Source organism: Haliotis cracherodii, unplaced genomic scaffold, assembly GCF_022045235.1.
Source record: "Haliotis cracherodii isolate W230 unplaced genomic scaffold, xgHalCrac1.p SCAF_3, whole genome shotgun sequence".
NCBI classification, from domain to species: Eukaryota; Metazoa; Mollusca; class Gastropoda; order Lepetellida; family Haliotidae; genus Haliotis; species Haliotis cracherodii.
The window spans coordinates 4593590-4723189 of record NW_027266286.1 but is presented as its reverse complement, the minus strand read 5'-3'; the positions used below and the strand labels follow the sequence as shown (position 1 = coordinate 4723189).

The 129600-nt window shown below is 41.8% G+C and overlaps 5 protein-coding genes and 1 long non-coding RNA gene across 6 annotated transcripts; 5 read left to right on the top strand and 1 right to left on the bottom strand.

The window, feature by feature from the left end:
* Positions 1 to 54092: 54092 nt before the first annotated feature.
* Positions 54093 to 80265, bottom strand: LOC139473655 (2-oxoisovalerate dehydrogenase subunit beta, mitochondrial-like). The gene is made up of 9 exons (XM_071256340.1): positions 80130 to 80265; positions 76876 to 76953; positions 75287 to 75355; positions 74804 to 74937; positions 72540 to 72695; positions 57728 to 57899; positions 56531 to 56676; positions 56026 to 56112; positions 54093 to 55368 (listed from the first exon to the last, which is right to left on the bottom strand). Exons 1-9 carry the CDS (start codon positions 80263 to 80265, stop codon positions 55228 to 55230), a joined length of 1119 nt encoding a protein of 372 aa, XP_071112441.1. The 3' UTR covers positions 54093 to 55227.
* LOC139473656 (uncharacterized) lies at positions 68705 to 69691 on the top strand. The gene is made up of 3 exons (XR_011653959.1): positions 68705 to 68767; positions 68994 to 69084; positions 69605 to 69691. It is a non-coding gene; the product is annotated as an uncharacterized lncRNA (long non-coding RNA).
* A 401-nt stretch (positions 80266 to 80666) lies between the features above and the next one.
* On the top strand, positions 80667 to 105056 carry LOC139474465 (arginyl-tRNA--protein transferase 1-like). The gene is made up of 10 exons (XM_071257500.1): positions 80667 to 80760; positions 85659 to 85722; positions 86474 to 86907; positions 88778 to 88899; positions 89771 to 89860; positions 92183 to 92344; positions 96927 to 97108; positions 98274 to 98373; positions 99267 to 99384; positions 101235 to 105056. Exons 1-10 carry the CDS (start codon positions 80667 to 80669, stop codon positions 101411 to 101413), a joined length of 1545 nt encoding a protein of 514 aa, XP_071113601.1. The 3' UTR covers positions 101414 to 105056.
* Positions 105057 to 109136: 4080 nt separating this feature from the next.
* Positions 109137 to 111470, top strand: LOC139474185 (sialidase-like). Its single transcript, XM_071257081.1, has 2 exons — positions 109137 to 109152; positions 109933 to 111470. Exons 1-2 carry the CDS (start codon positions 109137 to 109139, stop codon positions 111468 to 111470), a joined length of 1554 nt encoding a protein of 517 aa, XP_071113182.1.
* Positions 111471 to 111998: 528 nt separating this feature from the next.
* LOC139474238 (uncharacterized) lies at positions 111999 to 116762 on the top strand. The gene is made up of 5 exons (XM_071257161.1): positions 111999 to 112072; positions 112640 to 112961; positions 113747 to 113808; positions 114094 to 114403; positions 114611 to 116762. The coding sequence occupies exons 1-5, from the start codon at positions 112046 to 112048 to the stop codon at positions 115366 to 115368; spliced, it is 1479 nt and encodes a 492-aa protein (XP_071113262.1). The 5' UTR covers positions 111999 to 112045; the 3' UTR covers positions 115369 to 116762.
* A 4465-nt stretch (positions 116763 to 121227) lies between these two features.
* Positions 121228 to 126050, top strand: LOC139474052 (uncharacterized). Its single transcript, XM_071256913.1, has 5 exons — positions 121228 to 121297; positions 121875 to 122196; positions 122982 to 123046; positions 123332 to 123641; positions 123849 to 126050. The coding sequence occupies exons 1-5, from the start codon at positions 121271 to 121273 to the stop codon at positions 124625 to 124627; spliced, it is 1503 nt and encodes a 500-aa protein (XP_071113014.1). The 5' UTR covers positions 121228 to 121270; the 3' UTR covers positions 124628 to 126050.
* Positions 126051 to 129600: the final 3550 nt, after the last annotated feature.

Sequence of the window (129600 nt, the reverse complement as noted above, 5' to 3'; positions counted from 1 at the left end):
TGTGAGGTGTGGGTTGGGGTGTGAGGTGTGGGTTGGGGTGTGAGGTGTGGGTTGGGGTGTGAGGTGTGGGTTGGGGTGTGAGGTGTGGGTTGGGGTGTGAGGTGTGGGTTGGGGCTTGAGGTGTGGGTTGGGGTGTGAGGTGTGGGTTGGGGTTTGAGGTGTGGGTTGGGGTTTGAGGTGTGGGTTGGGGTGTGAGGTGTGGGTTGGGGTGTGAGGTGTGGGTTGGGGTGTGAGGTGTGGGTTGGGGTGTGAGGTGTGGGTTGGGGTGTGAGGTGTGGGTTGGGGCTTGAGGTGTGGGTTGGGGTTTGAGGTGTGGGTCGGGGTGTGAGGTGTAGGTTGGGGCTTGAGGTGTGGGTTGGGGTGTGAGGTGTGGGTTGGGGTGTTAGGTGAGGGTTGGGGTGTGAGGTGAGGGTTGGGGTGTGAGGTGTGGGTTGGGGCTTGAGGTGTGGGTTGGGGGCTTGAGGTGTGGGTTGGGGCTTGAGGTGTGGGTTTGGGTGTGAGGTGAGGGTTGGGGTGTGAGGTGAGGGTTGGGGTGTGAGGTGAGGGTTGGGGTGTGAGGTGTGGGTTGGGGCTTGAGGTGTGGGTTGGGGTGTGAGGTGTGGGTTGGGGCTTGAGGTGTGGGTTGGGGTGTGAGGTGTGGGTTGGGGCTTGAGGTGTGGGTTGGGGTGTGAGGTGAGGGTTGGGGTGTGAGGTGAGGGTTGGGGTGTGAGGTGAGGGTTGGGGCTTGAGGTGTGGGTTGGGGTGTGAGGTGTGGGTTGGGGTGTGAGGTGAGGGTTGGGGTGTGAGGTGTGGGTTGGGGTGTGAGGTGTGGGTTGGGGTGTGAGGTGAGGGTCGGGGCTTGAGGTGTGGGTTGGGGTGTGAGGTGAGGGTTGGGGTGTGAGGTGAGGGTTGGGGTGTGAGGTGTGGGTTGGGGTGTGAGGTGAGGGTTGGGGTGTGAGGTGTGGGTTGGGGTGTGAGGTGTGGGTTGGGGTGTGAGGTGAGGGTCGGGGTGTGAGGTGTGGGTTGGGGTGTGAGGTGTGGGTTGGGGTGTGAGGTGTGGGTTGGGGTGTGAGGTGAGGGTCGGGGTGTGAGGTGTGGGTTGGGGTGTGAGGTGTGGGTTGGGGTGTGAGGTGTGGGTTGGGGTGTGAGGTGTGGGTTGGGGTGTGAGGTGTGAGGTGTAAGTTGAGGTGTGGGTTGGGGTGTGAGGTGTGGGTTGTATGGAAGTTTTTTAGTGAGGTGAAGGGATGAAGACATGTGAAATTTGATATTTGAAGTTATACCATGTTAACGTTTGGTCTAACTCACTTCGACAACTAGACTACTTCCTGGTTTGGGTAATTCAGTGATAGCTGCCAGCATAGGCAGGTTTATCTTATCCCTTTTGATATTTCCAGTGTTTCCAAGGTGATTCCAATTAAAAGCCACAGTTGAGAAATTACAAATCTCAGTTTAATAAAAAAATAACTTTTTCTCTTTGAGAAAATTCTTTGTAGAACATAAAAGCCATACAACCTTTACATCACCCTTACATTCATTACATCAATGAAAGCTGATAGAATGGTATATAAAATCAAACCTTGCCTACCTTGTGCTTTCATGCTTTTATCTTTCAACGTTGCTTTGAAATGTAATTCAGAAATAACTACAATAGTGACAGTTGTCCTTACTTTTCCTCAGTGACCTGTTCTCCCCACCTGAGACCCAGTCTCCATGGTGGTCAGTTAGATCCAACCTTAGACCCGGTCTCCATGGTGGTCAGTTAGATCCAACCTTAGACCTGGTCTTTGTGGTGGTCAGTTAGATCCAACCTTAGACCTGGTCTCCATGGTGGTCAGATAGATCCAACCTTTTACCTGGCTCCATGGTGGTCAGTTAGATCCAACCTTAGACCCGGTCTCCATGGTGGTCAGTTAGATCCAACCTTAGACCCGTTCTCCATGGTGATCAGTTAGATCCAACCTTAGACCTGGTCTCCGTGATGGTCAGTGAGATCCAACCTTAGACCTGGTCTCCTGGGTGGTCAGTTAGATCCAACCTTAGACCTGGTCTCTGTGGTGGTCAGTTAGATCCAACCTTAGACCTGGTCTCTGTGATGGTCAATTAGATCCAACCTTAGACCTGGTCTCCATGATGGCCAGTTAGATCCAACCTTAGACCTGATCTCAATGGTGGTCAGTTAGATCTAACCTAAGACCTGGTCTCCATGGTGGTCAGTTAGATCCAACCTTAGACCTGGTCTCCATGGTGCTCAGTTAGATCCAACCTAAGACCTGGCTCCATGGTGGTCAGTTAGATCCAACCGTAGACCTGGCTCCATGGTGGTCAGTTAGATCCAACCGTAGACCTGGTCTCCGTGGTGGTCGGTTAGATCCAACCTTAGACCTGATCTCCATGGTGCTCAGTTAGATCCAACCTTAGAGCTGGCTCCATGGTGGTCAGTTAGATCCAACCTTAGACCTGGTCTCCATGGTGGTCAGTTAGATCCAACCTTAGACCTGGTCTCCATGGTGGTCAGTTAGATCCAACCTTAGAGCTGGCTCCATGGTGGTCAGTTAGATGTAACCTAAGACCTGGTCTCCATGGTGGTCAGTTAGATCCAACCTAAGACCTGGTCTCCATGGTGGTCAGTTAGATCCAACCTTAGACCTGGTCTCCATGTTCACAAACTCCATACCCAGAAGGCCTTACCCCATCATGACCTTTTTGTTTTCAGATATTGTTTACTTACAAAGAGCAAAAAGATAAAATGTTTCTTAAATTTACGAGAAAATGTCTGCCAACAGGAAAGACAATAAATAAGTGTGTTTGTAATCTTATCAGCCTTGTTTGTTTGCTTAATTCTTCTCCCAACACGAACATGTAACCTCTGTGCAATCATCGGGGGCTGTCACCAAACACATCAAACTGTACGAGCTTGCCCCGTATTGTATTTACACACAAAAAACTTGTTCCTTATTAATCACGACTTGTTATGCTTGTACATTGTTTAAACTGCCTTGACAGACGGCTCTCATTATTGCCAAACACAGCCTCCCAATGAGAACATGCATACCGTTGCTCTTGTATTTCAAGTCTACTAATACATATCTAAAAAATGTATATTTCAATGGTATTTCTCATCCCATTGTCTCTCAAGGATACTGGTGGTCCAGTCAGTTAAGGTGTCACAATTTTTGGAGTTGCTTCCCTTAGGTGCGACAGAAGCCTGTGATCATGGGTTCAAATCCCAGTTTACCCTGATTGTGTTTCTAGGGTTGTCAGCACCATACCTGTGCTCATGGGTTCATCAAAGTGGTAAATGTCTGAGACCTGCATCACTTTGGTCTCTCCTCAAACATCAAGCTATCTATAACCTTAATACTGTTCAAATTGGTGTTGAACCCAACTCATTCACCATTGCTTCTCAGTTGTCAGAAGACATCCCTCCATCCAACCAGATGATGGAGTATTCACGCAGTTAAACACACCAGCCCTTTGAAGACTCCAGGTTAAAATTGGTCTTCAGCAACCCATTCTTGTCATAAGAGGCGACAAACGGGATCAAGTGGTCAGGCTTTCTGACTTGGTTGATGCATGTCATCGGATCCCAGTTGCATGGAACGATTTTCAAGATGTCAATAAAAAAACTGGATTGTGTGGTCTAGACTCGATTATTTACAGAATGCTGTCATATAGCTGGATTATTTACAGAGTGATGTCATAAAGCTTGAATATTGAGGCGTTAAAACAAATAACAAACTGTAAATAACTTAAGGCGGACACTGAATTCACATAATTGTTTTATAAGCCCATCATACTTTAATTAACAACTGCCAAGGATCCCCTAGTGGTGGAGGAATAGGTAGGAGTCTCGGTCTGGTAGCTGAGCAGGCAGCGTTTCTGAGAAGCAGCTTGACTTATCTCACATACCGGTGGAGCTCCTTGGAAATGTAAACACCGACATACAGGGACCATCTCAAAAGCTTCATGACTATTTCTGCAGCTCTACCATGGCAGTGTGGACAGATACAGCTCTGCTGCATCACCAGATAGAATGTGGAACAAAGTTCATGAATGTTTGTACAGAGATACCCTGTTATTTGTAGGCCTCCTTGATGGGGACGCCTGGGTGGTCAGTTGAGAAGTTGATAGCTGTGGTTGAATTCAGCTATCTATAGACATGACTAAACAACAGTGAATATAAGAGAGGCTTCAAGCAGTGACTGGGCCAGTCTACCAGTGGGTCAATGGTGCAGCCGTTAAATCAGCTATTTTATTTGAAACCTCCAATCAAATCAGAATGGTTTTTTTCAAATTCCTGCTTTTGTGATGTGGATGTCAAATGAATTATTTCTATCAGAGGTGGTTATTGTGATTTGAAACCTCTAATAAAATGACAATTATGGGTTTTCAATATTTATGGTGTTGTGATGCGAGACCGTCAAATCAGCAATTTCAATCAGATGTGGTTATTGTGATTTGAAACCTCCAATGAGAATAGAGTGTTTTCTAAATTCATGGATTTGTGAGGTGAGGTGAGGTGAGGTGAAATTGGGTTTGACGTCGCGTTCAAAATTATTGCACTTATATAGCGAGGTGCATGAACATCTTTTGGTTTGGCGCTACCGTGGATCGAGTCCACAACCTTCCACTCTCTGGGTAGACACTCTATCCACAAGACCACGGAGGCCGTCAGGACTTCACACATTGTACCCAATTGTACCCGGGTCTCGGCTATAAGGGCATACATTTTAACCACGAGGCAACCCCACGGCCCCATAGATCACATGCAGCACAACATGAGTTAGGTGGCAGCTGACTTGGTCCTACCATGGAGACACGCATGTCCAGTTGCGACTATCTCCAGCATCTGCTGCATGTATCCATTCAATCCACATGGCAGTCACCTAAGTGTGGATCCTTTGATTTCCCACACGACCAGAGAGTGACAACCCAGTTCTTGCTTCCCTAACTGTTACAGATTTCCCAAACCCTAAGAATCTACATTTCCTCATCGGTGAGCAAACGCTTCGCCATTTTAAACTTTTTAATCCAAAGTATTAAAGCATACTCCCGACCCCACTCACTCTGTCACTTCAAGTGTGTAGCCTGCCCAGGGAATCCATGCATGTGCCCTCATTCAACACTGCCACCCTGAGAGTTGAGCATGAGGGCCTTGGCAGGTGACCTGAGTTTGTAGTCCATTAGAACGTGAAGCTGACAGCTGGCAAGATGTGGCTCTCTTTCATCAGCTGAGGCAAAGACATACAGCAAGCAGGTTGCCATTGATGTATATCCTTGTGATTTCAATGAGAAGCTGTAGGTTATCCAAGGGAACATGTTTTATCAAAGGTAGGAGGAGGCTGACTGATACTGACAGAAAAGTTGCACTTCCATCCATGTACTCGACACCTGTTGATGTGCACTTGTAAGTAGCGTGGAGTGCATTCCAGCCTGTCAGAGAATGTTGTGTTGGGTGTCCTGACAGAGAATGTTGTGTTGGGTTCCTGTCAGAGAATGTTGTGTTGGGTGTCCTGTCAGAGAATGTTGTGTTGGGTGTCCTGTCAGAGAATGTTGTGTTGGGTGTCCTGTCAAAGAATGTTGTGTTGGGTGTCCTGTCAGAGAATGTTGTGTTGGGTGTCCTGACAGAGAATGTTGTGTTGGGTGTCCTGACAGAGAATGTTGTGTTGGGTGTCCTGTCAGAGAATGTTGTAGTGGATGTCCTGTCAGAGAATGTTGTGTTGGATGTCCTGACAGAGAATGTTGTGTTGGGTGTCCTGTCAGAGAATGTTGTGTTGGGTGTCCTGTCAGAGAATGTTGTGTTGGGTGTCCTGTCAGAGAATGTAGTGTTGGGTGTCCTGTCGGAGATTGTTGTGTTGGGTGTCCTTTCAGAGACTGTTGTGTTGGGTGTCCTGTCAGAGAATGTTGTGTTGGGTGTCCTGACAGAGAATGTTGTAGTGGGTGTCCTGACAGAGAATGTTATAGTGGGTGTCCTTTCAGAGAATGTTGTGTTGGGTGTCCTGAGAGAGAATGTTGTAGTGGGTGTCCTGTCAGAGAATGTTATAGTGGGTGTCCTGTCAGAGAATGTTGTAGTGGGTGTCCTGTCAGAGAATGTTGTGTTGGATGTCCTGTCAGAGAATGTTGTGTTGGGTGTCCTGACAGAGAATGTAGTGTTGGGTGTCCTGTCAGAGAATGTTGTGTTGGGTGTCCTGTCAGAGAACGTTGTGTTGGGTGTCCTGTCAGAGAATGTTGTGTTGGGTGTCCTGTCAGAGAATGTTGTGTTGGGTGTCCTGTCAGAGAACGTTGTGTTGGGTGTCCTGTCAGAGAATGTTGTGTTGGGTGTCCTGTCAGAGAACGTTGTGTTGGGTGTCCTGTCAAAGAATGTTGTGTTGGATGTCCTGTCAGAGAATGTTGTGTTGGATGTCCTGTCAGAGAATGTTGTGTTGGATGTCCTGTCAGAGAATGTTGTGTGGGATGTCCTGTCAGAGAATGTTGTGTTGGGTGTCCTGACAGAGAATGTTGTGTTGGGTGTCCTGTCAGAGAATATTGTGTTGGGTGTCCTGACAGAGAATGTTGTGTGGGATGTCCTGTCAGAGAATATTGTGTTGGGTGTCCTGACAGAGAATGTTGTGTGGGATGTCCTGTCAGAGAATATTGTGTTGGGTGTCCTGTCAGAGAATGTTGTGTTGGGTGTCCTGTCAAAGAATGTTGTGTTGGATGTCCTGTCAGAGAATGTTGTGTTGGATGTCCTGTCAGAGAATGTTGTGTGGGATGTCCTGTCAGAGAATTTTGTGTTGGGTGTCCTGACAGAGAATGTTGTGTTGGGTGTCCTGTCAGAGAATATTGTGTTGGGTGTCCTGACAGAGAATGTTGTGTGGGATGTCCTGTCAGAGAATATTGTGTTGGGTGTCCTGACAGAGAATGTTGTGTGGGATGTCCTGTCAGAGAATATTGTGTTGGGTGTCCTGTCAGAGAATGTTGTGTTGGGTGTCCTGACAGAGAATGTTGTGTTTGGTGTCCTTTTAAAGAATGTTGTGTTGGGTGTCCTGTCAGAGAATGTTGTGTTGGGTGTCCTGTCAGAGAATGTTGTGTTGGGTGTCCTGTCAGAGAATGTTGTGTTGGGTGTCCTGACAGAGAATGTTGTGTTGGGTGTCCTGTCAGAGAATGTTGTGTTGGGTGTCCTGTCAGAGAATGTTGTGGTGGGTGTCCTGACAGAGAATGTTGTGTGGGGTGTCCTGACTGAGAATGTTGTGTTGGGTGTCCTGTCAGAGAATGTTGTGTTGGGTGTCATGTCAGAGAATGTTGTAGTGGGTGTCCTGTCAGAGAATGTTGTGTTGGGTGTCCTGACAGAGAATGTTGTAGTGGGTGTCCTGTCAGAGAATGTTGTGTTGGTTGTCCTGTCAGAGAATGTTGTGTTGGGTGTCCTGTAAGAGAATGTTGTAGTGGGTGTCCTGTCAGAGAATGTTGTGTTGGGTGTCCTGACAAAGAATGTTGTGTTGGGTGTCCTGACAGAGAATGTTGTGTTGGGTGTCCTGACTGAGAATGTTGTGTTGGGTGTCCTGTCACAGAATGTTGTGTTGGGTGTCCTGTCAGAGAATGTTGTGTTGGATGTCCTGTCAGAGAATGTTGTGTTGGGTATTCTGTCAGAGAATGTTGTGTTGGGTGTCCTTTCAGAGAATGTTGTGTTGGGTGTCCTGTCAGAGAATGTTGTGTTGGGTGTCCTGTCAGAGAATGTTGTGTTGGGTGTCCTGTCAGAGAATGTTGTGTTGGATGTCTTGTCAGAGAATGTTGTGTTGGGTGTCCTGACAAAGAATGTTGTGTTGGGTGTCCTGACAAAGAATGTTGTGTTGGGTGTCCTGACAGAGAATGTTGTGTTGGGTGTCCTGACTGAGAATGTTGTGTTGGGTGTCCTGTCAGAGAATGTTGTGTTGGATGTCTTGTCAGAGAATGTAGTAGTGGGTGTCCTGTCAGAGAATGTTGTGTTGGGTGTCCTGTCAGAAATTGTTGTGTTGGGTGTCCTGTCAGAGAATGTTGTTTTGGGTGTCCGGACAGAGAATGTTGTGTTGGGTGTCCTGACAGAGAATGTTGTAGTGGGTGTCCGGACAGAGAATGTTGTGTGGGGTGTCCTGTCAGAGAATGTTGTGTGGGGTGTCCTGTCAGAGAATGTTGTGTTGGGTGTCCTGTCAGAGAATGTAGTGTGGGGTGTCCGGACAGAGAATGTTTTGTTGGGTGTCCTGACAGAGAATGTTGTGTTGGGTGTCCGGACAGAGAATGTTGTGTGGGGTGTCCTGTCAGAGAATGTTGTGTGGGGTGTCCTGACAGAGAATGTTGTGTTGGGTGTCCTGTCAGAGAATGTTGTGTTGGGTGTCCTGTCAGAGAATGTTGTAGTGGGTGTCCGGACAGAGAATGTTGTGTGGGGTGTCCTGACAGAGAATGTTGTGTTGGGTGTCCTGTCAGAGAATGTTGTGTTGGGTGTCCTGACAGAGAATGTTGTGTTGGGTGTCCTGTCAGAGAATGTTGTGTGGGGTGTCCTGACTGAGAATGTTGTGTTGGGTGTCCTGTCAGAGAATGTTGTGTGGGGTGTCCTGACAGAGAATGTTGTGTTGGGTGTCCTGTCAGAGAATGTTGTGTTGGGTGTCCTGACAGAGAATGTAGTGTAGGGTGTCCTGTCAGAGAATGTTGTGTGGGGTGTCCTGTCAGAGAATGTTGTGGTGGGTGTCCTGTCAGAGAATGTTGTGGTGGGTGTCCTGTCAGAGAATGTTGTGTTGGGTGTCCTGTTCTCAGAAGGAAAACTGGAACTTTGATATTAAAGAAGTAATATGATGCATTGGATAGAAGAATCACATCTGGTAGTAGTGAACATGATTCACACAAGCACGCATTGACTCATGGCAACTGGGCAGCTTACTTTACTGCTTCCTTCCTCTCCCTTGGAGCTAAAAATACTACACAAAAACACCTACATCAGTCCCACCTCCATCTGTTCCAAATTGTTTGATAGGCATTACTTAGAAGTTAAAGAAGTTGTTATCCATAAAAAATGTATCTATCATCCATCTGTTCCACCTCCATCTGTTCCACCTCCATCTGTTCCACCTCTATCTGTTCCACCTCCATCTGTCCCACCTCCATCTGTCCCACCTCCATGTTCCACCTCAATCTGCCCTACCTCCATCTGTTCCACCTCCATCTGTTCCACCTCCATCTGTCCCACCTCCATCTGTCCCACCTCCATGTTCCACCTCAATCTGCCCTACCTCCATCTGTTCCACCTCCATCTGTTCCACCTTTATCTGTTCCACCTCCATCTGTCCAACCACCATCTGTCCCACCTCCCACCTCCATCTTTCTCGCCTCCATCTGTCCAACATCCCACCTCCATCTGTCCCACCACCATCTGTCCCACCTCCCACCTCCATCTGTCCAACATCCCACCTCCATCTGTTCCACCTCCATCTGTTCCATCTCCATCTGTTCCACCTCCATCTGTCTCACCTTCCACCTCCATCTGTCTCACCTTCCACCTCCATCTGTCTCACCTTCCACCTCCATCTGTCCCACCTTCCACCTCCATCTGTCCCACCTCCATCTGTCTCACCTTCCACCTCAATCTGTCTCATCTCCCACCTCAATCTGTCCCACCTCCATCTGTCCCGACTCCCACCTGCAACTCTTTGTAATTAATAAATTCACATCTTTAACCTTCCAATAGGTTATTTAAAACCTTTAAAACTATTTACACTCATAACTTACCATTACATTTACGATTTGTAATTAATACTTTATAATTCAAATATGTATATTACACTATTTACATTTAACACAGGAGGGAGAAGGTTCGTGTTGGAGCCACTGTAACTGTGTTTGAGTGTAGAAAAACTACTCGCCTGACTACTAGCTGTAACTACAAGCATCTAAACAACTGTTACTGACTGACATTAATAATTCATGTAATGCAAGTACTATCTACCAAGGAAACATAAACCAGTGATCACAATGGACAGATTCAGAAGGATCAATAAGTTAATACCAGTTAATATCTGCCCAACACATGAAAAGACTACCCAAGCTTCTTCCAGAAGCACTCTGACTTGTGGTCAGTTGGGGTTATCTCCATTGATTTGGGGTGCGGTCCATCTCATTTAATGGGATTTACAAGTGTTTACAAGTGATTGTAATCCAGGCTATATGAAACTTGATATATTGTCAACAAGAAGGTATTTAGCAGCCTGGCTGCTTGCATGTTTAGAAACAATCTTCAACATAGGGGGATTATTAGGGTGTCACGCTTCTTCACTGATCAGCTGTACTTGGTGTAAAGAAACACATTTGGTTGATGTGAAAATGAACCAATCTCTTAAAATCAGATCTTAGTTCTCGCTACTATTAAACAAAGATCTGAGGACATCCCATTAAGGGTCATGTCAGAACGACATTTCATCTGACCAATCAGAACGTAGCTTACCAGATCATGAAAGTGATAATCTGAATGTGTTTTCTTATGCAACCTCCAAAACATTTAACACGGGGTATTCCGAAAAACAGTTATGGGCTCAATGACTGAATCCATACAATCTAGGGAATCTATTAGCCATTCAACAATGTTCTTTTGTTCAGTTTCAAAATTTTAATCGAGATATCTATCAATTTTTTTTATTTTTTTTGTTTCGAAGCGTAGTCGCCAGTTTAAAACTAGTACCATAAGGCACAAGAAAGCTGCCTTCTGATTGGCTAATGTCGACTTCTTGTCAGTCATTCCATTAGTCGGTCAAAGTTCGTGAAAGGTTGGTCTGACACGACCCGTAATGATTTTTGCTAAGTGGTAGCTAGAACTAAGATCCTATTATAATGAGATTGAAAATGAACCAGAGTACTAGAGGTACAGAAGCTCACCTATATTCAGTTATAGAAAAAGAGGAGTGTTGAAGATGTGCATGTAGTCCTGTGCACAGCTCACACTGCAAAGCGCACATGCAACGAATCTGGTGAAGTTTAGCGACTTTGGTTGCAGAGAGTCCTTGGTCGGGTGACCATGTTTCGGCACCTTGGCTACTGAGAGTTACTGGGGCGTTGGTCCTGCCCCACACTGAAGCACATGTAACACATGTGGTGTCTCCTTGGACAAGTGACTTTGTTCAAATGTGCTTCTGTTCACCCAGCAGTGAATGGGTACCCGGTAAGATGAGATGGCAAAGTGGTTGTTAACCTTCTAGCGCCTAACAGGCAGCTTGGGTTGTATACTCCCCAGGGAGCTGAGAATGATGGTTGAGTGCAGACTGATCCATTGACCGGGGTAATAGTAGCGCTTTGAGCATGCCCCTGAGTGGTTTGGCAATGTGCGCAATATAAATGGCCTATCATTATTATTATTATAACAAATTATCATAATTTGAGCATCTACTGTTACAGGGCGATTTCCAAACTGAAACCCAGGGTTTTAACAAGAAATCAATAAACGCAGAACTCCACTGTGAAATCAGTAAATGACAACACAAGATCAATGCTTGATCGATATTTCATATTTAACACAGTTTTAGATCTACAAGAGAAAAAACCTGGCAATACAAAGGGTCAAATATGTGGTGGCAGCATTAAGTACCATGCCCTAGAATTAAAAATGTCAGTACACATATTGTCACTGTTGCATGTCTTGATAAAGGCCTGCTTCCATTCTTGAATCCCAAATAGGATGTGGTAAATCTAAATGCTATGGTCAAAGCAAATCATGCCCAAACTGGCTCAACGGGTCTGATCCTCATTGTTTGTTTGTTTATTGTTTAATGCCGCGCTGAGAAATATTTCAGCTATATCACAGCGATCTGTACATAATCGAGTCTGGACCAGACAATCCAGTGATTGACGTCTTGAGCATCGATCCACGCAATCAGGTTACAATGACGTGCATGAACCAAGTCAGCGAGCCTGACCACCCGATCCTGTTAGTTGCTTCTTTCGACAAGCATAGCCACCTTTTACAGCAAGCATGGGTTGCTGAAGACCTATCCTCATTGAAGAAGGACCCGAGAGAGCTGCTTGAAAGTAACACGATGTACAGAGTGAGTTAGTGCCAACTGATAATTGAAAAAAATATAATTAAAATTTGTGGAATGCAGATGCACTGGTCAAATTGTTTTTTCACCTGATGTCAAAAATGTGAAAAAAAATTATGAAGGAGAGCTGGCCCATTGGATCCCCGAACCCAACAATAAGTCAGCTGGTCTCCATCCGGCTAAAATAACAAAAGAAACACACTATACCATTTTCACACAAATGTACTGATGAAAACCCATTTAAGTCAAAATAATTTGCAGAAATTGAAATGATCCCCACACACTTGAACAAAGATCAAAGAAATGAATTCTAGTGATGGGCTTCTTGTCCAGGCAATGTGCACTCAATCCTCCTTTGAAAAAGCTGACATGGTGATCCTGGACAAATTCATCCCGAAGCTTAAAAACACTGGCCACATCAAATGGAATTCTAAGTGGAGTTTCCCAGAAAGCGAAGGCAATAATTCAAACATAATTTTGTCCAATTTGACTTAGTAACATGATTGCGTTAAAAACATCATTTCAAACTGCTGGAAAATCCCATGTCAGTGTTGTGACATGAACGTCAATTTTGTTTTCACTCAAGTGCAATTCTCAGCGTTTAATATTTGCTGATACGCACAAAACCCATTACTGCCGTATTTTTACTCTGATGATGAAATTAACTGTCCTCGTGGAAAGGACAAGTCCACGGAAACCAAGGGCACAGTTGGAAACAATATGTATAATTTCCTCATTATCGACAATCACAACACCTACGCAAGCACTATTTACACGTATGTAACCACCAGCTGAATACCTCTATTATATGTCAGTCATGAAGGAATTAGTGGCCAAATGTCACCCGACTTGTTTGGGACTTCATGTTGAATGATATATATATTCACCAGAGTCAAGGACAATAGGATACTGAAACAGAACTAGTTCATCACAGTCAATAGGGTAGTGACGTACCACGTAGCACAAAACACAAGTGCTTACACTTTGAAATTGTTACAAATATAAAATAAAACAAAATAATTTTAAAAAAGGACTTTACTGTGTTCTGAACACACAATGCCATTAGAAAGTGGTCAAATGTAACTAATGTTATATTTGGGATAACACTTTCTGAGTAAAGTACAGATTCTAGTACTTTTTGGGGTTGAGTCACATCCGGGATTCAAACCCACTCAGCCAGAGTGAGGCACCTAATCGCTGGTACACAAAGTTAGTGATCTAACCCACTCAGCCAGAGTGAGGCACCTAATCGCTGGTACACAAAGTTAGTGATCTAACCCACTCAGCCAGTGTGAGGCACCTAATCGCTGGTACACAAAGTTAGTGATCTAACCCACTCAGCCAGAGTGAGGCACCTAATCGCTGGTACACAAAGTTAGTGATCTAACCCACTCAGCCAGTGTGAGGCACCTAATCGCTGGTACACAAAGTTAGTGATCTAACCCACTCAGCCAGTGTGAGGCACCTAATCGCTGGTACACAAAGTTAGTGATCTAACCACTCAGCCAGTGAGGCACCTAATCGCTGGTACACAATGTCAGCGATCTAACCCACTCAGCCAGAGTGAGGCACCTAATCGCTGGTACACAAAGTTAGTGATCTAACCCACTCAGCCACTGAGGCTTCCACAAAAATGTAAGTCTGACAACTGGTAGCCTAGATCACATGCTTTGTGTACCCCCTGTGGAAACCTCGGTGGCTGAGTGGGTTAGATCGCTGACTGTGTGCTGGCGATTAGGTGCCTCACTCTGGTAGTGTAGGTTCAAATCCTGGACGGGACTCAACCCCAAAAAGTACTAGTTATCCCAAATATAATATTTGTTACATTTAGTGTGTTACCTCCAATCTTATTAAAATCAGATCTTAGTTCTTGCTGTCGCTAAACAAAGATCTGAGGACATCCCATTAAGGGTCACATCAGACCGCGAACTCTGACCGACCAATGGAATTACTGACAAGAAGTCAACATTAGCCAATCAGAAGGCAGCTTATTCAAATTGTAGAAGGGTAGAAGGGAAACATATTTTGACGAATTCTCGCTTAAAAATTTGAAACCTGAACAAAAGAACATTCTTGAATGGCTAATATATGGCCTAGATTGTATAGATTCAGTCGTTACGTCCGTAACTATCTTTCAGAATACCCTGTTTTAAAGTTTTCGAGGCTGCATGATGAGAAATCACATTCCGACTGTCACTTTCATGATCTGGTAAGCGACACTCTGATTGGTCGGATGAAAGGTCGTTCTGACATGACCCCTAATGGGATGTCCTCAGATCATTGTTTAGGGGTAGCGAGAACTAAGGTCTGATTTTAATGAGATTGTGTGTTCTTCTGTCAGGCATTAGTTATAGTTACAGGATCTTTTGTCAATGTACAGGTTGACCCGCCTACCTGTGTCTTTGATGAGCTGCTTCTATGTTGTTGTTTGTTTGTTACATTTCCTTTTGGCGGACACCTGGTGTCATCAATGACTTTTAGTGGTCCATTTCTATACTTTCACAGCTTTTTCACCCTAATGTGCCGAATGGAATCTGCTTCGGTGGATAATCTAGTGTTTTTTCTCTCTTGCATTGACAATTTATATTTTATTTAGATAACTGGCAATAATCAAACCGTTTTGTCCTTAAAATCTGTTATGTACAGACCGTGGTAAGGATTTTTCATGATATCTCTGTTTTCGATATGTTGCACAGGCCTGCTTGTGTTTGTGTTTGATAAGCGTTAAGAGTGTTTTAGAAAAACAAGTACTGCAATATGATTAAGTAAGGATAAGAATTTATGGATGAACAACTTCTTTATTACAATTAAGGGCGACGTTTCGGTGTAGGTTCTAACACCGTTATCAAGCAATATGATTGCTTACATTTTAAGTTCCCCTAGCTATGCCCCTCGGTACAGATACAAAATGATACATCACAGTCAAAAACAATTGGGTACAGATACAATAAGAGGATATATAACAGTAAAGGACACTAGGGCACAGGTGCTACAACATATACCGTAGATCGCCATCTATAAAGCAACCAGGGGCGGTCGGGTAGCCTAGTGGTTAAAGCGTTCGCTCGTCACGCCGAAGACCCGGGTTCGATTCCCCACATGGGTACAATGTGTGAAGCCCATTTCTGGTGACCCCCGCCGTGATATTGCTGGAATATTGCTTAAAAACGGCGTAAAACCTTACTCACTCACTCACTCACTATAAAGCAACCACACATGTAAGGCGACCCCCCTGTACAACTCTTCAAAATCGATGTTAATGTTTATATCCCATCTCTAAAGCGAATCGGAATGAAGCATGTCACCAGCGCATACACAATCCCTACATTTGCAATAAAAACGTGTTTGTCTTCCGCATAATTACATCGTATCCCTTCAGCGAGTTCAGGGAAACTAACAGATCATAACAATCAAACTTGGTCAATACAAATTTGAAATTTGAGATGAAACATCACTAGACATAATGATTTACCTATTAAATTGTATTTCCTGTCCTAATAGGCATTGTTTTATATGCAGAGATTAAGATTACCATGTGTATTGTCCCGTAAACTAAAACAGAAGCAACAATCAGCTGTGAACACGTTTCTCAGAATCTACTGGTGATTCGATTAAAAATTACCCAATAATATAACTTCAGAGAATTTTGATACTATGATCATAAGAACTGTGTAATTACATGATTAGTTTTTGTACTTCATTACATATTGACATGGTATTTCCGGTGTTACGTGCTCACAGTTATGTCTGTGTTGGGGAAAAACATCAAAACTCTTCAACCCTGTGTATAAGATGACCCCCTTGAAAGCCCCCTAATTCTAGGTAAGAGGGACGGTCGGGTATCCCAGTGGTTAAAGCGTTTGCTCGTCACGCCGAAGACCCGGGTTCGATTCCCGACATGGGTACAATGTGTGAAGCCCATTTCTGGTGTCCCCCGCGGCGATGTTGCTGGAATATTGCTAAAAGCAGCATAAAAACATACTCACTCACTCACTCACTCACTCACTCACTCTAGGTAAGAAAAACTCGCCTTACACATATAGGGTATGATGATAGGTGAGGTAAAATCAGGTGTAACATTGGGTTCAAGATTATTGCTCTTATGTAGCGACATGCATGCATGTGTGTGAGTGAGTGAGTGAGTGTGGCTTAGTCCGGACTGATGCCGGTTTTATAGTACAAGCCCACTGAGATACCATGCCGCAGTTCAGCATGAATACCCCACTCAGACACAGTATACTGACTACGAGCCAATCAGTCCTTGTCTTAACCCTATAATGCCGAATGCCAGGCAGGGTAACAACAATTATACCAACATCTTTGGTATGACGCGTCTGGGATTTGAACCACCGATCTTCTGCTCGCCGGGCAGGTGCTTTATCCACTACACCACAAAAGCAGTCTATATCACAGCAATATAGTATAGATCCTACAAGTGATATTGGCCAGGGCAACGGGAAGGAGATGCTACGGCATGAATCAAGTCAATGCCAATAGTCTATCACATCAGGGGACATAACTCATGCCCTTTACACATAGAGTATTTGTCTTGTTTGCTTATTAACGCTAAACTGTATATAAATATTCCAGCCATATGACGTCGGCTATGATCAAGTCTGGACCAGACAATCCAGTGATTGATATTATGAGCATCGATCCACACTTTTAGCGTACTAGGCACACTATCATCCAAATCATGAAGCCTGACATCCATTAGCTCGCATCTTACAGCCAGGACAGGTTGTTGGGGAAGAATTGGTCTTCAGCAACCCATGCTTGTCGTGAAGATCCGGGCTAGAATAGGTCTTCAGCAACCCATGCTTGTCGTGAAGGTCCGGGGTAGAATAGGTCTTCAGCAACCCATGCTTGCTGTGAAGACCTGGGGTAGAATAGGTCTTCAGCAACCCATGCTGCTGTATAAGGCAACTACGCTTGTCGTAAGGGGACCAGGTGGTCAGGCTCGCTGACTTGGTTGATGAATGCCATTGTATCCCAATTCCGTGGATGTGATGCTCATGATGCCAATCACTGGATTGTCTGGTTCAGACTTGATTATTTACTGACCGCCATCATGTAGCTGGAATATTAAACAACAACAAACAAACAAACAAATGTTGGGGAAATGAGGATCCAAGGAGCTCTAAGGAGGTCGTACATAAAGTCGTCTATCTGAGAGAAAGGAATGAATCCTGCACAGACTCCACACGTCCCATACATCAAGACTGAGACATTTCTTGGACTATACAACACTTCTTGTGTGAGTCATGAGTAAGCAGTGTAAATTCTGAAAGGTGCCAGATTGTCATTTCAAATTCTCAAACTTTGAACCCAAATTTCGAATATTGTACTTTTTAAAAATATCATGTTATTGATATCATTCAAACACTTATCTGTCTTAACAAAATCCACACATGTCTCAATACTCTGAATGTTACGCCGCTATTGTCTGTTTGTTTGTTTGTTGTTTAACACTGAACTCAGCAATATTCCAGCTATATGACAGCTGACTTACCAGACAATCCAGTGATTGACATCATGCAATTGGGATACAATAACAGGTGTAGCGGCCATAAAATTTCCGAGTCCCATGATGGGATTCAAACCACGGACCGTCTGATCCGAGGTCGGAAGCCTTGTCCACATGACCAAAGGGGTTAACCTCTTTGGTCATGTGGACAAGGCGTCCAACCTTTGCTCAGAAGGTCCATGGTTCGAATCCCATCACGGGACTCGGAAATTTTATGGCCGCTACACAGGCATCAACTAAGTCAGCGAGCCTGACCACCCGATCCTGTTAGTCACCTCTTACAACAAGCATAGTTGCCCTTTATGGCAAGCATTGGTTGTGGAAGACCTTTTCTACCCCAGATCTTCACAGGTTAACTATTGTCAGTATTCCCGCCAAATTATGAAAGAGGGCGCCCAAAGGGCTTCACAATTCGGTAATTGAGTTGGTGTCTTAAGCTACATGAGTTAAATTAAAAAATAGACCGCATCCGTGGTCTAATGGTAGACCGTCCGCCCGGAGAGCGGAAGGTCCGGGGTTCGATCCCCAGCCACGTCATACCAAAAGATGTTAAAAGATGGTACTTCTTGTTACCCTGTCTGGCGCTCGGCATTAAGGGGCTAAAACAAGGATTGGTCGGCTCGGAGTCAGTATACTGTGTCTGAGTGGGGTATTCATGTTAACCTGTGGCATGGTATCTCAGTGTGCTAGCACTATAAATCGGCATCAGTCTGGACTAGTACAAGCAGCCACACACACACACAGATACACGTGCATGCACATCGCTATATAAGTGCAATAATCTTGGACGCGACGTTAAACCCATTTTCACCTCACCTAATTAAAAAATAACAAGGCTAACTTGCCCATCTGACAGGGTCACAAACTCATCAGTACTATTGCCAGGACCTGATACAGAAAGGCTTCATTACATCAAAAGAGTGTGATAAATTAATTATCACATAGGTTGTTTCATGGCTGACGCTTGTCTCCTGTCGTTTATAGGCATAGTGGAGACACAATAATAACAGCAGACAATTACACTCCCCTCTCCTTTAACCTTTAACCTGCTGAATTATTTCACACTTCTTACCCCTGCCTGCTGAATTATTTCACACTTCTTACCCCTGCCTGCTGAATTATTTCACACTTCTTACCCCTGACTGCTGAATTAATTTTTGCCGAAGGCGCTGTAAAGAAGGGGGGTGATTTCAAAACAGTTGAGGCTTCATTAAACATGGGAAACAATATTTCACACAGTTATTCTGACAGAAAAATACACATTATTATCTTAAGATATACTGACATTTTCAAACATGCAGAGGTTAAGACCAAAACAAACATAAAATTTGAAATTTTCTTTCACTTACCTGAATTACTTGATAAAATATGGAATGCATTTCACATTAGGATCTTGTATAAATAGTTAAATTTGCACATCTCATTCCAGTAATCATATCTCCAATATCTTAAATTTAACTGATCTCTGATTATTTTATCGACAAACAATAGCATGACGGTAAATTATGACCCATTTCAGTAAATTAATTATTCAAACATTAAACAGAATAAAAACTTATTTTCAGATGTCGTGATATCAGTTGCAGAAATGTGAACATTAAGTTTAATCTAACTTGTCATGTTATAAAATGTGTAGGAAACAATAAACGATGTATAAATGTTCACTGATCCAAATTGCAGTTGTTTTAGTTGAATATTTTCATTATACAAAAACATAAACCCTGTGTCATAATGCTAGCAGACGTACGAAAATCAAACATGGCTCGCCTGACCTTAACATAACTTATTGCTATTTTAAAATCAACAAAGTTATCATTGCCTTCATATATATATGCCTTGGCGAAAGTTGATGATCTTCTAAATCGAAGAGTGTTTCATTTGTCATTTTCCGTTTAACATGAGGACAGAAAAACAAACATGAAGATCGTGAACGTTGACAGCAATGATTCAGTCAGTGCAAAAGTCACTGGATGTGATGTCACAGACAGGGGTAGTCTGCTAATAATCTTTCATTACAAAACAATTACAGTCAATTTTGAAATATTTCACCTGTCACATCCAGAATAAACATAAATCACTACATATTATCAGTAATCACTACTAATATGACATAACAAGGTGACTCTGACAATATAATTGGCGTATTATTAAATCTGTTTGACCTTTTATGCACCCGTGACTCGGAAACAGTAGACGATGTATCAACATGCCACATGAAAATTTCTCAGTATCTTTGATTTGAACATCAATAGAATACTTCATAAATATTTTCAGTATTCCACATTAACTTGGGAAACTTAAGGTTTTTTTATTTTATAATACATTTACAGACTTAGCATCATTTTAGAACAATTTCACAAAACATTTATTTTATTCAATAAAAGAAAAGACCCCAATGATTGCGTATTGATGATAGGTTGGTAAATGCTTAATTAATTACAGCTGTTCACAGCTCTGAACATTATAAGTTTTATTCTTATATTAAGTAGGGTTTTTTTCCACAATGATTATTTGTACAGACACTTGATATTGATCAGTGCTTCAGCACAGTGTATCTGATCAATCTTCAACAGTTATATTTCATCTGGACATATGGGAATAAGTAACTATTTGATGTCATTATTAATTTCAGTATTCCTGGAGTAATAAATAGATAGATTAAGATCCTTAATATATACATACAAAACCCATATGGACATCAGACTTGTGTATCAAGTGGTTTGTTTCGAAACAAAGCAGGGGCGGTCGGGTAGGCGAGTGGTTAAAGCATTCGCGTGTCAAGCCTAAGACCCGGGTTCGATTCCAAAAATGGGTACAATGTGTGAAGCCCATTTCTGGTGTCCCCCGCCATGATATTGCTGGAATATTGCTAAAATCAGCATAAAACCATACTCACTCACTCACTCCAAACAAAGCAATACTAAAATATAACTGTGATATGAATATAATACATAAGTTTTTGTAACGGTTCATGAAATTTTTGTTTGTTTAATCTTAAAAACAAGGGTGTCACGAAGATGGTGAGGTTATGAACCATATATATATTTATCAAAGAATGTTATCGTTTAAAAAAAAAATAGAGCACCTTTTTTTATTGACAATTCTTGCAGTTCTGTTCTGTGGGAAAAAGTACATGGAAAATATCCGACCTTTCATATTCTTCAGGGTTCTCACCAATGAAATAACGTGTCATTTGTCTGGAAGGACTTTTGAGGTTTGTTGCAGTATGCTCGGATGTCTGACAGGGAGGCTCACGTCCCTGAAGGAACACGACCTTGTGGTCAACAGGTTTTCGTTTATCAGTCAGTGTGACGTACAAAAAGATCAAAGTAAATGCTGATCATCACCTGCCTAGGATCTGACATCCTGAATCATTTGATGGGTTTCAGAATATCCATTCAGAGAAGGTCTTTATCATTTTCCATATGTTTCAGTCTGCTTGTTGAAGTGAAAAGAGTGAGTGAGTGAGTTTGATTTTACGCCGCTTTTAGCAATATTCCTGCAATATCATGGCGGGGGACACCAGAAATGGGCTTCACACATTGTACCCATGAAGGGAATCGAACTTGGGTCTTCATGACAATCAAACGCTTTAACCACTAGGCTATCCATCCGCCCCTAAAGTCGAAAGTGAGTGAGTGAGTGAGTTTGGTTTTATGCCGCTTTTAGCAATATTCCAGCAATATCACGGCGGGGGACCCCAGAAATGGGCTTCACACATTGTACCTATGTCGGGATTCAAACCCGGGTCTTGGGCATGACGATCGAACGCTTTAACCACTGGGCTACCCATCCGCCCCTAAAGTGAAAAGAAATGTGCCTGTATACATGATTACCCTTGCCTTGTATTCTTTCCTGTCAGCCACACTCCATGACTTTGTCACCTTATGTGTTGCTATTTCCACATACATGTACTGCTGCAAACCTGTTTTTCCCTTGTATGCAATCACAGTATCACACTTTCATCGGGTGGTGTGTATAAAAGTGTCATCATGACACAAGAATTGTCAAGGAAAGTCAAATTTTCAAACAAAAACATATTTGTCTTTCCATGAACACTCTTTGGTTTAAGTGCTGGAAATTGTCACTGTCATAAAAATATAAATAAAGATTTTTCATCAGGGTTTTTCGTTGATTGACCAACATCAAACCATTTGACTAGTTAGATAAAATTAAACTTTAAAAGCCCTCATTTCTGAGGTGTCTAAGGAGAGAGGTATCTAAAGAAGAATTTTATATATTTTTAGGACAAAATATGAGGCGTGTACCTGTTTGATTACGTAAAACAAATTCTTGAAAATTAAAAAGGAATCATACAGAAGAGAAATCTTTATTTCAAACCCATCATTACCCATACCAAGAATAATACTGCATTAGTTTTAAAAATATACATTAATTTTAGTATCAGAAAGTTAAGTCACTATCACTTTCCTATCAAAACAATACAATTAACTTAGGTTTAACTAATTTAACTGACCTCTTCTCCTGTGACAAAACATCACTTTCCTATCAAAACAATGCAATTAACTTAGGTTTAACTAATTTAACTGACCTCTTCTCCAGTGACGAAACATCACTTTCCTATCGAAACAATGCAATTAACTTAGGTTTAACTAATTTAACTGACCTCTTCTCCAGTGACGAAACATCACTATCCTATCAAAACAATACAATTAACTTAGGTTTAACTAATTTAACTGACCTCTTCTCCAGTGACGAAACATCACTTTCCTATCCAAACAATACGATTAACTTAGGTTTAACTAATTTAACTGACCTCTTCTCCAGTGACGAAACATCACTTTCCTATCCAAACAATACGATTAACTTAGGTTTAACTAATTTAACTGACCTCTTCTCCAGTGACGAAACATCACTTTCCTATCAAAACAATACAATTAACTTAGGTTTAACTAATTTAACTGACCTCTTCTCCAGTGACGAAACATCACTTTCCTCTCAAAACAATACGATTAACTTAGGTTTAACTAATTTAACTGACCTCTTCTCCAGTGACGAAACATCACTTTCCTATCAAAACAATACAATTAACTTAGGTTTGACTAATTTAACTGACCTCTTCTCCAGTGACGAAACATCACTTTCCTATCAAAACAATACAATTAACTTAGGTTTAACTAATTTAACTGACCTCTTCTCCAGTGACGAGACATCACTTTCCTATCCAAGCAATCAATTAGACTGGCCTCACTCAAGGATCACAGTCATAGTGATATTATGGACTTGATGAAATGTTTTATTGTATGTACGGCTCATTTACTATTGTCCTATATTCTTGGGTACAAAATACCAAAGTATTTTGGGTACAAATTCACATAGGGCCCTATAGCCTACATCTTACATCCAGTCGTCATGTAGCTAGTTTCATTCACTCTGAGGACGGGGCATTCTCAGAAAAGGTTTTCAACAAGATTTTTGATATTCTAAATTATCCTTCTTGCAATGAGAGACCAATAACTATAGAACGTTATTATCATTATGTCATATCAAGATCGTTCCCTCCCTCCGTCACTGTCAGAAAATAATTCGAAAATAATCCAGCAAGGAATCCATGCATTATGATTTCGGATTTAGACTTCAAACATTTCAATTATGCAGGGGCAGCAACCACTAAAAAAATAGAACATAGAGGTGAAGACGCTATCCAGGGTCAGTACATGGTAAACAGGTGATGATAGATACTAAATTATGTAATTTCTTTTGAATGTAAATTTCAAAATTAGTTCATCAACTTTTGCCTGGATGTGTGGGATGTTGTACATTATCAGAATTGACAGATAAAATTGCAAGTATTTATATTGTTTTTCTTATCTGCATTATTTTTCTACTGAATGGTTTAATGAATTAATTACACCGAAAGTCTCTAATTTGGGAAATTAAGGAACTTTAGTGTTTTCTTTTCATGAGCTAGCAAAAAATTATGATTGGACATAAAAAAATTATGATATTATAAAGACAATATTGGACTTCATGAAGGTTCAACGTGAAGTGCCAAAAGTTAACAATGGCTGTTTCTGGTAGTTGTGTGCCGAGAAATGGGGCCTGATACTTTTTTAACTCATCATATTTTCTTTTTGAGATAAACAAACTACTGAAAGATTTGATATTTATTTTTGAAGCATTTATACATGTTATACGTAATTTAAATGATATGCAAAGCCTTTTTGGTAAATAGATATTGTGAGCTTTGTTTGGGGGTGTCCTCAGGCCTGGCGAATGGAATCGACATTAGATGCCCGGCTAGTGACAGACTCTGTCGAATGGGTTCGACATTAGCATTGAGAGCTTTAAGCACCGACCTATGCCTTACGAGCAGATTTCTTTGCTTTGCCAATCTTCTCCTACTCTCTGACATTTCTTTGATTTAATTTCTATACTTTGGCAGTGTGCTATTAAGGCAGTGCATCATGGGAAACAAACACTGCCATAGTCCAGCTACCACCGTACGAGTCTGTAATCCGTGATTATACGTGTGGGTGGGACATCAAGATCAAAGTCAGTGAAATAACCACAATTTATCTCAATCATTTATGGAAATAGTGGAGAGACTATGCAACATTAGGCGCTATCTGGCCATGGCATAGTTGACACAGCTGAACACAGCCAACAGACATTTGGGATTTCAACTCTCATAAAATCTGTTAAATTTCCTCCCACATATTTTCCTTGATGTTATTAATAATGCTCAAGTTCTTTCGTTTATTTATGTTACGCACACGCACACATGCTTCAAAAATGTGATGTGTGTAACATAAATCTGTTTTCTGTGTAACACGACATGATTGTGATGTGTGTAACATGACTGTGATGTGTGTAACATGATTGTGATGTGTGTAACATGGGTTGTGATGTGTGTAACATGGACTGTGATGTGTGTAACATGACTGTGATGTGTGTAACATGATTGTGATGTGTGTAACATGATTGTGATGTGTGTAACATGATTGTGATGTGTGTAACATGATTGTGATGTGTGTAACATGACTGTGATGTGTGTATAACATGACTGTGATGTGTGTAACATGGACTGTGATGTGTGTAACATGGACTGTGATGTGTGTAACATGAGTCTGTTTTCTGTGTAACACGACATGATTGTGATGTGTGTAACATGACTGTGATGTGTGTAACAATGGTCGTGATGTGTGTAACATAAATCTGTTTTCTGTGTAACACGACATGATTGTGATGTGTGTAACATGACTGTGATGTGTGTAACATGATTGTGATGTGTGTAACATGATTGTGATATGTGTAGCATGGACTGTGATGTGTGTAACATGATTGTGATGTGTGTAACATGATTGTGATGTGTGTAGCATGATTGTGATATGTGTAACATGATTGTGATGTGTGTAACATGATTGTGATGTGTGTAACATGATTGTGATGTGTGTAACATGATTGTGATGTGTGTAACATTGGTTGTGATGTGTGTAACATGGGTTGTGATGTGTGTAACATGATTGTGATGTGTGTAACATGATTGTGATGTGTGTAACATGACTGTGATATGTGTAACATGGGTTGTGATGTGTGTAACATGATTGTGATGTGTGTAACATGATTGTGATGTGTGCAACATGGGTTGTGATGTGTGTAACATGATTGTGATGTGTGTAACATGATTGTGATGTGTGTAACATGATTGTGATGTGTGTAACATGATTGTGATGTGTGTAACATGGGCTGTGATGTGTGTAACATGGACTGTGATGTGTGTAACATGATTGTAATGTGTGTAACATGACTGTGATGTGTGTAACATGATTGTGACGTGTGTAACATGATTGTGATGTGTGTAACATGATTGTGATGTGTGTAACATGATTGTGATGTGTGTAACATGGGTTGTGATGTGTGTAACATGGGTTGTGATGTGTGTAACATGATTGTGATGTGTGTAACATGATTGTGATGTGTGTAACATGACTGTGATATGTGTAACATGGGTTGTGATGTGTGTAACATGATTGTGATGTGTGTAACATGATTGTGATGTGTGTAACATGGGTTGTGATGTGTGTAACATGATTGTGATGTGTGTAACATGATTGTGATGTGTGTAACATGATTGTGATGTGTGTAACATGGGCTGTGATGTGTGTAACATGGACTGTGATGTGTGTAACATGATTGTAATGTGTGTAACATGACTGTGATGTGTGTAACATGATTGTGATGTGTGTAACATGATTGTGATGTGTGTAACATGATTGTGATGTGTGTAACATGATTGTGATGTGTGTAACATGATTGTGATGTGTGTAACATGATTGTGATGTGTGTAACATGATTGTGATGTGTGTAACATGGACTGTGATGTGTGTAACATGGACTGTGATGTGTGTAACATGGGTTGTGATGTGTGTAACATGATTGTGATGTGTGTAACATGATTGTGATGTGTGTAACATGGGTTGTGATGTGTGTAACATAATTGTGATGTGTGTAACATGATTGTGATGTGTGTAACATGATTGTGATGTGTGTAACATGATTGTGATGTGTGTAACATGGGCTGTGATGTGTGTAACATGGACTGTGATGTGTGTAACATGATTGTGATGTGTGTAACATGACTGTGATGTGTGTAACATGATTGTAATGTGTGTAACATGGACTGTGATGTGTGTAACATGATTGTGATGTGTGTAACATGGACTGTGATGTGTGTAACATGACTGATGTGTGTAACATGATTGTGATGTGTGTAACATGACTGTGATGTGTGTAACAATGGTCGTGATGTGTGTAACATAAATCTGTTTTCTGTGTAACACGACATGATTGTGATGTGTGTAGCATGGACTGTGATGTGTGTAACATGACTGTGATATGTGTAACATGATTGTGATGTGTGTAACATGATTGTGATGTGTGTAACATGATTGTGATGTGTGTAACATGATTGTGATGTGTGTAACATTGGTTGTGATGTGTGTAACATGATTGTGATGTGTGTAACATGGATTGTGATGTGTGTAACATGGACTGTGATGTGTGTAACATGGGTTGTGATGTGTGTAACATGATTGTGATGTGTGTAACATGATTGTGATGTGTGTAACATGACTGTGATATGTGTAACATGGGTTGTGATGTGTGTAACATGATTGTGATGTGTGTAACATGATTGTGATGTGTGTAACATGATTGTGATGTAACATGATTGTGATGTGTGTAACATGATTGTGATGTGTGTAACATGATTGTGATATGTGTAACATGGGTTGTGATGTGTGTAACATGATTGTGATGTGTGTAACATGATTGTGATGTGTGTAACATGATTGTGATATGTGTAACATGGGTTGTGATATGTGTAACATGATTGTGATGTGTGTAACAAGATTGTGATATGTGTAACATGGGTCGTGATGTGTGTAACATGATTGTGATGTGTGTAACATGATTGTGATGTGTGTAACATGATTGTGATGTGTGTAACATGATTGTGATGTGTGTAACATGATTGTTATGTGTGTAACATGATTGTGATGTGTGTAACACGGGTTGTGATGTGTGTATTGGTCACAGAAGGCAGGATGGACTGTACCATGTGTAGATTCAAACCTTTGTTCTGACAGGTGAAGTCACAACTATAACCATTGAACCACCCCCAGCTTTTCTGTCTGGGCTGGCTTTTCAAACTAGCTCCATCAGTGAATCTGTCATCAGCAAGAGCGCTAGGATCTCTACTATCTCAACGCTCCAGTCCTACTTGACAAGATTTGTCATACTCAATCAGCAAGGAGTTTTTATTGAAATAAAAAATTGACAGCTGAGTGTTCATGAAGAAACATGGCTTCCTTTTCCGGTAGCTTAAATGTGTGTACCCAGATTTAGCAAACATGTGTCCAGTGATTAGCTGCTCTACCTGGGCAGAACACTCGTTCCCACCTGTCTGCAAGCACTCTGTTGCATCATAAACCTGCTTAAATAGCTTCTCAGACCTGTCTGTTTGGCACTACAAGAACCATTTGCTGAGCGGGTCATTGTGTAAATAAGGTTTTTTTAAATACTTAATGAGCAAAACTTGATTTATCCCATTTAGTTTTAGTGATCATGATTTCATTAATCTAAGCGGCAACAGGCATGTCAAGGATGGGTACACCTAAAAAAATATGCCTGGATGTCAATATTGATAATAAAATTTAGCTCTCTCATGCATATTTAATTTAATAAAGACAAAAGTAATTGTGTTTATTGACTACAATGAGATATTTTAAAGCACATAACAAAAAATGTCACTCATTTTTCTTTATAGATCTAAAGTATGCTGGGGTTTATAAATGGGTTGAGGATGGGCCCTGATGCTTTTTTTAAAACATTTCAAATTTCTAATCCACAATTTGTGTAATTTGTATACACGTTATGACAAAATGTCTGACTATTCATTCCATGTTTGACAGCCTCCATGGATACAACATCTGCCCAGAGAACGGAAGGTCAGTGCTTCGAACCCCAGGTGCGTCATACAAAAAGATATTAAGTACTGGTCGGCTCAGAGTCAGTATATACTGTCTGAGTGGGGTATTAATGTTAAACTGCGGCATGGTATCTCAGTGGGCTAGGCCTATAAAACCACCATTAGTCGTGTCTAGCACATGCACATGCACATGCACATGCACATGCACACACATAAACACAGACACATGTGCATGCATGTCGCTGTATAACAACACGTCACCTCATCCCCCATTACAGATTTTCATCAGGAAAGGGAAAATACATTTGATGTCTTTCTTCCTTATCCCCATACACAGTATGAAGGCCTCAAGACCCTAGTGGGCCTTCGGGGTGAGGCTGTAAGCTATAAGGGTTCTTTTCGTTAACAGTAATTGTCAATTAAATAGTATGATCACAGTTACTTTTTGCCTTTGAGCAACTGCGTTGAAATCAGCCCATCAAGATTTAACAAACACTTCGGAGGAGGTCAGGTGAGGTGGATATATAATCAGCCTATTGTTGAAGAAGCATCAACACTCCTGGTATAAGCAGACAACCATTCGGAGCAGGATATCTGACCTCTCTACCTTGAAAATGAAGATAAAGAGGCAGTTCCAAATAGTAAAGAATAAAAGTCTTGTATGTTTTGGATTGCACCCTGTCATCTCAATTACAGAAATACCCCATTTTCTTGAGTATAGTGCACACTTTTTTTCCAAAAAACATAGCTGTGTAGAAGGGGGTGTGCATTTTATGAATGAGTTTTGATGTTTTTTACCCCATGGAAAGACATTAACGTAACACCGGAAATACCATGTCAACAAATCCATACTGAAGTACGCAAATTAGTCATGTAATTACACTGTCTGGCTAGAAAAAGTGTTCTTTGTATATCTGGACTTATGTTTGTAACTTATTTTATTTATTTTATTCAAAATTCCTTTTAATATTGTTGTGATTAATTTCGGTGAAATCATGTGTGAAGCGATCGGATGATCGCGCAACTCACCGTTATTAACAGCAACCACAATCAGATTACCGCTATTGACGCCTTGAAATGAACTTTAGTTGACAGAGAATGGATACGTATATCATAAATGCCATACTTTGATTTGTTAAAAGTCAGATTTGTTTTTGTTGGACGATTCTATGTCAACACGTAATTCTCGCAATCACGTGCATCGGAGCCTTGACGATGACTGGTCAGACTGGTTCCATGTAAAAATAATTACCGGCAATAGCAATCAGCTGCTTCGCTTATGGTTATTATTATTTTAAATATGTTTAGTAAAAGCTGCATCTAAATTAGTAAGATATTGGAATATATTATTCCTGATAAAAAAATAGTTTCAGATACAATTTTTGCCAATCCTTGCATTAAAATCCTGTAAAGTTATATCATTGGGTGTGTCTTGACCGAATCACCGATAGATTCCAAGAAAACGTGTGTACAGCTGATTGCTGTGTCCGGCTTAGTTTACGAGAAAATACACAAGGTAATCTTAATCCAATTTCCTTAAATAATGGTTTGAAGAAAGCCAGTTTAGCAATGTAGTTGATTCACTTTGGAAAGCGAACACCTGACTGGTTTAAAAACCTATATATCTTTCAGTTTAATTGGTTTATAGTTTGCTAGGTGTTTACTTTACATAATCTCCTTCAGGAGGGATGTAACATCGTGAAAGAGAGTGGTACTGAAACAGAATAAAAGATGAGATTGCCAATTGTGGATAAATTCCTTACAAGGTCAGTCTTCATGCCCCCCCAAAGCCACAACATGCCTACCACTTCAGGTCACAACTTGCCTACCACTTAAGGCCACAACACACCTACCACTTAAGGCCACAACACACCTACCACTTAAGGCCACAACACACCTACCACTTCAGGTCACAACACACCTTCCACTTCAGGCCACAACACACCTACCACTTCAGGTCACAACATGCCTACCACTTCACGTCACAACACACCTACCACTTCAGACCACAACACACCTTCCACTTCAGGTCACAACATGCCTACCACTTCAGACCACAACACACCTACCACTTCAGACCACAACACACCTACCACTTCAGGCCACAACACACCTACCACTTCAGGTCACAACATGCCTACCACTTCAGGTCACAACACGCCTTCCACTTCAGACCACAACACGCCTACCACTTCAGGTCACAACACGCCTACCACTTCAGGTCACAACATGCCTACCACTTCAGACCACAACACGCCTACCACTTCAGGCCACAACACGCCTACCACTTCAGACCACAACACACCTACCACTTCAGGTCACAACACACCTACCACTTCAGACCACAACATGCCTACCACTTCAGACCACAACACACCTACCACTTAAGGCCACAACACACCTACCACTTCAGACCACAACATGCCTACCACTTAAGGTCACAACACACCTACCACTTCAGGCCACAACACACCTACCACTTCAGACCACAACATGCCTACCACTTCAGACCACAACACACCTACCACTTCAGGTCACAACACACCTACCACTTCAGACCACAACACACCTACCACTTCAGGTCACAACACGCCTACAACTTCAGGTCACAACACACCTACCACTTCAGGTCACAACACGCCTACCACTTCAGGTCACAACACACCTACCACTTCAGACCACAACACACCTACCACTTCAGACCACAACACACCTACCACTTCAGGCCACAACACGCCTACCACTTCAGGCCACAACACACCTACCACTTCAGGCCACAACACACCTACCACTTCAGACCACAACACACCTACCACTTCAGACCACAACACACCTTCCACTTCAGACCACAACACACCTACCACTTCAGACCACAACACACCTACCACTTAAGACCACAACACACCTACCACTTTAGGTCACAACACGCCTACCACTTCAGGTCACAACACGCCTACCACTTCAGGTCACAACACACCTTCCACTTCAGGTCACAACACGCCTACCACTTCAGGTCACAACACACCTACCACTTAAGGCCACAACACACCTACCACTTCAGGTCACAACACACCTACCACTTAAGGCCACAACACACCTACCACTTCAGACCACAACACACCTACCACTTCAGGCCACAACACGCCTACAACTTCAGGTCACAACACAAATACCACTTCAGGCCACAACATGCCTACCACTTCAGGTCACAACACGCCTACAACTTCAGGTCACAACACACCTACCACTTCAGACCACAACATGCCTACCACTTCAGACCACAACACACCTACCACTTAAGGCCACAACACACCTACCACTTCAGACCACAACACGCCTACCACTTCAGGCCACAACACGCCTACCACTTCAGACCACAACACACCTACCACTTCAGGTCACAACACACCTACCACTTCAGACCACAACATGCCTACCACTTCAGACCACAACACACCTACCACTTCAGGCCACAACACGCCTACAACTTCAGGTCACAACACACCTACCACTTCAGGCCACAACATGCCTACCACTTCAGGTCACAACACGCCTACAACTTCAGGTCACAACACACCTACCACTTCAGACCACAACATGCCTACCACTTCAGACCACAACACACCTACCACTTAAGGCCACAACACACCTACCACTTCAGACCACAACACGCCTACCACTTCAGGCCACAACACGCCTACCACTTCAGACCACAACACACCTACCACTTCAGGTCACAACACACCTACCACTTCAGACCACAACATGCCTACCACTTCAGACCACAACACACCTACCACTTAAGGCCACAACACACTTACCACTTCAGACCACAACATGCCTACCACTTCAGGTCACAACACACCTACCACTTCAGGCCACAACACACCTACCACTTCAGACCACAACATGCCTACCACTTCAGACCACAACACACCTACCACTTCAGGTCACAACACACCTACCACTTCAGACCACAACACACCTACCACTTCAGGTCACAACACGCCTACCACTTCAGGTCACAACACACCTACCACTTCAGACCACAACACACCTACCACTTCAGACCACAACACACCTACCACTTCAGGCCACAACACGCCTACCACTTCAGGCCACAACACACCTACCACTTCAGGCCACAACACACCTACCACTTCAGACCACAACACACCTACCACTTCAGACCACAACACACCTTCCACTTCAGACCACAACACACCTACCACTTCAGACCACAACACACCTACCACTTAAGACCACAACACACCTATCACTTCAGGTCACAACACGCCTACCACTTCAGGTCACAACACGCCTACCACTTCAGGTCACAACACACCTTCCACTTCAGGTCACAACACGCCTACCACTTCAGGTCACAACACACCTACCACTTAAGGCCACAACACACCTACCACTTCAGGTCACAACACACCTACCACTTAAGGCCACAACACACCTACCACTTCAGACCACAACACACCTACCACTTCAGGCCACAACACGCCTACAACTTCAGGTCACAACACACCTACCACTTCAGGCCACAACATGCCTACCACTTCAGGTCACAACACGCCTACAACTTCAGGTCACAACACACCTACCACTTCAGGTCACCAACACACCTACCACTTCAGGTCACAACACACCTACCACTTCAGGTCACAACACACCTACCACTTCAGGTCACAACACACCTACCACTTCAGGTCACATCACACCTTCCACTTCAGGTCACAACACACCTTCCACTTCAGACCACAACACACCTTCCACTTCAGGTCACAACACACCTTCCACTTCAGACCATAACACGCCTTCCACTTCAGACCACAACACGCCTTCCACTTCAGGTCACAACACACCTACCACTTCAGGTCACAACACACATACCACTTCAGGTCACAACACACCTACCACTTCAGGTCACAACACACCTTCCACTTCAGGCCACAACACACCTACCACTTCAGACCACAACACACCTACCACTTCAGGTCACAACACACCTACCACTTCAGGTCACAACACACCTTCCACTTCAGACCACAACACGCCTTCCACTTCAGACCACAACACGCCTTCCACTTCAGGTCACAACACGCCTTCCACTTCAGACCACAACACACCTACCACTTCAGACCACAACACACCTTCCACTTCAGACCACAACACGCCTTCCACTTCAGGTCACAACACACCTACCACTTCAGGTCACAACACGCCTACCACTTCAGGTCACAACACACCTACCACTTCAGGCCACAACACACCTACCACTTCAGGTCACAACACACCTACCACTTCACGTCACAACACATCTACCACTTCAGGTCACAACACACCTACCACTTCAGGTCACAACACACCTACCACTTCAGACCACAACACACCTACCACTTCAGACCACAACACACCTACCACTTCAGGTCACAACACACCTACCACTTCAGGTCACAACACACCTACCACTTCAGGTCACAACACACCTACCACTTCAGGTCACAACACACCTACCACTTCAGGTCACAACACACCTACCACTTCAGACCACAACACACCTACCACTTCAGGTCACAACACACCTACCACTTCAGACCACAACACACCTACCACTTCAGGTCACAACACACCTACCACTTCAGGTCACAACACACCTACCACTTCAGGCCACAACACACCTACCACTTCAGGTCACAACACACCTACCACTTCAGACCACAACACACCTACCACTTCAGGTCACAACACACCTACCACTTCAGGTCACAACACACCTACCACTTCAGGTCACAACACACCTACCACTTCAGGCCACAACACACCTTCCACTTCAGACCACAACACACCTACCACTTCAGGTCACAACACACCTACCACTTCAGACCACAACACACCTACCACTTCAGGTCACAACACACCTACCACTTCACGTCACAACACACCTACCACTTCAGGCCACAACACACCTACCACTTCAGGTCACAACACACCTTCCACTTCAGGTCACAACACACCTACCACTTCAGACCACAACACACCTACCACTTCAGGTCACAACACACCTACCACTTCAGGTCACAACACACCTACCACTTCAGGTCACAACACACCTACCACTTCAGGCCACAACACACCTTCCACTTCAGGTCACAACACACCTACCACTTCAGGTCACAACACACCTACCACTTCAGGTCACAACACACCTTCCACTTCAGACCACAACACACCTACCACTTCAGACCACAACACACCTACCACTTCAGGTCACAACACACCTACCACTTCAGGTCACAACACACCTACCACTTCAGACCACAACACACCTACCACTTCAGGTCACAACACGCCTACCACTTCAGACCACAACACACCTACCACTTCAGACCACAACACACCTACCACTTCAGGTCACAACACACCTACCACTTCAGGTCACAACACACCTACCACTTCAGACCACAACACACCTACCACTTCAGGTCACAACACGCCTACCACTTCAGACCACAACACACCTACCACTTCAGACCACAACACACCTACCACTTCAGGCCACAACACATCTACCACTTCAGACCACAACACACCTACCACTTCAGGTCACAACACACCTACCACTTCAGACCACAACACACCTACCACTTCAGACCACAACACACCTACCACTTCAGACCACAACACACCTACCACTTCAGACCACAACATGCCTACCACTTCACGTCACAACACATCTACCACTTCAGACCACAACACACCTTCCACTTCAAACCACAACACACCTACCACTTCAGGTCACAACACACCTACCACTTCAGGTCACAACACACCTACCACTTCAGACCACAACACACCTACCACTTCAGGTCACAACACGCCTACCACTTCAGACCACAACACACCTACCACTTCAGACCACAACACACCTACCACTTCAGGCCACAACACATCTACCACTTCAGACCACAACACACCTACCACTTCAGGTCACAACACACCTACCACTTCAGACCACAACACACCTACCACTTCAGACCACAACACACCTACCACTTCAGACCACAACACACCTACCACTTCAGACCACAACATGCCTACCACTTCACGTCACAACACATCTACCACTTCAGACCACAACACGCCTTCCACTTCAGGTCACAACACACCTACCACTTCAGGTCACAACACACCTACCACTTCAGGTCACAACACACCTACCACTTCAGACCACAACACACCTACCACTTCAGGTCACAACACACCTACCACTTCAGGTCACAACACACCTACCACTTCAGGTCACAACACACCTACCACTTCAGGTCACAACACACCTACCACTTCAGACCACAACACACCTACCACTTCAGGTCACAACACGCCTACCACTTCAGACCACAACACACCTACCACTTCAGACCACAACACACCTACCACTTCAGACCACAACACACCTACCACTTCAGACCACAACACACCTACCACTTCAGGTCACAACACACCTACCACTTCAGGTCACAACACACCTACCACTTCAGGCCACAACACACCTTCCACTTCAGGTCACAACACACCTACCACTTCAGGTCACAACACACCTACCACTTCAGGTCACAACACACCTACCACTTCAGGTCACAACACACCTACCACTTCAGGTCACAACACACCTACCACTTCAGACCACAACACACCTACCACTTCAGGTCACAACACACCTACCACTTCAGACCACAACACACCTACCACTTCAGACCACAACACACCTACCACTTCAGGTCACAACACGCCTACCACTTCAGACCACAACACACCTACCACTTCAGACCACAACACACCTACCACTTCAGGCCACAACACATCTACCACTTCAGACCACAACACACCTACCACTTCAGGTCACAACACACCTACCACTTCAGACCACAACACACCTACCACTTCAGACCACAACACACCTACCACTTCAGACCACAACACACCTACCACTTCAGACCACAACACACCTACCACTTCAGACCACAACACACCTACCACTTCACGTCACAACACACCTACCACTTCACAACATGCCATGATGTTCATGGGTCAAGGCTATTCCATGAAAAGGGCAGTAGACACAAAAACAGGCGTCACAGAGACATTGTTGCTTCGTGCATCGACTTAGTGCTGTTGCTGTTGTTTCTGTCGCCATGACGAGCCTCTTACACAAATGCAAAGTGCGCAAGTAATCCTGTGGAGTCATCATGTGTGGTCTTCCTGCTCTTGTCCTGTGTCCTGCCAGTCAGTCTCTCTGTACCGTCATTCCCACGGCCCTCTCTCTCTTTGTTGAATGGGGCATTTCGTTTCTGCTTTTTCATTACCTATGATGTTTTAACAACAATCCATTGCATTTCATACCATTTCTGCACATGATTTTCACGGATACTCAAAAAAGGTGTTGAGCTATTTTTCACTGCAGCACATGCACTATTGTTCTAAACCAACAAAATGTGTTGGGCCATGTTTTGCCGACTGTTACGTTTGTAATTTTTGGGTCAATTCCAATTTCAAAGCGTATATTTCTTTTGCCGGCGGTTCAGTAACTGATTCCCACAGGCAGCTCGTGTTGTATACTCCCTAGGGAGTTGAGAACACACTGAGTTGTTGACTGCAGTAATAATAAAAGTTGGGGACGCCCATGTGTGGAGGTGGAATGGTTAATATTGTTATCATTATTGCCATCTAAACACAATGAAGGGGCACCTGCATATATCCAGCACATGCTGGGGCTGATCTCGTCATGCATACAAAGGCAGCCAGGTTTCAGGTACACAGATGTCTATCATTAGGCCCTGATTATTGCCTCTCATTGTATGTGCATGGCCATACATTTACAGCACGATATGGAACATTTACTTTGTAAATAATGATAGCTATTGCAAAATGAGTCCGATGAGTGATGAATATACCGGTAGACATAACATTTGTTTTTCTCCCCAACAATACTAATGTTAAGAAATAATGGAACAGCTGAACCACTTGATATTCTTGGTTCAGGTGAGGTTGAGGGTTAGGGCGAGGATGAGTTGAGGGTGAATTGAGGGTGAGTTGAGGTGAGGTGAGGGTGAGTATGAGGTGAGGGTGAGTTGAGGTGCAGGGGTGAGGTGAGGTGAAGGTAAGGATGAGTTGAGGGTGAGTATGAGTTGAGGGTGAGGATGAGGTGAGGGTGAGTTGAGGTGCAGGAGTGAGGTGAGGTGAGGGTGAGTTGAGGTGCAGGGGTGAGGTGAGGTGAAGGTAAGGATGAGTTGAGGGTGAGTATGAGTTGAGGGTGAGGATGAGGTGAGGGTGAGTTGAGGTGCAGGGGTGAGGTGAGGTGAGGGTGAGGTCGAGTTGAGGATGAGGGTGATGAGTGAGTTGAGGATGAGTATGAGGTGAGGATGAGTTGAGGGTGAGTTGAGGATGAGGTAAGGGTGAGTTGAGGTGCAGGGGTGAGGTGAGGTGAGGGTAAGGATGAGTATGAGGTGAAGGTGAGTTGAGGTGCAGGGGTGAGGTGAGGTGAGGGTGAGGTCGAGTTGAGGATGAGGGTGATGAGTGAGTTGAGGATGAGTATGAGGTGAGGATGAGTTGAGGGTGAGTTGAGGATGAGGTAAGGGTGAGTTGAGGTGCAGGGGTGAGGTGAGGTGAGGTGAGGTGAAATGGGCTTTTACATCACATTTAAGATTATTGCACTCATACTTAGCGTGGCGAGTGGCTGCTAGACCGAACTCATAATGCTGATTTGATAGTGCTAGCCCACTGAGATACCCTGTTGCAGTATACTGACTCCGAGCAGGCAAGTCCTTGTTTTAGTCCCTTAAAGGGACCATGTATAAGCTAAGCCTTGTATAAGTCAACCCTGTATGAGTTGAGCCTTGTATAAGTCAACCCTGTATGAGTTGAACCTTGTATAAGTCAACCCTGTGTTAGCTAAGCCTTGTATAAGTCAACCCTGTATGAGCTAAGCCTTGTATAAGTCAACCCTGTGTGAGCAAAGCCTTGTATAAGTCAACCCTGTATGAGTTGAGCCTTGTATAAGTCAACCCTGTATGAGTTGAGCCTTGTATAAGTCAACCCTGTATGAGTTGAGCCTTGTATAAGTCAACCCTGTATGAGTTGAGCCTTGTATAAGTCAACCCTGTTTGAGTTGAGCCTTGTATAAGTCAACCCTGTGTGAGCAAAGCCTTGTATAAGTCAACCCTGTATGAGTTGAGCCTTGTATAAGTCAACCCTGTATGAGCTAAGCCTTGTATAAGTCAACCCTGTATGAGCTAAGCCTTGTATAAGTCAACCCTGTATGAGCTACGCCTTGTATAAGTCAACCCTGTATGAGCTAAGCCTTGTATAAGTCAACCCTGTATGAGCTAAGCCTTGTATAAATCAAGTACTGGCATATGTGTGCGAAAAGCAAATGCTTTTAGGCTAGGTTACCCCTCCTTTGGAATAAATGACAAACTGTACTCAACAAGGTGAGCTACAAGGTAATGCATCAGGTGAGCTAATCAGTATTTTGTAACTACGCCACCCAGTGTCATGTCCTCATGTCCAGTTTCACCCTCAATGGCTAATATTGACACTATCCCTTGCAAGAAAACTCCGCGGACAAATATTGTTGAGTGGGTATGACGATTGTGAATCGGCACAGCACATGGCCACATTACTGAATAAATAGATGTGCAAACAGGAGGGAAAGGTGATAATACAGTGCTTCTTAACACGTGCTGCTGCAAAGCCTGGTGTATTAGCGTGGGTCTGTCGCTGTGGCGACACGACAGGCCATACCTGGGGTAGCGTGGCACTGAAGCCACCAGCCCACAGAGCACACAGGCAGCGCAATGCACGAACCGGCTACTGGGACTAACAGCTTTATTGGATAATACTTGGATTTATGGCTGAGCATTTAAAAATCTTCACTTTACAGTTATTCACTTTTAATGTATTTTTCATCTAAATCAGTTCATAGATACTGGTACAAAACCATGAAAGTAGTTTGAATATCTTCTTGAAAACATATAATTTGTTGTCAAGGAAATAGTATTCCTGTTTGTGAACAGACAAGAGGTGAGGTGAGGTGGGGTGAGGTGAGGTGCGGTGAGGTGAGGTGAGGTGAGGTGAAATTAGGTGAAATTGGGTTTAACATCGCGTCCAAGATTATTGCACTTGCATAGCAACATGCATGCACGTGTGTGTGTGGCTGCTTGTAATACCTGGACTGATGCCGATTGATAGTGCTAGCTCACTGAGATACCATGCCGTAATTTAGCAGGAATACCCCACTCAGACACAGTATACTGACTCTGAGCCGACCAGTCCTTGTTTTAGCCCCTTAATGCCGAGCGCCAGACAGGGTAACAACAAGTACCATCTTTTAACGTCTTTTGGTATGACGTGGCTGGGGATCGAACCCCGGACCTTCCACTCTCTGGAGGGACACTCTACCACTAGGCTACAGAAGCAGTCTGGACAGACAAGAAACCTGTACAGTGGGATTGCAAAGCCCAGGTGAACATGAACGTGTTCATACTGTGTACAATACAAGTTCTTACACATACAGAAAATGACCCTACTTCATGACCATTTCCAGGATGATGTTACAAGCACTTAACCTAATCACATCTCTTTTGGTTTGTGAAAACACGCACTCAATTCTGTCAAAAATTAATCCAGAAATTACTATGCCTCTACCTACCATAATAAGAAAGAACATGCACTTCCTGGTTGGCTTATAGTGCTCAAGAAGAACTACCTTACAAATGACCTTCCAGTGACCTTGTCCTTCAATGAAGGTCACTAAAAACAATACCATTTCAATACTCCACCAAGGGTATGTACCAATTTTCTTCTGAGTGAGTGAGTGAGTATGGTTTTACGCCGCTTTTAGCAATTTTCAAGCAATATCACGGCGGGGGGACACCAGAAATGGGCTTCACACATTGTACCCATGTCGGGATTCAAACCCGGGTCTTCGGCGTGACGAGCGAACGCTTTAACCACTAGGCTACCCGACCACCCCAATCTCCTTGAGTCATATCCATGAACACAATACAATTTGGGGATATAACCTTGAGAGTAAATTTGACTTTCAATATCTAATAACTCAGTTTGCCGCTTGGTGATCAACAATGTTGCACAATCCACCACTGTCAGCTGATCCAGGAGGTAATGCCAGTAATTTGATAGGAACTCTGGAGATAAACCGGGATTAACTGAACAGGCAGGAAAGTTTATTCCAGTTCAATAACATATTTTGATACACTTACGTTTCTAGTTACAATGAATTTCATTTGATGCACTTTTTCCCTTGACACACAATTTTACTGGGTTTTTTGTTATATTCATTTTTGGATGTAAAATTTCTGTTGTATTTATATAATTGCTCATAAAATGGTGACATTTCATCACAAATAAATCGTGTACATCCTGTAACTGATTTTTAACTTTTGAAGATAAATGCATAAAACAGTAAAAATAAAGGGAACATTTGTAGATATAACTGAAATAAGTAAATTCAGAAGTTTTTTAAAAAAATCCAATTACGACACACGTACAGAAGCACCTCACAATCCGTGAGCAGAAAACTTAACTTCATGATGCTCTTCAAATCATTCCAGCTGTCTGTGGGTAACAAAATTGGCTAAATTCGTAATTTTCATGCCATGATTATATCTGAATTTTGTTAAATTCAACACAGCCATCTCTTGGTCTTGTTGCTTCTGAGAACAAGATGCTTAGCATTTTGAACAAATCAGCATGTGACACAGGCATCCTCCATGTCTTCATCAACTTCCCTGATTCATTCTTTAACAACGCCATTTCAAAATTAATTTCATAATTGTCCCCTCTTTTGCAATTCCTCCTTCTTTAAAAGCCAGGGGCCAGGGGTGGCCCAGTCGTCTAAAGCGCCACGATTCACTGTGTAGTGTTGCATCCCTTCGGCACGACAGAAACCTATGATTGTGGGTTCGAATCCTGGTTCACCACGATTGTGTTTCTAGGTTTGTCAGCACCATACCCACTCACTTCAAAATCCAACCTTCAAAATTACTCGATCCATTCTTTAACAACCCCATTTCAAAATTACTCAATTCATTCTTTAAATGTCCCCCCTTTCGAAATTCCTTGCTAGATCGAATACACTGGTTCACAGGCCATGACAGATCGTATTCAGAAGCCCATGATCATGCTAAACACTAGACATAGACAGCTGTTTAATAACCGTTGCCTAAACAAACTGACCACCCACTGATGAGAACAACTTCAAATATTGGCTGACCACCCTGATCAGATCAGCATCAACTGTTTGAACATAAAGAAAGCCTACGCCGAGACACATACTCGTATGTAGTAAGTTAAGCTGACATGGTTTTGTGAATGAATTCTACTCCAGCCATCAGTGAGCCAACAACAGCCTGCCAGGAGGTATTGATTTTTGAATGGATTTCTTGCAAGAGGGCGACGAATGACGTCAAAGCATGCCGAGAGACGAGTAAAACCGGCGGAACTGGTAAACAGTTTAACGATATTACCAAGCTGAATGAAAATCTCCACAAGCTGAGCTTACTTCATTCACAGGGGAAGACCATAAAGTCAATAAAGCTACGACGATTTCCATTCAAAAGACGGAGTTTGAATAATTACTCAGTTTCTGCCGACTTTAACATATCACCGAGGATAAATTTGGTCAGAGAACTACAAAAACAAAATAATGAAGATGATAAAAATAGTTCCATTTCTGATGGTAGGGATAAAAATAGTTTCATTTCTGATGAAGGGGTAAAAATAGAAGCAATTTGTTTTCAATTGCTTCAAGGGTGAGATTTTCTTAATTTCTTTTCTGAATGTTTATAGGGCAAATAAGAGATTAGTGATCTTTAACTATGGGACACAAGGTACAAGATCTTGTAGTTTGCGGTTGATGATGTTGTTTGTGACTGACAATGTTTTTGGTTGATGGTGTTGTTTCTGGTTTACAATGGGTGGTTGACGATGTTGTTTGTGACTGACAATGTTGTTGGTTGAAGGTGTTGTTTCTGACTTACAAAGGGTGGTTGACAATGTTGTTTGTGACTGACAATGTTGTTGATTGATGGTGTTGTTTTTGATTTACAATGGGTGGTTGACGATGTTGTTTGTGACTGACAATGTTGTTGGTTGATGGTGTTGTTTCTGATTTACAATGGGTGGCTGACAATGTTGTTTGTGACTGACAATGTTGTTGGTTGATGGTGTTGTTTCTGGTTTACAATGGGTGGTTGACAATGTTGTTTGTGACTGACAGTGTTGTTGGTGTTGTTTCTGATTTACAAAGGGTGGCTGACAATGTTGTTTGTGACTGACAGTGTTGTTGGTTGATGGTGTTGTTTCTGATTTACAATGGGTGGTTGACAATGTTGTTTGTGACTGGCAATGTTGTTGGTTGTTGGTGTTGTTTCTGATTTACAAAGGGTGGTTGACGATGTTGTTTGTGACTGACAGTGTTGTTGGTTGATGGTGTTGTTTCTGGTTTACAATGGGTGGTTGACAATGTTGTTTGTGACTGACAATGTTGTTGGTTGATGGTGTTGTTTCTGATTTACAATGGGTGGCTGACAATGTTGTTTGTGACTGACAGTGTTGTTGGTTGATGGTGTTGTTTCTGGTTTACAATGGGTGGTTGACGATGTTGTTTGTGACTGACAGTGTTGTTGGTTGATGGTGTTGTTTCTGATTTACAATGGGTGGTTGACAATGTTGTTTGTGACTGACAGTGTTGTTGGTTGATGGTGTTGTTTCTGGTTTACAATGGGTGGTTGACAATGTTGTTTGTGACTGGCAATGTTGTTGGTTGTTGGTGTTGTTTCTGGTTTACAATGGGTGGTTGACAATGTTGTTTGTGACTGACAATGTTGTTGGTTGAAGGTGTTGTTTGTGACTGACAACGTTGTTGGTTGAAGGTGTTGTTTCTGGTTTACAATGGGTGGTTGTTGAGGAGTTGAGTGGGTGGGGAAGGTGAATGTGGATGTCTAATCGAAATAGAATGTGATTAATGAGTAAACAAGTGAAGGCATGATTTGGTAGGTGGGTGGATTGTTTTGACTGAGTTCGGACAAGGAGATAAGCCACAGAGTTGGTATGACTGAGTGGCCACAAGGATGGGCAAATGAATTGGTCATTGATTCAATGAATAAATTATTTGGTCAGTGTGAGATGGGGATTGAGACAACTGTTGCTTGGTGGGGCAGTTTTTTGACCGAGCGGGATACTGATTAGAAGTGTGATGATTAAATGAATGTTGTGTGAATGAGTGAGTACCAACACAAATTTTGGTGTGAGGATAAGCGAGTGGGCGAGCACCGATGCAAATTGCAACGTGGTTAGTGGGTGAGAGTGGGAGTGAATAATGAATGAATGAGCATAGCTTGGTGTCTTTTGATAACTTGATTGATAATATTGATAGTATGAAAGAAAGATGTATGGTAACCAGAATGAAAGGTTCACTTCCTAAATGATTTGATTTTTATTCTAAGAAAACTGCATGTCATCCCCTGCCTCCCCTTCCAACCATGTGAAGACAAAACTACAACAGGAAGCCGTCTGCCGTCTGCCGCCACCCTGGTGCACCAACATGACATGAGAGCACTCCTTCAGAAACAGGAACAGTTAGAAGCATCCCATCAACTGTTCTGGTGGTCGACGCAATGTTCGATCAATACAAAGTATCGACTGTGCTATTTTCAGCCATCTTGTCCAAACTTAGCTCAGTGCTCATTACGGAACATTTCATGAAAGGGTAAATCAAGTCCGGGATGACATGATCACATTACTGATGACCAGAAGACCGGGCTGCCGTGACGTGCGTCCCTTACATATACATCAATTCCCAGCCGACACTCAAACTGCCATGTCTGTGTTTACTGATTGGCCGGTTTAATACTCCACTGTCGCAAGTGGACAATGGCTTTACCATTCAGGCGGACATAAGTAACTCTCACGGCTATCGTAGTCCAGAGTCTGGGCCCATAAATCGGGATCACTTGCAGCTGCGTTACAGCATAAATCAGGCCTGTAGAAGGAATAGAGAAATGCTAACACCATCCACTACATAAAATTGATAAAGGTTTAATCAGGAGTGAAATTCCAATTAAGTGAAAGTTTTCTGAGACTACATTTCTGGTATTATCTTGGTCTCCTATGGCAATAATAGTCTTCGGTTTAGGTAACCTGCCCTGTATTAATCATGCAAAAAGCTCGCAAGTGAAAAATATTTTTTGGACTGCATCACTATGCTTCAGGACATTGTCACATCATCAGTTACAATGTATGTCACAATGAAATGAAATCATTAATGACATGCCACACTGAAGTTGGATACCTAAATTTTTAATTTTTTTATTTAATTGAAAGAGAGTGAGTGGTTTTACGCCGCGTTTAGAAATATTCCAGTAATATCAGTGCGGGGGACACCAGAAATGGGCTTCAGACATTGTACCCATGTGGGGAATCGAACTTTGGTCTTCAGCGTGACGAGTGACCGCTTAAACCACCACACACACACACACACACACACACACACACACACACACACACACACACACACACACACACACACACAGAGGAACAGGGTACACACACACAGAGGTACAGACACACACACACAGATGTACAGACACACACAGGCACGGGCACACACAGAGATAGACACACACACACACAGGTCGAGACACAAACACACACAGAGGTACAGACAGACAGACAGACACACAAGTACACAAACACACACAGAGGTACAGACACACACACAGGTACAGAAACACACACAGGTACAGACAGACAGACACACAGGCATACACACAGAGGTACAGACACACACACCCAGGTACAGACAGACATACACAGGTACACACAGACACACACACAGGTACACACACGCAGGTACAGACAGACACAAAGGCACAGAAACACACAGAGGCGCAGATACACACACACACACACAGGCACACACACAGAGGTCCAGACAGACACAAAGGCACAGAAACACACAGAGGCGCAGATACACACACAAACACACACACAGGTACAGACAAACACATAGGTACAGACAGACAGACACAGACACACACACAGAGGTACACATACACACACAGGCACACATACACACAGGTACAGACAGACAGACACAAAGGCACAGAAACACACAGAGGCACAGATACACACACAGGAACACACACACACAGGTACAGACACACACACACACACACAGAGGTACAGACACACACACACACACACAGGTCCAGACAGACACAAAGGCACAGAAACACACAGAGGTACAGATACACACACACAGGTACAGACACACACACACACACACAGGTACAGACACACACACACACACACACACAGGTACAGGCACACACACACACAGAGGTACAGATACACACACACAGGTACAGACACACACACACACACACACACACACACAGATGTACAGACACACACACACACACAGAGGTCCAGACAGACACAGAGGTACAGATACACACACAAACACACACACACAGAGGTACAGATACACACACACACAGATACAGGTCCAGACAGACACAAAGGCACAGATACACACACAAACACACACACACAGAGGTACAGATACACACACACAGGCACACACACAGAGGCACAGATACACACACAAACACACACATGGAGGCACAGATACACACACAGGCATGCACACAGAGGTACAGACACACACACACAGAGGTCCGGACAGACACAAAGCCACAGAAAGACACAGAGGCACAGATACATACATGAACACACACACACAGGCACACACACAGAGGTACAGACCCACACACACACACAGGCACAGACACACACAAAGGCACAATGGCACAGATACACACACAAACACAGGCACACACACAGAGGTACTGACACACACACAGGTACAGACAGACAGGCAAACACACAGAGGTACAGACACACACACACAGGTACAGACAGACACACACAAAGGTACACACATGCAGGTACAGACAGACAGACACACACAGAGGTACAGACACACACACACACACACACACACAGAGGTCCAGACACACACACAGAGCTACATACACATACACACACAGGTACAGAAAGACACACACAGGTACAAACACACACACTGGTACAGACATACACACAGTTACAGACATACAACCAGGCAGACATACACAGAGGCACACACACACACACACACACACATACAGAGGTAGAGACACACACACAGGCACAAATACAGGTACAGGCACACAAAGAGGCACAGACCGACACACACAGGAACAGACAGACACACACAGGAACAGACCGACACACACAGGTACAGACAGACACACACAGAGAGCTACAGACACAGGTACTGACAGACACTTACAGGCACACACAGGCAGACACACACATAAACACACACACAGACACACACAGGTACAGACAGACACACACACAGAGGCACAGACACACACACACACACAGACACACATATGACCTATGAATAGTAGCTATGACACATGTATCTCTAATTTTTCGTAATTCTACCATTTATGTGCTGAGACATTTTAAACTAGTCCCATGTTTTGTGGCCATTATTCTGCCAGCTATATTCTGTGATGGGGTTACAGATGGTCCACAGAGCTCTCTCGGCCCTGTTCTGGTGCCCAGCTACAACATATAACCAATCACACCATAACCTTTGCTTGTTGGGGAGCCCAGACTCTAATTAGCACTGTATAAGTCCTTGAAGTATAATCTAGCTGTGCTGATCACGAGGCTATAACAACTGCAGAGTCAGCATAATGGCACAAAATAGAATAGTTATCTGGTGACAAGACTCATTTGAGAGGTTATTACCCAGGATTAACTGAACAACATCACTTGAATCATTCAAGCAATTAAGATAAAACAAATCTGACCTAGGTCCTACACAATGCCGTGCAGGGGCGCTGAGCTGGAATATGGCTCATTAAACGCTATTAAGTCAGCTAATGTCACTACTGAAGGCCATCACAAATCCAGGCAACTTTTATTTTCTTTGTTTACGGATCTGCTGACATGAAATATAATAAAATGAAAATATAATTAAAATAGCATTTCTGACTTTTTTTCAAGACTGCCAACTGCAATGGTATGAAAAAATATCATAAAAAACAAGTTAATATGATATAACACTATAATTAGTTCTGATTGGGAAATACAAAATATACTACTCAAAAGAAGTTAAGGATCACCCGATTACTTCATATCACTGCAGGTAATCTTTCATTTCAGGGCAGATTAACACTAGTAATATGAAAGAATCGATGATCCTTAACTTCTTTTGAGTAGCATACATAGAAAAGCGTTTACCACAAAGTTTAACGAGATGAAGAGTTCGAATTGAGAAATCTGGATACACAATCGTTTAGGCGAAAAATGAACATTCATGAGCTTTGTTTATGCAGTCGGGGGCATAAAATCAGGAAATTCAAAACTTGAATTAATTGAGATGTTTGTTGACAATTTATTTTGACCATGACAAGTTCATTTAGAGACAACTATTGGCTGTTGAACATCAACATTGTAAGAACATACAAAATTCCATTAACCAACTAAAAAAATGAATCGCCTTAAGCGTCAATTTGGAAGCTGTAGTATCAAATGTCACGCAGAGAGGATAAAGAAGGTGAAATCTATGGAGTGTGTTTAATGTTTATATAAGCTGTAAGCTAAACACACATCTATCATTGGCTGGCTGCAAGTTAAACTTATACCATTCAACATTTGCTAAAGACCAAAATAGCCTTCCTTAGCTGAGGGTGTTCCTTAGCAAGTGTTGAGTAGTATATATGGGTGCTGAACAATTCCAGATAAAAATCATGGCCCATTTACAACTTAAGAGAGACATTTCTCAAAGCAAGAAGTGTATCCTTCCAATCGTTAATCTGCGTCTTGTATCACATGACCAGATCTGTAGGTTTTCACATTCATAACATTAGTATTACCTTACAACCATTGAAAAAAAAACTTTATCATGAAAACGTATATTCAAATTTTGTAAAAAAGAAAGAAAAAAGTTCGTTTTTTTTATTGATTTGTCACTTCTTGAAACAGTATACTGTGTAAATATTTTTGGGTGGAAGAGTTAAGTACATCTGCACTGAAACCAGTACAAGTAGTGTGTCCCATATTGACTTAAGTTTTGGGGAGAATTGTGTCAACATGTACTTTGCTGTCTTGTTTCCCAACATAAGATAAGGCATGCAGTAAGTACAGACATATTCTGGGAAGAAACATGACATATATACCCACTTAATATCATCAAAGATGCCATCAATTACATAAACAATAACTCGTACTAAGAAACAAAGAAAGAATTGTTTCATTGCAAGAAACATTTTGAAGTGAAGTGAACGTTGTTTACAGTGCAGTCAGCAATATTACAATAACATCACGGTGGCCTGTAAATTGTTGAGTCTCAAGCCAGGCAAAATAGTGGTCCATAGAATGGAACCAGTCCAAGCTGGAATTTAATACATTGTTACCACCTTGTCTTCATCAGTTCAAGAGTGAGTTCATGAGTGAGTCCATGAGTAAGTCCATGAGTGAGTTCATGAGTGAGTCCATGAGTGAGTTTATGAGTGAGTTCATGAGTGAGTTCATGAGTGAGCTCATGAGTGAGTTCATGAGTGAGTTCATGAGTGACTCCATGAGTGAGTTCATGAGTGAGATCATGAGTGAGTCCATGAGTGAGTTCATGAGTGAGTCCATGAGTGAGTTTATGAGTGAGTCCATGAGTGAGTTCATGAGTGAGTCCATGAGTGAGTTCATGAGTGAGTCCATGAGTGAGTTCATGAGTGAGTCCATGAGTGAGTTCATGAGTGAGTTCATGAGTGAGTCAATGAGTGAGTTCATGAGTGAGTTCATGAGTGAGTCCATGAGTGAGTCAATGAGTGAGTTCATGAGTGAGTCCATGAGTGAGTTCATGAGTGAGTTCATGAGTGAGTCCATGAGTGAGATAATGTGAGAGTCAATGAGTGAGTTCATGAGTGAGTCCATGAGTGAGTTCATGAGTGAGTCCATGAGTGAGTCCATGAGTGAGTTCATGAGTGAGTCCATGAGTGAGTCCATGAGTGAGTTCATGAGTGAGCTCATGAGTGAGTCCATGAGTGAGTTCATGAGTGAGTCCATGAGTGAGTTCATGAGTGAGTCCATGAGTGAGTCCATGAGTTCATGAGTGAGTCAATGAGTGAGTCCATGAGTGAGTCCATGAGTGAGTTCATGAGTGAGTACATGAGTGAGTCCATGAGTGAGTCCATGAGTGAGTTCATGAGTGAGTTCATGAGTGAGTCCATGAGTGAGTTCATGAGTGAGTCCATGAGTGAGTCCATGAGTGAGATCATGAGTGAGTCCATGAGTGAGTTCATGAGTGAGTCCATTAGTGAGTTCATGAGTGAGATCATGAGTGAGTCCATGAGTGAGTTCATGAGTGAGTTCATGAGTGAGTCAATGAGTGAGTTTATGAGTGAGTTCAAGAGTGAGTTCATGAGTGAGTTCATGAGTGAGTCCATGAGTGAGTCCATGAGTTCATGAGTGAGTCCATGAGTGAGTTCATGAGTGAGTCCATGAGTCCATGAGTGAGTCCATGAGTGAGTCCATGAGTGAGTCCATGAGTGAGTTCATGAGTGAGTCCATGAGTGAGTTCATGAGTGAGTCAAATGAGTGAGTTTATGAGTGAGTTCAAGAGTGAGTTCATGAGTGAGTTCATGAGTGAGTCCATGAGTGAGTTCATGAGTGAGTCCATGAGTGAGTTTATGAGTGAGTTCAAGAGTGAGTTCATGAGTGAGTTCATGAGTGAGTCCATGAGTGAGATAATGTGAGAGTCAATGAGTGAGTTCATGAGTGAGTCCATGAGTGAGTCCATGAGTGAGTTCATGAGTTCATGAGTGAGTCAATGAGTGAGTCCATGAGTGAGTTCATGAGTGAGTCCATGAGTGAGTTCATGAGTGAGTCCATGAGTGAGTCCATGAGTGAGTTTATGAGTGAGTCCATGAGTGAGTTCATGAGTGAGTCCATGAGTGAGTCCATGAGTGAGTTCATGAGTTTATGAGTGAGTCCATGAGTGAGTTCATGAGTGAGTCCATGAGTGAGATCATGAGTGAGTCCATGAGTGAGATAATGAGTGAGTCAATGAGTGAGTTCATGAGTGAGTCCATGAGTGAGTTTATGAGTGAGTTCATGAGTGAGTCCATGAGTGAGTCCATGAGTGAGTCCATGAGTGAGTTCATGAGTGAGTCCATGAGTGAGTTTATGAGTGAGTTCATGAGTGAGTTATGATTGAGTCAATGAGTTCATGAGTGAGTCAATGAGTTCATGAGTGAGTTCTAAAGGGAGTCAATGAGAGTTCGAGGGCGAGTTTACGAGTGAGTCCATGAGTAAGTTCATGAGTCTTCAAGAGTGAGTTCATGAGTGAGTCTGAGTGAGTCAATGAGTGAGTTCATGAGTGAATCATGAGCGAGTTCATGAGTAAGTTCATGAGTGAGCCCATGAGTGAGTTCATGAGTGAGTTATGAGTGAGTCAATGAGTAAGTTCATGAGTGAGCCCATGAGTGACTTCATGAGTGAGTCCATGAGTGAGTTTATGAGTGAGTTCATGAGTGAGTTCATGAGTTTATGAGTGAGTTATGAGTGAGTTCATGAGTGAGTTTATGAGTTAGTTATGATTGAGTCAATGAGTTCATGAGTGAGTCAATGAGTTCATGAGTGAGTTCTCAAGGGAGTCAATGAGTGAGTTCATGCGTGAGTTTACGAGTGAGTACATGAGTGAATAATTGAGTGAGTTCATGAGTGAGTCAATGACAGTTCGAGGGCGAGTTTATGAGTGAGTTCATGAGCAAGTTCATGAGTCTTCAAGAGTGAGTTCATGAGTGAGTTATGAGTGAGTCAATGAGTAAGTTCATGAGTGAGTCCATGAGTGAGTTCATGAGTGAGTCAATGAGTGAGTTCATGAGTGAGTCAGGGAGTGAGTTCATGTGTGAGCTATGAGTGAGTTCATGAGTTCATGAATGAGTCAATGAGTGAGTTCATGAGTGAGTTCATTAGTGAGTCAGTGAGTTCACTAGAGTTCATGAGTGAGTTAATGACAGTTCGAGGGCGAGTTTATGAGTGAGTTCATGAGCAAGTTCATGAGTGTTCAAGAGTGACTTCATGAGTGAGTCAATGACGGAGTCGATGCGTCAGTTCATGAGTGAGTTCATGAGTGAGTCAATATGTGAGTTCACGAGAGTTCTTGAGTATTCAAGAGTGAGTTCATGACTGAGTTCAAGAGTGAGTTCGTTTGTGAGTTCATGAGTGAGTCAATGAGTGAGTAAATCCATGAGTTCATGATTGAGTTCATGAATAAGTCAATGAGTGAGTTCATGAATAAGTCAATGAGTGAGTTCATGAGTGAGTTCATGAATAAGTCAATGAGTGAGTTCATGAATAAGTCAATGAGTGAGTTCATGAATAAGTCAATGAGTGAGTTCATGAATAAGTCAATGAGTGAGTTCATGAATAAGTCAATGAGTGAGATCATGAATAAGTCAATGAGTGAGTTCATGAGTGAGTTCATGAATAAGTCAATGAGAGAGTTCATGAAGAAGTCAGTGAGTTCATGAGTGAGCCAATGAAGGAGTCACTGAGTCAAAATATGATACAGTCCTGACGCCAATCTCACCGACCTTACTTACCTGTAATAAATTACCAGTCCCTGACTGCCTGTTAAAATAATATAGGTAACGATAATTCATAGATCAAATCAGATTGGACTCAACAGCCTATGTGTGTCTGTCATGGTGTGCGTGTCTGTGTGTCTGTCATTGTGTCAGGATGGGGGGAGGGGGTGTATTTCACTGTAAACACTATGATCTCAAGGACAGCACTTCAATTGATTCAAAACATTCCAAAGCCAGAGAAAAACACAGAGTATTTATTCCTTTAGCACTAACAACATATTGATATCCAAAGTAGTATGAATTAATTATAAATTGATCTGCACAGATGACAAAACAACAGATGTTCAACTGGATCTCTTCTTGGCATTTTGGTCCAAGGGAGACAACTCCGCAAAGTAAGATGTGGAGATCCAGATTCCCATTGAACAGGGTCAAACAGGCCCAGGTGTCCAAACTTGAGTGAAAATCTAGTGGGACTAGCTTCTCCCTAAGTCAGGTTACATAAATCCCGAAGTACCATTGAGCTGTGGACAACTTGGATATGACCAAGCCTGTTTACAAGCCCAAGTGATTACTAACCCGAGAAATTAAGAGCCCGTTTCTAGCCAAAGAAATAAATAGCCTGTCGACTAGTCCCAATAGATTACTAGCACGCTTATTTGGTAAGGGATTACTAGCTTGTTTACTAGCCCAAGAAATTACTAGTTAAGTTAATTAGGCCAAGTGATTACTAATCTGAGAAAATACTAGCCTGTTTTTAGCCAAAGAAATTAATAGCCTGTCGACTAGCCCCAAAAGATTACTAGCATTCTTATTTGCTCAAGAGATTACAAGCCTGTTTACTAGCCTAAGATTACTAGCCTCTGTGTTTACTAGCCTGAGATTACTTGCCTCTGTGTTTACTAGCCTGAGATCACTAGCCTCTGTGTTTACTAGCCTGAGATTACTAGCCTCTGTGTTTACTAGCCTGAGATCACTAGCCTCTGTGTTTACTAGCCTGAGATTACTAGCCTCTGTTTAGTAGCCTGAGATTACCAGCTTCTGTGTTTAACAGCCTGGGCTTGGGTAATGATGACAATATATGTGGTGGTGAGAGCTCTGGCAACAAATTGGCATTTTAACGAACCCCCTAGGCTTGGAATATGATGACTATATAGAGAATGGTGTGACCATCCGTTGACGCATAGTGTCAGATGTCCATCAGTAACAGGATATGTTATGCAGGTCGACTATTGGAAGGTCCTCCTCGTATTGGACCACTGATGAATTGATGAATCCAGTACCAGTGCGGCAGTACTGATTCAAAGCAACCCATGCTAGCTGCAACAGGCGATTAACGGGATCGTGTGGTCAGGCTCTCTGACTTGGTTGATGCATGTTATTGTATCTCAACTGCGTGGATCGATGCTCATGATGTCAATCACTGGATTGTCTGATTCAGACTCGATTATTTTCAGACTGCCGTCATATAGCTGGATTATTGCTGAGTGCGGTGCACATATATGTAAGGCCATATTAACGTTTACTTCTTGGAAGGGACGTATTTGTGAAAAGCAGGTTGGTTAGTGGGAAATAATAAAGACGACATTTCAGATATGGGTTTCCTGTTTCCAGGAGCTATTTGAATATATTGCCATGTGAGCTGTATCTATGAAGCCCGTCTGCTTCACGTGACAGAATAACATATCATATTTCATTGTATGCTAATCATGTAACATTGAAGTTGGCAGTATAAATAAATAGCAATGTTCAGACATTATTTCCTACTCATATTTTGAGGGTCAGCGTTTTATTAACGGACATAAATCAACTTTATGTTCGGCTGCTGTTTATTCCACGTTCTGATGGAATATGTCTCCCATGTCATGTGAAGTGTCAATTTCCTTGATTCATATTGCGAAACTATCAAGACATACATCATACCATGACGAAGTGTATCACAATAAGCCCTAATCACTATATATATGTAATTCAAAACAAAGAAAATCCTCTCTCATAAAACTATCTTAGTGCCACGATTCTCAGAAATATTTTGTTTGTCATGATTGGTGTTGAGAGATTCAGTCAATCCTCTGAGCAATACTCGAACAAAATCACAGCAGGAGACACCTAGAATTACCCTCAAACAGTTTACCCATGTGAAAATCAAATCCTGGTCTTCAGCATAATTAGAAGAAAAAGCTAGCTTAGTCATTTGGGTAACAATGTCATAATCTACTCATAGTAATTTAAACCTTTTCAAAAGTATCAAGTTGTGGCGCTAACATAACTTTTAGAATGAGTATCTGTAGCAAAAATCAACATCATCAACAACATCGAAGAACAAAACTCAATCATTGATTTCATTATTTATTTGACATAAACCCAGGCCAAACATGACGCTCTGTACACTGACAAATTTTCTCTCATGAGATTCACACATTACAACAATGATCAATGCACAGAGAAACTTCACGTGTTGACCTACTAGGTTCCAGAATCACGCAAATCACGTCCCAAACAATCTCACCTTTCTACGATCAGTGCACCAAGATGCCATTAAAAAGGTTCTTGATACCATGGACCGATTCTTGGATCACCAGGTGGTTATGACAAGGAAAACTTGAATAAGAGTCCATTGCGTTGAGATTCCTGCACCATGGTTGATGCGGTTATTGTCCTGTAATACAGACACACGTACGTTCACTCACACGGCATTCACGCCTAACATCACTGCAACACAACACCCTCCCCGGGACACACGTTTCTCAACCGGAGTTCCAAGTAAAGACCCTTCACCACGCAGCAAGGTATACGACTTTGTAGATTTAGCGTCTTGTTCATCAGTAATCTTAACATCTCAGGACGGTCCTTATTTGAATCGGTATCTTGTTCATCAGTAATTGTAACATCTCGGGACTGTCCTTATTTGAATTGGTTCAGAAAGTGTTCCTTGGTACACTCACATAGTGCTGTTCCTATGCCTCGTGTGTTGCTCTAACACTGACTATGTCATCACACCTCCATGTCAATCACAACACAAGAAGGAGCTTTCATCCGATACCTACGTAATGACGTCTGTTTCCTGTCATATCATGGTCTGACTGCCTCCACTTCTTCATCAGCTAGTTCTTAGATTCGACAAGTAGTCCCAAAGTATTCAATATTGAAGCACTTGTTCTCTGGTTTTCCTTTCTTTTGTATATGTGCATGATCACTCACCTAGTTCCTGAAGGCATCCTTCCAGAAGGAACAAATTTTTACTGAACAATCATTTTTTAGATGGACTTAATCACTGAGATCTGTAAGACTCGCTTATGTATGAATAGTGGTGCAGTGCTTGAAGCTTGTGATGATACCCGTGTTGACATAAACACATAAAATATATCACATGTCTCTCATGAGACTACCAGATCCTAAAATACTATGTTCTTTACAACTGGATATCACTGCCGAGACATCGTGAAGAGTATTTCTGTACAGGTCAATCACTACAAGTTTTTAAATGTCACAAGTCGCCTAGTAGCTTAGCAACTTCTTGACTGCCTCGAAACAGCGCCATTTGTCCGGCATGTAGAAGGGCTCGAACGCACAAGCAAAGGGCGTGTCATATCCACAGACTCGCTGGATGGGAGCCTCAAGGTTCAGGAAGCACTCACTCTGTGGAATCAGAAAGTAGTAATTATAAACTCATATTTGTCAACTGTTATTTGTAAATGGGCCTATGGCCTTCATACCAAATAAAGTATTGATTGAATAAACTCAGTCAAACAACTGAGGTTTACAAAGGCAGGTAGTATCAAATATATGACATTCTTACGGAACAGCCTTCAACAAGTATGGTGAAAATTAACGTCACTCAATAATTATCTCAACTTCTTTGTTTGTTTGTTGTTTAACGCGACACTTAGCAATATTCCAGCTATATTACGAAGGTCTGTAAATAATCCAATCTGGACCAGACAATCCAGTGATTGATAACATGAGCATCAATCCGGGCAATTGGGATACGATGACATGCATCAACCAATTCACGAGCCTGACTACCCAGTCCCATTAGTCACCTCTTACGACAAGCAAGGGTTGCTGAAGATCTATTCTACCCCGAATCTTCACGGGTCCATTATCTCAACTATGCAGATCATACAGGTTCATAAATGGATGGCGTACAAACAGTGGTGTAAATATCACAAGTTATTTTAATCTGTACATAATAATACAGAGTTATAATGAGATTTTCACAATCTAAAAATATTTAAAATATCTATATTTTTCAATATTCCCCTCAAGCCAGGTTCTGTTTCCATTGGCCCTTACCTGTACAGTTGCAGCAATTTCCGATGCGAAGCCCATTGTGATTGGAGCTTCGTGGGAGATCAGGACCTTGCCTGTCTTGACAACCGACTGGAATGTAAACAGCAACAGGAAGCAGGACAAGCTATTGCAATGATGGCAACCATGTTTGTAGTTTAACACCGCACTCAGCAATATTCCAGCAAAATGCTGGCGGTCTACAAATAATTGAATCTGGACCAGACAATCCAGTGATTGATACCATGAGCATCAACCTACGCAACTGGCATACAATGACATGCATCAAACAAGTTACTAAGCCTGACCACCGTTAGTTGCCTCATAGGACAAGAAGTCACCTGTTACGACAAGCATTGGTTGCTGAAGACCTATTCTAGCCCAAAGATAGGTTTCAGGTGTGTGAAAAAGAGGCTTACAAAAGGTTTTGACTAACATTTTTCGATGCATGCTATTATTAAGTCTGGATCTGAACGTGCTGCATGAACCGTACCTTGATAAGACGTCTTACCTTACAGACTGTGTCGATGTCCCAGGGCAGGATGGTTCGCAGGTCAATCAGCTCACAGGAGATGTTAAGTTTCTCCTGTGCCATTGTGGCCACTTCACGTAGAACATGGACCTGGGTCCCCCAGCCAATCAGTGTCATGTCGGACCCTGGAGTGAGTGAGTGAGTGGGTGGTTGAGAACATAGAACATAGAACGTGGAACGGGTCCCCCAGCCAATCAGTGTCATGTCGGACCCTGGAGTGAGTGAGTGATTGGGTGGTTGAGAACATAGAACATAGAACGTGGACCTGGGTCCCCCAGCCAATCAGTGTCATGTCAGCCCCTGGAGTGAGTTAGTGAGTGAGTGAGTGTGAACATAGAACATGGACCCTCCACTCCTTGTGACCCTAACAAAACATCCCTCCGCGAAGCGAGCAGGTGCCCCTCACTCACCCTCCACTCCCTGTGACCCTAACAAAACCATCCCTCCATGACGCGAGCAGGTGCCACTCACTCACCCTCCACTCCCTGTGACCCTAACAAAACCATCCCTCCATGACGCGAGCAGGTGCCACTCACTCACCCTCCACTCCCTGTGACCCTTACAAAACCATCCCTCCATGACGCGAGCAGGTGCCACTCACTCACCCTCCACTCCCCGTGACCCTTACAAAACCATCCCTCCATGACGCAAGCAGGTGCCACTCACTCACCCTCCACTCCCTGTGACCCTTACAAAACCATCCCTCCATGACGCAAGCAGGTGCCACTCACTCACCCTCCACTCCCCGTGACCCTTACAAAACCATCCCTCCATGACGCAAGCAGGTGCCACTCACTCACCCTCCACTCCCTGTGACCCTAACAAAACCATCCCTCCATGACGCGAGCAGGTGCCACTCACTCACCCTCCACTCCCCGTGACCCTTACAAAACCATCCCTCCATGACGCGAGCAGGTGCCACTCACTCACCCTCCACTCCCTGTGACCCTTACAAAACCATTCTTCCATGACGCGAGCAGGTGCCCCTCACTCCCCATGACCCCAATAAAACCATCCCTCTATGACGCAAGCAGGTGCCCCTCCCCACCCTCCATCCCCCTTGACCTAACAAAACATCCCTCCACGAAGCGAGCAGGTGCCCCTCACTCACCCTCCACTCCCTGTGACCCTAACAAAACCATCCCTCCATGACTCAAGCAGGTGCCCCTCACTCACCCTCCAGCACAACCTCCGCCTCTGACAGTGGGATGCTGTAGTCTCCCGTCGGCACCTGTTCGATGGCTGCGCGGTACAGGATCTTCGGCTCAAAGAATATACATGGATTAGGATCCTGGATGCAGCCCATCAGCAGCCCCTTGGCCTGAACCGGACCCCGAGGGATCACAACCTGGCAACAACAGATTCTCCATCAGCATTCACGTCTTGACCTTCATCAAATGTAATCTGTGTACAGTGTGGTCATGTTTGTTTGTTGCTTAACGCCGCACTCAGCAATATTCAAGCTATATGATGGCAGTCTGCAAAGAATAGAGTCTGGAACCTGACCACCTGATCCCGTTAGTCGCCTCTTACAACAAGCAGTCACCTCTTATGGCAAGCATGGGTTGCTCAAGACCTATTCTACCCTGGATCATCACAAGTCAGTGTGATCATGTATTGTTTCAAATAAAATAAACACAAAACATAAAACAAAACCCAATAAAAAAAAACATCATTATTTTTGTGTGTGTCAAATAAGATATCAAAATTCACAGAGTTTTACTCCTCGGTAGCCCTCTGTCTAGACAAGGATTTCTGTGAACATTTATCAAGCCTTGTTAACTAATTTTCCCTAATTATTTCTCCCTATCAGCCAGGGTTCATCCATATGTCGTCCATGTCACAAGCTCCGTGCTCAGACAAACATAATTGGCCTATTGATTCTGACTGATGTACAAAGATCACAGCATCGGCTTCGCTTACCGCGTCCAGGTTATTACTATTAAGATGGCACAGATAGCAACTGTCAGAAGGATCACTCTCTTTCCTCCAAATTACCAGTATTAGACCCCTAATGCCTATTGATTGTTCTTGAATGCCAGTCTACCACTGAAAGTAGTCCCAAGATTCTGAAGCTCACCTGATCATATACATGCAGGAGTGAATTGCTCCTTATGCCATAGCAGTAACCATGGTAACAGGACAGGTAACTTAATCAGACAATTTATATTATTCATGGTTCTGAAGGTCACCTGTATTACGCACCTGTCATTCATTAAGTGCAGAAGTTAATGAATGAGTTGCCCCTTATGCCATAGCAGTAACCATGGTAACAGGAATGTGCTACTTCATCTCAAGAGTTACATTCCCTCCCCCCAAACCCCAACCCCCAACCCCATGGAAACTAATTGTGACATCAACTAGTTTCAGATCCTAACTATGATATCTCAACTTCATGATCTCCAAAGTCAAATCACTGGCAGACAGCACAGGCACAGAGCTTCAGATAAGCGGCGTATTTGCGTTAAATACCCCCCCCCCCCCCCCCCCCCCCCCAAAAAAAAAATTAAATAAATAAAAATATTCAAACCCAATTACTTTCAATAAACTTGCGTACAGAAACTCATGCATTAAATGAAAAACTCAAATGTTTAAACACACTTCACATAAATATGAAGCTTTTTCAGCATGTGTACAAAGGAGCTAATTTCCAAAACCCGTTTATGGGGTAATTTACTTTCCAAGTCAAGCCTATATATCTGGAACAGTTATATACATCTAAAACATTATTTCATTTTTTTAAATCTCAAAATGTGAGTGAGTGAGTGAGTGAGTGAGTGAGTGAGTGAGTATGGTTTACACCTCTTTATTCCTGCTATATCATGGACAGGGACATAAGAAATGGGCTTCGTACATTGTGCCCATTTAGGGAATTGAACCTAGGGCTTTGGTGAGATGATCACATGCTTGAACCACTTGGCTACCCCACCTTCCCTATTGTGGAATAACACTAAATAACTGGACTAGAAACTAGTGACAAGAAAAAATAAAACTAAGGATCATTTTCAAACGAGGAGCCGAAAACTTGCTGATCTTTACTCTCTGGATGGTGTGTCATGGTTTGACAATCCATCTGTCACTGAATTAAATTTATTTCTTATAATGAACATTTCACAAGTCGTTGATTTTCTATTTCGTTCAAAGTGCTGCCATGGTAACAAAGCCGACCACTTGGTCGGCCTCAGATGATGCCTCGTCCAAAGTAACAGACGAGCAGTCCTCATCGTCGCCTTTCACTTCCTGTTCGTCTGGACCATCTGCATACGAATTTGGTCTAGTTTTCCGTATTTTTTAATATCTTTAACAAAATTAACAGCATCTGAAAGAGCTTGACACAATCACAATGCAGTGTTTTTCTGACTTTCGGAGTGATAACTTACCCAAGTAAGCATTAACCAATCATAACAACTCTTATTAATGATATGAGCCAATCAAACATCGTGTTTTATGTGTCCAATACTGCTCATCACAGAGATCCCTTATTTCTTGCACTATCATAAAAGTGTATTGAAGGCGTCGCGCATTGTGATGGAATCTTGCTTTGTGTTGTTGCACAGTGCTCTCTTCTGATGTAAACACCAACAAGTGAACATGTTGACAAACTATTGTTATACAATAATGCCAGGTGGTTGATAAGGATTTAAAAAATAAAAGAATTGGGGTTCAGGCAACGTTTTTTGAAAACATAGTGTGGCAGTGTTTTTTTTTTTTTGCTTGTTCAAACATGTATGTAACCAAATAAACAGTTGTGTACCATCTACCTAGGAAAGGGCCTCCCTACATAAATGTATTACTTGATGAGTAATATACTGGAATACAATATTTGACTACCGTGGGATTTGGAATATTTAACGTGCGGCAAAAAAAACTTTCTGATGATGCAGGCAGTGCCTGAGAACCAAGACTATTATTATTTTAGCCTAATATGAGATTCTTTAATACTGAAAACCATGCCACAACTAACACACATGGGTGATTATTCCTTTATTGGTCTTATAAATTCATTATTGAAAAGACTGTGCTGTGCTCTAGAAGGAACATCAGCTTATCCTACTCAGGTTTTTAACCATTTCAAACAACATGGCACATGATCGTGTAGCTACGCAAATGAGTGAGTGAGTGAGTTGGGTTTAACGCCGCTTTTAACAGTATTCCAGTTATATCGCGGCGTGTCAGCTTAATGTGGGAGGAAAGCCGGAAGTGATGCAGGTCTCAGACGTTTACCACTTCGGTGAAACCAACGAGCACGGGTATGACACCTAGAAACATAATTGGGGCAAACCGGGATTCAAACCCACAATCATAGGTTTCTGGCATGCCCAAGGGACGCAACTCTGCACAGCGAATTGTGACGCCTTAGACGACTGGGCCACCCGTGCGCAAATGAAAACAAAAAGGAAACAATGCCCAACAAATACTTACACTTTCAAACCTGATCCCCAATTTATTCATTGATAGATATACATTAAATAAATATTGTATGCCCCTTTTAGCAATCACTGTCAGGAAGGCATTGTCATGTGAGTGTTGATAGCTGATCACATTTAGCAAGTATGTAACGATCTGTCACCGCATTACTATACAATTTCCTTGTGAGTTAAACAATCAAAAACCTATGTAAGAATAGAGGCAGGTTTTCGAGATACTGTGTACAGTTATAAATAGTATACATAGAATTCTTTTTATCAGGAATCAATTAATAAATAAAGATGGAATTGTAAGGAATCCAGCAAATGTACATCATTACAACTTTATAAGCAGAGACTAGAAAGAGAGTGGACTATTGGAACTAACATGACAAGCATCTAATGCACAACTGAACCAACCACACGGTTTGACCCATGTCAAAGTCCTGCTTGCTTCCAGGCATGGACATTATGTGTAACAACTTGAAACATCAGTAGCGGATACTTTTCTTGTTGAATGCATGATGGAGCATGTTGAATGCATGCCGGAGCATGTTGAATGCATGCCGGAGCATGCTGAATGCATGACAGAGTATGTTGAATGCATGACGGAGCATGTTGAATGCATGACGGAGCATGTTGAATGCATGACGGAGCATGTTGAATGCATGCCGGAGCATGTTGAATGCATGCCAGAGCATGTTGAATGCATGCCGGAGCATGTTGAATGCATGACAGAGCATGTTGAATGCATGCCGGAGCATGTTGAATGCATGACGGAGTATGGTGAATGCATGACAGCATGTTGAATGCATGCCGGAGCATGCTGAATGCATGACGGAGTATGTTGAATGCATGCCGGAGCATGTTGAATGCATGACAGAGCATGTTGAATGCATGCCAGAGCATGTTGAATGCATGACGGAGCATGTTGAATGCATGACGGGGCATGTTGAATGCATGACAGAGCATGTTGAATGCATGCCGGAGCATGTTGAATGCATGACAGAGCATGTTGAATGCATGCCGGAGCATGTTGAATGCATGACAGAGCATGTTGAATGCATGCCGGAGCATGCTGAATGCATGCCGGAGCATGCTGAATGCATGCCGGAGCATGTTGAATGCATGACAGAGCATGTTGAATGCATGACAGAGCATGTTGAATGCATGACGGAACATGTTGAATGCATGACAGAGCATGTTGAATGCATGACAGAGCATGTTGAATGCATGACGGAGCATGTTGAATGCATGCCGGAGCATACTGAATGCATGACAGAGTATGTTGAATGCATGCCGGAGCATGTTGAATGCATGTTGGAGCATGTTGAATGCATGACAGAGCATGCTGAATGCATGACAGATTATGTTGAATGCATTCCGGAGCATGTTGGATGCATGACAGAGCATGTTGAAAGCATGCCGGAGCATGTTGAATGCATGACAGAGCTTGTTGAATGCATGCCGGAGCATGTTGAATGCATGAGAGAGCATGTTGAATGCATGCCGGAGCATGTTGAATGCATGCCAGAGCATGTTGAATGCATGCCAGAGCATGTTGAATGCATGCCGGAGCATGTTGAATGCATGACAGAGCATGTTGAATGCATGCCGGAGCATGTTGAATGCATGCCGGAGCATGCTGAATGCATGCCGGAGCATGCTGAATGCATGACGGAGCATGTTGAATGCATGTTGGAGCATGTTGAATGCATGCCGGAGCATGTTGAATGCATGACAGAGCATGTTGAATGCATGCCGGAGCATGCTGAATGCATGCCGGAGCATGCTGAATGCATGCCGGAGCATGTTGAATGCATGACAGAGCATGTTGAATGCATGACAGAGCATGTTGAATGCATGCCGGAACATGTTGAATGCATGACAGAGCATGTTGAATGCATGACAGAGCATGTTGAATGCATGACGGAGAATGTTGAATGCATGCCGGAGCATGCTGAATGCATGCCGGAGCATGCTGAATGCATGCCGGAGCATGTTGAATGCATGACAGAGCATGTTGAATGCATGACAGAGCATGTTGAATGCATGACGGAACATGTTGAATGCATGACAGAGCATGTTGAATGCATGACAGAGCATGTTGAATGCATGACGGAGCATGTTGAATGCATGCCGGAGCATACTGAATGCATGACAGAGTATGTTGAATGCATGCCGGAGCATGTTGAATGCATGTTGGAGCATGTTGAATGCATGACAGAGCATGCTGAATGCATGACAGATTATGTTGAATGCATTCCGGAGCATGTTGGATGCATGACAGAGCATGTTGAAAGCATGCCGGAGCATGTTGAATGCATGACAGAGCTTGTTGAATGCATGCCGGAGCATGTTGAATGCATGAGAGAGCATGTTGAATGCATGCCGGAGCATGTTGAATGCATGCCAGAGCATGTTGAATGCATGCCAGAGCATGTTGAATGCATGCCGGAGCATGTTGAATGCATGACAGAGCATGTTGAATGCATGCCGGAGCATGTTGAATGCATGCCGGAGCATGCTGAATGCATGCCGGAGCATGCTGAATGCATGACGGAGCATGTTGAATGCATGTTGGAGCATGTTGAATGCATGCCGGAGCATGTTGAATGCATGACAGAGCATGTTGAATGCATGCCGGAGCATGCTGAATGCATGCCGGAGCATGCTGAATGCATGCCGGAGCATGTTGAATGCATGACAGAGCATGTTGAATGCATGACAGAGCATGTTGAATGCATGCCGGAACATGTTGAATGCATGACAGAGCATGTTGAATGCATGACAGAGCATGTTGAATGCATGACGGAGAATGTTGAATGCATGCCGGAGCATGCTGAATGCATGACAGAGTATGTTGAATGCATGCCGGAGCATGTTGAATGCATGTTGGAGCATGTTGAATGCATGACAGAGCATGTTGAATGCATGACGGAGCATGTTGAATGCATGCCGGAGCATGTTGAATGCATGACGGAGCATGTTGAATGCATGCCGGAGCATGCTGAATGCATGACAGAGTATGTTGAATGCATGCCGGAGCATGTTGAATGCATGTTGGAGCATGTTGAATGCATGACAGAGCATGTTGAATGCATGACAGATTATGTTGAATGCATGACAGAGCATGTTGGATGCATGACAGAGCATGTTGAAAGCATGCCGGAGCATGTTGAATGCATGACAGAGCTTGTTGAATGCATGCCGGAGCATGTTGAATGCATGAGAGAGCATGTTGAATGCATGACGGAGCATGTTGAATGCATGCCAGAGCATGTTGAATGCATGCCAGAGCATGTTGAATGCATGCCGGAGCATGTTGAATGCATGACAGAGCATGTTGAATGCATGCCGGAGCATGTTGAATGCATGACGGAGTATGGTGAATGCATGCCGGAGCATGTTGAATGCATGCCGGAGCATGCTGAATGCATGACGGAGTATGTTGAATGCATGCCGGAGCATGTTGAATGCATGACAGGGCATGTTGAATGCATGCCAGAGCATGTTGAATGCATGACGGAGCATGTTGAATGCATGACGGGGCATGTTGAATGCATGACAGAGCATGTTGAATGCATGTTGGAGCATGTTGAATGCATGCCGGAGCATGTTGAATGCATGACAGAGCATGTTGAATGCATGCCGGAGCATGCTGAATGCATGCCGGAGCATGCTGAATGCATGCCGGAGCATGTTGAATGCATGACAGAGCATGTTGAATGCATGACAGAGCATGTTGAATGCATGCCGGAACATGTTGAATGCATGACAGAGCATGTTGAATGCATGACAGAGCATGTTGAATGCATGACGGAGAATGTTGAATGCATGCCGGAGCATGCTGAATGCATGACAGAGTATGTTGAATGCATGCCGGAGCATGTTGAATGCATGTTGGAGCATGTTGAATGCATGACAGAGCATGTTGAATGCATGACAGATTATGTTGAATGCATTCCGGAGCATGTTGGATGCATGACAGAGCATGTTGAAAGCATGCCGGAGCATGTTGAATGCATGACAGAGCTTGTTGAATGCATGACAGAGCATGTTGAATGCATGCCGGAGCATGTTGAATGCATGACAAAGCATGTTGTTACATTCATTTACATAAGTTTCTTTTCATTTTTTGAAAGAAAAGTCATAAACATGTATTACGATATCTATTGCATTGGCGCCAGATTGAGAATGAAGTTTTGGTTGCCATTTCAGCCTTCACTGAAGGTTTGTTTGTCTGTTTGTCTGTTTGTTTGTTTGTTTGTTTGTATGTATGTTGTTTGTTCTATAAACTGTTGCTACATTTCCATGAAGTTTTCCTCAGAAGCACTTATTCTGCAACATCACAATGACCGAACTGGTTTCTCAGTAGATCTCAGGCAATGAGCCATGAAAATTTAATATCAGTCAGCAACTTTATCCACTAGACCGAAGCCACTGTCCAGTAAAATTTCTATTGGTCTTGTAAGGACAATCGGTACTACCGGTAGTCTCTATACTCAGACTAATATCTGTTGAAAATAATGTCGAAATACAAGTTTAGGTTAGTAAGCCCCAAAGTATTTGACACAGACTATAATATCATATGCCATTCCCTTACAAAAAAAACCCCCAGAAAAGATGTACCCGAGGCCGCCCCGAGACCGTCCCGATGCATCTTTTGTGGGATTTTAGCCAATTTTTATGGTCTCGGCTAGCCGAGACTTTGCGGAGACCCATCGAAGACTATTCTGGGGAATAATCAAGTACTTCCCCACAAAGGCATTAACCTACCGATGACGTTTCTAGTGCATCTCCACTAGCAGGGGATGTCTTAGGAGATCTCTTAACATGTCTCCGATACGTCTTCGCTAGCGAAGACCTTCAAAACAACTTTGCAAAGACTATTCGGAGACTTCCTCAGAAGGGCCATAAAGTAGCTGAAGGTTTGCAAAGATGTATCAGTGCATCCTCGCTAGCGAAGACCCCACAAAGACTTTGTGAGGACTATTCGGAGACTTCCTCATAAGGCAATAAAATAGCTGACTGTTTGCAAGGATGTATTGAGTGCATTCTCACTAACGAAGACCCCACAAAAACATTTGTGGGGACTTTTCGGAGACTTCTTTACAAATAAACAAAATTGAAAAGATACTGTGGAGTCTTCTTTGCTTGTGGAAATCTTCGAAAAAACTTTGCAAAGACTATTCAGAGACTTCCTCACAAGGCAACTTGATAACCGGTTTGCAATGATGATGTGAATGCATCCTCACTAGCCAAAACTATATTGTAAGTATATATCTTTCAAAGACTTCCTTTCAATTGATACAGATCAATACATTGAGCTTTAGTGAAGATCTCGGAAAACTAGGTCCCTTGCTTGGAAGAGATGACATGATCATTATTATTTATTTTGAATTTTCTTTAAGGATAATACTAAAGCTCTTTATCTAAAACATTCACATGCAATGAATTAGAAATCCTATATATGTCAGCAAGGACATTAATAATTAAATACCCAACACAATTAATGCTTCGAGGTATATTTCTATTAAATACAGTTAAAACAAATGCAGGAATTATCAGTATGCAATAATCAGAAAAAAAGAAAGAAATGTACAATATATTCATAAATTCCAATCAGAAAGTAACAGTGTCCGTGTGCCATATAACAGTCTCCTCAGAAAAAGGTATATAAGAAAAGGCAACATTAAGTAATATTACTTGTAGACATAGTGGCTGATTTGTGGCTCAAGATATACATAACAGGGATCGAAATTAAATTTATTTCAAGTTTGCCAATGGGCACAATTATGCCAAATTAAGTGTGCCATTACATTTTTAGGGGTGCCAGGAAATACATGATTGGCTGTTTTAATGGTTATAATCATAATTCAAATACAAGTCAAGTGACTGTCAAAGTGTATATTCAAGTTAAATTATACTTAGAATGAATGATCAATCAGAAAATTCAAACACATCACTCAAGTTACTTATTGTCTTTGTACCTTAGTAAGTACTGCAATACCAGTTATAACAGTCTCAGGATTTATGAGCTTCTGTTCACAACTGGTATATTTTAATTGTAGCTGTTCTGTGTCCATTGGGTGTGGTCCCTCTTCACCCCACCACCCCCCACCAATGAAAGTTATGTTTATCACATTATTTAAATGATGCATTTACAACTAAATTAAGTGTGTTGTAAATAAAAATAATCCAAGCTAACACATTCATAACGTCCAGAATAAGGACAGAGGAAACAAAAATTTGACGATTTTCAGAACTTAGATCTACCAAAGACGTATATATACGTCCGTGGATCTACCTATTTATTGTTGTTGTTGTTTTTCATATTTATTGTATACGTAGATCTAGACTCTAATCGGAAAATTATTTTCAAAAGAATTATTAATAATATCTGTCATCATTTTCCCGATGACAGTGGCTGTCCGATCTGTAGCATGAAGAAATATCTCCGTTTTCGAAGCTTCGCATGAATAACACGTACCATATGACACACCATTATCTTCAACGTTTATTTTGTCATCTACACGATAGTCAACTCGCCTTGAGTATTTACATTACTATAACATGCTATTTTATTGGTTTCTGGTGACGCTTTCTTGCCGAAATCTGCTATAAGATTCGTGATTGGTCAAATTGAGCACGTGACCTTATACAACCAATTACAGCAACGGCACTCGTGTATATCAGACTTTGACGAAAGGTTTTTGTTAAATCGTGTTGTTCTGAACGTTTTAAGCAGGAAATCGCGATCTATATTAAAAATATGAAACTTCGTGGATGTATCGTGCCAGGTTACGAGCTGAGACAAAGATTTTTCTTGCATAAATTTGGCATTAAACATTGTGGAGAAATCGAGGCGATAAAACTATTAAAAGCCGCGATGCCATTTGACTCGCATCACACGCGATCGCACGAAAAGATGGAAATGATAACTTATATCTAAGTTTGACAACTTTTAGACAGATAAATAATTTTGTTGATTTCATTTATTACTTTGTAAAATATAATCTAAAGATTTGATTGACACGTTTTCATTTTGCTCTTTGACTTGTTCGATGTGGACCCATTGTCAAAGTGTGTGTCGGAGAATTCTATTTTCAATAACATTGCGGGAAATAGATCTAGTGAATAATATTTTAATCTATCGATAAAAAATAATGATTTGAAAGAGAAGCAAAAACTGAAAAAGAAAGTCACCAAACCTTCATCGAGATAGAATCTACACCGACTCTGAGTTCAGCAAGGATGACAACGTATGTTCCTGAACAAACGGTAGGTACACTTTAGATCTGTTTGTGTTACATAAATATATTTTTAAAATATAGCCCTCTATATTGTCTCCATAACAATTATGCTAAATAATCCACCGAAACGACCCCCGATCCAAACCAATTCTCACTTAGATATTGAACTTAGTTTTAGCATTCGCTGAAAGAGAAATCTTTTTTCAAGCTCAATTTATAAATCGTAAATTTATGTTCTAATTTGGAACCTCAAACTGATCTAATTTGGGACTATTTATGAAAAATAATAGGCGCAGATGTAATTTTGTAATATTGCGCAGGCCTTTCAGATTTCATGTTTCGATCACATCGTGGTTCTCCGTAAAATTTACGGAGAGCACCGATGTGGGACTGAGATAAAAAAGTATTTCTTCAAAACAAATTATGTATCTGGTCACTTTTGAGCCAATATGAGTACTTGTAAATGTCAAAACCACTTTTTACATTTTTCTAGAACACAATGACATTTGAATGTGTAATGCTTTGGTCAACTTACATGGACATATCAATATTAAGTTAATATCTAATCACAAGATGTTAACTAATTGACATCATTTAAAATCTAGATTTGGTACAAGTGGTAAGTTTTGTAACTTTCAAGTCATCAAACATTTGGACTGGAACCATTTCACCTGAGTGCAATTTTAATGCTCTTATCTTGTTTGCAATTTATTTTTACTGTATCATGAATTATGAAGCTTTGATTTATCATCCAGTGTAACATGTTATTTTTTTCATCAGTTCTGAAACCGGCAAAGAAAAAACAACTGGAACTTTGTGGTGAGCAAGAAGATCTGCACGCTTAGGAATGCCTTCAAGTGAATGAGCCATGGTTTGTTTCTTTGACCATAACATCAGTAATTTTGTAGCCCCCAAAAAGTAATTTTTGTAATAGTTTTTAATGAGTCTCCTTGACGTCTGGGGGCGGTCGGGTAGCCTAGTGGTTAAAGCGTTCGCTCGTCACGCCGAAGACCCGGGTTCGATTCCCGACATGGGTTCGATTCCCGACATGGGTACAATGTGTGAAGCTCATATCTGGTGTCCCCCACCATGATATTGCTGGAATATTGCTAAAAGCTGCGTAAAACCATACTCACTCACTCCCTCCTTGACGTCTGACATAAAGTAATTAGTTTATGGCACTGATTGGGGCTGTCCGGTAGCCTAGTGGTTAAAGATGGTTCATCACGCCAAAGACCCGGGTTCAATTCCCGACATGGGTACATTGTATGAAGCCCATTTCTGGTGTCCCCTGCCGTGATATTGCTGGAACATTGCGCAAAAGCGGCGTAAAACCATACTCACTCACTCATTATGTCACTGATATACAATAACATTTGATCCCATTTCAGCCTCTTGAAGGACAGCTTCCATGACGACCCCTGCCAGGACGAGGATGACTTCCACTTTCATATGATGACTTCCACTTTCATATGATGGCTACCATATATTGATATCTTCTGTTGATGATGTCCACCTCTGGCTACTTGTTATTGCTGTTATTACTCCAAATAAAGAGAATACTATACAACTTTGTTATCTCATTTTTGACAGTACAGGTTTGGCAAGGATGTTTCACAGACACTTCTGGGATGCTGTTGAAAGACTAGATTATGATGTAAGCACATCTTTTGTATTACTGAAAATGATGGAAAGGTAAAATGTCTCTGAAACATCTTTGTTATGGAGACTTCCTTAGAACTTTGCCGGGATGGTTTAAAGCATGTTAAATTACCCATGACAGGTTTGTGAAGACACTTCAGAGACTTCCTTGCAAGTGTTGCGGGGATGCTTCAGAAGCATCTTTGTTTGCATAACACAAGTTTGTGGGGACTTACCAGGGACTTCCTCAGAAGGTTTCCCGGGATGGTTCAAAGCATATTTAATTACCCCTGATAGGTTAGCGAAGATGCTTCGGAGACTTCCTTGCAAGTTTTGCTGGGATGCTTCAGAAACATCTTTGATTACCTAATAATAGTTTGTGGAGACTATTCGGGGACTTCCTAAGAAGGTTTCCCGGGATGGTTCAAAGCATATTTAATTACCCCTGATAGGTTTGCGAAGATGCTTCGGAGACTTCCTTGCAAGTTTTGCTGGGATGCTTCAGAAACATCTTTGATTACCTAATAATAGTTTGTGGAGACTATTCGGGGACTTCCTAAGAAGGTTTCCCGGGATGGTTCAAAGCATATTTAATTACCCCTGATAGGTTTGCGAAGATGCTTCGGAGACTTCCTTGCAAGTTTTGCTGGGATGCTTCAGAAACATCTTTGATTACCTAATAATAGTTTGTGGAGACTATTCGGGGACTTTCTTAGAAGGTTTCCCGGGATGGTTCAAAGCATATTTAATTACCCCTGATAGGTTTGAGGAGACGCTTTAGAGACTTCCTTGCAAGTGTTGTGGGGATGCATTAGAAACATCTTTGATTATGTCACACACGTTTGTGGAGAATAATCAGGGACTTCCTAAGTGGGTTTGCCGAGATGGTTCAAAGCATATTTAATTAGCCATATAAGGTTAATTCTGAGGAAGTATCGGAGACTACTTCAGTAGGTACTGTGAGGAAGTCTTGGATACTTCTCAGCAAGCTGCATGTTGGAGTAGTTTGCCGAGATGGTGTGGAGACATTTGCCGGGAATATCTAGAGACTTCCTTAAGACCCTGTGGAGAAGGTAAAAATGTGCCTTGCGGGGAATGATTAAGGCGGTCTCGGATGCATCTTTTCTGGCCTTTTTTTTTTGTAAGAAATTCTTTATGTAAGCTATCTAATGTTTCTATTCTTTTTATCTTTGCAAATATCTACAAGATCACAAAAATAACTCGAAAATGGTCTGAAGTAAAATAGAGGCCTGAGGCCAATGGGTGTTTTTTTTCTTCTGGGTCACACTTACCTTGTTTTTTACAATGGAAATCTGAATATATCAAGTTTAACAAATGCAGTATCAGAGAACATGTCTGAGCATACCACTTTGCCTGGCAAATGCTTACCTGATATACAACTTATAACATTCCCATGGCTCAGGATTTCTCTTTATGTGATATTTGAGCAACAGAGCTCAATTACCTAGAGGAAATGTAATTTGAACCATCAAGCCATTATGTGATAGTTAATACTTACAGCCTGTTCTCTGTAATAACCTGATTAAGCTGATAGAACATATCACAGTATCTCATTACCAGGCACTCCACTCTAAATCTGCCCTAACTCTATAGGATGAAAGTTACAACACTACTTCCACATATAATCAGACATTCTAAAATGGATAAATTTTGCAGTTGGACACTTAAGGGCAATTATTTCCTGATATAAGTGAATTAGTGAGTCCTGCTTAATGCCACTTAGATCAGTATTTCAGTCACGACACACCAGGACAAATTATTTGGTCCTTGGTTTCTTTTAGCAATTTTCCAGCAAAATCACAGCAGGGGACATCAGAAATAGGCTTCACAGTGTACCCATGTTTGGAATCAAACTCGGGCCTTCAGCTTCATGAGTGAACACTTTAAACACAGGGCTACCCCATTGCCCTGTGACGTGAGTGGAAGAACTATGCAGGTTGTCAACGGTAACTACACCGATTAGCTAATTACAGCGATAACTGACACCCCTTTTTGATGTGCTTGAAAAACCAACATTTTTTATATTCACCTTCTGCAAAATAAGCAATAGATAGAACAAGGAAACAGCTTTATCATGCCATGGAGCACATTAGAAGTTTGTTTGTTGATATAGTAGTGAAAATATACTAAAAAGAGTGTCCAATAAAGCCTAAGAAGAGAGATGCACTTGGGCTATTTTATGTAATCAGAAAAAAAGATTGAATGTGAAATTAATACACACAAAAGGACCAAACACTGGAAAAAAATAACTCAGTCTTGATAAGTATCTCTTAGATAAGCTACCTTCAGTAGTTTCTGAGAAAACTTGTCCCAATTGCAGACACTATGCACCAAGTAAAATAACATGGATCAAGGGCCATAAATATGTAAAAAAATAATTTAGGGGACCAATTTTCGAAATCAGTCTTGACAATTTTCTAACTCATATGAGATCATGGCCATAACATCAGTGTGAAAAAAATAAGCATTTCTGATTAAATACAATATAGCACTGTGTAGCGTCAGGTAAGGTAAATCTTTTGTTTCTCTTTCATTTTTCAGAAAATTTGTCCCTTTTGAGAAGCAAACGGACGGACAGACGACGTTACCACTTCTTGGCTGGGGACAATAACTTTCAACTTAAAGACTGTTGTTGCCTGTGAGTTATCACTATGGTGATCTTACCTTAATACCTGGCATATGTCCAAAAAATGCCTCTGGCATCTGAGAGTGGTACAGTGCACCATGGCCAACGGCGCCGCACGGAGCTCGGATGGTCAGGCCGCCCACATCAAATAGGTTGCCCGTGCGGTAGCGGAACATGGCAGCCTCATTTCGAATCTGTGGACACACAACTTGGATGATATATTGTTTCACACCAATGTTATACAGCAACAATCAGCAATATCCATCTGTATCATGTTGGCAAGTGAATAAAAGCGTCTGTAAAGCATGTGAAACGACTCATGGCAAACAGTCAATTCACAGAAATTCGACCATGTTATAATCATATGAAGAAGTCCATGTATAGAGCACCAAATTCCACTCAAGTGAATGCTCATGGCACTATATTATAATTACCCCAGTCAATGGATCAGTGTGCACTCGATATTCATTCTCAGCTCCCTGGGGAGTATACAATCCAAGCTTCAGAAGAAGCATGTGATTGGTTGATTCCATGCTAAAAGCAAGAGAAGTTGTATACTCCCCAGGGAGGTGAGAATGAAAATCGAGTGCTCACTGATCCATTGACCGGGGTAATAATAGTGTAGCGCTATGAGCATCCAGTTCTGTGCAAAGTTAGAGGTAAGAGACATGGAGCTGATGTAGTCAATTCCAACAGGAAGCTATGATGTCAAATGGGTCCAGGGTATTTATCCCAATAAAACGAAGATATGATGATCCTACCCTGGATCCTACAAGGATTGTTCTGTGCATGTCCAACCTGTCTAGACGACTATGCTTGCCATAAAAGGTGACCATGCTTGTCGTAAGAGGCGACTAACAGGATCAGGTGGTCAGGTTTGCTGACTTGGTTGATGCATGTCATCGTATCCCAGTTGCCTAGATTGATGCTCATGATGTCATTGACTGGATTGTCTGGTCCAGACTCGATTATTTACAGACTGTCGTCATATAGCTGGAAGATTGCTGAGTGCGGCGTTAAACAACAAACAAACTTTGCATGTCCACTAATTAATAGGTCTGTGTTAGTGAAATCGCTACATACAGTCACAGAAATTAGTCTTCTTAAGACTAGTCAAAAGGGCTAGAGGTGGATAGTCCTGCTTGAACAAAACAAACATGTATTCTTCGTTTGTGGAAAATCTGAAGCATTGAGATCTGGTTGACAATAATAGCCCTCAAATGCTACTAGTCAATGAGGACAACCATCAATGGTTGGTTGGTTGGTTGGTTTTTTGTTGTTTAACGCCGCACTCAGCAATATTCCAGCTATATGACAACGGTCTGTAAATAATCGAGTCTGGACCAGACAATCCAGTGATTAATATCATGAGCATCAATCCACGCAATTGGGATTGATGATATGCATCAACCAAGTCAGCGAACCTGACCACCCGATCCCGTTAGTCGCCTTTTACGACAAGCATGGGTGGCTGAAGACCTATTCTACCCCGGAATCTTCACGGGTTGACCATCAGTCAGTGGCCTCTGGGTGGTGGACTAGCGTGAAATCTCGAAGGCTGCATAGGTAACAAACAACACAGGCAAACTGACCAGCCAAGATACAGGACAAATCTTGGATGCTAACCCATGATCATAGCATTCTCAAGCTCGCAGTGATAGCCCATTCGCGGAGCTCTCTATACTATCGCTGCCACCAGTCAAAACTCCCCACTGTGATAGGTGGATCCATCCGTGCTTGGAGTTGAACTCGCAACCAAATGACCGTTATGTGTACAAACAAGTGACGACTGTCGTGACGCCCAATACACTTACCCCTGCTAAATTACTTTCTTTGTTTGTCAATTTGAATTTCTGTTTCATTAAAACTATTATGTTATTGATATAGTAAGAATGTAAGGGAGAAGTTGGTTGATTTTCCATCAGTCCGCAATCTCAAACCAACCTGATGAAACAAACAACAAAGTAAATTCATCTGGAAAACATGGTCAGTCGTAAACCTTTTCAAAATTCACTATGATGGCATTCCCAAAGACATAAACATAAGTATGAATGTTACTACATTTAGGGTTAGAGGCCAAATTTCAAGATTCTTGTAATGGCCGCGCCCTCACTGGTGGCAGCTATGTTACCGAGAGTGAAACGAAGGTGTCACTCACTGGGAAGGAGCTTGATAGCATTCTGGTCAAAGGGAGACAACTTTCCTGCAGTGCCTTATATGCCAAGGCTGTTAACTTTCATATCTATTCATCACTCTGACAACGGAACAAAACTGTTGTTACCATGGTGACTGTTTTATTTACCTGATCAAATGCAGGGAAGATGTAATCAGCAAACTGTATCTCGGCGATGGCTGTAGAACCTGCAGCCGCTAAGCCGATCCCGAACGCCACGATTCCCTGCTCACTCAAAGGGCTGTTAAACACTCGCTCCTTACCTGCGACATGCAACAGTAAAGTGTATGCAGTCTTTATCCAAGACCTGGGACTAGCTTCACCATATATACTCCCTTTTTTGTTTCATTATTATTATTATTATTAATATTATTATTATTCAAGTGTAACGTCTAAGCATTACTGAATAGTTGAAATGAAACAATCATAACCAAACAATTATCTCCACAAAATACTCACTACACGTTTATTCATTCCTTTGGAGGCATGTATAATAATAAATCATTATCCTCAGCTGACATTTAAATCATGGAGCTATCACACTGTCAATCAAACAAGGCCTTAGCTGCCTAAAAAGCAAAAATGATAAAAGATATGTTTCGGAAGTCCTACCATATTTATCCTTCAGTCCCACTGTACATCGGAAGACACCACCAAACGCAACATCCTCACCAAATATCACTGAAACAAAACAAGAAAAGAAAATAACACTCACACCATCTTCCTTAAGAGTGGTCTTCATCAATCAAGAGAATCAAGTTATGGACAAGGGTGAGTGTGTTGTTTAATGCCACATTCAGTAATATCCCACAGGGATAACACAGTCGATTGTCCTTTAGGTTGTTTGTTGTTGTTCACACCACACTCAGCAATATTCCAGCTATATGACGGCGGTCTGTAAATAATCGAGTCTGGACCAGACAACACGGGGATTGATATCATGAGCATCAATCCACGCAATTGGGGTCAATGACATGCATCAACCAAGTCAGCGAGCCTGACCACCCGATCCTGTTAGTCGCCTTTTACGACAAGCATAGTTGCTTTTTACTGCAAGCATGGGTTGCTGAAGACCTATTCTAACCCGGATCTTCACGGGTCTGTCCGTTAGGTCCAAGACTTGTTAAACAAAAGTCCGAAATGAGTTGCGGAGTAGATGGGTATGACCAATGGTGTCTTCCCTTGTTACAGCTCTGTCATATTGAGTATATATAAATAATCCAGTCTCATCCAGGCAGATCAGTGGTTGATAGCACGAGCATCAAACTGGATCATGGACACACAATCGGTACCACCCAATCCTCATTCTTGTCCATTGAATAAATATGAGGTATTGGGACCTCTCTTGCCCTGGAAATTGAAATAACGAGCCCTTCCACCATCTTCAAAGGCATTGCCTTTATAGATCACAAGTCAAATAACGGGTACTACAGTTTCTTTTTTGTTCAACCCCGCACTCAGCAATATTCCAGCTTTATGACGGCTGTAAACAATCGAGTCGGGACCAGACAATCTAGTGATTGACATCATGAGCATCAATCCAGGCAACTGGGACACTATGACATGCATCAACCAAGTCAGCAAGCCTGACACCCAATCCTGTTAGTCACCTCTCACAACCGGGGGCACGGGTAGCCTAATGGTTAAAGTGTTCACTCGTCATGCTGAAGACCCGGGTTCGAATCCCGACATGGGTACAATGTGTGAAGCTCATTTCTGGTGTCCCCCACCATGATATTGCGGGAATATTGCTAAAAACGGCGTAAAACCATATTCACTCACTCACTCTCACAAGCGGCAGTAATCGCCTCTTGTCACAAGTAATGGTGGCTGAAGACCAATGTACCTCGTGGTACTTTTCCGTATTCAAAAATGTAGCTGGCCAAAATCAAATCAAACCACAGAAATGCATGGCACTATATCCACATGATGAGAGCATTTACATGCTAGACCATCGTAACACAAAAGTGCTCCGATCCTAGTCCTCCAGTTGTTCCTCTATCTCACTTATTCCCCATGGTGGAAGTGGGGCTTTATGTGATAACACAACATTATAACAAATCCAAGTTAGACAACACTAAACACAGCTTACTTAGTAAAGAAGTATTTACATCTCTTTCACTCTTAGCATGAAAAGCCTCAGTCCGCTCAAGTTGTCAGCTCACAATATATGCATTGCAGTAACCATAGCAACAACTTACCAGCAGATGGATCTTTACTGAGAGCTATATCTAGCGCATTGGTCACGGACTGGAATAAGTTCATTCGAGTTGTCTCCCCTGTCAATGGAAGAAAAATTATTAGGCAATGTCCACAAACAGACTACTGTTTCATGATTGGCTGATAACAGAATAGGCGGTGGTTGTTGTCTTATATAGCTGAGCGATGTCACCGACTTCCAATTATCTACAGCTTTTCTGTGTTAATGTTTAATAAGCAGTCTGTGAAGTTATTGATATTGATGTACTTACGTAAAGGACTTCAACATGTTTGTGCACAAATAATATTAAAATCAATTCTTGATTGTGTTACAGATCAAAGAGACGAGGAGTTGCACAGTTCCTCCAGACTAACACGGTCCTGTGCATTAGGTTTACATGAATTAAGTAACTAAAAACCTAATAAGCTACATTCCTGAGCATAATAATGAAATCTTCTAAATAAAATAAATAATATATAATATATACATAATGCACATGTTCCCATTTATAGCCTTAATCCCCATGAATTAAGCTGAAACTGATAAAACTATATATTGAAAATAAAACCGCTTTCGTAGGGTGGTGCTTGCCATAAAATGAACAAATAATGAAAACTCTCAACATTACATTGTGTGTGGAGATGATAGATCACTGAGAGGATCTTATGCACACTTGACGACACCAGCAACTATGTTGCTTGGTTGACATCACAGGGCAGTTTCGCTGGTGCATAATTCTACACAAAATTTCACAGATTACATCATAGGGTATTGTGACGTGTTTAAAAGGTTTTGGTACTGAATTCTAAAGGTAGGCCCAAGTTTTAATTTGAATTGTTTTTTATAAGAATTAATAAATAAAATTTTAAATGTAAATACTCATTTCTCTTGCGCTGAGGCTGTCGAAGGAGTCCCCTAAAGACGATGTGATGAAGTAAACAGCAGTAGCTAAGTTACTATAGTCTCTTTTATATTCAGATTGATATGTGCATATGATTATGCATTTCTCCTGAACAAACTATGTCGCACGCTGTGCATCTCAGTTGCCAGACTTTGACATTTGGATAAGTCAGATAAACAAGCGATCGCAGCATTCCTACTGTACATTGTTTGAAGTGATCACAGAAAAAAGCTTATAAGTTAATTTTCATTGTATAATGCTTGATAAGTGACACTATACTGATTGAAATCTGTTGTTTGTTCATCAAAGTACACAGCATTAATTATTGACAACTCCAGACAGGTATAATGTGAAAGTAATTGTAATTGTAAACAAGCAAGATTTTTAAAAAAGTCTAAATGTCACATAATACCTGATATCAAGGCTTAGGTAAATTTCAGTGCCGCACTTAAATTACTGGGCATTTGTCATATCGGCCACTACTCTTTTGAATTGTTACAACTTGCCCTAGGCTTGGAACATATCATCATGTAATACTTTGAATATCTACAAAATACCGCAAAGTTTTGTTTTCCTCAAATGTAGTTACAATTCACTCCGGTATGACATCAGAGGATCTAGGTAAACAAATCTATCATTACCTCACTAGTTAATTCTGTCATTTGTGAAATGAATGAGGTTTTGGACATTAGAGATGAATGTTTAACACTTCCATTTCTGCACTTTTATACTATATACAAGTACATGCTTAAACCAAGCGTCAAACTACCATTCATTGGAAATGTTCCCAACGAGGATGCCCGACCACAATAACACCAAAGATGACTTGTCACGAAGCAAAGTAATATGTCGCTGAGCAATGGGTCGACTCTGACATATTACCTGAAGGGGTGGCACCTAAGTCGGTACAAATTCATTGAAATACTGCATGTTCAGACAAAATAATACCTCAATCACAATCCAGTTACTTTGATGCTACCCAAGAAGAACTACCGAAACCCCTAGCCCATGCCCTTGAGATTTAGAAGAGACAACTTCTTGCCAACCAGAAACCAGTGTACAAAACCTTTTCACTTTTAACTGGACTGTAAACTTTGTAAATTTGAGATGTCAAGCAAAAACATATCTATTGTGTCGCAAATCGTTATATTTGAGTTACCAGTATTCGACGGTCCCCTGCAGTGTTTGATATGACCCCCAGCTTCAACAAGCACGATGGGGACTTTCCCCATAGCTACTGTACAAGTAAGTCACCCAAAATGGATGTTAGTCAGAAGTTACAGAATGTTACTTTAAGTTATTCACAATATCAGGAAAGGGGTGACTATTGGCCTGGAAATCACTATTGCAATAACTATTGATATTGAAAAATACTATTGCGATAACTATTGATATTGCAAGCAACTATTGAGATAAATATCGATAGTTTTCAGTGTATCATCTTAGATGGATTTTATTTTCTTAACATAGCCAAAACACTTCCAAACAATCGATTTTCAACCCAAGTTTGTCACAAACTCCACTTGACTGTCACCCTTCGCCATTTTACTTTAAGAAAGACCGGTTGCTAAGCATGAAGGGCAGTTAACTCTAATCCTCACTCGGCTGCATTCGCGAACGTGTCTCAGTGACTCAGTCGCATGATATGGTAAATACAATCAAAACTATTCCTATCTGAAATCAATACTATTGGTCGGAAACTGATTTAAACATCGATTTATTGACTTTAAGTGCTTACCAATATCAATATATCGATATTTCGATTTGTGAGTTTTCATGACACCCCTAATCAAGATCAAAGGTGACATTTCACACCTTCAATAATGTATATGTTGTTATTTTCGTAGTATTATCAGAAATAGCACAAGCAGTGTATGTATAACTGCTGAGAATCACATATTGATCAGCCAATGAAAACTTTTGTCATGTACCGGTACCTTCAGGCCACGTCCCCAACGTGTTTGTTTTGGAAGCAGATTACAGATCGTGGGATTTCAGCTCTTTCACTTGGACATTTAAATACTTTCTATGAACATTACCAACGTTTCTCTCTCGGAGGTTCACTAGGCCGAAATGTATCTAGGAAACTTGACATTCGCAACACACCAGACAATCCAGTGATTGACATCATGAGCATCAAAACACGCAGTTGGCATACAATGAAATGCAATCAACCAAACCACCGATCACGACCACCCGATCCACTTAGTCGCCTCTTACGACCAGCACAAACTTCTGGAAACCCATATTTTTACACGGAATCCCCAAGGATACTACCATTTTTTTGCATTAATGATGCTACATAAAGACTGAGTCTTCAGTAGACTTTGCCATAATGCGAACTCATTCAATACCATGTTCTGGCGGAGGTGTGTCTGGAACATAGCTGAATGACGTTGCATTTCGAACTGCTACTGTCGTTGATGCATTTGGCAGTAAATGTCGGAATAATTTGGAGGAAACACGAATCGTTCTCAAGGTGCTCGCCATTTTGAGCGGAGTGATTATTTGTGAAATAACCCATTGGTTGATATTATTTATAAATGTGATATTATCGTCAACAAAACCCCTTCTTAGCACTAGTTTAGTTTCAGTAGATATCATAATAGAATCCATGAAAATAGTTTGAAATTGGATTTCTTAGGCATACAACAGAATCGCAGAATGCAGGTCTATCGAAAAGGAAAACATGATGCGAAAAAGGTGTTGTTCTGTTGGACCTTCTTTTCAAAGCAACCTTCCAAAACATAATAAACAGACAAAAACTATTTTATGATTAAACAGGTTATATTGTTGTATAATGTAAACTTGCGCAAATGATGTCAAACTATTATTTTAATATGTTCATTTTCCATTAAGTTTGCATTTTGACAATTTCCACCGAGACTGTCATGGCGTCGACAAGAAGTATCGTCGAGTACCTCGGTGACCATGAACGTTATCGTTGTGGTTACTGCGGATCTTCGGATACTAACTATTCACATGGTAAATTGAAAATGACAGCATGAATTCTCGAAAGCATGATACGGTCCAATCTTGAGAGTTTTTTTGTGTGAATTCTAGAATGTGTTGCCAAGGAAAACATTGTGAAATTCCACTGAATTATTCACCGGATTTGGTGCGATTGACACCAGAAATGCACTAACACCTGTATTTATACATTCAATTGAACAACTTGACATGAAGCATACAGTTATATCGTCACCCTGTTTTAAGTAGCATAATTGTTGTGAAAGATTTTGACTACACAAACAAACACATCATACACTCCACCCGGAAGTATACTCGGACCCCATGGTACCGCGGCATTCATCGTATCGCGGCATTTGTGATTTCCGATAGTTCACGCGGGACACGCCTCTTAGCGGCTGTCTATTAATGCAAATCAGTAACCAGGAAGTGTTCACTTCGTAAACAATTTCAATTTCCTCGGAATGTTCCATCTGCTGTAAGTAAGGAGTTATTAATCCGTTGATACATATTTCTGGCACCTATTGTAATATTGCCTTACCCCCATCTATCAATGGCCAACGATATAACCTGCAGTTCCCCAAGTAAACTTTCTCTATCAACCTGAACTAGATCATCTGCATATTCATGGCGACTAATGAGGTAATGGAACTTACGTAGTCCGCACATTTTTTCCCGCTCTGTGCCCAGAATCTATTGGAAGATCATAAGGGCCATAATGCCAAACTTAGAAATACGTTCTTCACTAGTAGCCAAAAGATAAATACATACTTTGGGCAGCAACAATGCAGCTTACCGGGCGCAGCCCGAGCTCTACCATCCGCTCAATTACCGCGCTATAGTGCGACCGCTGTCTCGTTATACCGTTATCGTGCCTCACGCTCTGGTGACTCTCGCTTCACAACCCAACACCCGTTTTCGGTCTTAGGGAAACTTACACATCTTTACAATTAAACACCCGTTCTCGGTCTTAGGGAAACTTACACATCTTTACGATCAAACACCCGTTCTCGGTCTCAGGGAAACTTACCGTATATGACCGCGTATAAGCCGAATTTTGAGGACCAGAAAAAAGATTCTGTAGAAAGGGGTCGGCTTATCCACGGGATACACTTTCATGATAGTATTTTTCAGATTGTGATCTGTCAGAAACATCGCCTGAATGATGGTCCGATAGATCACAACTTCCCGAAAGTTTGGAAGTTGCCACGACTAGAGCCATTATTGTTATAAATTATCAATAAAGTTATCATTATTCACCAATGTTGTCATTATTAAAAAAATGTTATGCATGTTACTACTTCCGATAATAAGTTTTCAATTGAATGTTCAAAGTTTATCGTTCTTCGTAAACTCCACAATCTTTACATGTAATTCACAGCTATAATATATAATCCCCAGATGAAATCGCCAATAGCTATTACGTACGTTTTGCAAAGTTCATAAATTGATAGTGAACAAGTGTCTACCTTTATTGAAAGAGGCAAATAAACAACTCACAGTCCGAGTTTTGCCTTTCAATTCCTGGTTCGGCTAATCTGCGGGTCATATCATTTTCTCTCGTATTTCAATGGTCAAGTTAGCACCTCGGCTTATCTACGGGGTCAGCTTATCCGCGGTCAAATACTGTACACGTCTTTACGATCCAACACCCGTTTTTCGGTCTTAGTGAAACTTACACGTCTTTGCGATCCTAAACCTCTTTTCGGTCATTAGGGTTAGCTTGCTTTGGGCAAGGGTTAGCCATAAATTCTTACCTTTTCAAGCGTTATTCCAGTTAATCCCATATGTCGGTCATGTTGACATAAACAATTGCGGGTGTGGTTTCAAGAAAAGATGAATGGGAGAGCGGACCGTGACGTCACACGCATGCGCAATTCATTGTTTACTGAATTAAGTCAATAGTGATTCTAATGACCCGTTAAACGAGCACTGATTACATGTGATAGCGCCTGTGGTCCAGTGGTAGAACGTCGGCTAATTAACGCATTAATTAGCAGAGCCGGTGAGCCGGCGAAGCGCGTTCGAGCTCCCACAGCGCTAATTGGATCTGAAAAAGTGTGCCCGGTAAAGTGCACTACTGCATGTAAATAGGTTACCCATTCCAAACATACTTGAATCACCAATGTCAAAGGTGTTTGTCAATCCCATCTTTTAAAACAATGTGGTATATTTTTCCATCTTCCCGTTTCATAATGATTTCAACATGTTCTGAACAAAGTACGCCACTGACAGTATTTCATTGAAATGATCAGATTCTAGAGCAGAATTAGCTTTGATAAGTTTATTGTGGCCCCGCTGGGTGATTCAGTTTTATTTGATATTATATACATATATCCATCATCTTTGGCTACACAAGGTTGATAGTCTGTGTTTAGAAGTAGTGAACATGTTATTCTCAAGCATAATATTTTAATAATGCCAGGATAGTAATAGCTGTCAACATTTTGGAGACTGTAGAATTGGACATAGTAAACATGTTATTTCAAATATGTGGGGGCCGAATGGGTTGTCATCTTCTTATGACTCTTGTTCATTGGGTAACCAATGTTTTTTCACTCATCTATTCATCACTCTATTGGGTATTTCACAAAAGTAGTGAACATTTTACGATTTTGAAAAAATGAAATAATGTTTAAGATGTATACGACTGTTCTAAATATATAGGCTTGACTCGGAAAGTTAATTTGCTCATAATTGTGTTTCGGAAATTAGCTCCTTTGTATGCAAGTTGGAAAAGCCTCATTGGGTATTTATGCGAGCTGTTTTTATACGTTTGAGATTTTCATTTTTCATGCGTTTCTGCAGGCAAGTTAATTGAAAATAGTTGGGTTTTGAATATTTTGGGGGGTAAATTACGCAAATACGCTGGTAATCTGTAGCTCTGTGTTGGCAGCATAAGAAGGTTTGTGTGTTTCACCAACGTGGTGAACGTCTAAGACCTGCATCATTGTGGGCTTCCCTTCCCTGACACTCATCTTACTCAAAAACCAACTGAGAGAAGTGTGATCAGTCAAAAAAGCCTGTTTCCAGTGTGTGTTTCCTTTGGTTAGAGAGTCAATTGCAGGTTAGTTTGTAACCTGGTTACAGCTGTTCTGAGTGACTGGTACAAAGGTAAAACAAACTCTGTGTCCAAAATTAGACCAAAGGAATGAGTCACAGTAACTTGTTGAGTCTATAAATTTATTATTTGGAGTGAGCTCTACTCTACTCTACTCTACTCTACTTTACATTATCTCTGTTATCTTGGTTACTGACACATTTGTTTATATGGACCCCAATGATATGCTGTAGTTTCCTCTACCTTACCTGTGGTGGATGGGTAGCCTAGTGGTAAAGCGTTCGCTCGTCACACCTAAGACCTGGGTTCGATTCCACACATGGATACAAAGTGTGAAGCCCATTTCCAGTGTCCCCAGCTGTGATTTTCCTGTAATGTTGCTAAAGACAGCGTAAAATCATACTCATTCACCTTCCGTTAGCATGTTTTTAGTTGCCATGGTTACAAAAGGCTTGTTTTTCTTCTTTGGAATGCTTTATGTTGGTTTTGGGATTATGAGACTCTCTCCAAGATTCTCCTATACATATTACATTGAGTCACAGCAGTAGACAAATTCTGGCTAACGTGTTCACAAAAACACTAATATGACCTAGTTATCAGACAGTTCAAGAGTGAGTCGTGTTGAAAATGAGCCAAAGCTTGTGAGTTACATCTCCTGTTATCATTTCCACATCCAAAATACTATTATTTGATACCTTTTTGCAGCCCTTACAGTGATTCCAAGAGAACAGCAAGTCTGGGATTATGGATATGAGTTTATGCAACCTTTGAAATGGCAAATCTGTTTTGCTCTTGTAATCAACCATTTGAAAATGTCTGATAAGTTTCAATACCAATATTTCAAAGTTTTAAGATTTGACTTTTTGAAAAGGGTCCTTATTATTTCTTATTCCCTAATCCGTTTATTCCTGGTCTGGTTGCCCTCTCAAAACAAGACACAGCCTCACTGGTGTTGTAAAACCAAAAATTTGTTTTACTTTTAAACATGATAAGTATGCACTGAACCTGGCCGTTCCCTCAAAAATACATACCAGCTGCTCTAAGTGTAAGAGGGGGCACGGGTGGCCCAGTCGTCCGAGGCGCCGTGATTCGCTGTGCAGAGTTGCGTCCCTTGAGCACGCCAGAAACCTATGATTGTGGGTTCGAATTCCGGTTCGTCCCAATTATGTTTCGAGGTTTGTCAGCACCATACCCTTGCTCGTGGCTTTCACCGAAGTGGTAAACGTCTGAGATCTGCATCACTTTGGGCTTTCCTCCCACATTAAGCTGACATGCCGTGATATAACTGGAATACTGTTAAAGGAGGCGTGAAACCCAACTCACTCACTCACTCTAAGTGAAAGACCTAGAAAGACAATTCAGCTGATGATAACACTACAATGTTAGTTCAAAAGCAGGCTTTGTCGACAATAACAACAGGTAAGGCTGAACACTAGTGGTGGGATGATACACTGATGCATCGGTGGATCACGATTTTTTACTTCTCGATACAAATATCGATCACAGTCACACGCTAAGTATAAAGTATTGATTCTTACCTTAAATGTTTTCTTTAATAAGTGTTACACCAAACACTAATTACCAGTGCAAATGAGTAGTGAAAACATAAATATTTTCATCCATTGTGCCAAACCTGACACTGCCAACTGTACCAGGCACCCTGTCTATGAAAAAGATGGCTTACGCACCACAGATAAGTGCACATGCAAGTATCGTGATGCGTATCGGATCGCACAGTTGGTGTGTTGTCCCAGCCCTACTGAGCCCACCGAGCTATATTTGACATGAAGCTACAACACCACAACCTAGCCTCTCATGCATCCATCAGTTGAGTATGAACTTTGTGTTGTAGGAATGTGGGCTCATTCCATGACAGTACAGGACTATGAAGATCTCATCAACAGAGGCTGGAGGCGGTAAATATAACATTTCATCTGGACATGATAGATCAGCTGATTTTACTATTAGGGAAGTTGAACAATGATACTACATGACAATCTTGGAATTTCTGTTTCTACTTCATACCTTGTCACATGTCATGGGCGGATACAGAGGGGGAGTGCGCACCCCCCCTTTTTATTTCGAAAAAAATCTTTATTTCTGTATAAATTACCACCAAACACAATAAATAGATCTTAATTGTGCACCCCCCCTCTTCAAAAAAGCTATGTCCGCCCATGCATGTAGTTACTTCTACATTCATGTTATACAAACCAAAACCACATATCTAGTTGCTTGACCAAGTTGAAGCTACGTATCTGCCTTGTGTTTCATAGATTGTTGTTTATCGTGCTTGTGGGTGCAAGAAAACTTAATTGTCCTCATGTAAATTTGATTGTCAGTAATGTTCTGGTACGATGGCCTGGATCGATGCTCATGATGTCGATCACTGGATTGTCTGGTCCAGACTCAATAATAACAGGCCCCTGTCATATAGCTGGAACATTGCTGAGAGCAGCGTTAAACAACAAACAAATGTTATCCTGCTTCTCAGATAGAAATGCTTTATAAACACTTTTCACAGATATATCAATGCAACTTTTACATATTTCGCATGGTCCTTTAAAATATAATGCTAAGCAAAATGTAAAGTAGATGAAAAAGATATGTTTTTCAGTTCAACATGTTTACGAATGGTTTAAGCACTATTTATTTTTTCCATGTCAGAAGTGGCAAGTACTGCTACAAGCCCACCATGAAAGTGACCTGCTGTCCACACTACACCATCAAACAGGATGCTCCAAATTTCAAAATGAGCAAATCCCACAAAAAGGTTATAAAACGTGTGAACAAGTTTCTTATTCATGGAATAAAGAAAGGGGATAAGAGTGATGAGGTGGACGATGATAGTGAACCATCTGCAACACATGGTGGTGAAAATCTTGAACGATTAGAAAATATATCACCCAGTGACTTAAAACTTAAAGCTGATGGCGTGAAGCTTAAAACAAACTTGAAAGATTCAAGTTCAAAGATCAGTTCAAAGGGAGATGACTCTGATAAAAGTTCATCGATCTCTACAGCCAGCACAAGCAAACCTGCTGACAGCAAGGACAAGGCAATGGATACACAAGTTAAACAGCCCCACAAACCTCAGCCAGGTACCGTTCAAGCTCTGACAGTAACAGTCATTACAACTGTTGTCCACTTTCCATTTGGTGTCTAAGGCAATGTACAGAGTTATCTCCCCTTGGTAACATCTTTCCAAAGCTCCTCACAGAGCTCTCTATACTATCGCTGCCACAAGTGAAAGCTTCCCACTGTGATAGGTGGCCACAACCATGCTTGAAGTTGAACTCGCAACCGACTGACTGTTAAGTTTACAAACAAGTGATGACTGCCGTGATGCTGAATACTCTTACTCCTGCTAAATATATTTTCTTGGTTTGTCAATTTGAATTTCTGTTTCATTAGAACTACATGTATCATGTAATTGGAATAGTAAGAATTTAAGGGGGAAGTCGGTTAATTTTTCCGTTAGTCTGCAATCTCATACAAATTTTTTCAAACAAATTAAAAAGTACATTCGCCTGGAATATATGGTCAGTCGGACACCTTTTCAAAATTAACTGTGATGTTTTTCTCAAAGATATAAACAAAAGTATAAACGTAACTACATTTGGGGTTAGAGGGCAAATTTCAAGATAGATTCTTGTAATGGCCGTGCCCCCATTGGTGGTAGCGATGTTACAGGGACAGGTTCAGGTTCTGTTCTCTTTGATGCAAACTGCTAATTGCTTTACCTGTAAGTCTGTGACTTTAGCCACTAGGCGAAAACCCTGTTCTAATAATTCAGTTTATAGAACAAGACTAAAACATGCTGAAAATATTACCACATTAACATGTTCAGGCCAGAAGAATCCAAACGTTTCTGCTGAAACTACTGGTTCATGATAATATTTAGGTAAGCAGGCAATGAAATTAGTTGTTTTCGAAGGGGCCAAACCAGGACATCAATTTGTTGAACATGTTGAACATTGTTTCCTTTTTTTCTATTTTATTAGTCCTTTGAAGCAGTAAATGTATTAGTCACTTGCCTAGCAATGCTTTAACCAAGGCTTCTTTGTCTTTGACCGCACATGAAATAGTTGAATTGTGAGTTAAACACCACTTGGCAATGACAGAGCTTCTTTTCTTCTATCATTTACCTTGATGACAGAATAATTTCATGAAAAAAGTGAGTTGCCAGTTAACCTGGTAAGTCTGCACTGAAGACTGACACATGTAGACTAGTCAAGACTAATTGATGAAGTACCGTATCTGACGTAATATACTAATAAGCGCCACGGTGATATTTGCTAATATATTGGCTAGTGAACAATCCCAATTAGCACCCCTTCCTATTGATCAATGTACACAAGACATTTATTCTTGTGTAATACGCACTTGTGTGTAATATTCACCCTTAATTATGGGCAATTAAATTCTGGAAAAATATATCTGTCGTATATAAACATTTCAGCGTATCAGTATAAACCACGAAATATATCTTTCAACTCTGTTTTTTTTTTCTCACCAAAATAATATTCTAATAAGAGCCCCCTATTTCTAATTTTGAGAGCGCCCTTGGCGCTTATTACATCGAATTCGGTATGTGTCTAATGCAGATGTTATTCTCTGTGTTGAAAGCATGTCTGATTTGGTACCATTTCATTCAATAAACTGGCAGTGAATTATTTATTTTGTACCGAAATTCATAGGTCTGCGTTCATACCGCATTGACATTAAAAGATTACTGAGTGAGTGAGTGAGTATGGTTTTACGCTGCTTTTAGCAATATTCCAGCAATATCACGGCGGGGGACACCAGAAATGGGCTTCACACATTTTACCCATGTCGGGAATCGAACCCAGGTCTTCGGATTGACGAACAAACGCTTTAACCACGAGGCTACCCGACCGCCCCAAAAGATTACTGATATCACCATATGTGATGACATATATAGAATGATCAATGAAAGCTGTTCTGCAGGTTCAGGGGCTGACCCAAGTCGGCCTCCAAGCAGAAAGGCTAAGGATGTACGCAGGGAGCGGAAGTTACAGAAGATGTCGGACAAGGGCGAGGACACTGAGGCAGCAGCAGCACAAAGCAAGGTGATACGTGTGACAGTCTCAGACAAGTAGTCCAGACTCTGGCGCAGGATAATCCCCACACACTCATGCTTACTGTACAAGTCACCTAGTAGGATGTTAGGGTAGTTACAATCTCATTAAAATCAGATCTTAGTTCTCATTACCGCTAAACAAATATCTGAGGACATCCCATTACCGGTCACGTCAGAACAACCTTTCATCCAACAAGTCGGAATGGGTTTTCTTATCATGAAATCTCGAAAAATTTAACATGCGGTATTCTGAATGTCAGTTATGGGCTCTATGACTGAATCCATGCAATCTAGGCAGTCTATTAGCCATTCAGATTTCCAATTTTTAATCAAGAATTTGTCAGAATATGTTTGGAAGAGTAGTCACCAGTTTGAAACCAGTGCCATACAGCACGACAAAGCTGCCTTCTGATTTGCTAATGTTGATTTCTTGTCAGTCATTCCATTGGTCAAAGTTCGATCTTTGTTTAGCTGTAGCGAGAACTAAGATCTGATTTTAATCATATTGGGGTAGTTACGATGTGGATGTGGCTGGCTGTGTGTGTTGCGAGTCCTCATTTTTAATGAGCCCAACATTATTGCTGCAGCCAGCTTATTTTGTGTCAACCTTTTGAGACCATAACGCTTAACAATGGCGAAGATGCCATGTCTGATGTTTGTGGTGGTTCTTATGTTACGCATGTACACGTACAACACTCACAGTCAGTGCAGAGCAAAACCCCAGTTTACTACTGTGCGTGGGTTTCCAATAAACTACGATATGAAAACAACAGCCTTTGACATTAAATGACACCTTAACTGTCTTGATGATTTGAGAAATAAATATCATTTACTAGAATGTTTAACTGTTGCATTTTCAGAAGCTGCAGCGCAAGGACTCTGAAATGAAGACCTTAGAGGATTACCTCAATGAGCCAGAACAGGCTCCAAGTGTGGCCCACAAACTTCAGGTAGGTGGAGACAACTCTAGATCTTACACAGTCATACACTGATGGCCCACAAACTCCAGGTAGGGGAGACAACTCTAGATCATACACCGTCATACACTGATGGCCCACAAACTTCAGGTAGGTAGGGACAGCTCTAGATCATACACAGTCATACACTGATGGCCCACAAACTTCAGGTAGGGGAGACAGCTGTAGAGCATACACCGTCATACACTGATGACCCACAAACATCAGGTAGGTAGAGACAGCTGTAGAGCATACACAGTCATACACTGATGACCCACAAACATCAGGTAGGTAGAGACAGCTGTAGAGCAAACACAGTCATTCACTGATGCCCCGCAAACTCCAGGTAGGGGAGACAACTCTAGATCATACACCGTCATACACTGATGGCCCACAAACTCCAGGTAGGGGAGACAACTCTAGATCATACAGAGTCATACACTGATGACCCACTAACTTCAGGTAGGTAGAGACAGCTCTAGATCATACAGAGTCATACACTGATGGCCCACAAACTTCAGGTAGGGGAGACAGCTGTAGAGCATACACAGTCATACACTGATGGCCCACAAACATCAGGTAGGGGAGACAACTCTAGATCATACACAGTCATACACTGATGGCCCACAAACTTCAGGTAGGGGAGACAGCTGTAGAGCATACACAGTCATACACTGATGGCCCACAAACATCAGGTAGGTAGAGACAGCTGTAGAGCATACACAGTCATACACTGATGACCCACAAACATCAGGTAGGTAGAGACAGCTGTAGATCATACACCGTCATACACTGATGACCCACAAACATCAGGTAGGTAGAGACAGCTGTAGAGCATACACAGTCATACACTGATGACCCACAAACTTCAGGTAGGTAGAGACAGCTGTAGATCATACACCGTCATACACTGATGACCCACAAACATCAGGTAGGTAGAGACAGCTGTAGAGCATACACAGTCATACACTGATGACCCACAAACTTCAGGTAGGTAGAGACAGCTGTAGAGCATACACAGTCATTCACTGATGACCCACAAACTCCAGGTAGGGGAGACAACTCTAGATCATACACCGTCATACACTGATGGCCCACAAACTCCAGGTAGGGGAGACAACTCTAGATCATACACAGTCATACACTGATGACCCACAAACATCAGGTAGGGGAGACAACTCTAGATCATACACAGTCATACACTGATGACCCACAAACTTCAGGTAGGTAGGGACAGCTGTAGATCTTACACCGTCATTCACTGATGACCCACAAACTTCAGGTAGGGGAGACAACTCTAGATCATACACAGTCATACACTGATGGCCCACAAACTTCAGGTAGGTAGAGACAGCTGTAGATCATACACCGTCATTCACTGATGACCCACAAACTCCAGGTAGGGGAGACAACTCTAGATCATACACTGTCATACACTGATGGCCCACAAACTCCAGGTAGGGGAGACAACTCTAGATCATACACCGTCATACACTGATGGCCCATAAACTTCAGGTAGGGGAGACAGCTCTAGATCATACACAGTCATACACTGATGGCCCACAAACTTCAGGTAGGGGAGACAACTCTAGATCATACGCAGTCATACACTGATGGCCCATAAACTTCAGGTAGGTAGAGACAGCTGTAGAGCATACACCGTCATACACTGATGACCCACAAACTTCAGGTAGGGGAGACAACTCTAGATCATACACAGTCATACACTGATGACCCACAAACATCAGGTAGGGGAGACAACTCTAGATCATACACATTCATACACTGATGGCCCACAAACTTCAGGTAGGTAGAGACAGCTGTAGATCATACACTGTCATACACTAATGGCCCACAAACTCCAGGTAGGGGAGACAACTCTAGATCATACACTGTCATACACTGATGGCCCACAAACTCCAGGGAGGATGAAGCCAGATTATCTATACATGTGCTACTTATTTTCCATCACTTGTTATCATTACATTTACCTCTCATTACTTGATTGTAGTCAATCCAGCTTGATAACGGTGTAAGTCTCTATATCGATATGTTGCTAAATGCAATAAAGCAGAAGTTTAAATCCATAAAGTTGTATGTTTTCTTATTTACTCTCCAACTTGTAGAATGTCAATCAAACAGTAAGTAAATTGATTGTACGACTATTTGTAATGTTGTGTTATTATAAAATGGCTAAAAAATTAATCTAGGTTGCAGATTTTTGCATGATACTTATCGTAATAGAATGAAGATAAACTACAGGGGACAACAAGGCTGTATCATTGTGGACCAAGTGACTAATTTGTCCTCTTTCAGATCCGACTTGTACAATCGTCGCCCAAAAGTGAGGAGTTTGTGTCATCGTTCAAAGCAGCCCACACTGTTTATAGCAATTACCAAATGACCATTCACAAAGACCCACCAGGAAAACCCAATCAGAAACAGTATACACGCTTTTTAGTGGACTCTCCTTTGCAGGTAATTTTCATGTCATCTTTTTTCTTTGTAGACCCGACTTGTACTTGTAAACCCCCACTCAAATGACTACAGAACAAGTTTTACTGAATCGCACCAAGTGTTTAAGAAATACCAGATGTCCATTCATAAAGAGGACGAAACCGACTGTAGTAAACAAAACTTCACGGAATTCTTGGCAAACTCTCCATTGGAGGTAGGCGATCAAACCATGTCACATTTGTAGAAAATCATTCCTTTCCTTTGCTGAGCTTAAGCGCATGATTTTCCATGACTGTTGATCACTGTCGGTCATAATGCAGGATAGTAAACGCCCTGCGTGAAGACAACAGCACGCCAACAGTTGCTTTTCATTGGTATTAAGTGGCTTATGTGTTTTCATGCTTTCAATTAATTCTTTTCTTTTCTGATTTTTGTGCTGTTCCTTTCCTAACAGTTTGACCGTTTTATATTTAAACTCTGCAATCCACCCCTACCCAACTCCCCTGTATAACGGGGCACGGGTGGCCCAGTCGTCTAAGGAGCCGCGATTTGCTGTGCAGAGTTGCGTCCCTTGGTCATGCCAGAAACCTATGATTGTGGGTTCGGTCCTAATTCGACTCGATTATGTTTCTAGGTTTGTCAGTACCATACCCAAGTTCGTGGGTTTCACCAAAGTGGTAAACGTCTGAGACCTGCATCACTTCGGGCTTTCCTCCCACATTAAGCTGACATGCCGCGATATGACTGGAAACCCAACTCACTCACTGACCCATGTATTACATAGATTGATGATTGTTGCAATGAACACCATTTTCCCGAGGCAAGAGCATCCAGTAGCCTTTTTGTCAAAGTCATGTTTCCACCCTTGCCACATCAAGCCCACTTTGCTGTGCTAAATATGATTTGACTATCGCAAATATTGATAGTCCAATTAGAGAACGTTTAACAAAATCAACATCCATGACTGTACACCTTCGTATGAAGGTGATTTACCGCTGCCTGTCTTTGTTGACACGAATATGTCTTTTTCATCTTTTAAACCCCCCAACAATTGCTTGTGTGTTTTTGTGTCAGGGATGTTTTTGTTATCTGATCGACTAGGTCGTTGCCTATTGTATTCGCCATCTTTGTGAAGATATACACGATAAGGTCAGCGATCTGATTGGATATTGGGTTTTCAAGGGGCACAACTCGTGATCTGCTTGAGGTGGCGCCAGGGTGGAGCCAAGAAAAGTGGCCTTGATGTGGCAAGGGTAGAAACTAGGCTCTGATATAGGCTAGTCGACATGCTTGTCTCGGGAAGATGAATGAACACATATTACATACACTTGTATGAATTTTTCGGGGTTTTTTTAATTTCCTGCGTTCTGATTAGATGAATTGCATGTTATTGCATTCATTTCCCAGTGAATGTAAAAAATTAAGTCACGCCCATCAAAGTGTACTACATTACTACAGAATGTTGGGGAATCACAATATTACAGTTGAGTGAATACCGTTTCTGCTCACGTGTGTCGTCTTGCACAGGACATTAAGCGAAATTCATGCTTAATTATTATCCAAATTACCCTTTGACACCGAAAGCCAAGAAGGAATGAAACAGCAAACGTGCAGGCTCGCTCACCTGTGTTTTTCACGCTCGCCTTGGTTCCACAAATTCCAATTCCAAGTCTTCAGGTTTCATTTCTAACCCGCCTTTTTCCAGCTATGTCTTCCCATTCTCAGGGAACTAATGTTTGAATCTGACGGTAACTGACCATTTCATTTGAAACAGCTGCCATCTCCCGGACATATTTGTTCTGGTTCGTTACAGTCTGACTGGTGCAGTTCTTCTCACCTCCTGCCTTGATTGGCAGGTCCTGTGAACTTTATTTTGATCCTACTTTTTGTTGATTAACTACGTGTCAACTTTTGTGCTTAAATTTAACAATAACCTGATTCATGTCACGCTATCATATGTATTCCTAATGTTTATCAATCTCGTCATTTTTGTCTGCTTTGATATGTGCAACTATTTTTCGTTAAACTATTGTAGATAAAACATGTTTTCATTGTCAAATTTAATTATAAGGATTGACTATATATGAATACAAAGTCAATCCTTATATGATTGTTTAAATCCCACGTATAACGTACACTTACAATTGTTGTAACTCACACGTATTATGTACACTTACAATTGTTGTAAATCCCACGTATTACATACACTTACAATTGTTGTCACTCACACGTATTATGTACACTTACAATTATTGTCACTCCCACGTATTACATACACTTACAATTGTTGTCACTCACACGTATTACATACACTTACAATTATTGTCACTCCCACGTATTACATACACTTACAATTGTTGTAACTCACACGTATTACATACACTTACAATTGTTGTAAATCCCATGTATTACATACACTTACAATTGTTGTAACTCACACGTATTACATACACTTACAATTGTTGGAACTCCCACGTATTACATACACTTACAATTGTTGTCACTCCCACGTATTACATACACTTACAATTGTTGTAAATCCCACGTATTACATACACTTACAATTGTTGTAAATCCCACGTATTATGTACACTTACAATTGTTGTAAATCCCACATATTATGTACACTTACAATTGTTGTAAATCCCACGTATTATGTACACTTACAATTGTTGTAAATCCCACGTATTATGTACACTTACAATTGTTGTCACTCCCACGTATTACATACACTTACAATTGTTGTCACTCCCACGTATTACATACATCAATTATAAGGATTGACTATATATGAATACAAAGTCAATCCTTATATGATTGTTTAAATCCCACGTATAACGTACACTTACAATTGTTGTCAATCCCACGTATTATGTACACTTACAATTGTTGTAAATCCCACGTATTACATACACTTACAATTGTTGTAACTCACACATATTACATACACTTACAGTTGTTGTAACTCACACATATAACATACACTTACAATTGTTGGAACTCTCACATATTACTATCTTAGGGAGTTAACTGACCATGAACATGATGAAAGTCCAGTTTCAACCATTGTCGAACTAGGCTGGAATTATGGAATTATATTTTGGCTGGACTACTGAGTCTATGCACAGTCCAATCAAAATTGTGTAACAAATCGACATCCACTTCATCAAATGCTGGGCAGATTTGTAAAGCATGTGTACCGTCAACATGCCATCAGCAGAAATTCCAAATCTTTTCATGTTTTTAATGAAGGTACTCACATGATTTGATGCACCTTGCAAAGTAATAGAGGTTATGACGCGAGTGTGTTTGGGGATGGTAAATATCCTGTATTAGGAATAAACATTGTATTTAGCGAGCCTTGGCGAGCTAAATACATAGTGTTTATTCCTAATACAGGATATTTACCATCCCCAAACACACAAGCGTGATAACCTCTTTATCATATACTGTCATTCTTTAATTCTGTGCTTCAAAATCGCTTTCCCTCTCTCATAAACATTACCGAACCATTGCAAGTTTTCCTGGATTGCGCGCATTAATATTGATGTGTCAGTCGGACAGTGACAGTAGCCAATATAGTTCCAACTGAAATCTGTTTCTTATACAGTGGCGAAGCAACATATACGCAAAACAACAATTGTTTTTAATTGCCTTTGGCGGCAATCGATCGGTTTGTCCGCTAGAGTAACTGCCCTTTGTCAAAGGGAAGCTACTCTTAACCTAGTCTACGAGACGTCATGGCCACAGTTGGACGTTGACAGTCGGTCTGTCCTGTCATAGCGTTAAGCAGTGTAGTCAGATGTACACACAGCGACAAAATGAAACAAGGTAACAATTCAAACATATTTCGGCCAAACTTCTTTTGATAATGATAGCAATTAACCCTGTAGTTTATCCAGATTCCCGATGGTGAATTCTGACTCGATCGCCGAATGACAAGGGCGACGCCATTTTTGTTTATAAACAGTGAAAATAGTCCCTACTTTGATATTTGCATCTGTATCCGCATATGACCCCAACGGATATCGTTTTTATCCGTTGGCTTTATCCTGCCGAGTAACCTACCCATTATATGATAAAGTTTTATATGCAAGTGATATCAGATGTGGAATCTGATATTTTCCAAATCTTTTTATGTTTGTAGTAAAGGTGCTTAATTGATATTATGCACTTCGCAAGACCCATTTTATTATTATTTGATCTTGATTATCATTCAGATCTTTTTGACCAGGCCTTTCCATTTTGTTTGAAGCAAATGCAAATGATATGAGAGGTGGAATCTGATTGTTCAATAGGAGGGACATAGTAGGGACATAACTCATAATAGCCACTGGTGGCACTATGATCAAGCCCAGAAATTCCAGCCAAGTTCAGCAAGGGTGGAAACTTGACTTTTCCAGTCAGTTAACACTTATGCCTCTGGAGGCGAACATTTTACATACACTTATGATACTTAACGGTTTCACCAAAGTGAGTCACACAACTCATCATACTTAATTGATATACATTCATGATTCGTCCAAGTTCCATGAGTTGCGTCCCATAGACTTGCCAGAAACCTGTGACTGACTTACAATTTTTGCAACTCATACACTTGCAGCCAATGAGCAAAGATGGAGGTCCAGCACTGGGGTATGGATCATTCCATCAACATTACATCCTTGACGGCAAGATCATCGCAGTCGGTGTCATCGACATCCTTCCTCACTGCATGTCGTCAGTCTACCTCTACTATGATCCGGAGTACAGCTTCTTGTCCCTGGGAACCTACTCAGCTCTGAGGTAAGACTTCATTGGCTGTATGAGTTTATTGGAAAGCAGCATGTCTGTCATTAGGGATTTATCAAATCCTGCCTGGGCAGTGTCCCGATATGGGCCCCCAAGTCCACAGCAAATACAGTAAACTACATTTATAACAAACACGCTTATAACAAACTGACGGATATAACAAACTGTTTTTCGTCCCATCCATTTGCAGTATATATGCTGTATATTTTCATATAACAAACTATAGTTATAACAAACTATAGTTATAACAAACTATAGTTATAACAAACTACCGTTATAACAAACTACCGTTATAACAAACTACCGTTATAACAAACTACCATTATAACAAACTACCGTTATAACAAACTACCGTTACAACAAACTAACATTAGTGGTCCCTTAGAGTTTGTTACAGGGGCGGTGGGGCAGCCTAGTAGTTAAAGCGTTCGCTCGTCAAGCTGAAGACCCGGGTTCGATTTCCCACATGGGCACAATGTGTGAAGCCCATTTCTGGTGTCCCCTGCCATGATATTGCTGGAATATTGCAAAAAGTGGTGTAAAAAAATACTCACTCACTCACTTGAGTTTGTTACAACCGAAGTTTACTGAAGTAGTAAAAACTTCCGAATTTATGTTCATATAATTGTAACTAAAGTAACGGCATTGTAGTGGTAACTTGGCTTTCACTGATAAAGGACTAATAAGGAGTAAGAGGCTTCAATGCTTAGCATTGTTTGAATTAAGTCACAGAGGTTTCATTATGTCTTCTGACTGGTTTCATTGTTGTATGTGACCACCTCCGTTGTCTAGTAGGAGAGCATCCCCCAGAGAGCAGAAGGTCTGGGGTTCGATCCCAGGCCATGTCACACCAAAAAATGGTACTTGTTCTTACCCTGTCTGATGCTGTGCATTAAGGACTAAAACAAGGACTGGCCAGCTCAGAGTATACTGTGTCTGAGTGGGGTATTCATGCAGCATGGTATCTCAGTAGGCTAGCTCTATAAAATCGCCATCAGTCCGGACTAGTAGAAGCACAGCCACACACATACGTCCGGCACATCGCTTTATAAGTGCAATAATCTTGGACACAACATTGAACCCCATTTCACCTCACCTCATTTCACTGTGGTATGTAACGTTCGGTGATGCTGACTCAGTGATAAATGTTTTGTGTTAGGGAGATAGCATTTGTGCGGGAACTGCAGCAGCGGACGCCGGAGCTGAGGTTCTACTACATGGGCTACTACATTCACTCCTGTCCCAAGATGAGATACAAGGTAACACATTTGAATAAGCAGGACAAATATACTTTTCTAGTGATCTATTTACTTGTCTTTCATTTTTCATTGTGGGCACGGGGACACAATTGCAATAGGCACCACAATTCTCTATGTTGTGTCCCAGCAAAAAAGACATTCTGTTGTTTAACAACATGGCAACTTCCATGCAGATTTCGGTTGATTCCGGGTTTTGCGTAACATGTGTACCATCAACTGGGCGTCAACAGATATTTTCCAAATCTTTTCATGTTTGTAGTGAAGGTGCTTAAATGATATTATGCACTTCGCGAGACCCATTTTAGTTTTATTGGATCTTGATTATCATTTAGATCGTTTTGACTCGGCGTTTCCATTTTGTTAGAAGCAAATGCAAATGATATGAGAGGTGGAATCTGATTGGTCAATAGGAGGGACATAGAAGGGACATAACTTGTAATAGTCATTGGTGGTGCTACGATTGAGCCACAAAATTCCAGTCTAGTTCGGCAGGGTTGGTTGGTTTGTTGGTTTGTTGTTAACACCGCACTCAGCAATATTCCAGCTATATGATGGCGGTCTGTAAATTATCGAGTCTGGACCAGACAATCCCGTGATTGATATTATGAGCATCGATCCACACAATTGGGATACGATGACATGCATCAACCAAGTCAGCGAGACTGACAGCCCGATCCTGTTAGTCGCCTCTTACGACAGGCAAAGGTCGAAACTGGACTTTTCTAGTCAGTTATCTCCCTTGCATCAGGAAGATGTCACATTCAGAAGCAGCTGACATATGATATTTGTGATTTTCAGAGATAATCTTCAGTGCCATAAATAATGGGCATCACAGACTGAGTGGCTGTACAGATGGGCTGTGTCATGAACTTACATTGATGCTGTTGTTTCAGGGTCAGTACTATCCTTCCTTCCTGGCTTGTCCTGAGGCCTACACCTGGGTCTCCATTGAGAAGTGTCGGCCCAAGCTGGATGCCAGTCGCTATGCCAGACTAGAAGAGGATGGTGTAGGTGCGTGCCCTGAGAACCTAGTTAAGGTCGGATGGTGTAGGTGCGTGTCCTGAGATCCTAGTTAAGGTCAGATGGTGTAGGTGTGTGTCCTGTGATCCTAGTTAAGGTTGGATGGTGTAGGTGTGTGTCCTGAGATCCTAGTTAAGGTCGGATGGTGTAGGTGCGTGTCCTGAGATCCTAGTTAAGGTCGGATGGTGTAGGTGCGTGTCCTGAGATCCTAGTTAAGGTCAGATGGTGTAGGTGCGTGTCCTGTGATCCTAGTTAAGGTGGGATGGTGTAAGTGTGTGTCCTGTGATCCTAGTTAAGGTCGGATGGTGTAGGTGCTTGTCCTGAGATCCTAGTTAAGGTCAGATGGTGTAGGTGCGCGCCCTGAGATCCTAGTTAAGGTCAGATGGTGTAGGTGCGTGTCCTGAGATCCTAGTTAAGGTCGGATGTTGTAGGTGCTTGTCCTGAGATCCTAGTTAAGGTCGGATGGTGTAGGTGCGCGCCCTGAGATCCTAGTTAAGGTCAGATGGTGTAGGTGCGTGTCCTGTGATCCTAGTTAAGGTGGGATGGTGTAAGTGTGTGTCCTGTGATCCTAGTTAAGGTCGGATGGTGTAGGTGCGTGTCCTGTGATCCTAGTTAAGGTGGGATGGTGTAGGTGCGTGTCCTGAGATCCTGGATAAGGTCAGATGGTGTAGGTGCGTGTCCTGAGATCCTAGTTAAGGTCAGATGGTGTAGGTGTGTGTCCTGAGATCCTAGTTAAGGTCAGATGGTGTAGGTGTGTGTCCTGAGATCCTAGTTAAGGTCGGATGGTGTAGGTGCGTGTCCTGAGATCCTAGTTAAGGTGGGATGGTGTAGGTGCGTGTCCTGTGATCCTAGTTAAGGTGGGATGGTGTAGGTGCGTGTCCTGTGATCCTAGTTAAGGTCGGATGGTGTAGGTGCGTGTCCTGAGATCCTGGATAAGGTCAGATGGTGTAGGTGCGTGTCCTGAGATCCTAGTTAAGGTCAGATGGTGTAGGTGCGTGTCCTGAGATCCTAGTTAAGGTCAGACGATGAAGGCGTGTGATGTCAGATGTCTAATGTCAAACAGCCCTTACTTAGCAACATAAGATTATAGAACATTTCTTACCAGTGACAATTTATATGTGGTAGAATGCTATCATTTGCTGGGAACAGCCTGATCTCGTTATGTACTTACAAACTGTAATATGACAGAGTTATATAGTCTGGATATTTGTCGAGATCTGCTAATTTTTCGGGGGAGATACCGGAAAATCTAGGCCTGGTACTAGAGAACCATAGGGGATTGAATAGTTGTTTTGAAAACCTACAGCTAGACTAAGCATTGCCACAAAGCTGAACAGAGTGGTGTGGTGGGTTAGAGTCCATGTTGTTGCAGCACATAATGAACCATGAACTAATCGATAGAAGAAGCTTTGTCGTAGAGTTTGATTATTTGTTGTTGTTTAACGCCGCACTCAGCAATATTCCAGCTATATGACGGCAGTCTGTAAATGATCCAGTCTGGACCAGACAGTCCAGTGATTGACATCCTTGAGCATCAATCCACGCAATTGGGATACAATGACTTGCATCGACCAAGTCAGCGATCCCGTTAGTTGCCTTTTAAAACAAGCAAAATCACCTTTTACGGCAAGCATTGGTTGGATGCTTCATGGGTCATTTGTCATACAGCTCATGGCATGTCCACTGCTCTTTTAGTAGAATGAAGATATTACAATAAGAAGCTTTTGGAGTTCTGTGTGCACACAAATCTCATGAAACAAAATCCTTTAACAGAACAAGAGCATGAAGACTGTGTGATGTAGAGAGGGAGAGAAGATGTTCATGTGTTGTGTGTATTGCAGGTGATGACAACAGCAACATTGACCTTGATCGAGTGCTGGTTCTGTACGACTCTGAGGCCATGCCGTACGAGGTGTACAGCTTCATGAAACCCAACGCTAACGATGAGGCAGAAGTGAAGGAGTATGCCATGTTGGCAGGGAAGACGTGTGCGGAGCGGATGTTGCTGTTCAGGAAGTAGATCCTGGGGACGACAACCAGGCTCCAAGATCTCCTGTATATACGGGTGGCAGTCTCGATGTGTCCTCTGTATGCACAGGTTGCTGTCTTGATATGACCTCTGCACATGGGCTGATTATGTTTTGTCTTCTGTATGTACACAGGGCAGTCACGATATGTCTTCTGCATGCACAGGAGGGCATCACGATGTGTCGTCTGTATCCCTAGGTCATTATATGTTGGGGCAGTGGGGAAGCCTGTGTGGAACTCCGCCAATGTGGGAGGCCTCTTCTTTGTCTTCCCTGTCATTTTATTGTTGCAATATGGCTAAATATGGCAAACCTCCTTACTCGCTTATTCTGAATACATAGACAACAGTTGCAATGTCTTCACTATACACTTTCATGTAAGTGAAGCTTGAGAAAATTATGCCGGTAATTATCAGTGTGCTAAATGGCTTTGTCTGAAGCAAACGGAGAGATTGCTAGACTTCTGCTTGATTGAACTTATTGAAACAATTCTATATTTATACCAGATGCAGTTTTTTCTTTCGTGAAGTTGTGTATTTGCCTGTGTAGGAGTATCAGATACATGCCCATGCAGTGATAGAAGTAGATTTGTATACATCATTCAGTATCATTAACAATCTGGTACTCAACCACACGAGATATTGTTGTGTGATCTCAGAGTTTCGTATTGTTTTTCTTTGTTTTTCATGTGTATTGGATGTTGATTGTATAGAGATGTACATGTTGATGTCCCCGTGGTGTGATGGGACCCTATTTATGCTTTGCTAGACTAGGCTAGAGAAATTGATTTGACACCAATGCAAGGCTGTGATTTGTAGTGAAACGTGTGTGAGAACTGGATCTTTGGTCGAAATATGTCAAAGATTTATTTGGCTTCAAACAGACTCAAGTTATTCAAGAGAATTAGCCACCATTTCTTAAGATACCATATTTGCCATAATAAGCACCATGGACACTTTGAAAATTGACAAAGTGAGGCGACACTTAAAATCATACAATGTAAGTAAATGTTTTACCTTACCTGACGCTACACTGTGCTATAGGTGTAGCGTCAGGTAAGTATAAAAACATTGCATTTAATCAGAAATGCTCATTTTTGTGTCAGAGATCGAAACACTGACGCAACTAAAACATTAGTGATCCCAATTACTGGGCAGCTACCTTCTCCTTCTACACTTGTGTTCTCGGGAAGAAAATATCGACTGTTTTGTGGTACCAGGACATCTTTCCCGAAACAAATTGTGACATTCACGTTAGGACTTGTCAGAACTCGCAGACTGATCGATCTAGATAATCATTTACCTAAATTATATAACCGCCTCCGTGGTCTGGTGGTAGAGCGTCTGCCCGGAGAGCAGAAGGTCCTGGTTCGATCCCCGGCCGTGTCATACCAAAAGACGTTAAAAGATAGTACTTGTTGTTACTCTGTCTGGCGCTCGGCATTAAAGGGCTAAAACAAGGACTGATCGGCTCGGAGTCAGTATACTGTGTCTGAGTGGGGTATTTATGTTAAACTGCGGCATGGTATCTCAGTGAGCTAGCACTATAAATCGGCATCAGTCCGGACTAGTACAAGCAGCCACTCACACAACACACATGCATGCACGTCGCTATATAGGTGCAATAATCTTGGACACAATGTTAAACCCCATCTCACCTCACCACCTCACCTCACCACCTCACCTCACCTCACCTAAATAACATAATAGATGAGACAACATTGAGTAATTACAGATCCTTGTGATGTTACTTAGGACAATGTGTTAAAAAACATGGACTCACATATATGAGCATGAACTACTGCCATCCAGAAAGACTTTCACTGTCTTTCGACAGTTTACTTCCACTGCACCAATGTCAAGGTCATGATCAGTCTTGTATTCCACACAACTAGTAATTATTCTTAAAATACATATAAGACAAAAACAAAACTTATTTCCATTCATTACAACTAACAGGATCGGGTGTTCAGGCTCACTGACTTGGTTGGAGCATGTCATCGATACCAATTTGCGTGGATCGATGCTCATGGTGTCAATCACTGGATTTTCTGGTCCAGACTCGATTATTTACAGACCGCCGTCATACAGCTGGAATATTGCTGGGTGTGGCGCTAAACAACAAAACAACCAACCATAACAAGTACTTTCACTGGATGCCAGATGGGCATGGTGGACTGGAGGGACTACCTGGGTTTTTAATGCCGTTTTGTTAATTTTTTTAAGGTTTGTAAAGTTGGCCGCCCAGTGGCAGTTATAGTCAGGAGACTCTTGAGTGTGTGTTCTTATTGTAGATAACTTATTTTATGCTCTATGTGATAGTTCTGTGTGGCTGGCGGTGTTGTTGTTAGTTCGAACCCCAGTAGATTGTTACACTCACTCAATCATGGACGAATCGTGTCCTCCAGATCCAGGCATCTGGACAAGCCTGATGTAGCTGTTGATGACACTGCTGTGATAATGTGCACAACAGCCACTTCATGCACGAATGATAGAAATGCATTCATTGGATTATTCACCAGCTGGTATCTCACAAGAATCATGGGCTTTGTTACCAACAGCCTTTGCAATTCATGCTTGTCTGCTGGCCTGAGACTACCAAGTTGCGACCAGGACAACTAAACATCCAATAATGGTAGTCCTGAACGGCTAGCAACATATGAGGACTTTAACACTTCGACAGTGATAGAAACTAACAGTTTTAGTCCACTAGTCCTTATGATGTTCACATATAGCAAAACCCTTTAAAAGGGCAAAGTTCTATAGTATGATACCTTAACTATTAGGTAGTTTGGCAAGGACTAACGCTGCTTTAAAAGCTCTCAATGCTGTGATTTTAGTACATCAGGACTGTCTGTGAACTCTGAAGACTTGTGACATCACTTTTGGACTTGCCTTTAAAAAAACACAAACTTCTAAGGCTGACCAGTTGTTTTGTTCTGTTTAATAAGGACTGAAGTATTACACACATATTTGTTAATCCAGCAGACTAACGACTGTCATTAGGACATAGACTGTGCCTTTATTCACCTCCCTGATGCTGCGAACTATGATACCGTAGCACCAGGCAATGGGCAAAAAGGTCATGGGTACAGATTTAATAGCACGCTTTGTTTTAATGTTTGAAACACTTTATTCTGTTGTCAAAGCTTGATGGGGCACAGTGGCTTAGTGGTCTGAGGCAGTGCAGATTACAGCAGAGTTGTGTCCCTTAGCCAGGCCAGGAGCCAGTTCTTATTTGTTCAAATCCAGAGTTGGTTTGTCAACACCATACCCCTTGGTTTCACGACAGTGGTCATCATCTATACTGCTCTAGCCACAATATATGCTACTCTAAAGAAGCTAAAGAGCACATGATTTTTTCACATGATTATAGTTAATCTGTCATGGGATGTTCATGGCATGACAGATTAACAATAGTCACATGGAAAAATGGCTGTTCTTTATCTTCTTTTGAGTGGTATAACTGATGCTATTTAAGGTGCTGTCACAAGTCAACCATCCCCAAAGCTAGACATCCCATCATGGTGTATGTTACAGCAATGACTGCTCACTTCTATGCTTCTATAGACAAACCCCCCACACGACATCTGTGTTTAGGACTGCTTCTGTGAAGGTCTCTGTACTGACTGTGTCAAGTGTGTATGTTGAAGTTAGTCAAGCCTCAATAAAAACATACTTCTTTCTTTTTGTGCATTTTGTTTGTTTCAATGGTTGGGTGACGTTTGTGATGAGGTTTGTGTTGATGATGATGGTTGCATCTTCCCGAGGCAAGGGAGTTAACTCGCTTTAAAAGTCAAGTTTCCACCTTTACCGAACTAGGACACAATTATGGAGTTATATTTTGGCTGGACTAATGAGTCAAGCATAGTCCAATCAAAATCCCGGAACGAAATCGCATCCACCGTGCCGAATTCATTTGATTGCAGGATATGCAGAGCATATGTACCTTCAACTGGGCATCAACAGATATTTTCCGAATCTTTTCATGTTTGTAATCAAGATACTCAAGTGATTTGATGCCCTTCCCAAGGTAAAACCCGTTTGTCACAATGAGGATCTTTATTATCGATGAATTGTCTTGACTGGCCGCCGCCATTTTGTTTGATGCAAGATATATGAAAGGTAGAATCTGATTGGTCAGTTGTGGGGACATAGAAGGGACATGACTTGTAATAGCCACAGGTGGGGCTACTATCAAGCCCAGAAATTCCAGCCTAGTTCGACAAGGGTGTAAACTGGGGGGGGGGGGGGGGGGGGGGGGGATGGCGTCCTTGGTGGAGGAAATGGTACTGAACACAAAACCAAGCACCACCCATCAAGCACGGCATATCAAGCACATGTTGTGTTGAAGAGGAACCGTGCGCATATGTTTAGGGCTCAGGTTGCTCAGTGACATGTCACGGTTCATATTTGCCTCTGACTGCCGTCCTCATTTGTTGGTATTCACTTCCAGATTCATCTTGATGCTGATTCAAGCACCAAACCCAGGCTTGCTGGTTTCCCAACAGTGGCAGGCAGGTACAATCTGGGCCACACCAGGTCTGGGACTACACGGAAGGATTGAGTCATGTACGGCTTAAACAAATAAAATAATTGGTTCTCAGGCAATGGCTTTAAAAAATAAAGTGCGGGCGGATGGTGTTTTTTTCGGGTTGTTCAAACTAGTATGTAACCAAATAAACAGATGTGTAACCAAATAAACAGTTGTGGGAAAGGGCCTCCCTTCATAAATGTATTCCTTGATGAGTAAAATACTGGAATACAGTATTTGACTACAGTTAGGCTTGGAATATTAAAGGATTTTTGTTTTTCTGTTTTAAAAATGAAAATAAAAATGAAACGTGCTGTGAACATTATGATGATGCGGGTGGTGCCTGAGAACCATGTCTATTATTTTTTTTGGCCTAAGTCAAACACACAGTGAAACGCAGATCAATCGGGAAGGTGCGCTATCAGAGAAGGGAATGTGACTTTCAAGTAGGTTGTTGGTGGAAAAACCAACAGTTTCAGTTTTAGATTCGGAGAATACGTTCCGTGGTGGGTCAGAGGTAAGGGAGATAACTCACACGGGAGTATTGCCAACATGGCCAAAGAGCATTCTATTATTAACCATTATGAAACCTGTCAGGACTAATAAAACGGCTTACTGAATGAGATGAGGTGTGAATTTTATCAGAAGTCCAATCATTGTTCAACTGATTAATTCTGTGAGATAACAAAAGCATTAAATTTTAGTTATGGAATATAACAACTTAAAAGTAACTCAGACAAACCCTGAAGGTCAGGTAGCCTAGTGGTTAAAGCGTTCGCTCGTCACGCCGAAGACCCAGGTGCGATTCCCGACATGGGCACAGTGTGTGAAGCCCATATCTGGTGTCCCCCGCCGTGATATTGCAGGAACATTGCTAAAAGCTGCGTAAAACCATACTTACATAGTCTCGGAAAATAAATGATTTTGATAGAAACAAACAATTATATTTAGAAAGAAGAACCCCAGTGAGATGGGAGTGAACCTGTGGAGACTTGCTTCAATCTGGGCTATAGCAATACAGTCAGGGCTGGGCAGAAGGGAAACTAATATTGTTCAGGATCTGTAGAGAGACTAGATAGTAACTCATTGTAGCAGAATTCAACCAAATAGGTATTCAAAATTGTATATTTTTACGTTTGTGAAAATTGGTTTTGTGGTTAAGTTTGAGCTGGACAACAAACTGTAAAATACAGCACAAGAAAATAAGATTATTTTTGTTGCATTTATTTTTCTATCCATAATTTTTTTTATAATTTGTGTTGTGCTCATGTGCAATATATTGTGCTTGAAGTTATACATTGCTGGAATATTGCTGAGTGCCGCGTTAAACAACAAACCAACCAAACAACCAACCTTGCTGTGACATGTCACTTGATGTCCTTGTGACAGAATACTCCAACCTGATCTATCACCACCGACATGTACATCCTTCCTCCAAGCTCAGAGACACAGCAACACATCCTGATGAGACAGCCTTCCTGGTCTAGTGGTAGATCACAGTCGATCACAGTCCGCATCATATCTAAAGACGTTAATATATGGTACTTCTTACCCTGCCTGGCGCTTGGTGTTAAGGGGATAAAGCAGGGACTGGTCGGCTAGGACTCGGCATACTGTGTCTGAGTGGGGTACTGATGTTAAACTGTGGCATGGTATCTCAGTGGGCTTGCACTATTAATCGGCATCAGTCCGGACTAGTACAAGCAAGGGCACTCACACAGCTATACAAGTGCAATAATCTTGGACGCAACGTTAAACCCCATTTCTCCGGATGACTGCCAATATTGATGTGTTGTTGATCAAGATTATCTTCCATCTGAAGGGGAAAATATTGGGAGTTTTTTTAAATTAATAATTTGTTGCAGATAATACTAGGAACGATTAAGTTTTTTTTTCCCATAAAAAAGAAAAGTACTTTTCACTGGATTTCCAGAACAAAATGTGTTGTGCAAAAATATAACAAATTGTCTGCTTTTTCTTTCAAAGAAAAACAATAAGCCGTAAATTTGTGTCTGGAATAAGATAAAAATCATGGAATGATTTCTGTGGCATCTTTTAACCAAGCAAGTGTTACCTGAAACCAAAAAATATAAACAAAACACGATTAAAAAAAACATCAACAAAATGGATTAAATGCTTCATAAATATGAAATAGCTATCTAGGCTGTTTGTGGATATGAGTATGTGCCTGTTTCTCTGACACTGGAACTGTGAAGATCCAGGGTAGAATAGGTCTTCAGCAACCCATGCTTCCCATAAAAGGCGACTACCAGGATCGGATGGTCAGACTCGCTGACTTGGTTGATGCATGTCATTGTATCCCAATTGCGTGGATCGATGCTCATGATATCAATCACTGGATTGTCTGGTCCAGACTCGATCATGTTTCAGGGCGCCGTCAAATAGCTGGAATATTGCTGAATGTGGCGTTAAACAACAGACAAACAAACTCTGACAGTGTGCGTGTGTTGGGTTTAACGCAATTTCACGGGCAAGGGCGTTAACTATAAAAGTCCATTTTCCACCCTCGCCGAACGAGGCTGGAATTTGATTGACAAGGCGATTTTGATTGGACTTTGCATAGACTCGTTAGTCTAACCAAAATTTAAATCCGGAATTCCATCCTAATTCGGCAGTATGGAAACTGGACATCCATAGTCAGTTAACGCCCTTGCCTTGAAAGTGGAAAACGTTTACCACTTTGGTGAAACCCACGAGTGCGCTTATTAAGAAAGCAATCAACTTTACGGCTATATATTGTGCTGACTAATCTAGGAACATAATCAGGGCGAATCTGCTGCGACAGACTTTGCAAGGCAACAGCATTAAGGAATTGAAGTTGGCAAGAACAACCGTCTAGGGATAATTTGTTGTCATTTTAAAAATTATTTGAATTTGTCGATAATAACTGAAATGGAAATATAAATACACCATCGCAGGTTAAAAAAAAGTTCACGAAACACTATTAAGAATATTAATACTATGACACATTTAAAGATGTATTTAATTTCAAACCATTTAGAATGTGTCACTTATAGTGTGATTGATGCTTGATATGTTACCACTGAATCTAACATGTCAATTGCGAATTCTCTCATTCTTTGTGTAATAGCATTGTAACAACTAATTTAAGAAGCCTATTGCCAATTTTGATGCACTGATAGAAATAGTTCTAATTCCAGGATGGAATTTGTCCCAAGTTAGATATGCGTGTCGTAGGAGAAAACTTAATAAATCGAATGGTTTGGATGAGTGACTTGGTTGGTAGCGTGTAAATTTACCTGATGAGGTGGATCGTTGCTCATACACTGGGTTATCTTCCCAGACTCGTATACATGGAACATTGCAGTGTTCAGCATTAAACTACCCCAACCCTCCCCATACACAGGTGTGTCCAGTCCACCCCACCCCCCCACCCCCACCCCCACCACATACTCTCAACTTGTGTCCAGTCTCCACCACATACCCTCAAGTTACGTCCAGTCTTCACCACATACCCTCAAGTTGCGTCCAGTCTCCACCACATACCCTCAAGTTGCGTCCAGTCTTCACCACATACCCTCAAGTTGTGTCCAGTCTTCACCACATACCCTCAAGTTGTGTCCAGTCCACACCACATACCCTCAAGTTGTGTCCAGTCTCCACAACATACCCTCAAGTTGTGTCCAGTCTCCACCACATACCCTCAAGTTGTGTCCAGTCTCCACCACATACCCTCAAGTTGTGTCCAGTCTTCACCACATACCCTCAAGTTGTGTCCAGTCCACACCACATACCCTCAAGTTGCGTCCAGTCTTCACCACATACCCTCATGTTGTGTCCAGTCTTCACCACATACCCTCAAGTTGCGTCCAGTCTTCACCACATACCCTCAAGTTGTGTCCAGTCTTCACCACATACCCTCAAGTTGTGTCCAGTCCACACCACATACCCTCAAGTTGTGTCCAGTCTCCACAACATACCCTCAAGTTGTGTCCAGTCTTCACCACATACCCTCAAGTTGTGTCCAGTCTTCACCACATACCCTCAAGTTGTGTCCAGTCCACACCACATACCCTCAAGTTGTGTCCAGTCTCCACAACATACCCTCAAGTTGTGTCCAGTCTCCACCACATACCCTCAAGTTGTGTCCAGTCTCCACCACATACCCTCAAGTTGTGTCCAGTCTGCACCACATACCCTCAAGTTGTGTCCAGTCTCCACAACATACCCTCAAGTTGTGTCCAGTCTCCACCACATACCCTCAAGTTGTGTCCAGTCTCCACCACATACCCTCAAGTTGTGTCCAGTCTGCACCACATACCCTCAAGTTGTGTCAAGTCTCCACCACATGCTCTCAAGTTGTGTCCAGTCTCCACCACATGCTCTCAAGTTGTGTCCAGTCTCCACCACATGCTCTCAAGTTGTGTCCAGTCTTCACCACATGCTCTCAAGTTGTGTCCAGTCTCCACCACATACCCTCAAGTTGTGTCCAGTCTCCACCACATACCCTCAAGTTGTGTCCAGTCTCCACCACATGCTCTCAAGTTGTGTCCAGTCTCCACCACATGCTCTCAAGTTGTGTCCAGTCTCCACCACATGCTCTCAAGTTGTGTCCAGTCTCCACCACATGCTCTCAAGTTGTGTCCAGTCTCCACCACATACCCTCAAGTTGTGTCCAGTCTCCACCACATACCCTCAAGTTGTGTCCAGTCTCCACCACATGCTCTCAAGTTGTGTCCAGTCTCCACCACATACCCTCAAGTTGTGTCCAGTCTTCACCACATACCCTCAAGTTGTGTCATGTCTCCACCACATACCCTCAAGTTGTGTCCAGTCCACACCACATACCCTCAAGTTGTGTCCAGTCTCCACCACATACCCTCAAGTTGTGTCCAGTCTCCACCACATACCCTCAAGTTGTGTCCAGTCTCCACCACATACCCTCAAGTTGTGTCCAGTCTGCACCACATACCCTCAAGTTGTGTCCAGTCTCCACCACATACCCTCAAGTTGTGTCCAGTCTTCACCACATACCCTCAAGTTGTGTCCAGTCTCCACCACATGCTCTCAAGTTGTGTCCAGTCTCCACCACATGCTCTCAAGTTGTGTCCAGTCTCCACCACATGCTCTCAAGTTGTGTCCAGTCTCCACCACATGCTCTCAGGTTGTGTCCAGTCTCCACCACATACCCTCAAGTTGTGTCCAGTCTCCACCACATACCCTCAAGTTGTGTCCAGTCTCCACCACATACCCTCAAGTTGTGTCCAGTCTCCACCACATACCCTCAAGTTGTGTCCAGTCTCCACCACATGCTCTCAAGTTGTGTCCAGTCTCCACCACATGCTCTCAAGTTGTGTCCAGTCTCCACCACATACCCTCAAGTTGTGTCCAGTCTCCACCACATACCCTCAAGTTGTGTCCAGTCTCCACCACATGCTCTCAAGTTGTGTCCAGTCTCCACCACATACCCTCAAGTTGTGTCCAGTCCCCACCACATACCCTCAAGTTGTGTCCAGTCTCCACCACTTATCATAAAATAACAATGACTGATTTCATAATTTATGGACATTCTGAAATAAAATTCTAACTATTAAATACATATTCCAATTTCAATATACACAAGATCAAGCAGTATCTATAAAATTTGAAAATGTCTATCTTGGTATCCTACTCAACGTCAGTCAAACGATGCAAGCTCTTTGTGCGCAGTGCATTTAACTTTCAGCTGTTGTAACCTCGGTCTAAAAATAGTTCGGGATTACCAGGTTACCATGACCTGCTGATAGGAGTGTGTCCATGTGTGGTTGGACTGCAGTGTTAAACACACCAAAAACATAATATCTGAATACACCCGTCAGATACAAGCCGGATGTAATATAAAAACACACACACATCCACACACAGGTCTCCTGTGTCAGGTAATACCTCTGGTAGCGCCAACAACACCTCCCAGGCCAAGATGAAGGTCAGACCAGAAGCTTCTTTAGGGGAATCCCCTTTGGGAAAACCAGCAGTTTCCCCACACTGCAATCCCCTGGCTATCAATAGGAGTGACAGGGCTGTGCATATAAGCTATGACGAGCTCACATCATTGAATACTACTGAACAAGATGGAAGAACATAGACGTGTAAGCATGGTAAGGACACTTTTCATTCTTATGATCAAAATATGTTGTTGGTGCATCAAGTATAATATGTTAGGATTCCAATAATTGTCTTACAGAAATTGGATTGTTTATTGTATTAGACCTGGAATCTCGTTAAGTGGCATTCAAGGGACTGACAGGCATGGACGTATCTAAGTGTCTCTTACCTGTCAAGGTTTTCTTCTCACCAGTTACTGCACGTCTAATATCACTTTATTAGTCAAGAAAACAGATATTGTTACATTTACAGGTATTGTTTACAGTGATCGCTATAGTTCATAATTCATGTAATTACCTCAACGTAATTGTTCTCAAAACAGGTTACCTGGTCACAATATGTGTGCAATCAAATAACAATGTTACCACCTGAGAATTCAATTAGAAAATGCATGTAAATGTTTTAAACAGCATCAGGTCAGCTATATATTCATTGGCTATTATTCTTGTAGTTAGACATTAGATAGTGAAAATCTTAAATTATGCAAGGAAATGTATTGATTCTGATTTTAATCCAACCCTCACTTCAGACAAAAATAACATGCTTGTTATGCTTCTCAGTTTTTTCAGAATTCATCAGAATCGTGGATATCACTGAAAACAAATAAATACTCCCGTCCAGTATTGAGAGTACACATCAAGTGTGGGACGGGTATATCCCACGTGATGCTGGCAGTCAACAACCGACAGGGGGCACTCAAGTACCTGTTTGTCCTGAAGGCTGGCAAAGATATGGAGCGGACAGTCCCGGATCTGGACACAGTCCAGGTGTTCGGACTGAAGATTGACACTGGACAGAGCAGCGACAGACACCCCTTTGCAACATCGTATACTGTGGAAACAACTCGCAAACTTGTCATTTCTCCAACTTACCAGACACAAGGTATGAGAAAATTGTTTTATTTAACAAATTATGCAGAAATCGTGATCTGTCATATATAAGTCATAACTGTTTTGTAATCATAATTGATCAGTAGAATTTTAGGTGAATTTACGTCATGTTAATCTCATTTAGTTTAAATGTATGTCTGTTAAGAACATTTCGTTTAGACTGAAGAATACCTGTTTCATGTCTTTATTAAATGCTCCAACACAATCCCTCCGAACAGGGTGGAACACTACGGTTTGATGCTTAACTACACAATGAAACCTTTTCTAACATGACAGTACGGTTTAAATAATTTCTGGATTAACAAATTTCCGGACTTTTTAATAATGTGTTCTTTGAATACATATTTACCACGCCAACAGCTTGACATGTTACAGGATCAACAGGGTCCGGTCTTGTGAGGGTCTACTGTGCATATCTGACAGCAAAACTGTGACAAAATACATGGAATGAACACAATTTTGTTTTGGATTTGTTGTCTATCAAAGCAAATGACAAATGTGATCTTACAACACCTTGTATATACTTTCAGGAAACGTATTGTGCCATTTCCCTTACTAGTATCATACACCATGTCCTTTGATGTCCTAGTATTGTTGTACAGACACTCGAACTTACAATAGGATACTTGGGTGGTGCATGACATTTGGAGACGCACCGATATTTAAATCAACGAAACACGAATGTTTGGGCAAAATATTTCAAGTTCATATACATGGCATATTTCCTTCTCATGTATGAACAATAAGAATAATAATGTTTTCCTCTTTGTTTCACAGAGTTGGACTTGAGTTGTGGATTCTCACTTGGTCACGTGATGCACCTGTTGGGGGAGACTCAGGTGAGTGAGGAGTCCTCGTGTCGTGCCGTTTGTTCTGTCTGTGTTGTCCAGCCACATAGAGTCTGATGAGAAGCATTTAAAAACATGTAGTATTACTTTACGTTCTGAATAGATACACACATGTATTATTCAGTTTTAATTGGATATCCCTGTTCTGACTCACATTTAAGGAAACAAATTGAGATTTTGTCTTTGGTATTCTGTATTTTATCAAGATATGAAATTATCAAACTTTGTTTGAGAAATTGAAGACCCTTCATTTTTATAACAAAATGTCATTTTCAGGATCAACTTGAGATGGAGGTTGAGCACAAGCCACCACTGGACTACAGCCTCAAGCCTACAGGACCTTCTGACAGCGAGGCAGGTCTGTGTGTTGTGTTGTGTGAGAGAAGTCAGAAGGAGTACGTTGTGATGTCGTCTGCCCCGGTGAGCGCCAGCATCCCACTCCTGCCTGTCTCTAAGTCCAGGACCAACTACAAGGTCAAGGTCGTGGGACTCAAAGGTTCCAGTGTGGACCCAACTGGACAACGGTCAGCTGTGTGTCAGGACTACACACCAACTGGTGGATCAGACACCATCACTGTCAAGACATGTAAGTTGACTTTGCTTTCATTTGTCAACAATAAGTGAGTTTAAACTCCACTTTCAACAGGGTTTTGGTGAGGAAAGAGAGGAAAAGGTTGTTGTTGTGTTCTAGAATCGACTCAAGTCGTCAAAAGATTTCACTGTATACCTGCCTGTGAATATGTTACTTGAATATACATAAAGTTAATGTTCCCCTTTCCTCCCTTGTTTACAGGCAATACTAAGGCAGATCTCCAGCACCTTCTGGACAAAGCAAAGACCTTTTGTTCCAAGAACCTGCAAACTCAAGGCAGATATAATGTTACGAAGTTCTACCGCAACAAACCTGAGTCCTACTATGATAACATCATGTCTAACAGAGCTGGAGTGATGGAGAAGTACCTGAAGGACAACAATGGCGACCCATATTGTCCAATCAACAACAAAATCAATGGCCTCTTCTTTAGCGGATCAAAGAACAAAAAGAAAATACCCTATTTCTCCTTATTCGGAAACAAACGTCTTTTCATCCCGGTGGAGGAACTGTTCACATCAGACACCAGGATGTACTTCTCAGACTTTTACTGTCACAAGGACACACATTACGTCACAGTTGTGGTCACAAAGATGGGGTCAGCTGAAGACAGATTCTGTGAGGGGAGGCTCATTGAAATGGACTTGAAGGATAATCCTTTTTTCACTGTCAGAGAAGACACACTGTCACAAATTGTATCATGCTCACAAAATAGAGGATACTCGGGAAGTTCCATGTCCAGCCAGAAAGATGTTCCCAAGACGTTCACGATGGTGTCTGTCAAAAAGTTCCATGTGGAGTTTCTGTACACGGAGGATATCGACATCAGGGGGTTGCAGAGCAGATGCGGGGAGGACAAAGTGTATTTTAAATATGTCCACACAATGGGGAGAGGACGCAGCAAGAAGGAGGGGATTCCTAAGAAGCTTGACTGTCCAGACTGCAGCTTTGACCCTTAACCCGAACATGATGAGTTGCATACAAGGGGTGACTTGAAATGAGAGTATATATGCCTATAAACACAAGCTTGTGATACAGTCTGATTCTTACAGTCGACTCCGCTTTTAGCAGAGACTTCTTTTGAATATGGAAGGGCTTTCATTCTCTTAATGACAGAACAAATGCCTTTTCTGAATGCCAACGGAATGATATGCCTCCTCTTTGTGCTATTTGTAATATGTGTTGTGTTACTTTAATCTTATTTGAATGAATCTGACTGATAGTAGAACCGTAGGCTTCAGAATTGTTTCTGCCTATATTTATCTCTTATCATCGTGATCATTGCCGTACATTTTTTTGGTTTAATTCTATTTAATATGTACACATATTTCTACATTTTGTGATATTTTCATGTCAAATCTGTTATACTAGTTGATGGTTGTTGTCATAGGTTGGTTTTTTTATGAAATATTTTTTTTAATCCTTCAGTTATTTATCCTTTAGGTGTGTAATGAACAAAGGATTAAATCGGTACTAGCTTCCAGAGTGATATTTGTAAGTTATACACTGATTCCGTGTGGAATAATGTTTGTCATGATCGTGTTAGTTAAGTACTTGCATTAGTGCAATTTTTATTGATCGGCTGTACAACTAAATCCTATGTTATCATGATCTCATAGCAATTACAAGTTACAGTATTTAACATGCGTTTTTTTTCTGTGACCATTCTATGCCTTTCTTCAGGGCAATAGTTTTATGTATAATGTCCCATTTCTGTATGTGATGACGCATTGTGTGTTGGCAGTTGTATTAAACACATCAAAGAAGGTAATATTGCTTCACCAGTTTTAGTCGTAATGTGTACCGTGTTTCATTTTTTTTTCTGTTACGACATGCCTTTAAATAGAATGTCTATTAATACAGTGCACGTCATAGTCCCCGGTAGAGTTTGTTGGTTACGTTTGTCAATACACCATGTGATATTTTCATGATTTTCATTGTTATCAATGTTGTAAATATTTGTTATGTTTGAACAAACATGTTTATTTTATTTTGCTGATAGTATTACAGCAGACTTTGCGATATTATTTCTATTTCTATTGATTTCTTATCATCATGATTATAGCTCTGTATATGCTTTCTATGCTTTTAATATATACTCGTATGTCTACATGTTGTGACATTTTCATGATTGTAGCAGCAATCTTTGTGCTACTGAAATATTGGTTGTGTTTCTTTAATCTTGTTGGAATAAATCTGGCCCAAAGTATTAACGTAGGCTTCACTATAATGTTTCTATTTATATTCATCTCTTATCACGTGATCATAGCCATGAATATTTTTTGTATGAATCTATTTTGTACACGTATTTCTACATTTTGTGATATTATCAAGCCAAAACGTTTATACTTGTTCATGTTGTTCTTATGACATCGTTTTTTAATAAATTAATATTTTTTTAGCCCTGCATTATTTATTGTTTGGATGTGTGATGAACAGATGACTAAATCCAAGAGTCAATTTCTTCAAGGGACACAAGACTCTGGCTTCTATCCTGCTATCTGACACGATAAGCTCCTGTGAACTTCGACCACCTCCGTGGAAGAGTGGACAGAGGAACGTCCACGGTTCGATTCCCTCTCCGTGTCATACCAAAAGACGTCAAAACATGATACTTGTCGTTACCCTGCCTAGCGCAAGGCATTATGGGGATTAAGTAAGGACTGGCCGGCTTAGAATCAGTATGATGTGTATGAGTCAGTATAGTGAGTCTGAACCAGAAGCAGCAGCAAGCAAGTAGCCACACACATGTATGTAGGTGAGCGAAATAATCTCAAACATGCAACACACACCAGTCAGTAAAATACAGCGGAACCTTGGTTGTAGTCACCATAAAAAAACAAATGACAAAAGCAGCCCACCCGGATCAGCTTCAGTCCAGAGGTCCTTGGAGGGTGGTCTTTTCCAACATGCCCCAAAGCAACTATGTTATATACTCTTATTTAAATGTCTAGTAAAGTAAAACATACATGACAAGCACGCGCACGCGCACACACACACACACACACACACACACACACACACACACACACACACACACACACACACACACACACACACACACACACACACACACATATCCCAAACGTGACGTAAATCCCAATTCAAACTCACCTCATCCATTATCAAAAAGTTCAGGTTGAGTTTTGTCATGTTGGAACCCATTATGTTTGAGAATTAGACATACGAGTGTTATAGTTCATACATATCCTGTTAGGGATTGTCAGATATCTGTGAGTCGTATTGAAATGTAGGCTACGGTTCCTGGCTTATCGTGTGTGGATTTTATGGTCCATCACTTGATTGCGTGGTATGTTTACAGGCCGCCGTCGCATCGCAATGTCAGACAACAAATACTTACGTTTTTTATGCAAATTGTGTGTTTGTGATACCGGTAGGCTTATCCTTTTTGCCTGGTGTCATGACTAATTTCCACATGTATTTTTCCTCTTGCACCTAATGGAATATGTTTCCGCGGATAACCGAGTCTGGTTTCCTCTGGTCTTGACGTCTTATATTCGTCTGCGACCCAATCAAATGAGAGAAGACTGTCCGTTCACATCATTATTTCAACAGCCCATGAATTGAAATGTTATGCATGGACGTGGTGAATATATCTATGCATAAGAGAACGTTTTAGTGAATGAATTAGACACTGCCTACAACATACACAATGTGGAATACTCACAGACATGTTGTTACAGTTTGGAGCTAAGCAAGATCATTTCCAGAGAATTTTGCCTTGGTTGTTTGATGAAGAAGGAGAACGAGTTCACACGGAACAAGACAAGGTCAGTCAGTAGTTGGCATGGCATGTCTGATGCCACTGATGATAACGTGATTGACAAGCGGATTGAGTTGTTTCCGAGAACCCCTCTTTAACACACACGTCTGTATTCACCGTGTAGCAACATCAACGCACGGATTATCGCTATGCGCACTTTAAGACAGCTCCGTGAAGCTATTGAAACGTGCAGTAAAATGCTGCACTTTAACGAGCGTTTAAACATATACACAACTCGTCAAAGGTATCGCACCACCCAGTTTGATGTGTAAATGAGAGTTTATTTTCAATGTAGAGGTTTTCAAATGGTACACTGAGTGTTGACACATCATCTGCCTGTAGAATGGTAGCCTCCTTAACTGCCCAACCTTAGGGGTCTCTACAGAGAAATTCATGTTTAATGACGTCTTTACTGGAAATCCCAGAAAATCTAGGATGGCAAATCACTGGCGTGCACCAAACTGGCATATCATGTCGAGTTATTGCCACCGTGTTGAACATAAATCAAAAGGTAATCAATCGGCTCATTAAAAAACACCCATTGACTGGACATGTTAGGAACTGTCCGAGATCGGGATTTCGACGGTAGACTAGTGCCAGAAATGACAAAACGTCTGCCAACTTCAACTTGCACTGTTCTTCCCACAACAGTGTCCCTCAATACCACCAGGCGTCGAATGAATACAATCAGGATTAAGGATCAATTGGACTCTCACCCCAATACATTCGGGACTGTTTAGCCACGCACTGATGGCAGGACTCGTCTCTGGAGCCAAAGAGGAACATCTTATCATCAGCGCAACATCCAGGAAATAGCAGCATGTGGTGGCGGCTCGGTGATGGTACGGGGATGTTGCTCCTTTGGTTGTAAACTTGATTTAGTCACAGTTCAGGGGACATTAAATGGAAAAGGTACCAAGATACAAAATTGGACGGTTTTGTTGTGCCTCATGTTGATAACTATGCACTTGCCACACGTCCAGCCTTCATGGACGACAGTGCCCGATCCCACTGAGCACGACCTGTGACAGACCATCACCAGAACAACGCCATTGAGACTCAGCTTTGGCCTTCTAGAAGCCCAGACCCAAATCTAAAGGATCATCTATGGGATCAGTTGGGAGGTAGGCTTTGTGCCAGGCACCCTCCAGTGCAGAATCTCCAAGAATTGACTTAGGCACTGCATCAAGAATGGCAACATTATCCTCAGTTGAGGATCAGGGGTCTGATGTTATGCATGAGAAAACGTCTTGCGAATGTGATCCGTGTACAGGGTGGCCACAATCTCATTATTGACAGTTACCTTACTTATACAGCCAGTATTGATCCCAAATTACAGTCCTTGTAGTCGCTTGCGTATAATTTGTTTTTCTTTACAAATGCTTATGTTTCCTATTAGTCATAAAATCAACATCTTATTGGACATCATGTAACAGTTTTCATTGCTTTAGTTTCGCTTTCCAGCTTCTCCTTACCAATCTCTTTTCTGATTATCAAAAACCTTGGTGCGATGCTTTGACGAGGTGTATATATAATTCTCTTTTTAACTTCTGAATGTTTTGTGATTGTTGTTTATCATCGTTAGTTATCCTTTTCAGTTGTTTATGCGGAGACTCATTTTGCTTCCCACAAAACTAGTCTGCGTCACGATGTTTCCAAGTTTTCTGAGACTTTTGGCATGCATGTCAGGTGGTAGGAAAACCTAATCAAATAATTCCTCCTGACCCTTTCAATCCTACACCAGCGTTTGAAGAGCTTTTTCAGTCGTGTCATTATTAATTGTGTGAGTACATTATTTAAATGATCCATTCCAGTCCCATCAACGTACCTTCAAGTTGGGTCCGGTCCCAACCCCCACCGCATACCCTCAAAATGTATCCAGTCCCCATCACATACCCTCAAGTTGTGTCCAGTCCCCACCGCATACCCTCAAAATGTATCCAGTCCCCATCACATACCCTCAAGTTGTGTCCAGTCCCCACAACATACCCTCAAGTTGTGTCCAGTCCCCACCACATACTCTCAAGTTGTGTCCAGTCTCCACCACATTCCCTCAAGTTGTGTCCAGTCTCCACCACATACCCTCAAGTTGTGTCCAGTCTCCACCACATACCCTCAAGTTGTGTCCAGTCCCCATCACATTCCCTCAAGTTATGTCCAGTCTCCGCTACATACCCTCAAGTTGTGTCCAGTCCCCACCACACACCCTCAAGTTGTGTCCAGTCTCCACCACATACCCTCAAGTTGTGTCCAGTCTTCACCACATACCCTCAAGTTGCGTCCAGTCTTCACCACATACCCTCAAGTTGTGTCCAGTCCCCACCACATACCCTCAAGTTGTGTCCAGTCTCCACCACATACCCTCAAGTTGTGTCCAGTCTCCACCACATACCCTCAAGTTGTGTCCAGTCTCCACCACATACCCTCAAGTTGTGTCCAGTCCCCACAACATACCCTCAAGTTGTGTCCAGTCTCCACCACATACCCTCAAGTTGTGTCCAGTCTCCACCACTTATCATAAAACAACAATGAATCATTTCATAAGTTATGGAGATTCTGAAAAAAAAATTTCAACTATTAAATACATATTCCAATTTCAATATACACAAGATCAAGCAGTATCTATAACATTTAAAAAAATGTCGATCTTGGTATCCTACTCAACGTCAGTCAAACGATGCAAGCCCTTTGTGCGCAGTACATTTAATTTTAAGCTGTTGTAACCTTGATCTAAAAATAGTTCGGGATTACCAGGTTACAATGACCTGCTGATAGCAGTTTGTCCATGTGTGGTTGGACTGCAGTGTTAAACACCAAAATGATACATAATATCTGAATACACCTGTCAGATACAAGCCGGTTGTTATATCAATACACACACACATCCACACACTGATCACCTATGTCTGGTTATGAGTCTGATAGCGCCAATAGGTCAGACCAGAAGTTTCTTTAGGGGAATCCCCTTTGGGAAAACCAGCAGTTTCCCACACTGCAATCCTCTGGCTATCATTAGGAGTGACAGGGCTGTGCATATAAGCTATGACGAGCTCACATCATGAATACTACTGAACAAGATGGAAGAACATAGACGTGTAAGCATGGTAAGGACACTTTTCATTCTTATGATCAAAATATGTTGTTGGTGCATCAAGTATAATATGTTAGGATTCCAAAAATTGTCTAACAGGAATTGGATTGTTTATTGTAATAGACCTGGAATCTCGATAAGTGGCATTCAAGGGGCTGACAGGCATGGACGTATCTAAGTGTCTCTTACCTGTCAAGGTTTTCTTCTCACCAGTTACTGCACGTCTAATATCACTTTATTAGTGAGACAAACAGATATTGTCACATTTTGACATTCGTAATTACAGGTATAGTTTACAGTGATCGCTATAGTTCATAATTCATGTACTTACCTCAACGTAATTGTTCTCAAAACATCAAACAGATTACCTGGTCACAATATGTGTGCAATCAAATAACAATGTTACTACCTGAGAAAATGTATGTAAATGTTTTATACAGCATCAGATCAGCTATATATTCATTGGCTATTATCATTGTAGTTAGACATTAGATAGTGAAAATCTTAAATTATGCAAGGAAATGTATTGATTCTGATTTTAATCCAACCCTCACTTCAGACAAAAATAACATGCTTGTTTTGCTTCTTAGTTTTTTCAGAATTCATCAGAATCGTGGATATCACTGAAAACAAATAAATACTCCCGTCCAGTATTGAGAGTACACATCAAGTGTGGGAAGGATATATCCCACGTAATGCTGGCAGTCAACAACCGACAGGGCTCACTCAAGCACCTGTTTTTCCTGAAGGCTGGCAATGATATGGAGCGGTCAGTCCCGGATCTGGACACAGTCCAGGTGTTCGGACTGAAGATTGACACTGGACAGAGCAGCGACAGATACCCCTTTGCAACATCGTATACTGTGGAAACAACTCGCAAACTTGTCATTTCTCCAACTTACCAGACACAAGGTATGAGAAAATTGTTTTATTTAACAAATTATGCAGAAATCGTGATCTGTCATATATAAGTCATAACTGTTTTGTAATCATCATTGATCAGTAGAATTTTAGGTGAATTTACGTCATGTTAATCTCATTTAGTTTAAATGTATGTCTGTTAAGAACATTTCGTTTAGACTGAAGAATACCTGTTTCATGTCTTTATTAAATGCTCCAACACAATCCCTCCGAACAGGGTGGAACACTACGGTTTGATGCTTAACTACACAATGAAACCTTTTCTAACATGACAGTACGGTTTAAATAATTTCTGGATTAACAAATTTCCGGACTTTTTAATAATGTGTTCTTTGAATACATATTTACCACGCCAACAGCTTGACATGTTACCTGATCAACAGGGTCCGGTCTTGTGAGGGTCTACTGTGCATATCTGACAGCAAAACTGTGACAAAATACATGGAATGAACACAATTTTGTTTTGGATTTGTTGTCTATCAAAGCAAATGACAAATGTGATCTTACAACACCTTGTATATACTTTCAGGAAACGTATTGTGCCATTTCCCTTACTTGTATCATACACCATGTCCTTTGATGTCCTAGTATTGTTGTACAGACACTCGAACTTACTATAGGATACTTGGGTGGTGCATGACATTTGGAGACGCACCGATATTTAAATCAACGAAACACGAATGTTTGGGCAAAATATTTCAAGTTCATATACATGGCATATTTCCTTCTCATGTATGAACAATAAGAATAATAATGTTTTCCTCTTTGTTTCACAGAGTTGGACTTGAGTTGTGGATTCTCCTCACTTGGTCACGTGATGCACCTGTTGGGGGAGACTCAGGTGTGTGAGGAGTCCTCGTGTCGTGTCGTTTATTCTGTCTGTGTTGTCCAGCCACATATAGTCTGACGAGAAGCATTTAAAAACATGTAGTATTACTTTACGTTCTGAATAGATACACACATGTATTCTTCAGTTTTAATTGGATATCCCTGTTCTGACTCACATTTAAGGAAACAAATTGAGATTTTGTCTTTGGTGTTCTGTATTTTATCAAGATATGAAATTATCAAACTTTGTTTGAGAAATTGAAGACCCTTCATTTTTATAACAAAATGTCATTTTCAGGATCGACTTGAGATGGAGGTTGAGCACAAGCCACCACTGGACTACAGCCTCAAGCCTACAGGACCTTCTGACAGCGAGGCAGGTCTGTGTGTTGTGTTCTGTGAGAGAAGTCAGAAGGAGTACGTTGTGATGTCGTCTGCCCTGGTCAGCGCCAGCATCCCACTCCTGCCTGTCTCTAAGTCCAGGACCAACTACAAGGTCAAGGTCGTGGGACTCAAAGGTTCCAGTGTGGACCCAACTGGACAACGGTCAGCTGTGTGTCAGGACTACACACCAACTGGTGGATCAGACACCATCACTGTCAAGACATGTAAGTTGACTTTGCTTTCATTTGTCAACAATAAGTGAGTTTTAACTCCACTTTCAACAGGGTTTTGGTGAGGAAAGAGAGGAAAAGGTTGTTGTTGTGTTCTAGAATCGACTCAAGTCGTCAAAAGATTTCACTGTATACCTGCCTGTGAATATGTCACGTGAATATACATAAAGTTAATGTTCCCCTTTCCTCCCTTGTTTACAGGCAATACTAAGGCAGATCTCCAGCACCTTCTGGACAAAGCAAAGACCTTTTGTTCCAAGAACCTGCAAACTCCAGGCAGATATAATGTTACGAAGTTCTACCGCAACAAACCTGAGTCCTACTATGATAACATCATGTCTAACAGAGCTGGAGTGATGGAGAAGTACCTGAAGGACAACAATGGCGACCCATATTGTCCAATCAACAACAAAATCAATGGCCTCTTCTTTAGCGGATCAAAGAACAAAAAGAAAATACCCTATTTTTCCTTCTTCGGAAACAGACGTCTTTTCATCCCGGTGGAGGAACTGTTCACATCAGACACCAGGATGTACTTCTCAGACTTTTACTGTCACAAGGACACACATTACGTCACAGTTGTGGTCACAAAGATGGGGTCAGCTGAAGACAGATTCTGTGAGGAGAGGCTCATTGAACAGGACTTGCAGGCCAACCCATTTTTCACTGTCAGAGAAGACACCACACTCACGTCACAGTTTGTATCATGCTCACGAAATCTTGAAGACATTCTTAGAGGATACTCGGGACGTTCCATGTCCAGCCAGAAAGATGTTCCCAAGACGTTCACGATGGTGTCTGTCAACAAGTTCCATGTGGAGTTTCTGTACACGGAGGATATCGACATCAGGGGGTTGCAGAGCAGATGCGGGGAGGACAAAGTGTATTTTAAATATGTCCGTGCTATGGGGAGAGGACGCAGCAAGAAGGAGGGAATTCCTAAGAAGCTTGACTGTCCAGACTGCAGCTTTGACCCTTAACCCGAACATGATGAGTTGCATACAAGGGGTGATTTGAAATGAGATTATATATGCCTCACCTCACACCCAGCTTATTATGCAAACACCTGGTATCGTCACTATTTGATAGTGATTCATAAACACAAGCTTGTGATACAGTCTGATTCTTACAGTCGACTCCGCTTTTAGCAGAGACTTCTTTTGAATATGGAAGGGCTTTCATTCTCTTAATGACAGAACAAATGCCTTTTCTGAATGCCAACGGAATGATATGCCTCCTCTTTGTGCTATTTGTAATATGTGTTGTGTTACTTTAATCTTATTTGAATGCATCTGACTGAGAGTAGAACCGTAGGCTTCAGAATTGTTTCTGCCTATATTTATCTTCTATCATCGTGATCATTGCCGTACATTTTTTTGGTTTAATTCTATTTAATATGTACACATATTTCTACATTTTGTGATATTTTCATGTCAAATCTGTTATACTAGTTGATGGTTGTTGTCATAGGGTGTTTTTCGGATGAAATTATTTTTTTTCATCCTTCAGTTATTTATCCTTTAGGTGTGTAATGAACAAAAGACTAAATCGGTGCTAGCTTCCAGAGTGATATTTGTAAGTTATACACTGATTCCGTGTGGAATAATGTTTGTCATGATTGAGTTAGTTAAGTACTTGTATTAGTGCAATCTTTATTGATCGACTGCACAACTAAACCCTATGTTATCATGATCTCATAGCAATTACACGTTGAGATTTAACATGCGTTTTTTTTCTGTGTCCACTCTATGCCTCTCTTCAACAGGGCAATAGTTTTATGTATAAATATCCCATTTCTGTATGTGATGACGCATTGTGTGTTGGTAGTTGTATCAAACACGTCAAAGAAGGTAATATTGCTTCACCAGTTTAAGTCATAACGTGTACCGTGTTTCATTTTTTATCTGTTACGACTTGCCTGAAAATAGAATGTCTAATGCACGTCATAGTCCCCGGTAGAGTTTGTTGGTTACGTTTGTCAATCCACCATGTGATATTTTCATGATTTTCATTGTTATCAATGTTGTAAATATTTGTTATGTTTGAACAAATATGTTTATTTTATTTTGCTGATAGTATTACAGCAGACTTTGCGATATTATTTCTATTTCTATTGATTTCTTATCATCATGATTATAGCTCTGTGTATGCTTTCTATGCTTTTAATATATACTCGTATGTCTACATGTTGTGACATTTTCATGATTGTAGCAGCAATCTTTGTGCTACTTGAAATATGGGTTGTGTTTCTTTAGTCTTGTTGGAACAAATCTGGCCCAAAGTGTTAACGAAGGCTTCACCATAATGTTTCTATTTATATTCATCCCTTATCACGTGATCATAGCCATGAATATTTTTGTATGAATCTATTTTGTACACGTATTTCTACATTTTGTGATATTATCAAGCCAAAACGTTTATACTTGTTCATGTTGTTCTTATGACATCGTTTTTTTAATAAATTGATATTTTTTTAGCCCTGCAGTTATTTATTGTTGTAATGAACAAATGACTAAACCCAAGAGTCAATTTCTTAAAGGAACACAAGACTCTGGCTTCTATCCTGCTATCTGACACGCGACCACATCCGTGGGGTAGTGGACAGAACCTCTGCCTGGACAGAGGAACCTCCACGGTTCGATTCCCTGTCCGCGTCATACCAAAATACGTCAAAACATGATACGTGTTGTTACCCTGCCTAGCGCAAGGTATTATGGGGATTAAACAAGGACTGGCCGGCTCAGAATCAGTATTATGTGTCTGAGTCAGTATAGTGAACCAGAATATGTCTGAACAAGTACAAGCAGCCACACATATGTATGTGGATCAGCGAAATAATCTTCAACATGCAACGTGCACTAGTCAGTAAAATTGAACTGAACCTTGGTTGACGTCACCATAAAAAAACAAATGACAAAAGCAGCCCACCCGGATCAGCTTCAGTCCAGAGGTCCTTGGAGGGTGGTCTTTCCCAACATGCCCCAAAGCAACTATGTTATATACACTTATTTAAATTTTAAAATGTCTTGTAAAGTAAAACATACATGACAAGCACACACACACACACACACACACACACACACACACACACACACACACACGCACGCACACACACACATCCCAAACGCGACGTAAAACCCCCTTTCAACTCTGTTTTGTCGTGTTGGAACCCTTTGTGTGTGAGATTTAGAAGGACGACTGTTATGGATCATACCTTTCCTGTTTGGGGCCAGTCAAATATTTGTGAGTTGTATTGAAATGTAGGCTACGGTTCCTGCCTTATCGTGTGTGGATGTTATGGCCCATCACTTGATTGTCTGGCTGGTTTACAGGCCGCCGTCGCATCGAAGTACTGCTGCAGAGTGTCAGACAACAAACACTTACGTTTTTTATGCAAATTTTGTGTGTGTGTGTGTGTGTATGTGTGTGTGTGTGTGTGTGTGTTATACTGATAGGCTTGGACATGCTTACCCTTTTCGCCTGATGTCATAACTAATTTTCACATCTATTTTGCCTTTTGCGCCCGATGGAATATGTTTCCGCGGATAATAGAGACTGGTTGTCCTCTGGCATTGACGTCTTATATTCGTCTCCGACCTAATCAAATGAGGGAAGACTGTCAAACCCATAAGTTTACTTTATTATTTCAACAGCCAATGAATTTAGATGTTATTTATGGACGTAGTGAATATATCTATGCATAAGAGAAAGTTTTAATGGATGAATCAGACACTGCCTACAACGTGGACTATGTAGGATACTTACAGACGCGTTATTCAGGAATGGCATCACATCCCTCAGTGGAGGATCATGCGTCAGATGTGGAGACTCGAGGAGGCATTTTGCGGATGTGATCCGTGTACGGGGTGGCTACACCAGTTATTGACTTACACTGTTGATCATTTAATTGTGACATGGTTACAACGTTACTATGACATGTGCGTGTGGATGTGTCCACCTCATTCCTGACTGTTACCATACTTATACTGACTCTAATGATCTGTCCACCTTATTCCTGACTGTTACCATACTTTGATGACATTAATGATCTGTCCACCTCATTCCTGACTGTTACCATACTTATACTGACACTAATGATCTGTCCATCGCATTCCTGACTGTTACCATACTTATACTGACTCTAATGATCTGTCCACCTCATTCCTGACTGTTACCATACTTATACTGACTCTTTATGATCTGTCCACCTCATTCCTGACTGTTACCATACTTATACTGACACTAATGATCTGTCCATCTCATTCCTGACAGTTACCATACTTATACTGACTCTTATGATCTGTCCATCTCATTCCTGACAGTTACCATACTTATACTGACTCTAATGATCTGTCCATCTCATTCCTGACTGTTACCATACTTATACTGACTCTAATGATCTGTCCATCTCATTCCTGACTGTTACCATACTTATACTGACACTAATGATCTGTCCATCGCATTCCTGACTGTTACCATACTTATACTGACACTATTGATCTGTCCACCTTATTCCTGACTGTTACCATACTTATACTGACACTAATGATCTGTCCATCGCATTCCTGACTGTTACCATACTTATACTGACTCTTATGATCTGTCCACCTCACTCCTGACTGTTGCCATACTTATACTGACTCTAATGATCTGTCCATTTCATTCCTGACTGTTACCATACTTATACTGACACTATTGATCTGTCCACCTTATTCCTGACTGTTACCATACTTATACTGACTCTAATGATCTGTCCACCTTATTCCTGACTGTTACCATACTTATACTGACACTAATGATCTGTCCATCTCATTCCTGACTGTTACCATACTTATACTGACACTAATGATCTGTCCATCGCATTCCTGACTGTTACCATACTTATACTGACACTAATGATCTGTCCATCTCATTCCTGACTGTCACCATACTTATACTGACTCTAATGATCTGTCCATCGCATTCCTGACTGTTACCATACTTATACTGACTCTAATGATCTGTCCACCTCATTGCTGACAGTTACCATACTTATACTGACACTAATGATCTATCCATCGCATTCCTGACTGTTACCATACTTATACTGACACTAATGATCTGTCCATCGCATTCCTGACTGTTACCATACTTATACTGACACTATTGATCTGTCCATCGCATTCCTGACTGTTACCATACTTATACTGACACTAATGATCTGTCCATCGCATTCCTGACTGTTACCATACTTATACTGACACTAATGATCTGTCCATCGCATTCCTGACTGTTACCATACTTATACTGACACTAATGATCTGTCCACCTCACTCCTGACTGTTACCATACTTATACTGACACTAATGATCTGTCCACCTTATTCCTGTCTGTTACCATACTTATACTGACACTAATGATCTGTCCACCTCATTCCTGACTGTTACCATACTTATACTGACACTAATGATCTGTCCATCGCATTCCTGACTGTAACCATACTTATACTGACACTAATGATCTGTCCATCGCATTCCTGACTGTTACCATACTTATACTGACACTAATGATCTGTCCATCGCATTCCTGACTGTTACCATACTTATACTGACTCTAATGATCTGTCCATCGCATTCCTGACTGTTACCATACTTATACTGGCACTAATGATCTGTCCATCGCATTCCTGACTGTTACCATACTTATACTGACACTAATGATCTGTCCATCGCATTCCTGACTGTTACCATACTTATACTGACTCTAATGATCTGTCCATCGCATTCCTGACTGTTACCATACTTATACTGGCACTAATGATCTGTCCATCGCATTCCTGACTGTTACCATACTTATACTGACACTAATGATCTGTCCATCGCATTCCTGACTGTTACCATACTTATACTGACACTAATGATCTGTCCATCGCATTCCTGACTGTTACCATACTTATACTGACTCTAATGATCTG

Excerpts from the sequence above, each read along its gene's own strand:
- LOC139474238 (XM_071257161.1), top strand. The coding sequence starts at position 112,046 with ATGGAAGAACATAGACGTGTAAGCATG. Across the intron at positions 112,962-113,746 it reads TCCAACTTACCAGACACAAG|AGTTGGACTTGAGTTGTGGA; the intron begins GTATGAGAAAAT and ends TTTGTTTCACAG. Across the intron at positions 114,404-114,610 it reads CACCATCACTGTCAAGACAT|GCAATACTAAGGCAGATCTC; the intron begins GTAAGTTGACTT and ends CCTTGTTTACAG.
- LOC139474465 (XM_071257500.1), top strand. The coding sequence starts at position 80,667 with ATGGCGTCGACAAGAAGTATCGTCGAGTACCTCGGTGACCATGAACGT. Across the intron at positions 86,908-88,777 it reads GCCCCACAAACCTCAGCCAG|GTTCAGGGGCTGACCCAAGT; the intron begins GTACCGTTCAAG and ends GCTGTTCTGCAG. Across the intron at positions 97,109-98,273 it reads GGAACCTACTCAGCTCTGAG|GGAGATAGCATTTGTGCGGG; the intron begins GTAAGACTTCAT and ends GTTTTGTGTTAG.
- LOC139474052 (XM_071256913.1), top strand. The coding sequence starts at position 121,271 with ATGGAAGAACATAGACGTGTAAGCATG. Across the intron at positions 121,298-121,874 it reads AACATAGACGTGTAAGCATG|TTTTTTCAGAATTCATCAGA; the intron begins GTAAGGACACTT and ends TTTGCTTCTTAG. Across the intron at positions 123,642-123,848 it reads CACCATCACTGTCAAGACAT|GCAATACTAAGGCAGATCTC; the intron begins GTAAGTTGACTT and ends CCTTGTTTACAG.
- LOC139473655 (XM_071256340.1), bottom strand. The coding sequence starts at position 80,265 with ATGGCGAGCACCTTGAGAACGATTCGTGTTTCCTCCAAATTATTCCGA. Across the intron at positions 74,938-75,286 it reads GGGACTGAAGGATAAATATG|GTAAGGAGCGAGTGTTTAAC; the intron begins GTAGGACTTCCG and ends TGCATGTCGCAG. Across the intron at positions 57,900-72,539 it reads GACATATGCCAGGTATTAAG|GTTGTGATCCCTCGGGGTCC; the intron begins GTAAGATCACCA and ends TGTTGTTGCCAG.